This window comes from Scyliorhinus torazame, chromosome 4, assembly GCF_047496885.1.
Source record: "Scyliorhinus torazame isolate Kashiwa2021f chromosome 4, sScyTor2.1, whole genome shotgun sequence".
Lineage (NCBI taxonomy): Eukaryota > Metazoa > Chordata > Chondrichthyes > Carcharhiniformes > Scyliorhinidae > Scyliorhinus > Scyliorhinus torazame.
The window spans coordinates 164,899,887-165,021,782 of NC_092710.1; the positions used below are offsets into that span (position 1 = coordinate 164,899,887).

Sequence of the window (121,896 nt, forward strand, 5' to 3'; positions counted from 1 at the left end):
GGAAATTTGGCCAATTGGATAAGTAACTGGCTATCACATAGAAGACAGAGGGTGGTGGTGGATGGAAAATTTTCAGTCTGGAGATCAGTTACCAGCAGTGTACCACGGGGATCAGTGCTGGGTCCTCTGCTATTTGTGATTTTTATCAATGACTTGGAGGAGGCTGAAGGGTGGGTCAGTAAATTTGCTGGTGACACCAAGATTGGTGGAGTAGTGGATGAGATGGAGGGCTGTTGTAGGCTGCAACGAGACATTGATAGGATGCAGAGCTGGGCCGAAAAATGGCAGATGGAGTTTAACCCTGATAAGTGCGAGGTGATTCATTTTGGTAGAAAAAATTTCAATGCGGATTACAGGGTCAACGGCAGGGTTCTGAGGAATGTGGAGGAACAGAGAGATCTTTGGGTTCATGTCCACAGATCTCTGAAGGTTGCCATTCAAGTGGATAGAGCCGTGAAGATAGCTTATAGTGTGTTAGCATTTATTAACAGGGGGCTTGAGTTTAAGAGCAGCGGGGTTATGCTGCAACTGTACATGACCCTGGTGAGACCACATTTGGAGTATTGTGTGCAGTTCTGGTCACCTCATTATAGGAAGGATGTGGAAGCATTGGAAAGGGTGCAAAGGAGATTTGCCAGGATGCTGCCTGGTTTGCAGGATACGTCTTATCAGGAAAGGTTGAGGGAGCTCGGGCTTTTCTCTTTGGAGCAGAGGAGGATGAGATGCGACTTAATAGAGGTTTATAAGATAATGAGGGGGATAGATAGAGTGGACGTTCAGAGACTATTTCCTCGGGTGGATGCAGCTGTTACACGGGGGCATAACTATAAGATTCAGGGTGGAAGATATAGGAGGGATGTCCGAGGTAGGTTCTTTACTCAGAGAGTGGTTAGGGTGTGGAATGGACTGCCTGCTGTGATAGTGGAGTCGGACACTTTAGGAACTTTCAAGCGGTTATTGGATAGGCACATGGAGCACCCCAGAATGACAGGGAGTAGGATAGCTTGATCTTGGTTTTGGACAATGCTCGGCACAACATCGAGGGCCGAAGGGCCTGTTCTGTGCTGTACTGTTCTATGTTCTATGTTCTATGTTCCCATGTATTTAATGATCTGTTGAGCTGATCGCAGAAAAATACTTTTCACTGTACCTCGGTACACGTGACAATAAACAAATCCAACTTGAACCTCATGGCGGTATCATAAAGATACCTGGTGACTCTAGAGCAAAGGTTATAGAAACAGGGCAAATTAAGTAAAGACACAACGGGCAACATTTAAGAGCCAACCAAAAGTTAGCAACAAACTTCTCCTGGGAGAAGGGAGATGTAGGTACAGATTTCGGAGAGAGGAATTGAGGTTCTTGAACAGTTTAACATAGGAAGTGAGGAAGTATTGAAGGTTATGATGGGTTTAAAAGTGGACAAATCCCCAGGTCTGGGTGAGTTGTATCCCAGGTTGTTGTGGGAGGCAAGGGGGGAAATTACAGGTGCTCTGACCCAAATTCCTCTCTGGCTACAGAGGAGGTGCCAGAGGACTGGGAAACAGCTATCATGGTTCCACTTTTCAAGAACAGTGGTAGAGATAAACCAGGGAATCACAGACTAGTGAACCTCACATCAGTGAAATTATTGGAGAAAATTCTGAAGAAGAGAATTATTCTCTACTTGGAAAGGCGTGGTTTTGTCAGAGGGCCGAACAATTTGATTGAATTTTTTGAGGAGATGATCGGGTGTGTAGATGAGGGTAGTGCAGTTATGTGGTTTATATGGATTTTTTGCAAAGTGTTTGACAAGTCCCATAAAGGAAATTGATAAAGGAGGTAAAAGCACGTGGGCTCCAGAGTAACTTTGCAAGTTGGATCCAAAACTGGCTGAGTGGTAGGAGACAGAGGGTGGGAGTAGAAGGCTGTTTGTCTGACTGGAGGCCTAATGCGGTAGTTAAGAAGGTATACGGGACACTTGCCTTATCAGTCATGGCATAGATTATAAGTGTAGGGAGGCTATGTTGGAGCTGTGCAAAACTGGTTAGACGACAGCTGGAGTACTGACCACTTCACTATAGGAAGGATGTGATTGCACTGGAGAGGTTGCAGAGGAGGTTCACCAGGATACTGCCTGGAATGGAGGCTGGATAGGCTCAGGTTGTACTCTTTAAAGCAGAGAAGGCTCGGGGGACCTGATTAATGTGTATTGTAGCCATCTGGGATGGCCACTTCCAGAATACGAAATGGATGTTTGCAAAGATTGCAGGGAACTATGGACAATGCTAAGAAAACAAGCAGGCAGAGCCAGTACGTGTATTGGGACCGCAGCTCCCAGACGAGACTGAAACTGTCAGTCTATTTGCATATTGATGGCCCATCTCCGGGAACAAAGGAAAGACATTCAAGCAACCGATTTAGCTCCAGACCTTGCGGCGCCAGTTCCCCAAACCGAAGGCATAAACAAAGCCAGGCCAACGGCCACATAGAACCCGCCCAGCCATCAGGGCACCCACCCCTTTATTGGTCAAGATCAATACGAGTGATCAAGATACGGCCCAATTGATTGGGACCAAGTTCAAGGCCTGCCCAAAAGCTCGCGAAGCCCTTTCAGATATAAGAAGAAGGCCCCAGGAGAGAATCGCTTCTTGAAATCGGCTCTCAAAGCGGAGAGACCCGTCCACCAGCTACACCAGAAGCAAGTAAGTCCAAGGTCAACGCTCGCTACCAGACAGACGACCTTAGCTGTTCTCTTGTACCACTTCGACCCCAGCAGCCTCCGAACCGAACAACGGCCATTGTTCCTCTGACTGAGTGGGCACCCGAAGCTAAGTATAGGCTTTAGCAGTAGAGATAGTTTAGTCTGTAGTATTTCGTGCATGAGTCGATATTGCTGTGTATGTAAATAAATAGTATTGACTTTGAACTAACTAACTGGTGTACCGGCTCTTTGATCAGTATTCAGGTTTGAAACCTGTGGCGGTATCGAAAGATACCTGGCGACTCTAAAGCAAGCATAATTAGGATTAAGGAAGGCGACCATATTGACCGCCATATTTAGAACCAAATAAAGAGAGCAACATTTACTGGCGACATCTGACGGGACCCGACCTAGAAGTGGCCTAGTCACTCCGAGAGAACCCAAATTTGAATTGGAATCCAATTGGAAACAGAAAAACCACAAGTGTAAGAACAATACTGATCAAACCTCCAAGATTCGGAAGTGTGTTATTTGCATGCGTACTAGCAGGGATATAAGGTAAACCTGAGAGATTTTGTTGCGTAAAACTGTTGGGAGTTTTCTAGGCCAGAAATTAACGTAAACCGTACCCGTGTTACATCACCACTTTATCACCCCCTGTTCCAAATTCGGTAGAGACCACAGAGATAGAGAGAGAAATGGCAATGAAGGCAATGGGACGCCTTATGAACCCCCAAGAATTCGAGGTCGCAGCGACAGTTGAGTAGGACAGTGTCTCGTATGGGAAGAAGAGATCAGAAAATATCTCAAAGGGAAAGGATGGCCCCTTTGGAGTGAATTCTACACCAATGATGAAACAGGTCCCGGAAGTATAGGGCATACTTGGTGGGAGAACCTGACATAGATCCATAAGAAGAGCTTAGGGAAAGCTCGCATGCCGATGGCAATCGTGTCCTGCTTGGCACAATTGCGAAGCACAGAGGAGGTCGTTAGGTCTCTCCGTAGAAAGATTGAGGAGAGAGACAAGAGTAGCGAAGGAGATGTGAGTGGATATGAGAAAGAGAACAGGGAATTGAGAGAGCAGTTAGCAGCGAGGGACAAGGAGATGGCTGATGCCAAGCGGGCACACCAATCTTGTCTCGCCCATTTGAGCAGCTTTCAGTCCCAATATGACAAAGCCTACCAAGACACACAGCGCGCGGTGTTGGTAAGACAGGAAACAGAACAACAGGTTGAGCAGTTGTAGGAAGTGTAACGACTTAAAAGCAGCCCTACGAGCACGCCACACTTCCATGACGGAACAAAGGCAGAGCTCCGTAGATCACACAAAGTGCCGGAAACAAATTGCAGAATTGCAATCTCGACTTTCTGTTCAGAATGGGTTCCAGAGAATGTTTGGCCCCCAGTTAGACCAGGAAAATGGCCCCGATTGGCAGGAGTTAAATGAGACTGCACACAGATATGTACATGGGAGATGTATACAGGACAGACTCCAGAAATGAAAAGCGTCCCAACCCCCGACTGCACAGGCAGAACACACCCCTGTGAACCCTGTAACCACACAGTGCAGGGCCACATCAGAAGGAGACCCAGATTTCCTATACACTACCCCATTAACCGTCACTTACTTACGGGACGCGTGTGATAAAATAACACCGTTCCTCCCCACATCGGACCCCCACCAGTTCTTTGCAAGGGTAAAACAACAGGCGGCCATGTACGGCCTGGATGAAAAGGAGCAAGTAAAGCTCACAGTTTTAAGCCTCGACCCTTCGGTTGTGGCAGCCCTTCCCAACCCACCAAATGAAGGAGGAGGCACACTCCAAGAAATGCACACAGCGATCCTCGATGCGATCGGCTATAACAAAGGAGACCCCGTAGAAGGCCTAAACAAGTGTAGGCAGAAGAAGACAAAGCACCCCACAGCGTTTGCTGGACGCTTGTGGATACATTTCATGGCAGTATTTGGAGAGTTAGCCCGCGCCCATTTGTCCCCAGATAATATGGCCAAATGGACTCGCATCCTAGACTCTCATGCAACAGAAGCAGGACAGAGAGCTTTCGCAAATTCCGACCCCTCAGACGAGGCCCACAACGAGAAATGGGTTTTAAAGAGATTGTTCCGCACTTGGGAACAGTCCGTCCAAGGCAAAACCGCATTTGTTAGAGCAGAGGAAGAGCAGGCAGATGCGAACATGCATCCAGTTAGGACGCACCAGAACCCCGCATGGGTAAACGAGGGAAGAAACAGCCCACAGCAACCCAAATCCCAGGAATGTCACAATTGCGGACAATTAGGACATTACGCACGAGAATGTCAAGCCTCACTGAAACAGCAACGGAATCAGCCCACAAATGCCCCCCGAACCAGCAACGACACCAACAGCCCCAACCCCCCACCCAGGGAACCATACCCAAGGGAGCAGTACCCCAGAGAGCCTGCCGCACCTTACGTGCCCCAGGGGTCATGTTACAACTGTGGGCAGTCAGGACACTTTGCCCGAGATTGCAGGAGACCACCACCACAAGCTAGACTAGCCCCCAGATATGAAATAGAACACCACCCACAGCAGTTGCAAGGTCCCAGCTGCCCCATGCAAACTGTGAGCGCTTACCCACCACTTCTCATGGCAGGGACACCTCAGCAAGGTCACTTCATTTTTGTTTCTCTCCTCCTTCCTCTCTTCTTCGGTCACACTACACTGACTCCATATGCTAGTTACACTCCAAGTGAAATGTGATTTACAGTATCCTATTCTCTGATGGAACCTGCACGATTTTTGTAATGTTTGTGTGTTACTTTAAATGTTTGTTACTGTAAATGTTGAATGTTGTTGGTCCACTTAAAGTTTTCATGGCCCCACGCCACCACTCTTTTAACGCCCACTGGCAGTTAAAGGAACAAGCTTGTCCGCAGACAACCAATCATAGCTACTCTTCTGATTTGAAGGTAATCATAAGAGGCAGCCTCCACGACGACCACAAATTCTTACCGTTCTTGCCGGTCACTCAGGCAGTGGCGAAATGGCACTGGTCCCCGCCCTGCCTGAGGACCCCCCCTATTGTCAGCTACGCTCGGGTAGAGCACATGCGGCACTGGTCACCGTCCTACCCGGGGATTCCACCCATTCTTACCTGCCGCGGTCCATACGCACCCCATTTTGGCACTTTTAGTTCGAAACTCTTTTGTTTGTTTATGGCGACCCTTAGGTTGCTTCCAGATGCTATTTACATCCTCAAACATTGGGATGGTAGATCGCACAGGCTGCGAGACAGCTCGCACTGTGTCAGTATTTTTCTCGGATGTCTTGTCCCAAATATTTGGTTTAAAAAAAAAAATGAGGGAGTCACAGATGGTGACCAATTATAACGGGTAATTGGCAATAAAGGATAATCAGACAGACATACGAGATCTTAAACAAGATAATAACAGAAATTATGCTTGTGTCCATAGAACTCCGGAACCACGGAAGCCTCAAGAGGAAGAAAGAAAGAAGAAAAGTTCCCCATCATGCTCTACAGTTGGATCTTAGTGGGATCCGTCCAATTGCACATGGACGCTGCCCCCATGACCTCTACCACACAGGCCGTGAATGTTTCCCACCCCTGCCATACACTGTACCCCGAGATAGTCACCGATACACCGACCTGGTGTGACAAATTTATAACTTGGTATTCCCTGTCCAACGTTGTGGAATCACTGTTAATACTGGCGATACCCTGCAGTGTCGTTCAAACCCTTAGACTCAGGAAATGGCAGAGGGAAGCCTCCCGCACCCCGGTATACACCTTCAGATCACCTATTTTCAGACTTCAACAAACCCCCAACCCCTTTAAGTGAATTAAAGTACATCCGTTTTTTTTGTGTGTGTTTGTTTCGCTCTAATAAAGAAATGGAAAACTTTGTGCCTGACTGCCAAGCCAGAGAGACATGTGTTGTTGCTATTGTACAGTTTAAAATGTTGTAAATTATTTTGATTGATTAGGATAGTTTAGTTAAGGACAGTTAGAGGTTCCAATTTTTTAATTTTGTAATGCATGCCTGAATGTCATAGCGCCCCGTAGAATTTTATAATGGTGTATGTACATAAAATAATTTAGGTACAAGTTTCAATTCATAGGACAGAGCAGTGTAGAGCCTGTTAGTGCTTATGGGTGCCCGACTTGGGAGGAGAACGAAGAAGACGCGGTAATTTGATCCTTCACGCTTTGCGTTGAGGATCACAAGGAGGGTGTGTAGCCATCTGGGATGGCCACTTCCAGAATACAAAATGGATGTTTGCAAAGATTGCAGGGAACTATAGACAATGCTAAGAAAACAAGCAGGCACAGAGCCTGTACGTGTATTGGGACCGCAGCTCCCAGACGAGACTGAAACTGTAGGTCTATTAGCATATTGATGGCCCATCTCCAGGAATAAAGGAAAGACATTCAAGCAACCGATCTAGCTCCAGACCTCGCGGTGCCAGTTCCCCAAACCGAAGGCATAAACAAAGCAAGGCCAACGGCCACATAGAACCCGCCCAGCCATCAGGGCACCCACCCCTTTATTGGTCAAGATCAATACGAGTGATCAAGATACGGCCCAATTGATTGGGACCAAGTTCAAGGCCTGCCCAAAAGCGCACGAAGCCCTTTCAGATATAAGAAGAAGGCCCCAGGAGAGAATCACTCTCTTGGACTTGGCTCTCATAACGGAGAGACCCTTCCACCAGCTACACCAGAAGCAAGTAAGTCCAAGGTCAACGCTCGCTACCAGACGGACGACCTTAGCTGTTCTCTTGTACCACTTCGACCCCAGCAGCCACAGATCCAAACAACGGCCATTGTTCCTCTGACTGAGTGGGCGCCCGAAGCTAAGTATAGGCTTTAGCATTAGAGATAGTTTAGTCTGTAGTATTTCGTGCATGAGTAGATATTGCTGTGTATGTAAATAAATAGTACTGATTTTGAACTAACTAACTGGTGTATCGGCTCTTTGATCAGTATTCGGGTTTGAACCTTGTGGCGGTATCGAAAGATACCTGGCGACTCTAAAGCAAACGTAATTAGGATTAAGGAAGGCGACCATATTGACCGCCATATTTAGAACCAAATAAAGAGAGCAACGATATAAGATGGTGAGGGTGGATAGGAAGCAGCTGTTCCCCTTAGTTGAAGGGTCAATAATGAGAGGGCATAATTTTAAGGTGAGGGGCAGGAGGTTTAGAGGAGATTGGAGGAAAATGTTTTCACCCAGAGGGTGTTGGGAGTCTGGAATGCGCTGCCTGGGAGGGTAGAAGAGGCGGGAAACCTCACAATCTTTAAAAGATATGTGGATGAGCACTTAAAATGTCATAACGTAGGGCAGCACGGTGGCGCAGTGGTTAGCACTGCAGCCTCGCAGTACCGAGGTCCCAGGTTTGATTCCGGCCCTGGTCACTGTCTGTGTGGAGTTTGCACATTCTCCCCATGTGTGCATGGAGTTTGCCCACACAAGCCAAAGATGAGCAGGGTAGATGGATTGGCCACGCTAAATTGCCCCTTAATTGGAAAAAATGAATTGTGTACCCTAAATTTAAAAAAAATAAAATAAAATGTCATAATGTTCAAGGATAGGGCCAAGTACTGGAAAGTGGGATTAGTGTAGATTTAGTGTAGTTCTGTCAGTGCAGAGCTGTGGGCTGAAGAACCTCTTCTGTGCTGTATGACTGTATTTATTGAAACTGATGGCTTGAATAAACGAGGTTTGTTAATGCACATACTGAGATTCAGTTGCAGAGTTTAGCCACAGCACTGACTCTCACATTAACTATTTTTAGTAAGAAGTCTTACAACACCAGATTAAAGTCCAACAGGTTTGTTTTGAATCACTAGCTTTCGGAGCACTGCTCCTTCCTCAGGTGAGGGAGCATTGCTCCTTCATTCACCTGAGGAAGGAGCAGTGATCTGAAAGCTAGTGATTCAAAACAAACCTGTTGGACTTTAATCTGGTGTTGTAAGACTTCTTACTATGCTCACCCCAGTCCAACGCCAGCATCTCCACATCATGGTAACCATTTTTAGTTTATGTTGGCGAATACATTTGTTCTTAATGTTATCTGAAAAACAGTCCACTATGGCATGGCTTTTGTGTTACTCTAATTCTGAGAGCTACATCTTCCATCTGTTCTGAGCAGCTTTAGTTAATCATAGAATCATAACTCAGTGCTTACCAAAGGAATAATAATTCATATGGTGAAACCTAAACTTGTGTTGAATTAGCAGTTTGCATTGGTCTAATTTGTCTGAGGTAGTAAATCCACAGATTCCCAGGATCACGAGTGAAACAGTGACAGATGTCTCTGTATCTACCACCTTTAATTAGGGGTGTCTGGCAGCTCCGCTTGAGCTGGTGTGAAATGGATTTTTCAAAAGGTTTGTCTCTCACTAATGATTTTCATCTCTACTTGTAAATACTGAAGTGTTAATCAGAAATGATTGAATGGTGTAAGGGTTGTGAAGCTGTTTATTGCTCAGTTTTGTTCTCAGTTCAGATTGTTAACTTTGAAAATCACACTATTTTTTCTCATATATGTGCTGTGCCAAAATATTTCCATTTTTTTTACTTCGTCCAATATTATTGAAGAAATTTAAAGGGCCAATTTTACAATGGTACTATACATTAAAGGACATTGTGGCAGTGGGCTAGAAATATATAATTACACCTTGTGCCCCAGGTATATGGAGTGACCTTTGGGGAGGTAAATGAAGCCCATTAATTTAAATAATTATTGAGCAGCCCCTAAACAGATTAGCCTAGACCCAGGTTAGGCTAGATTCAAATTAGGCTAGGTTGATTAATCAAGTTTCAGTTAGAGCGAATTCAGGGAACATGCAGGCAGCAAGGATGAAAGCAGATCCAAGTAAATTTGAGTAATTTTGAGGCCCTTTCAGAATGACATATGGACATAGGTTGCTTATGAAGTTCTGGCAACTGTGGTAATTCCCAGGTTGTTTATTTCATCATTAATTGTAACTGTAGTAGCGAGCCCCTTGGGGGGGGGGGGGGGGGGATTTTGGGAAGTCATGTGACCCGATCGGCTAATCCAGCCAGAGAGCGCGAATCCTGGTGCTGATGCGGGTTTTCCTCGTCTAAGTAGTCGGTAGAACATTTATTATACTCTGTGCATAGTTTATTCATTATCATAAATAGTTTGTTTAGGAGCGTGGCACGGTGGCGCAGTGCTAAGCACTGCTGGCTCACGCGCTGAGGACCTGGGTTCGATCATAGCTCCGGGTCACTGTCCGTGTGGAGTTTTCACATTCTACCCGTGTCGGCGTGGGTCTCACCCCCAAAACCCAAGATGTGTAGGGTAGGTGGATTTCCCACGCTAAATTGCCTCTCAATTGGAAAAAAAATAATTGTGCACTTTAAATTTATGTAAAAAAATTGGTGGTCGCCTACTCTTGAATTATGACATTGACAACAAGGATCAATGGGAGTGCCTTCACATTGCCATGAAGAAAGACAGAGCACACCTTGTGCGTGAGTCATTTGAGCTAGGTTTAAATTTAGATTTAGATTTATTGTCACACACCGAGGTACAGTGAAAGTATTGTTCTGTGTGCGGTCCAGGCAGATCACTCCAAACATGAAAACGTAGAACATATGATAAATACATGAGGATACATTCAAGACTCAATAAGTTAAAACAATGCCCCTCTATTCAGAAATTTAGAGCCCTTTGACTTTAATTCGGAAGATTGGGTTCAATACACCGAATACTTGTAATACTTTTTCAAAGTGAGCATAATGGTGGGGGGGGGGGGGGGGGGGGTGAGCAGAAGAAGAGAGTTATACTGCTAACAGCCAACAGCATCCAAACCTACAATTTAATAAGGAGCTTGACTTCTCCAGACGCCCCTGACTTTAAAACCTTTGAAGACCTAGTAGAAATAATAAAAGGGCATTATCACCTGAAACCCTCGATAATCATGCAGAAATAAAAGTTCAACTGAACAGCAAGTGCCTCTGGGGAACTGGTAGCAGCTTTTGTGGTGAGATTGAGGCAAAAGCTGAACATTGTGAACTTGGGCTGCCCTAAATGATATGTTCAGAGACTGTCTCGTGTGTGGGGTAAATAATACTCCGATAGACAAAACTGCCAACAGAGGCAGAAATAATCCTAAAGAAGGCACGAGGTAGTGCCGTTATCATGAAAAGCGCAGAAAAAGGTGCAATCGAGTTTCAAGGCTGCGAGGTCCACCAAGTTTGGAGGGAAGCTGCTCATGACAGCAGTGCCAAGGATGAGCGCGTGGGGATGGGTGACAAAAGAAATGCAGGGTCTGAGAGAGCGCAGAGGTATAAGAGATTTAGCTAACAAACCAAGATTTGTGAAGAATGCTATCGATGTGGGAGAAATCGCCTCCAGGAGAAGTGTAGGTTCAAGGAGCCTGTGTGTTATGCCTGCGGCGGAAAGGGGCATTAATAAGCAAATGTAGGGTCAAGCAGAGCTAGCCTGGTGCTAGCAGGGTCAAGATTCTGGCTCCAGTGAACAGCATGGAAAGTAATTTTGATGGAGCACCAAATGTATATGAGTTGAATAGTACTAAGGTGAAAATTATAGCCCCCTATCTCAATAATATTGATGGTCAACAGTTGTTTGCTCAAAATGGAGGTAGACACAGGAGCCTTCCCCACATCCGAGGCAGCGCAAATTTATCCCCGAGATTAAAAAACACTGCTATCAAGCTGGCTACATATAAGGGTGAAGCTATACAGGTCTTCGGAACAACAACAGTCCCTGTAAGTTACATGCAGTAATGTGCCCAACTGCCTTTAATTTTAGTTGCAGGCCAAGTATCAAGCTTAATGGGTCAAGATTAGCTTAAGGAAATTCAACTAAATTGGCTAGAAATTTTTAAAATTAATGCAGGGGGCCTACCTAATGTTCTCAGAAGGCACCAAGAGGCATTTCAAGAAGAATTGAGCAAAATCCAAGGCTTGAAAGCCAAAATTGACTTGGATCCGGAGCCTACACCAAAATTCTATAAAGCCGCACATGTTCTTTATTCATTGGAAAAGAAGGTAGGCACTGAACGTAGAAGATTAGAAGATTTGGGTATCAGGAAGCCTGTGAAATTTACGGAGTTTGTAGCTCCCCTTGTGCCAGTAGTCAAGCCACATAACACCGTAAGAATATGTGGAAACTGCAAAGTAACAATAAACCAGGCAGTGAAATTAGAGGATTTATGCGCAAAGATGGCTGGGTGTCCAACATACACCAAGTTTTTTTTTAAATTTAGAGTACCCAATTACTTTGTTCCAGTTTTAGGGGCAATTTAGTGTGTCCAATCCACCAAACCTGCACATCTTTGGGTTGTGGGGGTGAAACCCACGCAGACATGGGGAGAATGAACATACACCAAGTTGGACATGAGTCATGCGTACCAGTGGCTAGAATTGGATGACGGTTCCAAAATGTTCGTCACTGTTAATACACATAAGAGTCTGTAACAGTACACCAGATTGTCATTTGGAGTCTTGTCTGCTTGTGTAATGTTTCAACGCACAGTGGAGTGGCTATAGCAAGATTTGCCTAAGGTAGTTGTCTATCTGGATGATGCCACAGAAGTGGAGCATCTAAATAAACAGGGGGAGGTTTTAAAAAGGTTCAGGCTTTTCAGGCGAGTCAGTTGACTTATTTGGGTTTTAGAGTTGATGCAAAAGGATTGCATCCGATTGAAGAGAAGATTAATACCATTAAGGAAGCATACATCTGAGCTAAAATCTTTCCTTCGAGTGATAACTCACTATGGGAGATTTATTCCAAACTTATCTATCATCATAGAATCAAAGAATCATAGAATAACTGCATTGCAGAAGGAGGCCATTCGGCCCATCGAGTCAGCTCGGACCCTCCTGAAAGAGCCCCCTACCAAGGCCCACTCTCCCACTCCACCACTATAACTTCACTTAATCTTTGGACACTCAGTGGAAATTTAGCATGGCCAATCAACACACTCTGCACACCTTTGGACTGTGGAAGGAAACCAGAGCACCCGGAAGAAACCCGCGCAGACACGGGGAGAACGTGCAAACTCCACATAGACAGTTACCCAAGGTCAGAATCGAACCCAGGTTCCTGGTGCTGTGAGGCAGCAGTGCTTAGCACTGTACCACCATTCTGTCCTGGCACGATGCTGGCACCTTTACATACATTATTAAAAAACACCAAAGGTGGTACTGGAAGGCACAGCAAAAAGAAGCCTTCAGACAAGTGAAGCCTTTTAGTCCATCTAGATACTTCTAAGAAAATCATACTCACTTGTGATGTATCTGCTTCTGGAATTGCAGGTGTTCTGTCACATAAAATGAATGATGGGTCAGAAAGGCCCATTGGCTACGCTCAAGTAACTTAACTGACACATAGAGGACATACTCACAGATCGAGCAGAGGGTTTGACAGTCATTTTGGGGATTAAAACTTCCACCAATATTCACTGACCATAAACCCCTGCTAGGACTATTTGGAGAACATAAGGCAATCCTTCCGATTGCATCGCAAGTATACATGATGTCCTTTATTGTTGGCCACCTATGAATACACCTTCCAACATCAGCCAGGGATGCATATATCAAATGCAGATGCATTGAGCGGTCTCCCATTGCTGGAAAGTACACAGATCCAGCAGTTCCACAAGAAATAATCTTAGCCTTGAATTTTCTCGATACATTACCTGTGTCTGCACAGCAGACCAAATGCTCGACTCAAAGAGATCCAATGCTTGCAAAGAAAACCACATGAGTCTTCATGGCTGGCGTTACGATAGAATGCCTGAACAGTTAAAACCTTTTTAAACAAAGAAAGATGAACTGAGCTGTGAAGATGACGTCCTTCTGTAAGAAGCAAGGTGGTTGTCCCCATGCCTGGCAGGAAGTTGTTACGAATTGCACAGCACACACCCAGGTGTATCCAAGATGAAAATGTTGGCTCGCAGCTACGTCTGGTGGCCTGGGATAGATGCAGACATAGAAACTATTGTTAAGCAGTACGACCAATGCCAGGTGCAACAAAAGTTACCATCCGTGACCCTGTGAACCCTTGGGAATGACCAGGTTTGCCATGGGTGAGAGTTCATGTGGACTTTACAGGCCTATTTATGGATACAATGTTTCTACTTATAGTGGATGCACACTCAAAATGGCTGGATTTTTTGAAACGATTTTGCAACAGTGGAAAAGCTTTTTTAAAATAAACATTTCATTGAGGTATTTTTGGTATAGAAACAACAACAAAATAGACAAGATCCATGAAACCATAAACATAGTGCAAAAACCGTTTACCTTTCGTACAGGTGTCACCCTCATTGACCCCCTACTCTAACGTAACCTACTCCCCCCCCCCTCCCTCCGTCTGCTGACGATTAATTTTCCGCAAGGAAGTCGATGAACGGTTGCCACTTCCGGGTGAACCCAAACAGTGAACCTCTCAAGGCGAACTTAATCTTCTCCATACAGAGAAAGCTAGCCATGTCCGATAGCCAGGTCTCCGACTTCGGGGGCTTTGGGTCCTTCCATGCCAAAAGTATCCGTCTCCGGGCTACCAGGGAAGCAAAGACCAGAACATCTGCCTCTTTCTCCTCCTGGATTCCTGGATCTTCCGACACCCCGAAAATCACCACCTCTGGACCCAGCGTCACCCTTGTTTTTAAAACCTTGGCCATGACGTCCACAAACCCCTGCCAAAATCCCCAAAGCTTTGGACACGTCCAATACACGTGGACCTAGTTCGCTGGCCCTCCCGTGCATTTTGTGCACCTGTCCTCCACCCCAAAGAATCTGTTCATCCGGGCCACTGTCATGTGAGCCCAGTGCACAACCTTAAATTGTATCAGGCTGAGCCTGGCACATGTTGCAGACATGTTGACTCTACTCAGCACGTCTGCCCATAAACCATCCTCTATCTCACCTCCCAGCTCCTCCTCCCACTTACGCTTCAGCTCCTTGGTCTGCATCTCCTCTGACCCCATAAGCTCCTTATAGATGTCCGAGACGCTCCCCTCCCCTACCCACCCTGTGAAAATTACCCTGTCCTGAATCCCCCTCAGCGGTAGGAGCGGGAAGGTTGCCACCTGTTTACGAAGGAAGTCCCGCACTTGCAAGTATATGAATTTGTTTTCCCTTGCCAGCCCAAACTTTTCCTCCAGCGCCCTCATACGCGGAAAACTCCTCTCTATGAACACATCCCCTATCCTCTCAATCTCCGCTCTCCGCCATACCCAGAACCCCCCCATCCATACTCCCCGAGGCAAACCGGTATTTATCACAAATTGGGGCCCAGACCGATGCTCCCACTGCTCCCACATGCCACCTCCACTGGCCCCAAACTCTCAGGGTCGCCACCACCACGGGGTTGGTGGAGTACCGCGCCGGCGGGAGCAGCAGAGGCGCAGTTACCAACGCCCCCAGGCTGGTGCCTGATGTGTTGGGTAGGCTGGGCCGAGGTGAACTGCACTTGATGCAGTGTAGCGAGAGACAGACCTCCAACACTTGATAAGATGCAATACGATTTTATTCAACATCCAAACTATTATACATGTTCAACTGTGGGTCGACACTATGCTGGCTTGACTGGAGACCTGACACTAGCCTGACCAGACTAACTTAGCTATCACATGGTGTAGGCGCTGGCTAGTTCACGAGCTCTGACTGTCTCAGAGGCTGGGTCCCGAGAGAGGGAAAACTGGTGCCCTCTGGCTTTATAGTGGTTGTGTCCTGTCTGGTGATTGGCTGCTCTGTTCTGTGTGCTTACTGGTCATCCTGTGTGTCAATCACTGCCTGTCTGCACTCCATTGTATACATAGATGTATATTATGACAGTGCCCTTACAAGAAGCCACCTCCATACGCACCCACGCTGAGCCCACCCCCACCACCCACTTCCTGATCATGGCTATGTTAGCCGCCCAGTAATAATTGCTAAAATTTGGCAGCGTCAGCCCGCCCTCTCCCCAGCCCCACTCATGCATTACCTTCCTTACCCGCGGGGTCTTGCCTGCCCAGACGAAGCCCGTGATCACTCTATTGACCCGCTTAAAAAGGACTGCGGAATAAAAATGGGGAGTCACTGAAATACAAATAGGAATCTCGGGAGGACCGTCATTTTCACCGTTTGCACCCTCCCGGCCAGCGACAACGGCCATCTCTGGAAATCGTCCTTCATTTGGCCCACTAGCTGGGCCAGATTCAATTTATGCAGCCGGTCTCATTCCCGCGCCACTTGGATGTCCAGGTACCTAAAACTACCCCCTACTGACCTAAACGGCAGCTCTCCCAGTCGGCCCTCCTGTCCTCTCACCTGAACCACAAACATCTCACTCTTATCCATGTTTAGCTTATACCCCGAAAACCGGCCGAATTCCCCTAAAATCTTCATGATTTCCTCCATCCCCTCTACTGGATCTGAAACGTACAGAAGCAGATCATCCGCATAGAGCGAAATCAATCCGGGAGTACACTTTATGCACGTGTGAGAAGAAGGAGAACTCCTTTGCCCTCGGCTGTCCAAACCTCCATGGATCCACTCCCCCCATCAGCTCCATAAACTCTCTTAGCTCCTTTGCCATTGCTGGCACCCTGCCCGTTTTCGAGCTTGACCGGTCTAAGCCCGGTTCCATAACTGTATTGAAGTCCCCGCCCACGACCAACCTGTGTGAGTCCAGGTCCAGTATCTTCCTCAGCATCCTCTTTATAAACTCCACATCATCCCAATTTGGCGCATAGACATTTACTAATACCACCTGCACCCCCTCCAGTTTCCCACTGACCATAATGTACCGACGTCCCACATCCAAGACTATTCTACCCGCCTCAAACACCACCCGCTTATTGATCAGGATCACGACCCCTCTAGTCTTTGAATCTAGTCCCGAATGAGACACCTGGCTAACCCAGCCTTTCCTCAGTCTAACCTGGTCCGTTACCTTAAGGTGTATCTCCTGCAACATCACCACGTCCGCCTTCAACCCCCTAAGATGCGCGAACACACGTGCCCTTTTGACCAGCCCATTTAACCCTCAAACATTCCAGGTGATCAGCCTAGTTGGGGGGCTCATTGCCCCCCCCCCCCACTCCGCCGATCAGCCATCCCCTTTTTTAGGCCCGCCATCAGCCCGTGATCCGTGCCTCCACCGGTCCATCCCTAGGCAGCACCCGCCCCCCACCTCCTCTTTGTCCCTCAGCCCAAGTCCCTCCCTTGCCAGCAGAACATTCACTCCCCCCTCCCTCCTAGAAACAACACCCTGTAACCCAATCCCTTTCCTAAACCAAACATATGCACACCTCCCACTGCGCTTCCGAGAGCTAGCTCACCCAGCTAGCTTGGTGGCCCCCATCTCCGGCGCCAGATATTCTCCCACCTATTGTTCCCTCCCCACCCTCCCCCCGCTCATGCAAACAAACTCCAACATCAAACAATCCCCACACAATTGCCCAACTGAAAAACACCAGATCAAAACCAGTACACCTCCATCCCCCAACAGTGCAAATGAAAACCTAAACTCACCCAGCTCTACTGCTGGTTCCAAGCAAAACAAAAACCTTTTTACAAAAACAGAAAAACAAAACAGAGAAAACAGAAACGTTGCAGCCAAGTTCAAAAAGTTCTCAGTCCTTTGTCGGCCCTTTTTCGCAAAGTCCAACGCGTCCTCAGGCGACTCGAAGTAGAAGTGCTGATCCTTGTGCGTGACCCAGAGACGGGCTGGGTATAACAGTCCAAACTTCATCTTTTTCTTGAAAAGGATCTCCCTGATCTAATTAAAGCCTGCTCTCCTCCTGGCCACTTCCATGCTCAGGTCTTGGTAAACCCACAGGATGCTATTGTCTCATTTACAGCTCCGTGTCTGCTTGGCCCACTGCAGAATATGCTCCTTATCCGAGAACCTGTGGAATCTCACCATCATTGCCCTCGGGTGTCTCCCATTCGCGGCTTCTTCGCAGGTGCTCTGTGAGCCCTATCCACCTCCAAGGGCCGGAAGAATGCCCCATCCCCCAGCAGCTTCTCAATCATGTCTGCGGCGTATGCCCCAGCATCTGTTCCTTCTGACCCCTCCGGGAGCCCAACTTTTCTTAGGTTCTGCCTGCGGGACCTATTCTCTAGGTCCTCCGCCTTCTCCAGAAGCTTGTTTTGCTGGTCCCTCAGCATCCCCACCTCCAGCTCCACCGCAGTCTGATGCTCCTCCTGCTCAGCCAGCGCCTTCTGCACCTTCTGGATCGCTCGATCCTGGGCGTCCAACCTGAGCTCCAGCCGCTCAATCGACGTTTTATCGGGTCCAAGCAGTCCCGTTTCTATGTAGCAAAGCCCTCCTGGATGACTTGCATCAGCTGCTCCATAGGCTGCTGGGTCGACAAGCCAGAGGTTCGCCCCTCAGCCATGCTGTTCCCTGTTGCAACTACAGCCCAAGTCTTCTCTGTCTTCTTATTTCTGCCCTTACGAACACTTCTAGTCCTTTTCTTCATGCACCAAAGTGGGAATTCAGTAGAGAATTGCAACAGACATCCATTCTGCAATTCCGTTAAAGTCCGTTAAATGATCGGGGGGAAAGATCCAAACGTCCGACCAGAGCAGGAACCACCAAATGTGTGACTTATTCCTTCATAGCCGCCAACAGTGGAAAAGTTAAGGCAAAGCTTTGCCACCCATGGGTTTTTGGAGGTGTTGGTTTCAGACAATGGAACAGCATTTACTGGCGAGGATTTCCAAAATTTTAAGTTGTTCAATGACATACCACATGTACCACATGTTACCACCCAATGGACTCACTGAGAGGGCTGTACAAACCTTCAAGGCAGCCACAAAAAAACAACAACCAGCCTCTCTGATGACAAAATTGGCTTGTTTCCTCATTCACTATCGGTCGACACCACACATGACCAGTGGAGTTACTCCTGCCGAGTTGCTGATGAGTAGGCCCATGAGGTGTAGGTTGGACCTGGTGTTTCCCAATTTGGCAGGGAGGGTGGAGGCAAAGGAAACTGTTGGAAAGAAGAATCACACTTCAACAAAAACTGAGAGCATATTCGAATTAGGTGATGTGGCATATGTAAAAAAAAAACTGGCCCAAGCTGGGTATTGTCATGGCTAGAATAAGCCCATTATCATTTTTGTTTCATTCATCCCTGGGACGTGAGCATCGCAGGCTGTGCCAGCATTTATTGCCCATCCCTAATTGCCCTTGAGGGGGGCAGTTAAGAGTCAACCACATTGCTGTGGGTCTGCAGTCACTTGTAGACCAGACCAAGTAAGGATGGCAGATTTCCTTCCGTAAAAGAGATTAGTGAACCAGACGGACTTTTACGACAATCGCCACGGGTTTCAGTCATCGTTAGATTTTTAACTCCATATTTTATTGAATTCAAATTTCACCATCTGCAGTTGTGGGATTTGAACCTGGGTCCGCAGAACATTACTCTGGGGCTCTGGTTAACTAGTCCAGTGACAATACCACGAGGCCACCGCCTCCCCTATGAGGTGGAATCTCAAGATAAAATTCTAAAAAAGCATTTAGACCACTTGAAATGTAGGGAGTCACATAGACAACCAGTGGGCAGACTGTTTTGATCATACCTGTCAGTAATGTTATTGTGAGTGAAAGAAGTACAGAAGCAAGTTAACCTGAGGAAGGATCAAATAGTGCTCCGATGGAAACTGAAGCAGTAAGAAGCACAGATTCACCTTTACAAGGTTAGAATCCAATTTCTGAACGTCTAAATAAAGCTACCTCTGCTGTGAAGAAACCATCTACTGAATTACCTCGCTCTCAGTGGAAGAGAAAGTCCCTTGACAAGCTAAGCTTATGAGCGGACTGTGTTAAAGAACTTTTGTTGATTTATTGTTTAATTTTTGTTTGAAAAAGTAATAAGGGACTTAAGGGGGGAGGCATGTAGTTGTGAGCCTCTTTAAGGGGGGGGGGGAAGTTTTGGGGGGAGGTCATGTGACCCGGTTGGGCAATCGGGCCGGAGAGCGTGAATTATGGAGCCAAGGGCGGGTCTATCCAGCCAGTTTGGAACTGGAGTCGAAGTAGTCGGTAGCACATTTTTTACTGAGTACATAAATTATCATAAGGCGGCCGTATCTGTGTGGGTTTTCGCTGGCTGCTCCGGTTTCCTCCCACAGTCCAAAGACATGCAGGTTCGATGGATTGGACATACTAAAGTGCCCCTTAGAGTGAGGTTACAGGGCAGGGAATTGGGTCTAGGTAGGGTGGTCTTTCAAAGAGTCGGTGCAGACTCGATGGGCCAAATGACCCTTTCTGTACTGTCGGGATTCTATGATTCTACGATGATTCTATTCTATAAATAGTTTGTTTAGTTACTAAACTTGGTGGTTGCCCATCCTTGAATTATTACGGTAACTAGCAATTCTAACCACCTTAGGATGTTTTAATCATGTGAACAATGCTAATTGTATATAAATAATAGTTGTTTTATTCCTGTTGAATACAGAATAATTTATTTAGGATTTTTGTGTTCTGTACTTCTGATCATAGACAAAGTATCTCCAAAACATCATTACTATTAATATTGTATTTGCATTTCATAGTAAGACAGATCTTGGGCAGGATTGTCCAACACCCCGCCGGGCGGAGAATCGCCGGGGGGGGGGGGCGGCGTGAATCCCGCCCCGCCGCTCCGATACCGGCTGCCGAATTGTCTGGCGCCATTTTTTTGGCGGGGACGGGAATCGCGCCGCGCCGGTCGGTGGCCGTTGGCAGCGCCCCCCCCCCTGGTGATTCTCCGCTCCGCGATGGGCCGAGCGGCCGCCCGTTTTCAGCTAGTCCCGCCGGCATAAATTACACAAGGTTCTTACCGGCGGGACCTGGCTCTGCGGGTGGCCTGCGGAGTCCTCGAGGGGGCGCAAGGGGATCTGGCTCTGGGAGGGGGTCCCCACAGCGGCCTGGCCCGTGATCGGGGCCCACCGATCTGCGGGCGGGCCTGTGCCGTGGGGGCACTCTTTCCCTCTGCGCCGGCTGCTGTAAAGCTCCGCCATGGCCGGTGCAGAGAAGAAACCCACTGGGCATGTGCAGGAATCACGGCAGTGGTCCTGGGAACACACTGGCGCTTCTGCGCATGCGCCAACTCGCGCCGGCCGGCGGAGGCCCTTCTGTGCCGGTTGGCGCGGCGCCATTCACTCCAGCGCTGGCCTAGCCCCCGAAGGTGTGGAGGATTCCGCACCTTCTGGGCGGCCCAACTCCGGAGTGGTTCACGCCACTCTTTGGCGCCAGTACGGCCCACCTGCCGGATACCGGAGAATCTCGCCCCTTATGTCCGATATCCATCTCTTCCCATGTCCAACTCTGTGCACGTAATTGGTCACTATTCTGGAGCTTAATCAGCTTTCACTTTCAATAGCTGCTCTGTTCTCTCTTCATCTCATCCAGGCTTGTCCCTTTTCACCTTCCCTGCTGCAACACCAAACATTCCTGTGGTGGTTCGAGACATACACTGGAGGTTTTCAGTAGTTATCAAGGGGTTTATTGAGTCGTCTGGTGGCGGCCATGGTGTGAACGATCGTACATTTGGCAGCGCCAGCTCGAGGCTGTTTTCTTTCGGATATTTTCCCCGTTTGGAGGGTGGATGTGCATCAAAAAAGGTGTATGACGTGTCAGAGGGGAGTCTGATTCCACTGGTGGGGCTGGTGGATGGATCCAAGGACCAGAAGTGGGTCAAGAAGAAGGGAGCAGCTGGAGCAGGAGAATCTGCATTGTCACACGTCCTGAAGGTCTGTGCCATTGGCGAGACCATGCAGACGCTGTGACAACGGATGAACGGACATCGCATGTCAATCACCAGGCAGGAATGTTCCCTTCCAGTCGTGGAACATTTCAGCAGTCAAGGGCATTCAGCCTCTGATCTCCGGGTAAGCGTTCTCCAAGGAGAACAATTCACACCTCTTTAACCTGTGATTATCCCTCTCCGTCTGGACCTGTAAAGACTTAATTATCTGCAAAGACTCTCATTCAAAGTATCATCTTGCATCATTGATTTTGTTTATATATGTGGTTGTGGAACCCATCTATTCACTCACCTGATGAAGGAGCTGTGCTACGAAAGCTAGTGATTCGAAACAAACCTGTTGGACTTTAACCTGGTGTTGTAAGACTTCTTACTATTCCTGTTTAAGGAAGTGGCACAGTTCAATGACCATGTCCTTGGTGAATTATAAGCACTTCTGGAGGTTGAAGACTTCTGATGAGAACTCATCAACTTGCACCCTCTCTGCACAACTTCCCCTCTCTGCAGCCAAGACTCCAGGTCTCTGCTATGATGCAGGCTAGGAGGGTCTGCAACTATAGTCCCTACAAGTCGGTACACATTGCGGGTAAAATCTTTTTTCAACTCCCTGCTACTATAAAGCAACACTGTTTTCAAAATCCAACAAATTACCAAAAGTCCTCTGAAAAAATAACTACACTGCCACCAGAATCCCTACAACACCAGGTTAAAGTCCAACAGGTTTGTTTCGATGTCACTAGCTTTCGGAGCGCTGCTCCTTCCTCAGGTGAATGAAGAGGTCTGTTCCAGAAACACATATATAGACAAATTCAAAGATGCCAGACAATGTTTGGAATGCGAGCATTAGCAGGTGATTAAATCTTTACAGATCCAGAGATGGGGTAACCCCAGGTTAAAGAGGTGTGAATTGTCTCAAGCCAGGACAGTTGGTAGGATTTCGCAGGCCAGATGGTGGGGGATGAATGTAATGTGACATGAATCCCAGGTCCCGGTTGAGGCCGCACTCATGTGTGCGGAACTTGGCTATAAGTTTCTGCTCGGCGATTCTGCGTTGTCGCAGGTCCTGAAGGCCGCCTTGGAGAACGCTTACCCGGAGATCAGAGGCTGAATGCCCTTGACTGCTGAAGTGTTCCCCGACTGGAAGGGAACATTCCTGCCTGGTGATTGTTGCGCGATGTCCGTTCATTCGTTGTCGCAGCGTCTGCATGGTCTCGCCAATGTACCACGCTTCGGGACATCCTTTCCTGCAGCGTATGAGGTAGACAACGTTGACCGAGTCGCACGAGTACGTACCGCGTACCTGGTGGGTGGTGTTCTCAAGTGTAATAGTGGTATCCATGTCGATGATCTGGCACGTCTTGCAGAGATTGCCATGACAGGGTTGTGTGGTGTCGTGGTCACTGTTCTGAAGACTGGGTAGTTTGCTGCAAACAATGGTTCGTTTGAGGTTGCGCGGTTGTTTGAAGGCAAGTAGTGGGGGTGTGGGGATGACCTTGGCAAGATGTTCATCGTCATCAATGACGTGTTGAAAGCTGTGAAGAAGATGACGTAGTTTCTCCGCTCCGGGGAAGTACTGGACGACGAAGGGTATTCTGTCGGTTGTGTCCCATGTTTGTCTTCTGAGGAGGTCGGTCCAGTTTTTCGCTGTGGCACGTTGGAACTGTCGATCGATGAGTCGAGTGCCATATCCCGTTTGTACGAGGGCATCTTTCAACGTCTGTAGATGTCTGTTACGCTCCTCCTCGTCTGAGCAGATCCTGTGTATACGGAGCGCTTGTCCACAGGGGATGGCTTCTTTAATGTGTTTAGGGTGGAAGCTGGAGAAGTGGAGCATCATGAGGTTATCCGTGGGTTTGCGGTAAAGCGAAGTGCTGAGGTGACCGTCCTTGATGGAGACGAGTGTGTCCAAGAATGCAACTGATTTTGGAGAGTAGTCCATGGTGAGTCTGATGGTTGGATGGAACTTATTAATGTCATCGTGTAGTCGTTTCAGTGATTCTTCGCCGTGGGTCCAAAGGAAAAAAATGTCATCGATGTATCTGGTGTATAACATCGGTTGAAGGTCCTGTGCGGTGAGTAGGTCATGTTCAAACTTGTGCATGAAGATGTTGGCGAATTGGGGTGCGAATTTGGTCCCCATGGCTGTTCCGTGCGTCTGAATGAAGAACTTGTTGTCGAAGGTGAAGACGTTGTGATCCAGAATGAAGCGGATGAGTTGCAGAATTGCGTCTGGAGATTGGCAGTTGTCGGTGTTGAGTACTGAGGCTGTTGCAGCAATGCCGTCGTCATGGGGGATGCTGGTGTAGAGTGCCGAGACGTCCATTGTGACGAGGAATGTTCCTGGTTCAACTGGTCCATGGGTGCTGAGTTTCTGTAGGAAGTCCGTCGTGTCGCGACAGAAGCTGGGTGTACCTTGTACGATGGGTTTCAAGATGCCCTCGATGTAGCCACAGAGGTTCTCACACAGGGTCCCATTGCCTGAAACGATAGGGCGGCCTGGTGTGTTGGCCTTATGTATTTTTGGGAGGCAGTAGAGATCTCCAATGCGGGGAGTACGTGGGATGAGAGCACGTATGGTGCTCTGAGGATCTGGATCCAAGGTCTTGATCAGTCTGTTAAGTTGGCGGATGTGTTCCTTGGTCGGATCTGCGGGTAACTGTCTGTAACGCCGGCATCTCCACATCATGACCAGAATCCCTGCAAGAGTAAAAGTAAATAAAAAGCACCTCACCTTCAAGTTGCTTGACTAGCCCTTTAAATAACACCAGTCACATGGCTGAAAACATTCTGGCATTCAGAGTGTGCCATGCGGGCTTCCCTCAAGATGGTCAGATCGCTTCCTGGTGTCTAAATTTCTCTTCAGGGCCTCCATAGTGCCAGTACCCACGGCACAAAAGAATCCAATTTTGCAGCCATAAAATTCTTCAGGCATTTGACCTTTCCTGCTTTGGAAATCCAGTAATTGAATTTTATGGGCCCTCCGCAGGCAGGAAAGCAGATGGGTGGACCGTAGATTAGAACACTTGCCATTGGCAGTGCTCCTGCCACAGGTCTACTCGCTCCCACCCTACCACAATTTTATGGACGGTACGGGAGGTGTCGAATGGGTTGTCTGCCTGTGGTTCAAATGAGACCCTTAAGTGGGCAATTAATGCCCAAATAAGGGCCTCATTCCACCGCTGCTCTGATGTAACAGGCCAAGGGAGAAGTCTGTGCCCAATGTGCAGACAGCCAGGTTAAACCCTGCAGGCTGCTAGTTAGTCAAATTTGTGGGGATGGGTGTGGGAGAGGTAGGGGGAGGGGGGGAGGGGGTTGTCTCTACCCTGGTCCCCTGTCCCAAAGGCTCCCTCACCGTTTTACCTCACCACGTCCACCCCCTACCACCTATGGTGTTCCTTGTGATTCTGTTATCAGGATGGATGTTGTAGTGTTCACAAAGACCACAGAAGCTAAGTTCACCAACAAAGCTAACTTTTATTTACACTACTTATTAAAGTTCGACCACTTTCTCCTATATTAAACAATAATCCAATAATCTACAATCTATGCTCAACCAACACTAGTATCTACACTCTATCTATAACTGTACTCTGATCTCTCTCACTACTCCTATGCTCTCCTCTCCAGCCTTCTAGCTTTGAAAGCAGACCAAGGCAGGCCAGCAGCACGGTTCAATTCCCGTACCAGCCTCCCCGAACAGACGCTGGAATGTGGCGGCTAGGGGCTTTTCACAGTAACTTCATTTGAAGCCTACTTGTGACAATAAGCCATTTTCATTTCAGTGCTTTATATAGGTCCGCATCCAGCGGTTAATTATGATTAACCCTTTATATTCTGAACATTTCCCATAATGTTGCACCACCAACACCTACCACCCCACTGCCCTCTTAAACATGCCTCCATTCTTCCCTAATGCTGTCAGCCTAGCCTTGGGAAGTCTCAGACTTCCTACAATGTCTGGGTCTATCGCTGCCCCCTTGGCCTATCCTCAGAAATGCCCACCACTCCCACTTGGGGCTGCGGGTATGCAGAGCTGCCAGCCTCTGATTTGCAGCAGCTCTACGAGGCAGGACTTGCTTTTGGATATAGACAGATGTCCCACCTCCAAATAAATAAGGGACCGACATCTGAAGAATTAGAGCAGGAGAGCCGGCGATGCAGAGGGAGGCTCACCTTTGAAGTTTACCCGAGTGTGCTAGGAGCCAGTCCCATAGAACTAGGGGTCACAGTCCTTATGGAGGTTGACCATTTAGGACAGAGATGTGGAGAAATGTATTTACTCAAACAGTGTGGATCTTTGGTATGCCCTATGCTGGAGAGCCAGTAATGGCCAGTAGTTGAGTATATTCAAGACCGAGATTATTAGATTTTTTTAGTATTGAAGGGATTAAGGGAGAAGGGTGTCATGATATTCAGATAAACATCATGGTGCAAACACACATACACACTGATGGACAGATCAACGGACCAATCAACACACATGCAACATCACAGCCAATCACAAGCAAGGGCACACGCACTATAAAACGGGGAACACCACAGTTCCCGTTCATTTCCAGCAGGAGACAGTTCAGGGCACAGAGCTCACAGCAGGGAACTCAGACATTCACCATGTGCTGAGTGCCTCTCCAAGATAGTGTTAGGGCTGGGTCCACAGGTTAAAGGGTAACGAACGAACCACAGTAACAAGTTTACAGATGTTGTTATTGATAGAAATAAAACAGAGTTGTACCATCTGCAACCGTGTTGGTTCGTCTGTGTAGCAGAGCACCCAACATGACATAGTACCAGGATTGGAACCCAGCAACTGTGAGACCTATCTCCAGGAATCTGCCATCCTGCGCCATGGACACCATCAGCCCGCCGTAGCCGCTCCAAATCGCTGGAAACCACGGCGTCAACTGGAAGCTGTTGAAACAGCGCTTCCAGTTCTTCCTAGGAGCCACAGAAATGGAGAATGCTTTGGACACCCGGAAAATTGCCCTCCTCCTCTCCACGGCAGGGCAACACGCCATCCACATCTACAACTCCCAGGTGTTTGCGGAAGGTGAGGACAAGACGAAGGACAAGACGGTCCTTCTTAAACTCGAGCAACACTTCAGTGTCGAGGTAAATGAGATCTTCGAGAGGTACCTCTTCCAGCAGCGCCTGCAGGGTAAGGATGAGCCTTTTCAATCTTTCCTAACACACCTCCATATCCTCGCGCAGTCCTGCGGTTACGAGGCCACCTCCGATTCCATGATTCGGGACCAGATAGTTTTTGGGGTAACCTCGGGCACCCTACGCCAGCAGCTCCTCAAAATTAAAAGCCTCAGCCTAGCCACCGCCATCAAAGCCTGCGTCCTCCACGAAAACGCGACCAGCCGGTACTCCCAATTCCAGGCAGCCGAATCGGCACAGCAGGGGTCCTACGCGGCCGAATCGTCAAGGCAGGGGTCCTACGAGGCCGAGCGGGTCCAGCCGATCGAGTTCCTCCCGGCCCGCGGCCCGGACGAGGACGGCCATTTTGCGCGCTTTCCGCGGCCTCCCGCGCCTGTACGCGCCAAAAGAGATGTCAACGCAGAGGGACGTGACGCGCAGGCGCGTTCTACGCAGGACCGAACTGCGCATGCGCGATGGCGCAACGAACGCCATGACGTCACGACATGCGGCAACTGTGGATCCGCACATTTAAAGCGGCAATGTCCAGCAAAGAACCGACAATGCCTCCGCTGTGGCAAGATGGGCCACTATGCTGCCTGCTGTCGAGCAGCTCAACCTGCCAACGCTCCCCAATTCCGCCAGTCTCGCAGGGACATGCGGACCATTCAGCCTCCATACACCCAATCATATCCTGACGATATACAGACCAGTGATACAGACGACTGGGAAGCCTTCCGTGTTGCGGTCATTGACAGGAACCGGATGTCCCCAAACAGGACACACCAGCCGATGCCAGTGAACAGTGTCAATCCGGGTGATGAATGGTGTGCCACCCTAACGGTCAACCCAAATTCGTCGCCCACCTACTAGGCTGGACTTATGCGCCTGTTTGTACATTGGACTCACTAAAGTTTTATGCCACAATGTTAATATGTTTCTCTTTTTGTCGCTACAGGGGTTCGTTTTGATGCTTGATGTTAACACTTGTTTTGTTTATGGTACAACCTCTTTGCTATCTTGCACCTGACACCTTCCTATGTATATAGTTTAGCCTCATGTACACGTTGTAGATATTGCACACACACATTCAGCTGCGCTCAGTACACATTTATATTTATTAACACACAGGCACATATTTTTGTAAAAAAGGGGGGATGTCATGATATTCAGATAAACATCATGGTGCAAACACACATACACACTGATGAACAGATCAACGGACCAATCAACACACACGCAACATCACAGCCAATCACAAGCAAGGGCACACGCACTATAAAACGGGGAACACCACAGTTCCCGCTTATTTCCAGCAGGAGACAGCTCAGGGCACAGAGCTCACAGCAAGCCACTCAGACATGCACCATGTGCTGAGTGCCTCTCCAAGATAGTGTAAGGCTGGGCCCACAGGTTAAAGGGTAATGAACGGACCACAGTAACAAGTTTACAGATGTTGTTATTGATAGAAATAAAACAGAGTTGTACCATCTGCAACCGTGTTGGTTCGTCTGTGTAGCAGAGCACCCAACACAACAAAGGGGATAGTGCAGGGACGTAGCGCTGTGGCAGAAAGAAAATCTGCATGATCTTAATAAATGCCAGATTAAGTCGGAAAGATTGAATGGCCTACTCCTGCCTCGATTCCTTTTGTTAATATGTTCCTCTGCTTTTTATCTTTATAGACAACTCATGTCTCTGTGAATGAATTTCTGGCCACAGCAATGGTAAGCACCAGGAGTAGAAAGCAAGATTGATGGGGAAAGGGAGGCAATGGTAACCGGAAGCCAAGCACCGCCCACATCCAGGTGAATTTTTTATAAATGACCATTTAGTAGTAGCCCGTTCTTTGGCCACTTCAACACATGTTGAAACTGTGCAGAGTAAGGCCAGCAACTACTTCATTCCTCGGGATACCAATTTTCCACAACATTTTTAAACAGCCTCTACGTCCCTCATTTACATGTATGATGTGGAGATGCCGGCGTTGGACTGGGGTGAGCACAGTACGAAGCCTTACAACACCAGGTTAAACTCCAACAGGTTTGTTTCAAGCCACTAGCTTCCTCAGGTGAATGAGGAAGGAGCTGTGCTCCGAAAGCTAGTATTTGAAACAAACCTGTTGGACTTTAACCTGGTGTTGTAAGACTTCGTACTGTGATTTACATGTATGTAAGGCCCCCTGTATGTACAGGTCTTAACAAGGCTCAACTTCCACCCATTAGTCGAGAAGGTTAATATAGTGTTGGTGTTCCCAATATTGGAATAATTTTTGCAACGTTTTATCAAAATGCAAATGGTATTCTTTATATAGTCTACTGTAATTTGACTTTGTTGAGATTGTTCCGACAGACAAGCGCATTGTGCCAGTGGCTAAGACTTGCAATTTATTGCATCATCATATTTAGAAGGAAGAGTGAATTAGAAAACGTTTTTGACATCTAGCAAACAGTTTGGAGAGGAATGGATCTCCTGATCTGTTTTAATTAAACATAAAATACCTGAAGCGTCTTTGGAAAGTGTAAGTATAAACTATTCCATTTGTTTGCATTTATTGTCTGTTATCTTTTCTCAGATATTAATCAATGAAATAGAGAGGCGATTCTAGTAAACTAAATAACTAATGTGGTCAAAATGTACTTGAAGAAAGTTCACAACCTGATTGTTTTCTCATTTTAAAACAGAAATTCCGTTTCAAATTCACAGGTTCCTCAAAATGCCGACCGTCAATATTTGATCTGTTTTGTAGTAAAAGATTATCAAATTATTCCACTCTCCATTACTGATGTACAATTGATATTTGTAACAAAATTCAGTCCTTAAACATGATTTATTTAAAGGCAGTGGCTTAAAAGCATCGACTTTGTTTCCATTACTTGCTATAGGCAGCCTCTTAACCAACACAAGCAAAAACTGGTCATTCCTTTCATTTGATATTAATGGATCTTGATGTGTACAATTGACTGCTGTATTGGCCTGCAAAACATTACTGAATGCATTGTAAAGAGATTTGACTGTTTTGGAACAATCTAAGAACATGAAGTGTGCTATGCATCAAGGCTATTTGCAACGTTTTGCAACCATACATGGCTATTTTCTCAATTGGGAATGTCAAACCTTGGACTAAAAACCTAGGATTGGATTCTCCGATCCTGCGGCTATGTCCGCAGGATCCGTCTGGTCTTATGACCAGAATGTTGGTGCCGCCCTCGTACCGATGCTCTACCCGGTGGGGGGCTAGCAGCCGCGCAGCGCAAAGCCCCCAGCTTTACCTGCGGTTACAGCCAGCGAATGGCCGGGTCCGTGCAGTGCTTGTAGAAGAAAGTGGCCTGTGGGAGGGAGTCAATTCAGGACAGTTTAAAAAGAGCAACTTGTAAACTCACTCCCAGTGAGTTATCCCAGTGAGCCAGAGAAGACAGAGCCAGGAGTGAGACACAGCTAAGAGTGAGTTTGGGAATTTGAATCTAGGTGGGAATTGAATTAAATCAGTAAGGCAGCTCCTTTTAAATTTCAGGAGTTTAAATTAATTTAAATTAAGCTAGTATTGTGCAGTGTGGGTTAACAAGGCTGCCCCACCCACTCACATAACTGGTTGGCAGTTAACTGTCAGTCACTTAAATCTACCTTGATCTAAAAGCAGGTGGGGGAGGGGAGTCAATTCAAGACAGTTTAAAAAGAGCAACTTGTAAACTCACTCCCAGTGAGTTCTCCCAGTGAGCCAGAGAAGACAGAGCCAGGAGTGAGACACAGCTAAGAGTGAGTTTGGGAATTTGAATCGAGGTGGGAATTCAAAGCTGGGTGGGGAGGAAGTGCTTTTTATCCCTGGTAAGTGACTGGTAAGTAGTGTTTCTGTTTTTCTGTTTCTTTTCATTGGTATATTTATTTATTTTTTCTTTGTTGTTTTTGTTTGTTGAAATTGTAGTTGTTGAAGTTAACCGAAGGTTTAAGACATGGCAGGAGATCTCAGACCTGTGTCATGCTCCTCGTGTGCGATGTAGGAGCTCAGGGACACGTCCACTGTCCCTGGCTCCTTCACGTGCAAGAAGTGTGTCCAGTTGCAGCTCCTGTTAGACCGCTTGACGGCTCTGGAGCTGCGGATGGACTCACTTTGGAGCATCCGCGATGCTGAGGACGTCATGGATAGCACGTTTAGCGAGTTGGTCACACCGCAGGTGAAAGGTACTGAGGGAGATAGAAAATGGGTGACCAAAAGACAGAGCAAGAGTAGGAAGGCAGTGCAGGTGTCCACTGCGGTCATCTCCCTGCAAAACAGATATACCGCTTTGGATACTGTTGAGGGAGATGGCTCACCAGGAGAAGGCAGCAGCAGCCAGGTTCATGGCACCGTGGCTGGCTGTGCTGCGCAGCTGGGCAGGAAGAAGAATGGCAGGGCTATAGTGATAGGGGACTCAATTGTAAGGGGAATAGACAGGCGGTTCTGCGGACGCAATCGAGACTCCAGCATGATATATTGCCTCCCTGGTGCAAGGGTCAAGGATGTCTCGGAGCGGCTGCAGGACATTCTGGGAGGGGAGGGTGAACAGCCAGCTGTCGTGGTGCACATCGGCACCAACGATATAGGTAAAGAACGGGACGAGGTCCTACAAGCTGAATTTAGGGAGCTAAGAGTTAAACTAAAAAGTAGGACCTCAAAGGTAGTAATCTCAGGATTGCTACCAGTGCCACGGGCTAGTCAGAGTAGGAATGTCAGGATAGAGAGGATGAATGCGTGGCTCGAGAGATGGTGCAAGAGGGAGGGATTCAAATTCCTGGGACATTGGAACCGGTTCTGGGGGAGGTGGAACCAGTACAAACTGGACGGTCTGCACCTGGGCAGGACTGGAACCGATGTCCTAGGGGGGGTGTTTGCTAGAGCTGTTGGGGAGAGTTTAAACTAATGTGGCAGGGGGATGGGAACTGATGCAGGAAGTTGGAAGGAAGCAAAACAGGAACAGAAATAAAAGGCAGTAAGGGGGAAAGTGTAAGGCAGAGAAGCCATAGTCAAAAATCAAAAAGGGCGACAGTACAAGGTACAGTGACTGAGGGGAGCTCAGTGAATAGGACCAGGAATACTAAAAGAAATAAAACGGGAAGTGAAAACATTAATGGTAAGCGACGCGGCAGGTTGTTACAGGAAGATACGGGTTCAACGACAAGGAAAATTAGGAGAAAGGTTAAGAGGAAATATAGCTTAGGAGAGGTTACTGATCGAGGTGTTAAGATTCAGAACAGAGGTAAAAAAGCCAACATAAGTGTACTTTACCTGAATGCTCGTAGTATTCGGAATAAGGTAAATGAGTTGATGGCGCAAATCATCGTGAATGACTATGATTTAGTGGCCATTACTGAAACATGGTTAAAGGGTGGTCACGACTGGGAGTTAAATATCCGAGGGTATCAAACTTTTTGGAAGGACAGAATGGATGGTAAGGGAGGTGGTGTAGCTCTGTTATTTAAGGATGACATCCGCGCAACAGTAAGGGATGACATCGGTGCTATGGAGGATAAGGTTGAATCCATTTGGGTGGAAATCAGGAATAGTAAGACGAAAAAGTCACTGATAGGAGTAATCTATAGGCCACCAAATAGTAACATTATGGTGGGGCAGGCAATGAACAAAGAAATAACAGATGCATGTAGAAATGGTACAGCAGCTATCATGGGGGATTTTAATCTACATGTTGATTGGTTTAACCAGGTCGGTCAAGGCAGCCTTGAGGAGGAGTTTATAGAATGTATCTGCGATAGTTTCCTAGAACAGTATGTAATGGAACCTACGAGGGAACAAGCGGTCTGAGATCTGGTCCTGTGTAATGAGACAGGATTGATTCAGGATTTCATAGTTAGGGATCCTCTCGGAAGGAGCGATCACAATATGGTGGAATTTAAAATACAGATGGAGGGTGAGAAGGTAAAATCAAGCACTAGTGTTTTGTGCTTAAACAAAGGAGATTACAATGGGATGAGAGAAGAACTAGCTTAGGTAGACTGGGAGCAAAGACTTTATGGTGAAACAGTTGAGGAACAGTGGAGAGCCTTCCAAGTGATTTTTCACAGTGCTCAGCAAAGGTTTATACCAACAAAAAGGAAGGACGGTAAAAAGAGGGAAAATCGACCGTGGATATCTAAGGAAATAAGGGAGAGTATCAAATTGAAGGAAAAAACATACAAAGTAGCAAAGATCAGTGGGAGACTAGAGGACTGGGAAATCTTTAGGGGGCAACAGAAAGCTACTAAAAAAGCTATAAAGAAGAGTAAGATAGATTATGAGAGTAAACTTGCTCAGAATATAAAAACAGATAGTAAAAGTTTCTACAAATACATAAAACAAAAAAGAGTGGCTTAAGGTAAATATTGGTCCTTTAGAGGATGAGAAGGGAGATTTAATAATGGGAGATGAGGAAATGTCTGAGGAACTGAACAGGTTTTTTGGGTCGGTCTTCACAGTGGAAGACACAAATAACATGCCAGTGACTGATGGAAATGAGGCTATGACAGGTGAGGACCTTGAGAGGATTGTTATCACCAAGGAGGTAGTGATGGGCAAGCTAATGGGGCTAAAGGTAGACAAGTTTCCTGGACCTTATGGAATGCATCCCAGAGTGCTAAAAGAGATGGCTAGGGAAATTGCAAATGCACTAGTGATAATTTACCAAAATTCACCAGACTCTGGGGTGGTCCCGGCGGATTGGAAATTAGCAAACGTGACACCACTGTTTAAAAAAGGAGGTAGGCAGAAAGCGGGTAATTATAGGCCAGTGAGCTTAACTTCAGTAGTAGGGAAGATGCTGGAATCTATCATCAAGGAAGAAATAGCGAAGCATCTGGATGGAAATTGTCACATTGGACAGACGCAGCATGGGTTCATAAAGGGTAGGTCGTGCCTAACTAATTTAGTGGAATTTTTTGAGGACATTAACAGTGCGGTAGATAACGGGGAGCCAATGGATGTGGTATATCTGGATTTCCAGAATTCTTTGACAAGGTGCCACACAAAATGTTGTTGCATAAGATAAAGATGCATGGCATTAAGGGGAAAGTAGTAGCATGGATAGAGGATTGGTTAATTAATAGAAAGCAAAGAGTGGGGATTAATGGGTGTTTCTCTGGTTGGCAATCAGTAGCTAGTGGTGTCTCTCAGGGATCAGTGTTGGGCCCACAACTGTTCACAATTTACATAGATGATTTGGAGTTGGGGACCAAGGGCAATGTGTCCAAGTTTGCAGACGACACTAAGATAAGTGGTAAAGCAGAGGGATTTGGATAGGCTAAGTGAATGGGCTAGGGTCTGGCAGATGGAATACAATGTTGACAAGTGTGAGGTTATCCATTTTGGTAGGAATAACAGCAAAAGGGGTTATTATTTAAATGATAAAATATTAAAACATGCTGCTGTGCAGAGAGACCTGGGTGAGCTAGTGCATGAGTCGCAAAAAGTTGGTTTACAGGTGCAACAGGTGATTAAGAAGGCAAATGGAATTTTGTCCTTCATTGCTAGAGGGATGGAGTTTAAGACTAGGGAGGTTCTGCTGCAATTGTATAAGGTGTTAGTGAGGCCACACCTGGAGTATGGTGTTCAGTTTTGGTCTCCTTACTTGAGAAAGGACGTACTGGCACTGGAGGGTGTGCAGAGGAGATTCACTAGGTTAATCCCAGAGCTGAAGGGGTTGGATTACGAGGAGAGGTTGAGTAGACTGGGACTGTACTCGTTGGAATTTAGAAGGATGAGGGGGGATCTTATAGAAACATATAAGATTATGAAGGGAATAGATAGGATAGATGCGGGCAGGTTGTTTCCACTGGTTGTTTCCCGGGTGAAAGCAGAGCTAGGGGGCATAGCCTCAAAATAAGGGGAAGTACATTTAGGACTGAGTTTAGGAGGAACTTCTTCACCCAAAGGGTTGTGAATCTATGGAATTCCTTGCCCAGTGAAGCAGTAGAGGCTCCTTCATTAAATGTTTTTAAGATAAAGATAGATCGTTTTTTGAAGAATAAAGGGATTAAAGGTTATGGTGTTCAGGCGGGAAAGTGGAGCTGAGTCCACAAAAGATCAGCCATGATCTCATTGAATGGTGGAGCAGGCTCGAGGGGCCAGATGGCCTACTCCTGCTCCTAGTTCTTATGTTCTTATGGTGGCCGCGCCATGCAACATGGCGCCGGCTGCGTGCAAACCCGATCTGCCAACAACTGCCCCCTGTAACCAGCTTCGCCACCCCCGACCACACCCCCCAGCCCCCGCCAAAGCCCCCCATGCTAGTGGAACACCCTCCCCCCCCCGACTGTGGGGCGGCACTGGACTTAATCCGCAGCCATCACGCGAGGTCCCAGTACGGTGTGAGCACATGCGATCAATGCCGTCGGGGACTCGGCCCATCGGGGGTGGAGCATCGGGGGAGGGCCTCAGATGATGTTGTGAGGCCGTCCATTCGCCGTGCGGCATACACCCCTAGTATGCCATTTTTGAGGGGGCAGAGCATCGCAAAAACACGCTGCCCCCGATTCTGGCGTAAACGGGGGTTTTCCGGCCGATTGCCGAACACGATTTCGGCGTCGCCGATTGGAGAATCCAGCCCTGAGAATTTGAATTCCAATTCCATCATGGAAATCTGGGCTTTGACATCAATCTCAAATGGTTCACTAATGACTCTCAGGGGTAGAAACCTGTTTCGGAATTCTCCGGCTATTAGAACATAGAACATTACAGCGCAGTACAGGCTCTTCGGCCCTCGATGTTGCGCCGACCTGTGAAACCACTCTAAAGCCCATCTACACTATTCCCTTATTGTCCATATGTCTATCCAATGACCATTTGAATGTCCTTCGTGTTGGCGAATCCACTACTGTTGCAGGCAGGGCATTCCACACCCTTACTACCCTCTGAGTAAAGAACCTACCTCTGACATCTGTCTTATATCTATCTCCCCTCAATTTAAAGTTATGTCCCCTCGTGCTAGACATCACCATCCTAGGAAAAAGGCTCTTACTGTCCACCCTATCCAATCCTCTGATCATCTTGTATGCCTCAATTAAGTCACCTCTTAACCTTCTTCTCTCTAATGAAAACAGCCTCAAGTCCCTGAGTCTTTCCTCATAAGATCTTCCCTCCATACCAGGCAACATTCTGGTAAATCTCCTCTGCACCCTTTCCAATGCTTCCACATCCTTCCTATAATGCGGCAACCAGAATTGCACGCAATATTCCAAATGCGGCCGCACCAGAGTTTTGTACAGCTGTAACATGACCTCATGGCTCCGAAACTCAATCCCTCTGCCAATAAAAGCTAACACACCGTACGCCTTCTTAACAATCCTCTCAACCTGGGTGCCAACTTTCAGGGATCTATGTACATGGACACCGAGATCTCTGCTCATCCACACTGCCAAGTATCTTACCATTAGCCCAGTACTCAGTCTTCCTGTTATTCCTTCCAAAATGAATCACCTCACACTTTTCTGCATTAAACTCCATTTGCCACCTCTCAGCCCAGCGCTGCAGCTTATCTATGTCCCTCTGTAACTTGTAACATCCTTCCGCACTGTCCACAACTCCACCGACTTTAGTGTCATCTGCAAATTTACTCACCCATCCTTCTATGCCCTCCTCCAGGTCATTTATAAAAATGACAAACAGCAGTGGCCACAAAACAGATCCTTGTGGTACACCACTAGTAACTGGACTCCAGTCTGAACATTTCCCATCAACCACCACCCTTTGTCTTCTTCCAGCTAGCCAATTTCTGATCCAAACTGCTAAATCACCCTGAATCCCATGCCTCCGTATTTTCTGCAGTAGCCTAACGTGGGGAACCTTATCAAACGCTTTACTGAAATCCGTATACACCACATCAACTGCTTTACCCTCATCCACCTGTTTGGTCACCTTCTCAAAGAACTCAGTAAGGTTTGTGAGGCACGACCTACCCTTCACAAAACCGTGTTGACTATCTCCAATCAAATTATTCCATTCCAGATGATTATACATCCTATCTCTTACAACCTTTCCAAGATTATTCCCACAACAGAAGTAAGGCTCACTGGTTTATAGTTACCGGGGTTATCTCTACTCCTCTTCTTGAACAAGGGGACAACATTTGCTATCCTCCAGTCTTCTGGCACTATTCCTGTCAACAAAGATGACTTAAAGATCAAGGCCAAAGGCTCAGCAATCTCCTCCCTAGCTTCCCAGAGAATCCTAGGATAAATCCCATCCGGCCCAGGTGACTTATCTATTTTCACACTTTCCAGAATTGCTAACATCTCCTCCTTATGAACCTCAAGCCCTTCTAGTCTAGTAGCCTGAATCTCAGTATTCTCCTCGACAACATTGCCTTTTTCCTGTGTGAATACTGATGAAAAATATTCATTTATCACCTTTCCGATCTCCTCGGACTCCAAGCACAACTTCCCACTACTGTCCTTGACTGGCCCTACTCTTACCCTAGTCATTCTTTTATTCCTGACATATCTATAGAAAGCTTTAGGGTTATCCTTGATCCTACCTGCCAAAGACTTCTCATGTCCTCTCCTGGCTCTTCTTAGCTCTCTCTTTAGGTCCTTCCTAGCTAACTTGTAGCTCTTGAGCACACTAACTGAACCTTCATGTCTCATCTTTACATAAGTCTCCTTCTTCCTCTTGACAAATGATTCGACTGCTTTAGTAAACCACGGTTCCCTCACTCGACCACTTCCTCCCTGCCTGACAGGTACATACTTATCAAGGACACGCAGTAGCTGTTCCTTGAACAAGCTCCACATTTCCATTGTGCCCATCCCCTGCAGTTTTCCTCTCCATCCGATGTATCCTAGGTCTTGTCTCATCGCATCATAATTGCCTTTCCCCCAGATATAACTCTTGCCCTGCGGTATATACCTATCCCTTTCCATCACTAAAGTAAACGTAATCGAATTGTGGTCACTATCACCAAAGTGCTCACCTACCTCCAAATCTAACACCTGTCCTGGTTCATTACCCAGTACCAAATCCAATATGGCCTCGCCTCTCATTGGCCTATCTACATGCTGTGTCAGGAAACCCTCCTGCACACATTGGACAAAAACAGACCCATCTAATGTACTCGAACTATAGCGTTTCCAGTCAATATTTGGAAAGTTAAAGTCCCCCTAACAACTACCCTGTTGCTTTCCCTCCTATCCAGAATCATCTTTGCAATCCTCTCCTCTACATCTCTGGAACTTTTCGGAGGCCTATAGAAAACCCCTAACAGGGTGACCTCTCCTTTCCTGTTTCTAACCTCAGCCCATACTACCTCAGTAGACGAGTCCTCATCAAACGTCCTTTCTGCCACCGTAATACTGTCCTTGACTAACAATGCCACCCCTCCCCCTCTTTTACCACCTTCCCTGAGCTTACTGAAATATCTATATCCCGGCACCTTCAACAACCATTCCTGTCCCTGCTCTATCCATGTCTCTGAAATGGCCACAACATCGAAGTCCCAGGTACCAACCCATGCCGCAAGTTCACCCACCTTATTCCGGATGCTCCTGGCATTGAAGGAGACACACTTTAAACCTTCCTGACTGCCGGTACACTCCTGCAACTTTGAAACCCTACTTACTCATGACCTCACTACTCTCAACCTCCTGTGTCCTGGAGCTACAATTCAGGTTCCCAAGCCCCTGCTGAACTAGTTTAAACCCTCCCGAAGAGCATTAGCAAATTTTCCCCCAGAATATTGGTACCCCTCTGGTCCAGGTGCAGAACATCCCGTTTGTAGAGGTCCCACCGACCCCAGAATTAGCCCCAATTATCCAGAAATCTGAAACCCTCCCTCCTGCACCATCCCTGTTGCCACGTGTCCAACTCCTCTCTCTCCCTATTCCTCGTCTCGCTATCACGTGGCACGGGTAACAACCAGAGATAATAACTCTGTCCTAGATCTAAGTTTCCACCCTAGCTCCCTGAATTCCTGGCTATTGGGATCCTCTTTTCCGGCTGGCAGCTCATCTCCGTCCGAGAAGAGAGAACCCCGCCGTCAGCAAATGGTGCGTCACAGAGAAACACATGGCTGGGGATAGGAGAATCCCACCCCTGATATCCTTATCTGGTTTGGCCAATGTGTGATCCCAGTCCCACACCAATGCTGCACACTGAGTGCACTCTCTGAAGTGACCTAGCAAGCTACTTGGTTTCCCCACAACACCTTCTCAAGGGCAGCAGGGACAGGGGATCAAGGCTGATCTTCATGCCCACAACCCAAGAAGGAATGAAAGTACTTGTGCCGTATTTTTTCTTTCTTTACTGGAATTGTTTCCAAACATGCTGTAATTTCCTGGAACTCCCTTTCAGAACTTAAATAAACATTATCATATACTTAGCAATATTTGGAGTATGCATTAGGATTATTGTTATTATTATTAAGCTATGCTATTCTGTGACTTTTTCATCAGTACTCTAGCACAACTTGTCCATATTCTTCCCTGTTTCTGGCAACCAGGTAGGTCAATGTTTTTGAGTTATCATGGGCCTGAAAACCTGTGAGCTGCTCATCCCAACATTTTCATTCATTTTTGACTGTTGGCGCTGACCCTCCCAAAATTGGCAAAGTCAGATGGGAGCTCATCTAACTTGAAGGCACAGGGTGGGGAAATTCTTCTATAAATTGTTTACCTACTTGGTGTTTAAGCCACACACTCCAAGATTGGACTCTGAATTGGGCCCCCCATCTGTTAGACTTTGAGTTGATACATCTGGCTTTGCTTGCCATGCCAACCCATTGCTCTTCAGCTGACAGCGAATGAGGATCATAATTGAGGTGAATTCACTGTCATAATATCCACTCATGTATATAATGAAGTGCAGACAGGCAGTGATTGACACACAGGATGACCAGTAAGCACACAGCACAGTGCAGCCAATCACCAGACAGGACACCACCACTATAAAGCCAGAGGGCACTAGGTTTCCCATTCTCTCGGGACCCAGCCACTGAGACAGTCAGAGTCCACGAGCTAGCACAGTGCAAACACCATGCGGTAGCTAGTAAGTCTGGTCAGGCTAGTACAAGATCTCCAGTCAGTTCAGTATAGTGTCAACCCACAGTTAAATATGTCTGTTAGTTCTATCGTTCAATAAAACCGTGTTGGATCTTCTACAGAGTTAGAGGTCTGTTACTCGCATCACTGCATCAAGTGCAGTCCACACCAAACCGACCTGCCTCACACATCATGGTACTACGGAGTGATACTGAAAATTAACGGACCTACCTCGAGTGAATCAGCATTGACCAGCAAGCAGCCATCCGGTGACATAGAAAACATCCAGCCTCCTCCGCAGCTCCGGTAACCTCGGCGCAAATTGGAAGCTCTTCAAGCAAAAGTTCCTCTGGTACATTGAGGCCTCCGACCTTGAAGCAGCATCGGATGCCAGGAAGATCGCACTATTTCTCTCCACCGCGGGGGACCATGCCATCCACATCTACAACTCCCTCACGTTCGCCGACGGCAAAGACAAAACAAAATTCCAAACAGTCCTGCTGAAGTTTGACAGCCACTGCAACATTGAGGTGAATGAGAGCTTTGAACGGTACGTTTTCCAACAGAGGCTTCAGGGTAATGATGAACCTTTTCAGTCCTCCGTCACCCATCTCCACATCCTAGCGCAGTCATGTAACTATGTCTCGACGGCTGATTCCATGATCCGGGATCAGATTGTTTTCGGGGTGCACTCAGACTCCCTTCGGCAGCAGCTCCTGAAAGTCAAACAGTTGACCCTCTCTGTCGCTATCGAGACGTGCGTTGTCCCTGAGCATGCTAAGAATCGTTGCTCCCACATCAGGGCGGCAGAAACTGCGAAGCTGGCCTCCCTCGAGGCGGAACAGGTGCAGGCCATTGCACAAATGCAGGGCCTGAGCATTGAGGAGAGTGGCCATTTTGCACGCTTTTCCCGGTTCCCTGCCCATGCGCGCCACGACCGAGTGGACGACGAGCCCGACAATCTGACTGTGCAGGTGCGTACATTGACCAACCGCACTCCGCATGCACAATGGCGCATGGAACGCGCTGACGTTGGCGTCATGACATGTCCGAATTGTGGCTCCGCACATTTAAAGTGGCAATGTCCGGCAAAAGGACGCCGGTGTCTACAGTGTGGCAAGTTTGGCCACTACGCAGCCCTTTGCAGATCTGCTCCACCGCTCAGCAGCCAGCGATCCCAACTGCGGCGCAGAAGTGTCCGCTCAATACAACAAGGCATGCCAGATTACGATCCCGACAACCCAACGGACCCTGATGCTGAGTGCCTCAAGTCCCCATACCGGGTGGGCATCATAACTACACATGCGCTGCCTTTCACCACATCTCCGCAACGCCTCTCGATCCTCAGTGTGGATCCCAACAATGAGTGGTCTGCTGTCCTCACAGTGAACAAGGCCCGCATCCGGTTCAAACTGGACACCGGCGTATTGGCGAACCTCATCTTGAAATCCAACCTCGACACCATCCGCGTCAAACCAAGCATTCTTGCACCGGCCTGCCAGCTCCTTGACTACAATGGGAACGCCATAGCTGCCAGTGGCTCGTGTCAACTGGGGGTATCCAATAAGGCGATCAAGGCGACGCTGCGGTTTAAAATCGTCAGGCCTGACAGAGCATCTCTGCTCGGTGCTTGTGTCTGCAAGCTCCTGAACCTGGTTCAACTCGTCCACACCACGTCATCATCACTGGCGACGGCCTCGCCCGATGGAAACTTGCAAGCCGACATAGATGACATCATCACGCAGTACCACAGCGTGTTCGACAGAATGGGCACGCTCCCATACCAATACAAAATCCTGCTCAAGCCGAACGCCAGCCCTGTAATTCATGCACCACGCCGGATGCCGGCACCCCTCAAGGATCGTCTGAAGAAGCAATTACAGGACCTCCAAGACCAGGGCATCATATCAAAGGTTACAGAGCCCACAGACTGGGTCAGCTCCATGGTCTGCGTCAAGAAGCCGTCAGGGGAGCTTCGCATTTGCATTGACCCTAAGGATCTAAACCGCAACATCATGAGGGAGCACTACCCGATACCAAAACAAGAAGAGTTGACCAGTGAGATGGCTCATGCCAAATTCTTTACTAAGCTCGACACCGCCAAGGGTTTTTGGCAAATACGACTGGACGCGTCCAGTCGCAAGTTGTGCACGTTCAACACCCCGTTTGGTCGTTACTGCTACAACCGGATGCCTTTTGACACCATATCTGCCTCCGAGGTATTTCATCGCATCATGGAACAGATGATGGAGGGTATCGAGGGGGTGTGAGTGTACGTTGACAATGTCATTATTTGGTCCACAACGCCCCAGGAACACATCGCTCGCCTCAAAAACGTATTCCAAAGAATCCATGAACATGGTCTTCAGCTCAACAGGGCCAAGTGGTCAATCGGAGATCAAATTCCTAGGTGACCACATCTCACAGCAGGACGTACGGCCAGACGCCGACAAGGTCTCGGTGATCAACGCCATGAAGACCCCGGAGGACAAAAAGGCGGTCCTCCACTTTCTCGGAATGGTCAACTTCCTCGGGAAATTCATTCCCAATATGGCATCCCACACAGCGGCCCTCCGCCATCTCGTCAAAAAGATTCCAGTGGCTGCCCACGCATGAAGAGGAATGGCGCGAGCTGAAAGCAAAACTCACGACAGCCCCGGTCCTAGCGTTCTTCGACACAACCAAGGAAACCAAGATATCAACTGATGCAAGCCAGGACGGCATTGGGGCGGTGCTCCTTCAGCGGGATGACTCCACGTCCTGGGCTCCAGTGGCGTATGCCTCCAGGGCCATGACGCCCACTGAGCAACGGTACGCTCAGATTGAGAAGGGGTGTCTGGGCCTCCTAATAGGGCTAGTCAAGTTCCACAACTATGTTTATTGTAGCCACCTGGGTTGGCCACTTCCCGACTTAAAATGGAGATCCGCAAAGAATGCAGGGAAATTCAGCCAAGCCAGGATAACTAGCAGGTGCAAAGTTTCCTGTGTATTAGAACTTGCAGAAACCCAGACAGCACTGAAACTAGCAACCATCCGCATATTAATGAGCGATCCCCAGGAACAATTGAAACATTTAAGGTAAATAAGGCCAAGCCAGACTCCTCGGCGCCAGCAGGAGCCAAGACAAAGGAAGACCAACGGACACTCAGGAACCGCCCAGTGATCAGGGAACGGCTCCACCATTGGAGAAATCGATCCAAGTGATTGGAACGTAGTCCAATCACTTGAAACCAGATACGGGGTCCGCCCCGAATGGCGCGAAGCCCCTGGGGACTATAAAGTAGAGTCCCCAAGTTCAATTCGTCCTTATTGACCAGGTCACTCAGCTGCTCGAAACAACCCTTGACAGTGACCTGCCTAGCTGCCGCATCAACCAAGTAAGTCTCCAGTCAACGCTCGCTACAAGATAGGTGCTCCAGGCTACCAGTCTATACCAGCTTTGAATCCTGCAGACTCAGAATCGAACGAAAGGCCATTTGTTCCCCTGACCTGGGGGGCCAGTCCCAAAGCTAAGTATAGGCCATTTAGTGTTAGAGATAGTCTAGTAAGTAGAGTTTTATGCATGAGTAGTGATTGACTGTGTATAATAAATGTGTTTTGATTTGAATCTTACTAATTGGTGTGTCGAGTTATTGATCAGTACTTGAACTTGAACCTCATGGCTGTATCATAAAGATACCTGGCGACTCTAGAGCAAAGGTTATAGAAACAGAGCAAATTAAGTAAAGACACAACGAGCAACATTTAAGAGCCAACCAAAAGTTAGCAACATTATGGCCTGCCGAAATTCACGGTAGAGACGGACCACAGGCCTCTAGTCCACATAATCCAGAAGGATTTAAACGACATGACACCTCGATTACAGCGTATTCTTCTAAAGCTACGCCGCTACGACTTCGAACTGGTCTACACGCCAGGTAAAGAGCTGATCGTTGCAGATGCCCTGTCCAGGTCCATCACCACACCGCATGAACAAAGTGACTTCATCTGCCACATAGAGGCCCAAGTGCAGTTGTGTGCCTCGAACCTTCCAGCCTTGGATGAATGGGTGGTCCAAATTTGTGAGGAGACAGCCAAGGATCCTCTGCTGCAGCGCGTGATGCAGCACCTCAGCAATGGCTGGCAGAAGGGACAATGTCCCCAGTTCTATAATGTAAAAGACGACTTAACGGTGGTGGAGGGAATCCTTCTGAAACTCGACAGAATCGTAATTCCTCAGAGTATGCATGCTATGGTGCCGAGCCAACTCCATGAGGGTCACCTTGGGGTCGAGAAATGCCGACGCAGAGCTCGGGAGGCGGGCAATTGGCCGGGCATCAGCCAGGACATTGCCGACACAGTCCTCAATTGCTCTACCTGTCAGAATTTTCAGCCAGCTCAACCCAAAGAAACGTTGCAGCAGCACGAGATTGTAATCGGGATACCGCTCATGGTAATGAGCGACAATGGTCCTTGCTTTTACAGCCAGGAATGGTCTGACTTCGCACAGTCCTACAACTTTCGTCACGTTACCTGCAGTCCCCACTACCCGCAGTCAAATGGGAGGCCGAAAAAGGGGTCCATATTGTAAAGCGGCTGCTGTGCAAAGCTGCAGATTCAGGCTCTGATTTTAACCTGGCGATGCTGGCATACAGGGCAACCCCACTGTCCACGGGATTGTCTCCAGCCCAGATGCTCATGAATCGCACTCTGAGGACCACAGTTCCAGCCATCCACGTTCCCGACCTTGACCACCTCACAATCCTACAGAAAATGCAGCAGTCACGGGCCCAACAGAAAGCCACGTACGATGCCCATGCCATGGATCTGCCCGAGCTGGCCCCAACTGATCATGTTCGCGTACAGTTGCCTGAGGGCGGCTGGTCAAACAAGTGGCTCCAAGATCATCCCTTGTCCGCATGGCTGATGGCTCCCTGCTACGGCGCAACAGGCGAGCACTGCGAAGATTTCCACGCCCGCTACCTGACCAGCGTGCCCCGCCGCCTATGATGCCTCCTCCGGACGTACCCTACTACGAGGCCACCGATCTACCAGCAATCCTGCCGGTCCACGTCCCCACCGCAATGCCAGCGATCCCGCCTCTCCAAGCGCAGCGTGGCTCCGAATCCGCCTCTGCGGCGACCAACAAGAATTCATCGCCCACCACAAAGACTAAATCTATAGACTGAGCTTTTGTACATTTTTGTGACTTCACCAATTGGACCTCTGTAAATATCATTTTGTTTGCCATGTATCTGCACTATCGCACTCTTCCTATGTATATACGTTCCTTGAGACATCTTTCTGTATATAGTCAGGCACATATATATATATATATTTATAAGCATCCACACCTTAGTATTTATTTTTTTTAAAAGGGGGAAAATGTCATAATATCCACGCATGTATATAATGAAGTGCAGACAGGCAATGATTGACACACAGGATGACCAGTAAGCACACAGCACAGTGCAGCCAATCACCAGACAGGACACCACCACTATAAAGCCAGAGGGCACTAGGTTTCCCGCTCTCTCTGGACCCAGCCACTGAGACAGCTAGCACAGTGCAAACACCATGCGGTAGCTAGTAAGTCTGGTCAGGCTAGTACAAGGTCTCCAGTCAGTTTAGTATAGTGTTGACCGACAGTTAAATATGTGTGTTAGTTCTCTCGTTCAATAAAACCGTGTTGGATCTTCTACAGTGTTAGAGGTCTGTTTCTCGCATCGCTGCATCAAGTGCAGTCCACACCGAACCGACCTGCCTAACACATCATTCAACAAGCGTGGATTGTTCACCCACTAATAGGGAATGTGGACTGGGTTTTGACCGCTGTGAGACAGGTTACTTTTACCCGACTGGTGATAAATGTGTTGTTGCAATAGTAATCCTGTTAGTTGCCTTGTCGGGAGTGAATGGAGCCAAACTCACATTTCCACTGTTCAGGTTGATGTTTCAGTGTTTTAAAAAAACTTTCTTCCAGGAAAAACTCAAAACCATGGATGTGATGCTTCCTGTGATTATGATTTTCTCTCTTTTGGTACCATTTTCAAGTTCACAGACCACTTCGTATGTGAGTGACTAATCTTTCATGCTTCTTAAATATGAGCAAGTGCATGTTCATATGTGCAATAATTATAATAATAATCTTTATTGTCACAAGTAGGCTTACATTAACACTGCATGCAGCAACTTAAAGCACCAGGTTTTGTTTGTCACTTCATTTCAAAAATACTGCTCTGACTAAATTTAATTCTGCTCTGGTGGCTGCCCCTAAATATCTTCCAAGGTATTTGAGCAGTGACATACCACAGTGGAATAAAAACAAAATAATTGTAATACAGTAACTTTTGTGAAGCAGGTGAACAGGTGAAATGCAGAGTTTGAGGGCAACAGTAAAGGCAATGATTGGAAAATTTTGATGAAATGCAATCTGGCAAATTGTACGAAGGAAGTAATTACATTATGGTTGAATATGTGAAGGAATTCTCGAAGGAGGATGCTGAGTGTTAATTAGATTATTTATTAAGGTCTAAATGTAGTTGTATCTATGCTCCTACTGATGACAATAATAATAATCGCTTATTGTCACAAGTAGGCTTCAATGAAGTTACTGTGAAAAGCCCCTAGTTGCCACATTCTGGCACCTGTTTGGGGAGGCTGGTACGGGAATTGAACCCGCACTCCTGGCCTTGTTCTGCATTACAAGCCAGCTGTTTAGCCCACTGTGCTAAACCAGCCCCATTGGGCGCATTGGAGAGAATTACAGAATCACTGAATCTTTACAGTGTAGACAGAGGTCATTTGGCCCATCGAGTCTGCACTGGTTCGCTGAAAGAGCATTCTACCTAATCCCACTCTCCTGTCTTATCCCTGTAACCTTGAACCTTATTTCTTTCCAGGTAACAATCCAATTCCCTTTTGAATACCTTGATCAAATCTGTCTCCACCACCCTCTTGAAAGTTCAGTGCAGACTCCAACCATCTTCTGGGTGAAAAAGGTTTTCCTCACACCATTTCTACTCCTTTTGCCCATTATTTTGAAGCTGTGCCTTCTAGTTCTTGATGTATTCTTGAAAGTTATCAGTTTCTCACTATTTGTCCACACCCCTCAGGATCTGGAATAACTCTATCAAGTATTCTCTTAACCTTCTTTTCTGCAAGGAAAACAGATCCGCCGTCTCCAACATATGCACATAGCTACAGTTCTTTATCCCTGGAATTATTCTTCAGAATCTTCTCTGTACTCTCTCTCCAATTTCTTCACATTCTTCCTCAAATATGGTACCAAGAACTGGGTGCAGTACTCCAGATGATGTACAACTAGTGGCTTATACAAATTCACCACACCTCCTTACTCTTGTACACAATCCCCTATTAATTAAACTTAGAATACTATATGCTTTATTAATTGCTTTCTCTACATGCCCTGCCAGCTTCAATGACGTATGTACATATACACCGAGATCCCTCTGTTCCTGCACTTTCTTTCTCCCTTTATTTTATAGTGTCTCTTCATATTCTTCCTGCCAAAATTAATCACGCCACACTTCTCTGCATTGATGTTCATCTGCCACTTGTCTGCCCCATCCACCAATGAGTGTATGTCCTTTTGAAGTTCAAGGTTGTTCATCGCAGCTTTAGAACATTTCCAATCTTTGTATCATCTGCAAATTTTGAAATCATACCCTGCACACCACAGTCCAGGTCATTAATATATGTCAGGAAGAACAAGGGTCCTAACACTGCCCCTAGGGAAATCCACTAAAAACTTTCTCCAATTTGAAAAACAATTATTTATCACTGCTCTCTGCTTCCTGCCACACAGCTATTTCTTATCCAAGAGCCTACTTTCCCTTTTATTCCATGTGCGAGAATTTTGTTCACATGCCTATTCTGTGGTTCTGTACCAAATGCCTTTTGAAAATCCATAATCACCACATAAGCAGCATTGTCCTTTTTGGTTACCACCTCAAAAACTTCAGCAAGTTAGTTAAATATGACTTTCCCTTGATGAATCCATGCTGACTTTCTTTAATTATCCTGCACCTGTATAAGTGACTATTGACTTTGTCCTAGTTTCCAAATGTTTCCCTACCACTGAAGTCAAACTGATTGGTCTGTAATTGCCGACATTATTCTTGCACCCCTTTCTGAACAAGGGTGGAAATTTCACAATTCTCCAGTTTTCTGGCAGCACCCCTGTGGCTAAGGAAGACGGAAAGAATATCACTAGTGTCTGCAATTTACATTCTTACCCCCCTCAGCATCCCTGGATGCATCTCATCCGACCCTGGTGTTTTATCTATTTTAAGATGGCCTATAACGCCCCCTCCTCCTCAGTTATTTTTTTTCTATAAATTTAGAGTACCCAATTATTTTTTGTTCCAATTAAGGGGCAATTTAGCTTGCCCAATCCACCTAACCTGCACATCTTGTGGGGTGAAACCCACGCAGACACGGGGAGAATGTGCTCCTTCTCAATGATTAATTCCTCGAGTGTACTAGTTCCCTCTTCTCCCAACTCGGCCTGGGTAGCATCTTCTTCCTTTGTAAAGACAGATGCAAAGTACTTGTATAATACCTCCGCTATTTCTCCTGCCTCCATGAGCAAGTTCCCTTTTTATCCCTATTCAGCCTGCTCTTTCTTTTACCACCCTTTCTATTATTTATATGCTTATAGAAGACTTTGAGATTTCTCTCACATTAGCTGTCAGTCTCTTTTCATGCTCTCGCCTTACTTTTTGATTAGTTTTTTTACTTCCCCTCTAGTCCCTCTATATTCAGCCTGATTCTCCGTTGTATTTTCTGCTTGACATCTGTGTATGCTCACATCTTCCTTTTCATCTTCACTTCTATCTCTCTCGTCATCCAGGGTGTTCTAGATTTGTATGTCCTACCTTTCCTCTTCAAGGGAATATACCTTGACATTTTCTGCAATACTTTCTCCTTGAAGGGGGTCCGTTTTTCAACCACCATCCTTTCTGCCAACTTTTGATTCCAGCTCACTTGATTCAGATGCATTCTCATCCCATCAAAGCTATCACTCCTCCAATAATTATCCCTACTCTGGATTGTTGCGTGTCCTTTTTGATGGCTAGCCTAAACCTTATGATGCTATGATCACTGTCCCATAAATGCTCTCCTACTGCTCTGAACCACTTGGGCCACCTCATTCCCAGAATCAGGTCCAAAAGTGCCTGCCTTCCCATTGGACCAGAAACATATTGCTGCAGAAAATGATCTTGAACACATTCCAGAAATTCCTCTTGTCCCTTTGCAATATTTCTATCGCAGTTTATATCTGAATATTTGAAGACCCCATTATAATTACTCCATAATTCTTCGTCCTTTCCAAAACGTCAGGCTCTGAGATTCGCTTGTTCCTGCTGCTACAATGATTAAACTAATTGTACTGTGTGTGCATCTCATGCTTCAAATATGTGTTATTATACAAGTATTATACATATTTGTACATGGTGTATATTGTATGGTACATATCTGTTTACATATTGCCTTATGTTGTACCTTACTTTTGGTCTGTCTGAGGACCTCTTAGATAATCTTTAAATGGCCTTTAAAAGGATCTCACAAGCTATTCACGACCATCCATCATTACTTGATTTGAGGTGGTTGCATGAATCTGAAAGGTTTTTCTGATTGGCCAGTCAGTGAATGTGACGTTGTTTCACATCAATCCAAATGAAGCATGAACAATTGCATCTCCATTACCTTGGGATGGATTTTCCACTGCTTGACACCGGTAGTGGGGTTCCCAATCGGGCGGAGAGTCGAGTACGGGCTAAAAACAGAATTTAATCCTACTCCGATGCTCCGGTCCCCCACCATCGTTGGAAGCAGGCTGCACGCCCTGTGCCGGTGGGGCCTTGCAAAACCGCGATTTGCATGGATTTAAATGCAATTAATGGGCTGGATACTTGAGGCTTCACCCCTCCGCGATGCTCCAGCCCTCTCAGGCGAGTGCCATGTGGACGTGAATTGGTGCAAATAGTTACGAGTGGGGCCCAGTGCTATGACCGTTGAGAGGGAGCAAGAAGGTAAGAAATCTCTCCAAACTTTTCGGGCTTTATGCTGCTCCTCCACCAATTACTTAGTGGCAAGCGTATGGACTCAGGATGCTCCCCACGCCGGGATCAGGGTACCCTGGCTGAGACCCCCATTGCTGCCCTATTTCATTTAAACCCACCTCCTAGCTGCAACCTACAGGTTCCTGGCTGCTGAGACTGCTGACTGCTGACAATATCCTGACAATACTCTGAGGGCTTCTGATCAGGCTCCCAGCCTGCTCCTCTGGACACCCTCACACCCCAGCAGTATCATCAAGGGGATGGGCATGGTCATGCTCAATCGCCAGCCCACCAGATGTTGGCACTCCTCAGTTCATTCCTCAGAAGTGCAGGCCCACAGTGAGGAAGCAGGGGATTAGCAGAGCTCACCCCAAACAAAGGACATCGGAATCCTTCCTGGCACATAGCCCCTCTCAGAGTAGAAGGCTCTCCAGTGACACTATTAGCTAGCCCATCCCTGAGGATCACAAACTACTCCAACCCTGCCTGTCCACCACGCTCCTGGTCCCATCCATCCCGCACCTGGCCAGGAAACCTGACCAGCTCCCTGCCACAACCTGTGTGTAAAACGCAGGCTGCACATCAAACCGCAGCTAAGGTCCCAGCAAATGCATACATCCTTCGCTCACCCCCATCTCTAGAACCTGCCCGCACACCAGGATCTTAGCATGGAGATGACTGGCTGCACAATATGACCGCCTCCACTACAAATCCAGTTGCCACTGTGCTGGCGGGTTAACACTTGGCCCACCCAGTGAGGAGACCCACAGTAGATTGCACTGGGAGAAACAAGACGGGGCCACAGAGCCGATCGCTAAACTGGGATGTGGCAGCCACCGGTACTCCGGTTGGCATGAACTGATGGTGAGGATAGAGGCTCCCACATCAAAGGCCGGGAGCTAGTCACTGATGGAGATAGGGGTGTAGTGTGGATGCCAAAATATCAAAGGGGCCGGGAATGGGTGGGGGGAACATGTTGAGGGAGGCGCAGCAGTACAACTCAGGGTAACCATGGGGGGGTGGGGGGGGGGTGTCAGAGAGTCGACCGCAGCAGGGGTCCACGGAGCCCAAGGGGCTGTAGTGCGGGCGGGGGCGTAGGCGCGGGCGTTACGCGAGGCCACATCGAGGGATGCCGCCAGGGCCCGAGCTTCTGTACGTCCCAGAGATTCTTTCTCCAGAAGCCTCTGTTGGATCTGGGAAGAGGCCAAACCTGCCACATACGCATCGCGGACCAGGAGCTCTGTGTGTTCACTCGCTGTTACCGCCGGGCAGTTGCAGTTTCGACCCAGGATCTGCAGGGCGTTATAAAACTCGTCCAGCGATTCCCCTGGAAATTGCCGTCGTGTGGCGAGCTGGTAGCGAGCAAAAACCTGGTTGGCGGGCCGGATGTAGATATCCTTCAGCGCGGCGATGGCACCGGTGAAACCGTCCTCATCCTCGATAAGGGAGTAGACGTCAGGACTCACCCTGGAATAGAGGACCTGCATCTTTTGTTCGTCAGTCGGTGTGCCGGGGGCCGTTCGGAGGTAGCCCTCAAAGCATGCCATCCAGTGTTTGAAGATAGAGGCCGAGTTAGCTGCTTGGGGTGTGATGCGCAGGCACTCCGGGGTGATTCGGAGCTCCATGTTCCCACGTCGTTTCTTCAATTTAAATTCTGCTTAATAAATTGTAGCACCGTCAATATGACGCAAGGCAGGTTCAGGTAATGTCAATTGAAGGCTTTATTAAGCAAAACTTTATCCCCAGCAGCGTGGTTACAGAATGCAGCTGCTGAGGGAAATGGAGGGAAAAACTGGGTTCTTATACCGGCATTTCTGGGTGGAGTCCAGTAGGTGGCAGATCCTATCAGGACCTGGCATCCCTCCACCAATAGCCCGTCGACACGTGGTGTACCGTATTACCCCTAATACATACTACCACAACCATGTAATCTGGTGGCACTGGATAGCCAAGAGAGTCCTCATCTTGCTGACAGTCTCTGTCTCCCCCCCTCCCCCCGAGACATGGAATTTAGACTACAGCTAGTTATGCTCGGTATCTGTTTGGTCGCTGCTGCCATTATGGATGCATGGCAGTGAGAGCACCAGGGTTGGTCCAGGGAGGACGCTGCACAAGAGGAGCCTTGCCCAGAAGAACAGCAGGTGGCCATTGAGGCTCAAGTGCCGACTGTTCAACAGGCGGAGGAAGAGGTGCGAAGGAGACGCCACATGAGGTCACCTGTATACCATTGGTGCCTGTCCTTCGAGGAGCTGCTGGAATGCATGTTCCGCCACCAACTCTGGCTCAGGTGGTAGCATACTTGGCACTGCAGAGGTTTGGAGAGGACACCCACTTCCAGTGGTCGTCAAGGTGACAGTCACACTGAACTTTTATGCCTCTGGCTCATTCTAGGGCTCGAGTGGGGATCTGTCTGGGATCTCGCAAAAGTCCAAGCTCAGGTGCTTCCATGCTGCCATTGATACCCTAAGCACATGGGAATCGGACTACACCACTTTTAACTTGTACCAGGCCCAACAAGATGCCCGGGCAGCAGGATTTGCCACCATTGCTGGCATGTCCCATGTCCAGGGGGCGATCGATGGCACCCATGTCACCCTCCAAGCACTGGATCAACAAGGGGTGTCTTTTGCCAGTAGGAAGGGCTTCTAATCCCTTTGTAGAGTTGGTGTGTGACCACCAGCTGAACATCATGCACGTCTGTGCCTGATATCCAGGAAGTGTGCACAACACATGCATCCTGGTGCACTCCTCGATTCCCGACACCTTCGAGGTGATCTCTCGGGTGAGGGGTTGGCTAGTGGGTGACTAAGGTCATGGGTAAAGCCACCTGTGTGGAGGCCCCAAACTGAGACAGAGAATCGTTGTATCAGCAACCAGGAGTGCCATTGAGCGGTGCATCAGCGTACTCAATAGCACTTCCGATGGCTGGGCCGCTCTGGTGGAGAACCCCAATATAGCCCCCAGAGGGACTCAAACATTATGCTGGCCTGCTTTATCCTGCACAACATAGGGCAGCAGTGGGGCGACATGCTGGAGGAGGAGGAAGAAAGGCAGGCCTCATCTGACAAGGAGAACAAGGATAGTGTCCCGGAGGACCTGAGCATAGAGCTTGAGCTGGCCGGGCAGGACGTCCAACGTGTGATCATGGGGCAACCTCATCACCAACTAGATGTCAGGCTAACTGCAGCTCCACCACACTGCCCACCTCTTTCAACCCCCCCCCCCTTACTTCAACCACCCCCAACCCCACAGAGAATCCATCTTCCTCAGAAATTCCACACCCCTTCCCTCAGTCCTTCCTAAACGTCTCTTTCAGTCCTTCCTCCCCTTCCCTCTTCCCTAGTTCCTCACTCCACTTTCCCCCCAGCTTTTCACTCCTCTCCTGCACCACAGCTCCCTCTTCCTCCTCCGAGGGTCCTACCAGCATCACCACAGGGCGTTGGCCCTGGGATGGCAGTATCAGCATGCCTTGCCTGCAGGGCGAATAAAGATGAGGACTCACTGTGTGATGAGTTCTCCTGCTCCTCATTGTCCGACAAAGTCTAACTCCTGACTTTAAGATGATAAACCACTGTCTGCTCGGGTGATCCCAGTATGTAGGTTGGCGATTCCTTCCCATGGGCTCAGATTTCTTGGGTGGGGGGTGGGAGGGGAGAGGGTGGAATTGCGGGAGAAGGTGAACAGTTCGGGCTCCTGTCACTGGGGATGCTGTCATACAAGGTGGGCTCACACTGTTGCCTCTATGCCCTGCCACTTCATGGCGAACATGTGGGATGCTCATTTACCCGCCATGTTCCGCCATACCCCACCCTCGCCCTGTGCCCTGTGACTGGGATCTCCTGTTCTGTGCTTCAGCCATGAATTGCACAGTGTGTGCCAAACCGTGCTCACCCTGACATATGGCCCTGATGTCTTGTCCCAGACCATCCACCATGGCCGCCACCCTTTCAGTGTTGGCCTGGGTGCTCCTGTGCTTGAAGGCAGCTGGACTCCTCCATCTGGACTTGCAGGTGCTGTTCCACCTGTGGCGTGGAACACTGAATTGCATCCCGCAAGGAGATCGTTAAACTGGTGCAATTCAGCTTTGGCGAGACAATATAGTCTCCCAAATGGAGAATCCTGCCCTGAGTGTTGACGCCGGGTCTGAATTGGGAATGTTTCATGGCTCCATCGGGGGAGCCAGTCCCGGAGCTGTTCAGGACATGCTAATGGACCAGCACAATGCCCACATGAAACTAATGCAATTCCAACGCAGGCGTTAGATTCGTTAGGACCGGAATTGGAACTGGCGAGTTTGACAAGCTGGAGCTGCGTATAAGCACTTCACACCGCACACACTCTCACTCCAGCCAGGCCAGGAAGCTGCCACCTAGGAGACTTGCCCCGAGGTTCGCAGATGCGGACCTGGAGACTTTGCTGGATGTTGTGGAGGAGAGGCGGGACACCCTCGTCCCCAGGGTGGGCAGGAGGCCACCATCCATGGAGGTTTGGGCCCAGGCTGAGATGGCAAAGGCGGGGAGTGCTGTGGACCCCACTGTGAGGGCCGCCCTGCAATATAGGAAGAAGATGAATGACTGGTTAGGACGGACCAGGTGAGTCACCATCTCTTTGCCTCTGGCATTACCAACTGCCTGATGATGTAGGCTTGAGATCTCAATGCCCTGAATCGTGGCACACGACATTTCTGGATTCGGGAGGTGCCGACTCTGCCCCCTGCAAAACATGTAGACGTCAGGGTGACTGAGGCCGTTTGCAACGTGATGGACAATGACCTAACTGCCCGAGACAAGGTAGGCATCGGGCCTGTGCTAGGACCCTACTTTTGGACGACCCTGAATTGAACTTTCTGGCTGTGTCATGGGTGGTCCCTATTCATATCGCTGTGCGGGTCAACGGGTACTTAATCCAAATGGAGTTGGTACTGCCATCGCAGTGGTGCCGCAGCTTGGTGATCGACTGACACCATATTCTCCAGATGGAGACAGGGGCTTACAAAAGATTCTGCAAAAGATTCCCGAAAGTTTTGGGCTCGGCCTTGGGAAAATTAACGGAGCACTGGCGGGAGCTCAAGTGGATCCACAAGTCCAGCCCTGTGTTTTACGTGCTCAACCGGAGCCTTATGCTATTGTTGGTAAAGTTGAGGCCGATCTGCAGCGATTGGAGAGCCTCAGTATAATTCAACCAGTTTGTTTCGCCAACTGGGCGGTGCCGGTGGTTCCAGTGATTAAGCTGGATTGGACACTCCACCTACGTAGTGATTACAAGTTAACCATCACATTGAGACCGATACCCACTCCCTAGAATTGAAGAACTCCATGTCTCGCTGGCATGTGGTTCTACATTTACCAAGTTAGATGTGAGCAATGTTTATTTACAGCTTAAATTGCACAAGGTCTTGAGAAAATATGTTACTATCAATACTCATAAAGGATTGAACGAGTACAGCTAGCTTCCATTTGGCGTACCCTCGCCATGCGCCATGTTTCAATACACCATGAAAGGGATATTATGTGGTCTCTAACGTGTTGCCGTCTATCTTGATGATGTGTTGATCACGGGGCCCACAGAGACTGGGCACCTGCAAAACCTTGAAGCGGTATTGCAGAGATTTTCGGAATACGGCATCGACCTGCGTAAGGCTAAGTACATTTTCAATGCTAAAGGTGTATCTGGGCTATCAGGTCGACCGGGATGGCCTGCACCCAGTCAGCGATAAAGTACAGGCAATCAAGATGGCTCCCACACCACATGACGCTACAGAGCTTCGCTCCTTCGTAGTTCTGATCAATTATTACATACGTATTACTCTGAATTTAACAATGATCCTGGTCCCCCTTCAATTTCTTCTACAGACCTGGATTTGGGGCGATGAACAAGAGGCTGCTTTCCGGTTGCTGAGGCGGACATTGGTGTCATCAAGAGTACTGACCCACTTTGATGCAACTAGGCTTCTGTATCTGATGTGCGACACATCACCGTACAACATCGGTGGCGTCCTCTCCCATCAGATGGGTGACGGCCAGGACTGTCCGATAATATTTTGCCTCCAGGACGTTGATGGCTGCGGAGCATAACTATGCGCACATAGAGAAAGAGGGTCTGGCTGTCATGTTCGGAGTTAGTGTTTTTAATAGTACATTTATGGCTGCCATTTTTTCATGATTACTGATCATAAGCCACTGTTTTGCCTGTTTTGCGAAGATAAGGCAGTGCCACCGAATGTGTCAGCCCAGATCCAGAGGTGGGCTCCGCTTTTGGCTGCATACAAGTATTCCTTTGAATACCGCCTGGGAACGCTCATAGCAAATGCGGGCGAGTTGTGTCGTCTTCCCCTTCCAATGGTTTTGGTGGATCTGCTTACAGCCAATAAAATTGGTGCAGTCCTAAATTTGATGGACCGTCTGCCCGTGACAGCTGCCTGCATCCGCGAGTGGGCGCAGTACGACCCAGTGCTGGCTAAGGTGCGACATTTTGTTTTGTGCGGTACACCATGCAACAGCTTCCAGTGGAATTAAAGGCTTTTTCTCACAAGATGTTAGAGCTGGCCGTCGAGGATGACATCCTCTTGTGGAGCACAATGGTTGTCGTACCTGCGAAAGAGTTCTGGAAGATCTTCACGCGGCACATCTGGATGTCTTCAAGATGAAAATGCTGACCAGGAGTTATGTCTGGTTGCCGGGAATTGACAGGTTGAGCGGGTAGCCCAGAGCTACCTTGTTTGTGAAGAACATCAAAAGCTTTCGGCACCGGCGCCTCTGCACTCGTGAGGATTGGCCCGGGCGTCCCTGGGCTTGCGTTCATGTGGATTTCACTGGATCGTTTCTAGGATCCATGTTCCTCATCTTGGTGGATGCGCACTTGAAGTGGCAGGAGGTCCACCTCCCACACAACACAACCATTGAATGATTGTGCACTTTGTTAGCAGAATGGTTAGCACTGTTGCTTCACAGCGCCAGGGTCCCAGGTTCGATTCCCAGCTTGGGTCACTGTTGGTGTGGAATCTGCACGTTCTCCCCATGTCTGAGTGGATTTCCTCTGGGGGCTCAGGTTTCCTACCACAAGTCCTGAGAGACGTGCTTGTTAGGTGATTTGGACATTCTGAATTCTCCCTCTACAAAACCAACAGGCGCCAGAATGTGGCGACTAGAGGATTTTCATTGCCACGTTAAATGTAAGTCTACTTGTGACAATAATAAAGATTGTTATTATTTGGCAAACACGGAGGTGATGAGGTTCTCCCATGTGCGGCAGCCCAGGCGCACACATTGCGCAGCCTCCTGTGTCTTCCCAGACCCCATGCCTTGTCCACCCTGGCGTGGTGACATGCATGCAGACAGGGCCCACTGATAGGGCAGGGCGAGAGGGGTTGGGCACCTGTTAAGATGGTAGCTGTAGTGTGCTGTGGGTCCTTGGTGTGGCACATGGCTGTGACAACCAGTCCAGGGGCAGGATGGATGGCAGTAGGAGCGCAGTAGGCAGGCAGGGCTTGGAAACAGCTGTTGGTTCTGCGGTGTGGGCTAGCCGATGGTGTTACTGGTTGGGCCTCTGTCCTGAGAGAGGCAGTGTGTCAGGGAGGGTGCCAAGGCCATGATGCATATGCCCTCTGTTTCGGATGCACTCTGCACCTTCCCTGCTCCCTCTGCAGTTGGACAGCGCTTCTGATGGGTGCACTGAGGGGTGCCACTGGTTGCACTTGACCATGCCCATCCCACTGATGGGTCAGCTGTGATGGGCATGGACTAGGGAGCACCAAAATGACTGGTGGCACTCTGCATATTTAAAGGACATAGTGGCAGTCAGCGGAGTGCGCAGCCAGGGGCCTGAAACCTGTACACAATAGCTGCCTTGCAGATTGTGATAATGGCTGTCCATGCTCGGCCACTCCGATCCCAGGAGTTACACCCGAACCCACGGTCTGTCTCCGAGTCGATCCCCGCTACTCCCCCGGCTCTGGTAGATGCCCCCCAGCCAGCGGCACAACTGTCAGCACACTTGAAAATTTGGAAACTTTACTTACCTTCTCTGTCTCCCTCAACAGCCACGACGCCCTGTCCCCCTTTTTAAATACCTGTTGTAAACCACGCCTGTGTCACTTCCGCCAGGGGCGAAGCATTGCGGAGGCCTGGAGAATACCGGGCCGAACTCGGTAATGATATGTTAATGCATGCAAATACCGGTTGTGCTTGCTGACATTGGCGTGGAGCATGGAGCGTGGAGCGCAGAGTGCGTTGTCATCACCAGCGAGGCCCCAGCGCATGGCGGACGGTTCGGCGCCCGGTGCCAACCTCGATTTTCGGCGACCCTTGATTCCCCGTCCATCGTGATCCGAGTTTCCGGTGTCACCGGGTGGAGAATCGCGCCTTGCAAATGGAGAATCCAACCCCTTGTGTTTTTAAGCATAGGAAAATGTCAGTCCTTTGAAAATTAAATCCTTTATAAATTGATGGTCGTATGTCTTATTTGTAGGTCACAGAGTGTCCATCGAAAACAAATGAAGCAGAAATGAATGGCAAAAATGGTAAGAAACAAAATAAATCTGCACTCGATGTTATCCAGTGATTAAAGTACTGTGGTAAAATCTGAACTAATTCCATTTTACAACAACATATTCAGTATCTTATAAACAGATCAACACAAATGAATAATTATGATGTTGCTTATTGCATTTCCCCTGGGTTTCCACAGGCTTTCTGTTGAATGTTTAGAAGGTTGTCAGGATAATGTACATGGAAATCCAACTCTGTAGATTGTAGATTATGATCCAGAACCTAGCATAATACTGAAAGTTGATATTAATCTGGCACTCCATTGACTTTAATAATTAAATAGCCCATGGGCCAAATGGCCTCCTTCTGTGTTGTAAGCATTCTTTGATTCTATTAATATATTTACAGAACGGATAATCTTGAAGAAAATGAGGTAAAGCTGACTCAATGGAATATAGTCTATGCTTTTGCAATTCTAACATAGATGGAAGGAGTATAAGAGGCTGAGAGCTATGAGGAAGTATTGGGCTTTTCCCTAGTACATATACGGAAGCCTTTATTAAATTTGTTAATTTGTTTCCAAGTGAATTAGCTGGATATCTACAATCTGTATTCCAGACAAGGGTACATTCAGCTAGCCCTGTCAAATGATATATTTTGTGAGTTAGCAATGTATTTGCAATGGCAACACAAACATTGGACATTAACAGATGGCAGAGGGATCATTGGACATCAAGCCGGAGATGTTCTTAAAATGACACGTCCAGGGATGGGGGTTAGCTCAATTAATCAAATAAAATAAGATCATTGCATCTTTTGTCAAACTACATTGCTGCCACTGGAATATTGGAAGGAGTCAATTTTGAGGTGATGGATGGAATGCCAATCAAGCAGATTGGCACTGAGCTCCTTATGGTCATGATTTTCCCACTGCATTGTGCCTGGCTCCAATCTCGTTACGCTGAGTGCATGGTGGGACAGGGCAAAAATGGCTCATTTAAATATGTGCAGCCCGTTTGAGGCCGCTCCAGCCAGGCCTCATGCCGGGAGGAATTAGTTCTGGTCTCCAAAAATGTGATGGCCGCACCGGGGGGCTCAGAGGCCATTGAGCCTCCCGGTAGTCGGGGATTGGGCAGGGTAGTGCCCTTGCAGTGCGCCTGGCACCCTGGCAATGCCAATCTGGAACCCTGGCAGCACCAACCTGATACCCTGCCAGTGCCGACCTGGAAATCAGGTTGGCACTGCTAGGGTGACACAATGCCTGAGTGCCAGGTTGGCACTGCAAAGGGGCTGGGCCTGGGGGGGGGCATGCCACAAAAGGGGGTGAGCGGGTTATGAAGCATACAAGGTGAGGGGGGCCTGAAAAGGTGGGCCGTAGATGGAGAGTGGCCTTCAGCAAGCCCATTCTCACTTGGGTGTGATGCCGGGTCAACCTCATGGCTGAATGGTGTGGATGGGGTTCACGCGGACCTTTAATGATGGGCGGAGTGTGCCCCTTCGGGGTCGAGGGTTTGGGGTATTGCCTATGTCTGCTGGGGGTGGGGCAGGGGGTGGGGGTATGGGGTGTGGTGGTCCCTCAACCTCACTTTGCGATCTGGACATCCTTTAGAAATGGCATCCAAGAGTTTGGAGAGGGTATGGAGGAGGGGTTCTGGTGTGAGGTGCTCCGGAGGGTGAAAGCCTCCACCTCGTGTGCGAGGTTGGGGCTGATACAGCTGAAGGTGGTGTATAGAGCGCACCTTACAAGGGCGAGGATGAACTGGCTCTTTGAAGGGGTAGAAGATGTGTGTGAACATTGCGGGGGGCGGGGGCCCTGCAAATCACATTCATATGTTTTGATCCTACCAAAGCTGGAGGATTACTGGAAGGAGGTTTTTAGGGTAATTTCTAAAGTGGTGCACGTGAAACTGGACCCGGGCCCTCGAGAGGCAATATTCGAGGTGTCGGACCAGATGGGGTTGGAAACGGGCGCGGAGGCCTTCGCCTCGTTGATCGCCCAAAGGCGGATCCTGTTAGGGTGGAGATCAACCTCCGCACCCTGTGCCCTGGCATGACGGGGGGACCTGCTGGAATTCTTGATGCTTGAAAAGGTCAAATTTGAACTGAAGGGAAGGATAGAGGGGTTCTACAATTCATGGACGCTCTTCATTGTGCGCTTTTGAGAATTGGATCACACCGAACATTAGTTGGGGAGGTTGGTTGGGAGGGTTGGGGGGAGGGGGTCTGTATGTGTTAATGGTGACTATGGGTGATTCCTGATTCCTTTTTGTCATTTATTTATGTTAACGTGTGGGCTAATGTTTAGGGTTTGGTGGGGGGATGGGATCGTTGTTATTGATATGGAGATTGACATTGCATTCGTTACTGATTATTGTTTATTGTTGGGTGTAAATTTAGGAGAAAATGTGAAAAAGGAGGAGAATAAAAAATATTGTTAAAAGAAGAAAGAAATGGTATCCTGTTTTCCAAAGAGCGGTTTTGCCTTTAGTTCCCCATTACAGAAACAAATTATTAATTGTAGAATTTTCCAGTGAGAAACACCCCAGCTTCAAAAAAATGAGGAAGTGCGGGTAATGCCGGTCTGGATTGCGGCCAAACACCCGGTGGAAATCATCCCGCAAACCCCACCCAAAATAACAATTAAGGCATGATTCTCCAGCCTCTTTGCGCTCTCGCTCAAGCAAAACGAGGCCGGTGAATAACAGGAGAGGCCAAAAGCGAGAACCGCGCTAGGCGCCAAACAGTTTGTGATGCAACTGGTCCGCTCCCATAGGTGAAATCAGGATCTCACTGTACCACGGTGACAAACCAATTATCACCACTTAAGCTCCATTCCCAAACAATTAACAGGAGCCACCCCTTATCCAACGGCCTCCTGTCATTCAGCAGTTTCACCAGCAACGGGTCACGTTGCCGCCGATTAGTACTCCTTTTGAAAAATGTGAACCTGGTGGAAGGGCTTCAGTGGGGAGCCGAGGAGGTGAGTAGCCATCTTTGCTCACGGGCAAAGAACCCAGGAGCGCTGAGTTTGCCATCCCAGTGCACGGTAGAGGGTAAGGACCCTCGGCTGGGGGTGGGGGACCCTTCGTAGGGGTGGGCTGCCATGGGAGGTTGGGGGGCGGCGCTGGGGAGCAACCGCTCACACCACCACCATGCCAACCCCTGGATCATGTGTACCCATTCCGGGGGCAATCCTTTGTCCCTGCAGGTCTGCCACAATGACCACCCATTACCTCCACCGACTGCTGAGGTCTCTGGCTGCGCGGCTGAAGGCTATTGCTAATAGGGAATTGGTACTCATGGTTAAGTGAGCACTTCACATATGCCAAGTGGATTCCGGTGGGTGGGTGGGCCATGTAGCAAGAGGGAGTCATTGCCAAGCATCCCAATCAAACCGGGATGCCTGGACACTGTGCTTGATCACTGCAGGAGGCAACACCACACACGCAGCAGTCAGCATCCGAACACCCAGGGGATGGGACACAGCTCCAGGGACCTGTCAATGGCCGGAGGGTGGGTGAGCGCCATGGGGAAGGGGGGGGGAGGAAGCGATGCCTGGAGAGATGGGCAAAGGGTCCGAGGTCAGCCCGCATGGGGAAGAAAGTGACAGAGGCATCATAATGGTTGTGCAAAAAGGTGTATCATGTGTTGTAAAGTACCCCACTCCTGATAATGCCACCCCCCCAATGTCCACCCCATTCTTAGCCCCCCAACCACTTCCCCCTGCCCCGGTGCCCTCAGTGATCCTTGATGTGCTTGGCCCTCCTAGTTCTACCACGACGTCTAGGTGTTTCCCCAGGATGCACATCTGAGGTGGAGGCAGTCAGCTGCTTAACTCGTCCCGTTACCTTTGATGCACCTAGCTAGTGTCCTCGGCGCACTGGTCATGCACAGCCATGCCACCCTGTCCCATGTGCTGACCTCGAGACGCAGCCTCATCAGAGGGGTGAAACGTGGGGAGCTGGTGGCCACAGTCGCCACTCCATGAGATGGGATCGGGTTGTCCCTCAGCGCCTCCTCTTCCTAGTCGGTGCCCATGGGGCCCTGGGGTTCAACCTGCGATGGAGGGGCTGCTGGTTCGAGCCCCGGCTGCTCCTGCATCATCTGGCACTGCCAGCTCTGGCAGTTCCCCATAGTCGGCACCATCGTCTCGATGCCCTCGGCGATGCTCCTAAGTAACTGGGAAATGTTCTGCAGTGCCTCGGCAATGCCCACCTGTGACTGGGACATGTCCCGCAGAACCTAATTAAGGTCGGCCTAGTACAGGGTGACATCCCCCAGGGAGTCGGCCATTTTGTCGAGACCCTCAGCCATGGCCGTCACCGACTCTGGGGCACCTTCACCCATGGTGCCGATGTCGTGCACCAGGCTCTCCACCGCAGTGTTGGCCTCAGTGCCTCGCATTGCCGGCGCTATCTTCTGCACCTTTGGCCTCTGGGACTCCTCCAATCGGCTATGGATCTGCTGTAGTGACATTGACATCTCCCCCTGAATGGGCCAGCTGCTCCCTATTGTCTCGATAATCTCTGAGTACCTCGGTACCACAGGCTCAGCATCAGGCTGGGACCAAGCTGTGTCCTGGGATCCAGCAGCCCTCCGACTGCTGTCTCCCCTGGGGTTTCCTGTCTCCACCTGATGTGCAGCATTAGCAGTGTTGCCCTCACCAGATTGTGCCCCCGAAGCCTGACCACTAACATTTCCTACCGAGGTGTGTGTATCTCTGCTGGTGGAGGGTGGGAATGACAGCTATGCAACGACTATAACAGTTGCATCCTCGGAACTTCCCTTGAGGTGTTCTCCCCGGAGTCTGGAGAGGGGGGGGGGGTGCCCAGGATGGGCTGGTGCCATCGGCTGGAGAACCTGTGGCAGAATGGACATGTGGGGCGGGGTTCTTCCCTACCCGGCAAGGCGGGCAGTCCTGGCGCCGAGGAGTGGTATGAACCACTCCAGCGTCAGGCCGCCCGGAAGGTGCTGAATCCTCCGCACCTTCAGGGGCTAGGCTGGCAGTGGCGGGGATGGCGCTGCGCCAACCGGCGTGGAATGCCCTCCGCCAGCCGGCGCGAGTTGGCGCATGCGCAGGGTGGTCCGTCTCCGCACCTGCCATGGCGGAGGTCCACAGCAGCTGGTGCGGAGGGAAAGAGTGCCCCCATGGCACAGGCCTGCCCTCAGATCGGTGGGCCCCGATCGCGGGACAGGCCACCATGGGGGCACCCCCCGGGACCAGATCCCCCCCCCCCCCAGAGGCCGCCCGCATAGCCAGGTCCCGCCCGTAAGTACCAGGTCTAACTTACGCCGGCGGGACTGGCCTAAAACGGGCGGCCGCTCGGCCCATCACGGGCCGGAGAATCGCCGGGGGGGGGGGGGGTGGCGCTGCCAGCGGCTGCCGACCGGCGCAGAGCGATTCCCGCCCTCGTCAAAATCCTGCACTGGAGAACTCGGCAGCCGGCGGGGGTGGGATTCACGCCACCCCCCCGCCGATTCTCTGGCCCGGCAGGGGTCGGAGAATCCCGCCCGTGGTAGGGATGGGTCAGTCAGTAAGTCAATACCAACACATGTTTGACAGGATCTCCAGGTGGAACCCCTTGGTTCCTCTCCTCTGCATCGTCCGCCAGCCTCTGCATTGGTGGCAGCCCTGTCCTCGGTCACACCGGTCACCTCCAGAACCCGCTCCTTAAAGGAGGTAAGGATTCTGGGGCTGAATTCTCTATCCCGCCCCGCCACATTTCTGCCCCGACCGGCCGGCGGGAGTCTCCGTAACACCGGCCGGTCAATGGGGTTTCCCATTGTGGGGCAGCCACACACCGTCGGGAAACCCCCCCGGCGCCGGCAAAACGGAGACTCCCGCCGGCGGAGAATGACGCCCCTGATCATGACGCAGTGGAGGGAGTCTCTTCTGCCTCCGCCACGGTCTCCACCATGGCGGAGGCAGAAGAGACTCCCTCCACTGCGCATGCGTGGGAAGCTATCAGCGGCCGCTGACGCTCCCGCGCATGCGCCGCCCGGAGATGTCATTTCCGCGCCAGCTGGCGGGGCACCAAAGGCCTTTTCCGCCAGCTGGCTGGGCGGAAATTCATCCGGCGCCGACCTAGCCCCTCAAGGTTGGGGCTCGGCCCCCAAAGATGCGGAGCATTCCGCACCTTTGGGGTGGCGCGATGCCCGTCTGATTTGCGCCGTTTTGGGCGCCAGTCGGCGGACATCGCGCCGTTTCCGGAGAATTTCGCCCCTGGTATCTGTGTTGTGGGGCTTCTTCAGACTTAATTGCCTTGGTTAAATATCTGGGGGGCGATTCTCCAAGCCCCGCGCTGGGCCGGAGAATCGCTGCAACCGAGCCACGACGCCCCGATGGCGGCACGCAATTCTCCGAGGTGTGGAGAATTGGCGCCATTTGCGCCGGTGCGTTTGGCGCGCCGCTGGCCGCGGGCCGCTGGAATTTGGCTGGGCCGCCGATTCTCCGGCCCGAATGGGCCGACCGGCTGCGCCGATACGACAGAGTCCCCCCGGAGCCGTTCCCCTGGTTGCTGCCAGCAGGAACTCTGCGAGAATGGCCGGGGGACGGCCTGTGGGTTGTGGAGGGGGCTCCTTCACCGGGGGGGGGGGGGGTGGGGGGGAATCTCCGATGGGGTCTGGCCCGCGATCGGGGCCCACCGATCGGCGGGCTGGCCTCTCCCCCCCCGGGCCTACTTTCTGGTGCGGCCGACCCCTGAACTCCGACCCCATGTTGGGTCGGGGCCGGCACGCGTAAGAAGTCTCCCGCGTATGCACAGGTTGGCGTTCACGACGGCGCGAACACTTGGGCCCAATATTGGAGAATCGCCCCCCTGGAATTCTAACTTGTTGATTTGTGTACTTTCATATTTCAGAATTTCAAAGAAAGCAATGCAACATTAAGATTAAGGAATTTCCATGTCCAGGACTTTCACAGAGTTCGACCATTACTGTTTGTCAGGATCGTGCAAATGGTAGGTTATATTTACTGCTTTACATAAGCAAAAGTTATTGTGATAATAACACTTTCCTTTACTCCATAATTCTTTGCTATGTGTAAGATACCGTCTTGAGGTGATAAATTTGAACAACTCAAACTAAACTCTGATTGGGTACTTCAAAAGTCATATCTGGCAAATTAGGTTGTAATCAATATTAAAAGCTGCAGCATTTTGCAGTTACAGCAATTAAAAAAAGATAAATCTGACCAAGTTGGGAGGTCTAGACTGATATCAAAGCCTAAACATACATTCAGCAACTCCACCCTTCGTTCCTGATGTGGTACTACAATCTATATGCCTACTCACTCAAATATCACAACATTCAGACACTCGGATGTAGGCAGCACAGGGGATCTGCAGCTGGTGACCTCTATGCGGTGCACCCGGCCATGGCGGGCAATATGTGTGTTGGCATGCAGTGCAGGATGGGGTGCAAGGGGGCTGCTATCGGGCAGGGTTCAGTCACAAATGGGTGTGGGGTGGGATGGTTGTTGGGAGTGTGTGGGTCTAGAGTGGTGCCAGCAGCACGGGGGTGGTGGCTCATCATGTCTGGCCTGAGGGGCTGCCCAACCTCACCCATCGCTCCCAGCCTGGTGGGGCCGCATTGGATGGGTGGGGGGGGGGTTGTGGGAGGGACACGGGGGTGGACACAGAAGCTCATTTCAGAATCATTACTTTCCAAATTAGAAGCCTTGTCAGGAGCAGGCCAAGCCTTCACCCCACTCTGCATCCCTCCCTCACACTGTTCCTCCAATTCCACCCCTATGACAGGAAATTCATGCACAATTTAGAGGCCCAGAATGTCTGGGTCCCCTTGTGTTTGCGGTTGTTGCATCACAGGCCATTTATACCAATATGGCCAATATGATTTCTCAAATTGTTTGCCCCACTTCTGTTGAAAATACTACTGCCTCCCTTTAAGTAGTTGCAGTCTCCAAACTGTGAACTCTTCATTGGATTCTGTGAACAGAGCTGGTTTGGAATAATAGTCAACTTGATTGTTATCTCACTTTTGAAAGTTAAGTAAGTGAAGTAAATCAGTAAAATAATTTATAACTTGTAGTTTCACAAAAACACAGGTGTCTTGGAGCCCCGATTAATGTTTACAATGTTTTTGACATTCTGCTAGTAACTGCATGAGTGTTGTTTTCTTCCATCAGATAACTGCAGTCGACAGACTGACCAATACTTCGGGGCAGTAGAGTCAGGAAAGAAGGCAAGCAGAAATTGCTCAAATAATCAGAAGGGAACTTTGAAGAAAAAGTGCAACACAGATGGAACATACGGTCCAATAGAAGATTTTTGTTTATTGCCTGAACTCAGCAACTTGCTAGAGGTACTATACATTGTATTTCATTCCATTCTTCCTCTGGCAAGCAATATTTCAGAATTTATCTTGATTTAGCTATCTTTTTCCTTTTTAAAAGTATTTCCACATTACAACAAAGGTCAATATTTCTGTTTCAGCCTTTTTATTTAGGCTGGAAATTTGCCTCAAATTGAGCCATAAATTTGCCTCAAAGCCATGAGATTATGGGCTGCATTCTCCGTTCTGGAGATAAGTGCTGACGCCAGGACTCAATCGGTGCTGTTCTACGATCTCGATAGCGGTGCGGGTGCTGGAGCAATTCAGGACATGCAAATGGGCCAGCTTTGGCACCATGTGGATCTAGTGCAATTCCAACTGACGCCGCCGTCGGATTTGCTGCTGTTGGGCTTGGCATTCAAGAGCCTGATAAGCTGGAGCTGCATATAAGCACTCCACTCCCCACACTCTCATTCCAGCCAAGAAGATGGCCCCACAAAGAGCGGCTCTGAGGTTTGCCAACGCAGAGCTCGAGACACTTCTGGATGCCATGGAGGAGAGGCGGGACTCCTTGGGCGAAATTCTCCCCCAACGGCGCGATGTCCGCCGACTGGTGCCAAAGACGGCGCCAATCAGACGGGCATCGCGCCGGCCCAAAGGTGTGGAATGCACCGCATCTTTGGCGGCCTAGCCCCAACATTGAGGGGCTAGGCCGACGCCGGAGGGATTTCCGCCCCGCCAGCTGGCGGAAATGGTGTTTGTTTCCCCGCCAGCTGGCGCAGAAATGCGGCGCATGCGCGGGAGCGTCAGCGGCCGCTGAAAGTTTCCCGCGCATGCGCAGTGGGGAGAGTTTCTTCCGCCTCCGCCATGGTGGAGGCCGTAGCAGAGGCGGAAAGGAAAGAGTGCCCCCACGGCACAGGCCCGCCCGCGGATCGGTGGGCCCCGATCGCGGGCCAGGCCACCGTGGGGGCACCCCCCGGGATCAGATCGCCCCGCGCCCCCCCCCCAGGACCCCGGAGCCTGCCCACGCCGCCTGGTCCCGCCGGTAAATACCAGGTTTGATTTACGCCGGCGGGACAGGCAATTTCTGGGCGGGACTTCGGCCCATCCGGGCCGGAGAATTGAACGGGGGGTCGCGCCAACCGGGGCGGCCCGATTCCCGCCCCCACCCAATCTCCGGTACCGGAGACTTCGGCGGGGGCGGGGGCGGGATTCACGGCGGCCAATGGCCATTCTCCGACCCGGCGGGGGGTCGGAGAATGGCGCCCCTTGTTCCTTGGACTGCGATGGAGTTGCCACCCACAAATGTCAACCGGGGCTGGACAGAGGTGGCAGAGGCCATGAACGCGATGGATCGCACTGCGGGGACAGGGCAGGTGCAAAAGAAGCTGCCTGGTCTCCTCAGGGTGGCCCGGGTTGAGTCATCACCCCCATGTCCCTGGCACCAGCCCCGAGACCCTCGCACAACGCCCCCCACCCATCCCAATGCGGCCCCACCAGGCTGGGAGCAATAACTGAGGTTGGGCAGCCCTTCAGACCAGACATGATGAGCCACCACTCCCGTGTTGCTGGCAGATAGGTCTCAGGATTCTGGAAAGGGCGGTCCCATCAGGGGCTGGTTTAGCACAGGGCTAAATAGCTGGCTTTTAAAGCAGACCAAGGCAGGCCAGCAGTGTGGGTTCAATTCCCAGACCAGGCGCTGGAATGTGGCGACTAGGGGCTTTTGCACAGTAACTTCATTTGAAGCCAACTTGTGACAATACGCAATTTTCATTTTTTTCATTTCATGTTGGAGATGTAGTTGCAGAGCCGGGGACTACATGAGGGGGCGTCAGGAACCATCCAGCACTTGCAGGTAGAGTTTGAGGCGTCTAACCGCCTGCAGGAGCAGGAGGCAGTGTTGCCCATGCATACCATGCAGGCCAACACTGGACAGGTGGCGTTTACGGTGGAAGCTTGGGTACGAAGGTATCGGAAAAGGGTCAATATGTCGAATTGATGCGCATTATGCATGTCTGTGCCTGATACCTGGGCAGTGTACATGACTCATTCACCCTCTCACCTCCCACACCACCAAACCACCTGCATGCACACCCCCTCCGTTATCCATACCTGTGGCGCTACGAGCGGGGGGCACTGCGTTTGCAGTGACAGCGGGTCTAGTCCATGGGATGGAGGATGATGACAACCCGCTCTGCGATGAGCTCCGTGCTCCACATCGTATGACAATGTCTGACTCATGCCCACAGTAGCACCTTCCGTCTGGGTGATCCCTACATGCGAGCTGGCCAGTCCATCACACAGTCCCGTCGAGTCCCTGGGGTGGGGGTTCTGGGGATGATCGCGGTGGTGAGGGAGTGGGGGTGGGGAACACGGTTCTCCCACAGGGCCTTCACTCATTCCCCCACTCCCACTGGCCAGCACTGACTGCCCCACCCCCACACCCATCGCACAAGGCACCAAGGCAGATTTGAACGGTGTGAGCAAGTGTTCATTGTGAACAAATATATACAGTCTCTGCCCCAGCCCCTATAACTCATTTGTGCCCTGCACCCGTGCCAACTTAACTGATGTCTAATCTTCTGGCCTTACAGACACTACCACCATGCCGAGATGGTTCCCCAGACGGTACAGCAGGAGTGGAGGCAGCTCGCTGCGACTCCTGCCCTGTGACAAGGGTCCCCTTTGGCGCACGTCTCCTGGGGTAACCCGGCCTGAATGGGCCTGGCTGCTGCCTGGGCGTCCCGGGTGGTGCAGTGCTGCCCTGTTCTGCCCACCAGATGCACCAGGGACAGGAGGTGGAGTCCGCGGTGCTGCGCTGTTCCGACACCTCCCCTGCGGGGGTCACCAGCACCTCCTCCTCCTTTGGGTTTCCCGATGGCCCCCGGGCTACTCCATGGGATGGGGGGGTGACCGAAGCCATCCCCTGAGGCCCCCCCCACGCTACTTGGCGCTGCCTGTCCTGGAAGCCCGCTCTAGTCTTGACAAAAGTCTGCACACTTGCGGCCATGTAGCACAGGGAGTGGCTCATCTCCGTTTGGGACTGTGCCAGCACACTGAGGGTCTGTGCCACATCAGCCAGTGACTGGGCCACATCCCTCTGGGTATGGGCGACATCCCTCTGGGTGTGGGGCCACGTCCTTCTGAGTCTGTGCCACACCGACCAGCTGAGAGCATCAATGCCGCTGATGCATGACCGACACCACCCCCTGCTCCTGCACGTGGATGGACTCCTCCACCTGCGCCCACAGGTGCTGGAAGCCCGTCGTCATCCCCTCCTGTAGTCCCTGGGTCTCTGCCTGGATCTCCACTGTGGATGTTCCAGGAGCACATGACCCATCTGGGTGGCAGCTGGTTCCTGGGGCCGGACAGCTATCCGACCATCCGGCCGCTCGGCTGCTCCTATCTCCACCTACTGTACTGGACTGACTGTGTGGTGTGCACCAGATCGTGTCTCAGGAGCCTCTTCACTAAAGTGCCCAACTGAGGTGATAGCCTCTGAGATGGTGGAGGGTGTAGGAGACAGCTTTGACGGAACGTCAGTGTCCTCCTCTGACCCGAACTCTGGGTCGCCTGTGTCTCGGCAGAGGCCGGGTGTTCGGGCTGCTGTTCCCATCAGTGCTCAGCCACCTGGGGGGGGCAACAGCTCTGGCACTGGCTGGGGACAGGGGTCTCCGGGTGGACCGGGTCCCTCGCTGGCAGGTCATGTAAGACACAAGACGACATGTATGATTGGACTGCGGGCCGGGGGGGGGGGGGGGGGGGGGAAGAAGGGGGGGTGTTGGAGTTGGGGAACGTGGGTGTGGGAGGGGTGGTGAGGGGGGGGGGGTCCTCACATCTGTCATGAGAATCCGCAACTAAGCAGGGAGTCTCACTTGCTCGCCCGCCGCCGCCCTCTGCGTCGGCGACCTCCCTTTCCTCCGGGCCGTTGACCACGCCCAGTGTCCTCTGCTCAGACACGGTGAACGGACGCAGGACTGGTGGTCCCTCTCCGGTCTTCTCCCGCTCCCAGTGGTTGTGCGTGGCCTTCACCTGTGGGGGGCAAACATAAACAACGACAGTGTTAGACAATCCAGCACATGCAGCCTAGGAGTTGGGTAGATGATGGCATCAGTGGCCAGGGCACCCGCCCATTGCGGCTGGCATGGGTGGAGGCATGTGGGACAGGGTGGGGGTTCGGCTGTCCCCTGGGGGTGGGTGGGGGGGGGTGGGGGTTCCGGGTTACATGTGTGTGTGTGGGGTAGAGGGATTGGTGCCAGGGGCACAGCGCTGCCGACTCACCAGGAGGTTGTGCAGTTTCTTCCTGCACTGGATGCCAGTCCAGACAACATTGCCCATGGTGCTGACCGCGTTGCCACCTGTGCCCAGGCAGGGCGAACAGCACCGCCTGGTGGCCTTCCTCCCGGCCCGGGGTATAGGGTCATCCTTCTCTCCTCCGCGGCGTCCATGAAGGTATCTAGCTCAGCGTCCCTGAACCGTGGCACTGCTCTCCTTTCAGCCATCTTGTTGACTGGGATGGTGTGTGTGGGGGGAAGGATCGTTTAAGTGAGGCTGCGGTGTTTGAGCCTCATGCAGCGTACGAATCCGGCGCCGTTTCGCTTGGAACCGGTTGTGTTCCACGGGGCGATGGTGCTAGCCCATTTAGAGCTGCTGAATCGGTGCAGCTGTTGCGCCGTTTTTTCTGTCATAAAACACCACGGTTCCCACACCGGCGTCAGCACTCAGTCTCAAAATCGGAAAATCCCGCCCCTCTGCTTGCTGACATCGATTTCGTAATTGCCAATTGGGCAGAGAGTCCCTTTTTACGACTGAATCGGGGGCGGCGCCTGTTTTGGATGCTCTGGCCCCTCGCAAACGGCGTCATCGGGGAGTATGCCGTATGCCATTGGGACGGCCTCAGGACGTTGAAGTCCCTCCCGCGATGCCCTGCCCCCGAGCTGTGCGGCTGGCTGCGGGCACTTCAGCGAGGGTTGGGGGATTGGTGGGGGGGGTGGTCTGGGGGTGCCGAGGGTGGGGTCCAGGGTTGCACTATCTGGCGTGCTGCAGGTCGTCGCTGTGCGCTTGCGCAGCTACGGACCCGGCAATTCTCCGGCCATTTATTTTGTGAATGATGTGTGTTCTATCTGGCACCAGTTGGAGGATTGGTGCTGGGGCTTTGCCGATATTTTCATCGTAAAACCAGACGCATTCTCTGGACATAGCCTCAAAATCGGAGAATCCAGCCCCATATTTTCACATATTATACTCCATCTGCCAAATACTTGCCCACTCATTTAACCTTGCTATGTTCCTTTGTAGATTCCTAATATTGTCTCCATATCTTACTTTCCTATCTATATTTGTGTCATCAGCAAATTTAACAACCATACATTTGATTCCTCGTCATTGATATAAATTGTAAATAGTTGAAGCCCCAACACTGTTCCCTGTGGCACTCCATTTATCACATCTTGCCAGCCTGAAAATTATACCTTTCTGTCAGCTAACTATTCCTGTGTCCAAACTAATCTGTTGCCCCTTACACTACGAGCACTTATTTTGCGTCATAACCTTTGACTTGGCACCGTGTCAAATGCCTTATGGAAATTTGAGTACAGCACATCCACAGGCTCCCCTTGTTACATCACAAAGGACTTCAATAAATTAATCACAAAATTATGTTGACTCTGCTTGGTTGCATTGATTTTCTAAGTGCCCAACCATAAGCTACTGAATAATAGATTCCATCGCCCGGAGGTGGCAGCCATTCGTCGACTTTGCAGAAAATTAATCGTCAGCAGAAGGGGGGGGGCGTTAGTTTAGCTTAGTGTAGGGGGTTAATAAAGGTGGGACCTGTAAGGGCAGAAGACGGCTTTTGCACTATGTTTATAGATTCATGTGTATTGTTTGTTTTGTCGCTGTAAAACCAAAAAATACCTCAATAGAATGTTTTTTTTTTAAAAAATAGATTCCAACATTTTCCCTCTGACATATGTTAAGCTAACTGCCCTGTAGTTTCCTGCTTTCTGTCTCCCTCATTCCTTGAATAGAAATACCACATTCACTATTTTACAATTTGATGGAGCCTTTCCAGAATCTAGGGAATTTTGGTAAATTAAAACCAATGTATCTATTTTCTCAATAGCCACATTGTTTAAGACCCGAGGATGAAGTCCATCAGGACTTGTTAGCTTTTGGTTCTAATAGTTTTCTCAGTATCCTTTGTTGCTAACTTTGCCTTAGTTTAATTGCTCTGTTTATCACCTTTGCTCTTGAGTCGCCAGGTATCTTTATGATACCGCCACGTGGTTCAAGTCCAAGTAATGATCAATAGTCCAATACACCGATTAGTAAGATTTAAATCAAAGCACATTTATTATACACAGTAATCAGTACTCATGCACAAATTCCACGTTTAAGCTACTTCTACAACTAACAGGCCTATACTTAACTTGGAACTGGCCCACCAGGTCAGGGAAACAAATGGCCTTTCGTTCGGGTTCTGAGCCTGCGGGATTCGAAGTTGGTACAGATTGATAGCTAGGAGCGCCTATCCCGTAGCGAGCGTTGAAGTAAGACTTACAGTTTTCGACCAGCTGCTGAAGAGTGAAGAGCTGGCGAAGCGGTGGTGAAGAGCTGAAGAGCTGAGGAAGAGAGCAACTTGAACTTGGGGCTCAATTCTTATAGTCCCCAGGGGCTTCCCGCCTTTCAGGGCGGATCCTGTACCTGGTCCCAAGTGATTGGACTTTGTCCCAATCACTTGGTTCGATTTTCTCCAATGCTGGAGCGGTTCCCTGATCGATGGGCAGTCCTGAGGTGGTCGTTCACCTCCTTTTGTGTAGGCTCCTGCTGGCGCCGAAGAGTCTGGTTTTGCTTTGTGTGTCTAAATGTTGCTTATTGTTCCCAGGAATTGCTCATTAGTATGCAGATGACTGGTGTTTTGTTATGCTGATGGTTGCTGGTATCGATCTTGTCTGGTCTTTCCAGAGGTAAATACACAGCCAACCTGCAGCTGCTCGTTTTTGTCCTGTTGGCTGACTTTCCCATCAGCCTTTGCCGTTCGCCATTTTGAATCGGGAGTTGGCCATTTTAAGTGGCTACACCTTTCCCTGGTGATTGTAATTGTTTTAAGCTTCTCCACCACTTGATGCACCCACTGTCAATGTACTCTGTTGATTATTCTCTTGTTTACTATGTACGTACTGTGTACGTTCCCTTGGCCGCAGAAAAATATTTTTCACTGTACTTCAGTACATGTGACAGTAACTACCAATCAATCAATCAATCAATCAACTTCACCTGATTCACAATTATTTCTGTGATGTTATTTATATCCTCTATGGTGAAGAGTGATGCAATTATTTTTGTCCAATTCATCTGCCATTTCCTTATTTTCTGTTATTAGTTGCTCAGGATCATTCTCCAGAGGACCAGCACTCACATTACTTCCTCCTTTCCTTTTTAAGGAACTCTTTTATCTGTTAGTAATAATAATGATAATAGTAATCTTTATTGTCACAAGTAGGCTCACATTAACACTGCAATGGAGTTACCATGAAAAGCCCCTAGTAGCCACATTCCGGCGCCTGTTCGGGTCACAGAGGGAGAATTCAGAATGTCCAATTCACCTAACAGCACATCTTTCGGGAATTGTGGGAGGAAACCGGAGCACCCGGAGGAAACCCACGCAGACACGGAGAACGTGCAGACTTCTCACAGACAGTGACCCAAGCTGGGAATCGAACCTGGGACCCTGGCACTGTGAAGCTACAGTGCTAACCATTGTGCTACCATGCTGCCCAGTTTCTGTTTTTGTATTACAAGCAAGCTTTCTATTTAATTTTTCCCTCTTTATTAATCGTTTAGTTATTCTTTAGTCTTTCTGTCTAATCTTCTGACCTGCTACTCACTATTGCAAAATTATATTCTTCTTTCAATTTGATACTATATTTAACTTCTTTAGTTAGCCGCAGATGGATGTCCTTCTCTTAGAACCTTTCTTTCTCATTGGAAAGTATCTTTTGAATAATCTGAAATGTTTTCTTAAATGTCTGCCATTGCATCTCTACTGACCAGTCCCTAATCCTAATTTCCCAGTTTATCTTTCGCCAGCTCTGTCTTCATGTCCTCACAATTGCCCTTATTTAAGTTTAAAAGCAATGGGCTTCGATGCACTCCCTCAAACAGAATACAAAATGTAATCATATTATGATTGCTGCTACTTAGGGGTCCTTGAGTTTATCAATTAATCCTATTTTACTGCATAATACAAAATCTATTAAAGCCTTCCCTCTGGTTGGCCCCAGAATGTGCTCTCCGAAGAAACTATCCTCAAAACATTCTATGAAGTCTTCATCTACGCTACCTTTGCTCATCTGATTTTTCTAATCTATATGTAGATTAAAATTCTCCATGATTATGGCAGTGCTTTTCTGCCAAGTTCTCATTGTCTCTTCTGTTATACTCTGTCAAACTGTGCAGCTACAATTAGTGGACTGACTTCTTGCCTTTATAGTTTCTCATCCCAGCCTGAATTTAGGGCATCCCTCCCTAATCTGGTCATCATAGAAACATAGAAAATAGGAGCAGGATGAGGCCATTCGGCCCTTCAAGTCTAGTCCGCCATTCATTATGATCATGCCTGACCATCCAACTCAATAGATATTTCCTAATTCCACCCCCCCCCCACCCCCACCCCCCCCTCATATCCTTTGATCCCTTTCACCTCAAGAGTTATGTCTAGCTGCTTCTTCAAAACATATAATATTTTGGCCTCAACTCCTTTCTGTGGAGGTGAATCCCACAGGCTCACCACTCTGGGCAAAGAAATGTCTCCTCAGCTCAGACCTAAATGGCCTACCATGTATCATAAGATTGTCATTCCTGGTTCTGGATGCCCTCATCATCGGGAACATTCTTCCTGCATTTATACTCTCTAGTCCCGTTAGATTTTTATAGTTTTCAGTGATATCCCCCCCCCATTCTGGACTCCAAAGAATATAATCCTAACCAACTCAATCTTTCCTCATATGTCAGCCCTGCAACCCCAGGAGTCTTCTTGGTAAACCTTCACTGCGCTCCCTCTAGAGCAAGAACATCCTTCCTCAGATAAGACCAAAACTGCACTCAATATTCCAGGTGTGGCCTCACCAGGGCACTGTATAATTGCAGCACGATATCCTTGCTCCTGTACTCTAATCCTCTCATAATGAAGGCCAATATGCCATTTGCCATCTTTACTGCCTGCTGTACAAAGAACAAAAAACAAAGAAATGTACAGCACAGGAACAGGCCCTTCGGCCCTCCAAGCCTGCGCCGACCATGCTGCCCGTCGAAACTAAAATCTTCTGCACTTCAGGGGTCCGTATCCCTCTATTCCCATCCTATTCATGTATTTGTCAAGATGCCCCTTAAATGTCATTATCGTCCCTGCTTCCACCACCTCCTCCGGCAGCAAGTTCCAGGCACCCATTACCCTCTGTGTAAAAAACTTGCCTCGTACATCTCCTCTAAACCTTTCCCCTCGCACCTTAAACCTATGTCCCGTAGTAATTGATCCCTCTACCCTGGGAAAAAGCCTCTGACTATCCATTCTGTCTATGCCCCTCATAATCTTGCAGATCTCTATCAGGTTGCCCCTCAACCTCCGTTGTTCCAGTGAGAACAAACCGAGTTTATTCAACCGCTCCTCATAGCTAATGCCCTCCATATCAGGCAACATCCTGGTAAATCTCTTCTGCACCTCTTCTGTACATGCATACTTGCGTTCAATGACTGGTGTGCAGGGATCCCCAGGGCTCATTGCACATTCTCTTCTCCTAATTTATGGCCGATCAGATAATAATCTGCCTTCTTGTTTTTGCTAAAAAAGTGGATAACCTCACATTTATCCACGTTATACTGTATATTAAAACAACTGTATATTCTCCTCACAGCTCACCCTCCCACCCAGCTTTGTGTTATCTGCAAACTTGGAGATATTGTATAGAATCATAGAATTTACAGTACAGAATGAGGCCATGAGGCCCATCGAGTCTGCACCGGCCCTTGGAAAGAGCACCCTACACAAGCCCACACCTCCACCCTATCCCCATTACCCACTTACCACACTTAACCTTTTTGGACACTGAGGGCAATTTAGCATGGCCAATCCACCTAACCTGCACTTTGGACTGTGGGAGGAAAACGGAGCACCAGGAGGAAACCCACGCAGACACGGGGAGAACGTGCAGACTCCACACAGACAGTGACCCAAGCTGGAAATCGAACCTGGGACCCTGGAGCTGTGAAACAACTGTGTTAACCACTGTGCTACCGTGATGCCCTAAATTACAATTAATTCCCTCATCTAAATCATTAACATGTATTGTGAATAGCTGGAGCCCAGAACTGATCCCTGTGGTACCCCACTAGTCACTGCCTGCCATTCTATTTATTCCTACTCTTTGTTTCCTGTCTGCCAAAGAGTTTTCTATCCATCTCAATACAATACCACCAATCCCACGTGCTTTAGTTTTACATGGCATTCTCTTATGTAGGTATTTGTTGAAAGCCTTCTGAAAGACAATTCACAATGCTTAACAGAGCCACCCCTCCACCTGTTCTTAACTTCCTATCCTTCAGAAAGGTCACATATTCTTCTGTATTCAGGTCCCAATCTATGTCATCCCGGAGCTATGCCTCTGTAATAGCTTTCAGATTGTACTTATTAATTTCTATTTGCACTATCGGTTCATCTGCCTTGTTTTAAATGTTATGTGCATTCAGACACAGTTTTGTCCTTTTATTATTTCTGTAGCATCTAGTCTTATCTGTTGATTTTGCTCTCCATCTCTCAGATAATCAAAACCAGTCCAGGAAATCACATGGGCCAAGTGTTACCAATAAAAAGACTGTATGAAACATGACGAGGGTGAATTTCCATGGAACTTTTCCAAGTTGTCTGCTGATTTCTTCCAAGCCTTCCTTCCACATTTGGAAAGCCACAGCTTTCCATGTTACAGGATGGGAAGCCTCCTCTTTGGCAATTTACTACCAGAGAGTATGTCTGGGATAATTAGTAAGAATCCTTCTTTTCCAATATATTAACATTGTTTTTTCTTCGAAATCTTTTATATTATTATCTCCAGGTCATTCAGAACACAACTGAATTAACAAAAAATATTGCCCATTTTGTTGGGAAATTAGCCAACATTTCAATATTGAAAGACATTTCAACACCTGGAAACCTCATCGCCACAGTTGACATCATCAAGATTTTTGCATCAGTGACAGAAGCTTCTCTTAACCAGACCGTAATGGAGGTAAGAAATAATCATGGTGTTGATTAAAAGTCAAAATGCCCAAATATGTCAATTATTGTTGAAATTCGTTGAAAAGGGTACCAACATTATTTTGTGGAGGACCATTGGTTCTGCTATATCAACCTTAAAACTAATGTTCTTCTTTTACTCATCAACATGATCATTTTTCTCGTGACTTCCTATGATAGTGGGAGGCAAAGGATTGTAGTACTAATTTGCTGAGACCCTTTACTGTCTACCCAGATAATATGTGGAATGTAGCACAACATGCGGAATGTACCACAGCTGCACTTCAGCCTTGAAAACACTAAAGTGGCTACATTTCCTGCGTAGGCTTTCCACCAGCAAATATTGCATAGCTGTATGACAAATAGAAAAGCAGTATATTGCTCTAGGCTTGAAAGACATGCAGCAGGTAACAGTCCCAGAATCAATGTTAATATTCTTCTTTTTTGACAAGTGCTATATAGGCTCAGGAAACCCAAGGTATCAAAGGAACTTTGCAAAAATGACTTTAATGTTTGTAACCTGCTTTGGCTGTCTACTCTTAAAGTGAATGTCAAATACCAACAGCTATTCTAAACATGAATTTTTAATGCAGCAACAGGTAGCACAGGGTGGCATGGCCCACATTGGTTAGCATTGTTGCTTCACACCTCTAGGGTCCCAAGTTCAATTCCCAGTTTGGGTCACTGCCTGTACGGAGTCTACACGTTCTCCCCGTGTCTGCGTGGGTTTCCTCCGGGTGCTCCGGTTTCCTCCCACAGTCCAAAGATGTGCAGGTTAGGTGAATTGGCCATGCTAAATTGCTCTGAGTGTCCAAAAAGGTTAGGTGGGGTTACTGGGTTACAGGTATAGGATGGAAGTGTGGGCTTAAGTGGGGTGCTCTTTCCAAGGGCCAGTGCAAACTCGATGGGCCGAATGGTCTCCTTCTGCACTGTAAATCCTATGAATTCCAAGTACTTACCACTACCACTCAAAGAGCATCAATGAAGCAGAATTTTAAGTCGTCTGGTCAGGATTAATAAAATATGTACATTTAAACATAATTTCATAGCGATGCATTCTTAGTCTTCACCAGTTGGATGTTAATCTGGCAGAATGGTTCTCCTGCACATAATTATGTCAGCTCGATTTTTATTCTATACATACAAGGAGCAGGATTAGGCTATTCAACCGCTCGAGCCGGTGCAGCATTTAATAAGGCCATGGTGGATCTGATGCGAGCCTCAGTAGGACAGTGGTTAGCACTGTTGCTTGACAGCGTCAGTGACCCGGGTTCGATTCCCGACTTGAGTCACAGACTCTGCGGAGTCTGCACCTTCTCCCTTTGTCTGCGTGGGTTTCCTCTATGTGCTCTGGTTTCCTCCCATAAGTCCGAAAGACGTGCTTGTTAGGTGAATTGGACATTCTGAATTCTCCCTCATTGTACACAAACAGGTGTTGTAGTGCGGCAGCTAAGGGATTTTCACAGTAACTTCATTGCAGTGTTAATGTAAGCCTACTTGTAACATTAATAATATTATCTACATTGTGCCTGAAGAGATGGTGTGAGGGGGAGGGTTTCAGATTCCTGGGACATTGGGACCTCTTCTGGAAGAGGTAGGACCAGTGCAAACAGGATGGGTTGCAACTGGGCAGGGCCGGGACTGATGTCCGAGGGGGAGTATTTGCTGGAGTGGCTGTGGAAGGTTTAAACTAAAAAGGCAGGGGGATGGGAACCGATGCAAGGAGTCAGAGGAGGGGGAATCAAGGACAAAAACACAAGACAGACAGGGGGATATGAAAAGTAATTGGCAGATAAACCAAGGGCTGAATTCAAACAGGGCCATAGTGAAAAATGTTGTGAGCAGGACAGATAATGGTGAAAAGGCAGGCCTAAGGCTTTGTGCCTTAATGCATGGAGGATTTGAAATAAACTGGATGAATTAATCATGCAAACAGATATGATATAGTCAGGATTATGGTGACATGGCTGCAGGGAGACCAAGGATGGGAACTGAAGATCCAGGGTAATAAGGTTTTAGGAAGAACAGGCAAAAAGGAAAAGGCGGTGGAGTTGCTTTGCTGGTTAATACAATAGTGAGGAACGATATTAGCTCTGATGATCCAGAATCTGTATGGGTAGAGCTGAAAAACACCAAGGAGCAAAAAACATTCATAGGGGTGGTATATAAACTCCAAAACAGTTGCGATGTTGTTGGGAATGGCATTAAACAGGAAATTAGAGATGCCTGTTATCAAGGACCATCTGTAATTACAGGTGATTTTAATCCTCATATAGATTGGGAAAAATCATTTTTGTCACAAAGAAGCAGAGGAGAAATTCTTGGTGTGTATATGGATAGTTTTCTGGACCGATACGATGAGGACTCAATTTGAGGACAGGCTAGACAGGGTATTGTGCAATGAGAAAGGAATCACAGGAAATCTAGTTGTGCCAGACTCCTTGGGGATGAGTAATTTGGACATTCTCCCTCTGTGTTCTCAAACAGTAGGGGCTTTTCACAGTAACATCATTGCAATGTAAGCCTACTTGTGACAATAAAGATTATTAAAGATTATTATTATTATAACATGTCAGAAATTTTCATCAAGGTGGAGAGTGACATAGTTGGTTCTGAGACTAGGGTCCTGATTCCTAATAAAGAAAACTACGACGATATGAGGCGTGAGTTGGCTATGATGGATTGGGAAACATTACTGAACAGGATGATGGTGGATAGGCAATGGCAAACATTCACGGATGTTTGTGTACTGCAACAACTGTTTATTCCTGTCTATTCTCTGTAGCAATTAGAAAAGGGGCCAAACAATGGCTTACAAGGAAAATTAGAGATAGCATTTGTTCCAAGGAAGAAGCATACAAATTGGCCAAGAAAAACAACAGACCTGAGGATTGGGAATAGTTTAGAATTCAGCAAAGGAATACCAAGGGATTGATTAAGAAGAGGAAAATAGAGTACAAGAGCAAGCTTGCGGGTAACATTAAAACTAACAGTAAAGGTTTCTATAGATATGTGAAGAGAAAAAGATTGGTGAAGACAAATGTAAGTCCCTTACAGTTAGAAACAGTGGAATTTATAATGGGGAACAAAGAAATGGCTGACCAACAAATATAAAATTTGGTTCTGCCTTCACAAAGAAGTACACAAATAATTTACCTGAAACATTGAGGAACACAGGGTTTAGTGAGAGGAAGGGATTGAAGGAGTTCAGTATTGTAGAGAAATGGTGATGGGATTGAAGACCAATAAATCCACAGGGCCTGATAATCTGCACCCCAGAGTACTTAAGGAAATGTCCTTTGAAATATTGGATGGCGGTCATCATCCTGGATTCTATGGTCTCTGGAACAAATCCTACAGATTGGAGAATGGCTAATGTAACCCCATCATTTAAAAACAGATGTAGAGAGAAAACAGGGAATAAGTGATCAGTAAACCTGACGTTGTTCATGGGGAAAGTTCTAGAAAATCCATTGTCAAAGATTCTATAGCAGAGCACTTGAAAAACAGTGGCAGCGTCATGCTTGACAAATCTACTGGAATTCATTGAGGATGAATTCACAACTGGAAGAATTGATGAGGGGGGGACAGTGGATGTGGTTTATTGGACTAGTATCCTCGTACACCAGTCTAAAGGTAAGCACACAGTTGCGGGAGGTAGTAAGAAGGCAAATGGTATGTTGACTTCGTAGCGAAAGGTTTAGAGTGCATCAGTAGGGATGTCTTGCTGCAATTATACAGGGCCTTGGTGAGGCCACAAGTGGAATATTGTGTGCCATTTTGGTCTCCTTATCTGAGGAAGGATGTTCTTGCTCTAGAGGGAGTGCAGAGAAGGTTTACCAGACTGATTCCTGGGATTGCAGGATTGACTTGTGAGGAGAGTTTGAGTTGATTTGGATTGTATTCACTGGAGTTCAGAAGAATGAGGGGTTTGTGATGATTTTTTTGACGTGAACCTCCCGCGGATTCTCCGTTCGAGCCGGCACTTAGCAGGAATGGAGAATCCCACCCTGTATGCTTTCAAAAAGCAGTTAGATATCGCACTTGGGGCGAAGGGGATCAAAGGATATGAGGGAAGGCGAGATCAGATTATTGAGTTGGATAATCAGTCATGATCATAATAAATGGTGGAGCAAGCTCGAAGAGCTGAATGACCTCCTCCTACTATTTTCTATGTCTATCACCCCCTTACTTAGCAAGAATATACAAACATTCCATTAGACGTTCGCCTCATTATCAGTGCATAAGAAAAACCCTTGGACCACAAAAACATGCAGAGCACAATTCCCACTGTTACAGTACTATTGTACCCACAAATACCCACAAGTATTGACTTTGTTGGAGTACACGAGGTCAGTGGGAAGACAGCCAGCAGATTCCTGCATTATTGCACCTCAGATGTTCGCCTGCTCCACTATCGCTTTCCCATACGATTCATGGACCCTTCCAGTCTCCTTACAAAGGCCGCTCATGTTAGAATTTATTTTTTAAATTGAACGTATGTGCAAGATTCCATACAGATGAGGGCAGTAGGAACTTCCAGCATATGGAACCCTTGCTTTCAACCTTAGCTCTTCCATTAATTTCAAGAGCAAACCCAGTTGAGAGTTGTATCAAGCTCAGACCTTTCATTGAGCTATTCAGGGTAACCAAGGAAACTCAGCCTGTACTCATTTTGATTACTGTGCATAAAAAACCATTTGAGTCATTTACAAGAGCATGAAGACCTCCTAGAACAGCTATTCAGTTTATTAATAAGCTTGACAAAAAATTAAAATTGAAAGCAAAATACAACAAAATATTGACTGAAAACTACATTTACCTACTTTAGTTAACAGAAGTCATTTAATCAGAGAGTAGTACTTAAATAGACCATGGGCGCGATTTAGCGGGCCTGTTCGACAAGGGCACAAATCCCGTTAAGGCGCTGAATCCCGCGAGAGGGCCATAATGGGATTTGCACGGGCGAGATCTCTGTTTGATATCTTCCCTGACTCCTGCCAGTGACGTAACACAAAGCTGATTTCCATGAATTTAAATGTATTTATATATCATTAAAATGCCTAACGCCGTTACTTCCGGCCCCATTAAATGCTCCCCCCATGACATCACACTGGCAGGAATAACTATTGCTTTTTGAAAACGAACGCCAGTTTTGATGACCATGCCAGAGGCGCTGGGATAAGTATACCCCAGACATGGCTTCCTCCTGGCACCCTGCAGTGCCACCAGTCAGTGGCAAGCTGACAGTGACAACCTGACAGTGCCAGGTTGGAAGTAACAGATCGGCAGTGCTAGGTTGACAATGCCAGGGGCGGGCTTTTTGGAGACACCCAATGGGGGGTGGTTCCCCTTTTCTGTTGGGGGAACAATTGTTGATGCGGGGGGGCTTCTGCCAGCATTTGGATGAGGGCGCCGGGACTATAAATGGATGGTGGGCATGGAGACAGTGAGGAGGGGATGCCCCTATGTCGGCGGAGCTGGATGCCAGGTCACCCTGATGCTTGCGTGGTGTGGGTGGGGTGTCTGGATCTTTGAGTGGTAGGTGGGATATCCCGTTGCACGCGAGGATTCAGGCTATTCCCCTTGTCCCCTGGGGGTCCCGATGGAGGCGGGGTCTGGATGCCCATAGGTGGGGTCCCGATATCTGGGGAGGGTAGCGGGGACCTTTCACTTTGAGACCTGGCGGCCTTTTCCTTTGACTGAGTGCGAGTCAATCTGATGAGAAAACCTAGCTGGGTTTCTGGAGAGAAACACATGGGGCGGATTCTCCATTTCAGAGACTATGGGCTGGATCCTCCGATTCTGAGACTAAGTGCTGACGCCAGCGTGGTAACTGTGGCGTTTTATGACGGCAAAATCGGCGCCGAACTCTCACTGGTTCCGGGACCGATAAGGGGCTAGCAGCGTCGCTGGGTAAAACCCTCAGCTCCCGTGCCAAAAACAGGCAGAGAATGGTTGGGTCCGTGGCCGCGGATGTGCACATCAACAACCTGCAGCGGCCGCACCGTACATCATGGCGCCGGCCTGTGCAGACCCGATCTGCCAAATTCGGCCCCAGAGGCCAACCCCTGGCCTCCCCCTGGACACCCTCCACCAGTTCCCCCTGCCCTCGCGGAAGCCCCCCCCCCCGGCTCCCGGCTGTGTGGTGGCGCTGCACACAGTCTGTGGCCGCCACGCTGGGTTTCCAACCACTCAGACCACATGTCAACCGCACGGTCTGGAACTTGTCCCATCGGGGTCGGGAGGGCATTCTGATGACCCTCCAACGATGTGCCAGTTTCGAGGGGGCTGAGACTCGAAAACCAGCGTCAAACCACGCCGTCCCTGATTTGGACGTCACAAGGGATTCTCCGCCCTATTGCCGATTACAATATCGGCATCGGGCAATGGAGAATCCCCCTTTAAATGCTAATGCCGGGACTGAATCACAGGTGTGCTTCGACCCCGATAGCAGCGCCAGTCAAGGAGCAATTCAGGACATACTAATGAGCCAGCACCAGCATCACGTGGAACCAGTGCAATTCCAACGCACGCCGGCATGTGATTCACTCCATTCAGGATTGGCACCTGAGAGCCTAAAATGCTGCAGTCGCATATAAGCACTCCACTCGCCGCACACTCTCATTCCAACCAAGAAGATGCCACCATGAAGAGCAGCCCTGAGATTCGCAGATGGTGGGGACCCTGCTGGATGCCATGGTGGAGAGACTGGACATCCCTAACCTCGGGTTGGGAAGGAGGCTGCCATCCGCTGACGTTAACCGGGCTTGGGCGGAGGTGACAGAGGCCGTGAGCACTGTGGGCCCCACCATCTAGACTGGGCAGCTGCATGGCCTCCTCAGGGTGGCCAGGGTGAGTCACCACAACCACTGTGCCCCTGGCACCAACCCCCATCCCACACACCCATTGCGCCTCCCCTTCCTAGAAGGTGATCGAATCCCACCCACCGCCAGTCCACATGCACTCTACCCCACACCACATGCCAACATCCATACCGCCCACCATGGCTGGTGTGGTATTATCATAACTATCAGCTTTACAAGGGTTAATGTAGTATCAAGAATAGCCACTAGAGGGATACAACTATATAAAGCAGTTATGCTAGACCAGGCATTGTCAAACACGGGGGCGCGACCTGCAGGTGGGTCGCGGCGGGTGTCGAGAGGGTCGTGGAGCTGTCCATCAAGGCGCTCATGATCGCGCAAATCCGTGCGCAACAGCCGCAGCAGCTAGCTGTTAATAACGCTGGCTGCAAGCGGCCTTCAAAATGGCCACAAAAATGTAAAAGAAATGCGGCCGCACTGCGCATGCGTGCCAGATCATCGGCGCGCATGTGCAAAACTATGTTTTTGTTTTACAAGTTCGGGGGGGTTTTATTTATTTTATTCATTAAAAAAAATTTTTTTTTTTACAAGTTCGGGGGGGGGGGGGGGGGTTGTATTTGATAAAATTTTACTGGAAAAAATGCAGAATTTTGGACAGTTGGAAACTCCATACTTTCCGACACCGGAAGGCTTCCCCTTCATCCAACAGGTTCCATTGGAGGAGCGATAACGAGGGCCAAAGGGACCCAAAACCATTTCCTCCATTTTTGTCAGCAGCAAACAAGGTAAGAGAAAATGGTGGGTTGCGCAGGTCGTCCAGGCGTGGGTCGCGAAGGTTGGCCGGCATGGGTCGGGAAGGTCGGCCGGGTTGGGTCCCGAAGGTTGGCCGGTTGGTAAAAATGGGTCCCTGGAAAAAAGGTTTGAAGAACACTGTGCTAGACCTTAGGGGAGGAGTGTATGCAGGAGACAGTTAGTGAAGGTCATAAGAGCAGTTAGTGTGCTAAGGTTAGATTATAGTTCATACCAATAGTGAGATAAGCAGTAGATGAGTGTAGTTGGATGTTAGTGATCAATTCTGTATTCTAAAAGACTAAGTTTGAGTTTACAAAACCAGTTTAGTAGTGTAAATAAAATTATAGCTTTGTTTAAGTAAAAACTAGACTGTGGTCTTTGTGAAACACTATGCCAACTATCCTAAATATGCAAAATAAAGAAGATCACGTGGTACCAGGGACCTATTCCTTGAAAGAAACAGTAATTAGATTAGAATAGAATAGCATTTGAGATTGAAAAAAGCAATCCAGAAGCTACAACTCAGAAAAAAGTCTATAGTAAAGACTGATCAGAAGATGGAAGGTCTCAAGAAGCCTGACCACTTCAAGGCACACGGTAAACTATGCCAGAACTGGGTTTTCTTTAAGCAACAGCTTGAAGTCATTATTTCAGCCTCCGTGCTAGAAAATGCATCAGACCAATTTAAAATAGCACTCCTACTAAATTTGGCTGGATCGCAAGCTTTGGAGCTATTCAATTCATTTGAATTCAGTACAGATGAGGACAAAATTAAATACAGCATGGTGCTCCAAAAGTTTGACAGACACTGTAAGAAACAGGTGATTGAGACCTATGAGCGCTACATGGTTCAGAAAAGGCTGAAACTTAGGGGAGAATCAATGGATTCCTTTGTCACCGCTCTCAAGCTCCAAACGCAGTCCTGTAATTTTGCCTCAGCCTTCTAGTCTATGCTGTGGGACCAAGTTGTGTTGGGAATAAACGATGAACGGTTGCATGAGAAAATGTTGAGAAAACCAGTGTTGTTGATTTAAGACACTATAAATATGTCTAAGGGTAGCGAACAGGCATCGAGCGAATATTCTGAATTTGTGGCTAAGGAAAACAGCGCAAAATTGATAAACATGGCTGACGCCATTTATGCTGTATCGCAGCAAAAAAAACTGCATATCGTGGTCGGTGGCCATTTTGAAAGTGACGTCACGAGCGTGATGGCGGACACAGGCTGTGGACACACCCACAGTCATAAAAATTGTCCAGCAAGAGGGTAACATTGTTCCAATTGTGGCAAACTGAACCACTTTGCAGCACAGTGTCGTTTATTAGCAACTGTTCCAGTAATCAAATTTAACAGTCTTATCGTGATGACAGATAGAACATAGAACAATACAGCGCAGTACAGGCCCTTCAGCCCTCAATGTTGCACCGAAACAAAAGCCATCTAACCTACACTATGCCATTATCATCCATATGTTTATCCAATAAACTTTTAAATGCCCTCAATGTTGGCGAGTTCACTACTGTAGCAGGTAGGGCATTCCACGGCCTCACTACTCTTTGCGTAAAGAACCTACCTCTGACCTCTGTCCTATATCTATTACCCCTCAGTTTAAAGCTATGTCCCCTCGTGCCAGCCATTTCCATCCACGGGAGAAGGCTCTCACTGTCCACCCTATCCAACCCCCTGATCATTTTGTATGCCTCTATTAAGTCTCCTCTTAACCTTCTTCTCTCCAACGAAAACAACCTCAAGTCCATCAGCCTTTCCTCATAAGATTTTCCCTCCATACCAGGCAACATCCTGGTAAATCTCCTCTGCACCCGCTCCAAAGCCTCCACGTCCTTCCTATAATGCGGTGACCAGAACTGTATGCAATACTCCAAATGCGGCCGTACCAGAGTTCTGTACAGCTGCAACATGACCTCCTGACTCCGGAACTCAATCCCTCTACCAATAAAGGCCAACACTCCATAGGCCTTCTTCACAACCCTATCAACCTGGGTGGCAACTTTCAGGGATCTATGTACATGGACACCTAGATCCCTCTGCTCATCCACACTTCCAAGAACTTTACCATTAGCCAAATATTCCGCATTCCTGTTATTCCTTCCAAAGTGAATCACCTCACACTTCTCTACATTAAACTCCATTTGCCACCTCTCAGCCCAGCTCTGCAGCATATCTATATCTCTCTGTAACCTGCTACATCCTTCCACACTATCGACAACACCACCGACTTTAGTATCGTCTGCAAATTTACTCACCCACCCTTCTGCGCCTTCCTCTAGGTCATTGATAAAAATGACAAACAGCAACGGCCCCAGAACAGATCCTTGTGGTACTTCACTTGTAACTGAACTCCATTCTGAACATTTCCCATCAACCACCACCCTCTGTCTTCTTTCAGCTAGCCAATTTCTGATCCACATCTCTAAATCACCCTCAATCCCCAGCCTCCGTATTTTCTGCAATAGCCTACCGTGGGGAACCTTATCAAACGCTTTGCTGAAATCCATATACACCACATCAACTGCTCTACCCTCGTCTACCTGTTCAGTTACCTTCTCAAAGAACTCGATAAGGTTTGTGAGGCATGACCTACCCTTCACAAAGCCATGCTGACTATCCCTGATCATATTATTCCTATCTGGATGGATCCAAAGTGTGCAAAGTGCAGAGAAAAAAATCCAAAATCATAGAGGATAGAGAGGATTGCTCACCATATTCACTTTCGGATACCTTCATGATCGAAGCTGTTACTAAGATTGATATACTGGATCGAGAAGAAAGACCAGTAAAAGCACTCTCAAAGATAATAAAGGATGGACTGTCTCACTTGAAAGAAATGGAGAATTGATCCCATTCAAGATAGATACAGGAGCGCATGCAAATATTATCACGCACCGATTTTTGAAGCAAGCCATCAGAAAGCCACTGATAAAGCAGTCTGCCTGTAGGCTCACAGATTACAATAGTAACATGATAGCTACAAAGGGGTCATGCTGTCTCATTGTGAAGAATGGGAAAATTGAGATACTCACCGACTTTGAGGTGATAGATGGTGAGAAATCTTCATTGATTTGTATTGATGCTTGTGAAAGATTGCACCTAATTGAAAGAATTCACACAACCAGTACTTCAGATGAAACAGATGAAGAGTCCTGGGAAGAGTTAGGTGATATGAATGACCTCTCCTAAGCTACTACTGTTGCTGAAATGTCAGAAAACAGGGCAACTACTGATGTTGAAATATCAGAACCCGAGTTAGTCTGAATAGTGGAATCGCAAGCTCATTTAATTTCTGAGATACTACCAGAATCTGATTGCAAACTACAGACCATAAAAGCCAAAACTGAAAAGGACTTGACGCTCCAGAAGGTAAAACAATACCAGTCCTAGGAACAAAGTGGGCATGGATTTATTTAATTTCCAGGGTCATGGCCAGTTGATAGTCAAAGACTATTACTCAACTTTCCAGAGGTGATGTTGAAAGATTCGATTGCCAGATCAGTGATAAAGGCAACAAAATTGATTTTTGCACACCGTGGTATACCGCTTAACGTCTCTGACAATGGTCCGTGTTTCTTGAGTTGGGAGTGGACACAGTTTACAGAGCAATATAATTTCAACTATGTGACACTGGCCCATGTTATCCTCAGTCTAACGGGAAAGCAGAGAAAGGAGTAGGGCTAATTAAGAAGTTATTCCGCCAAGTGAGAGAAGATGGTCAAGACGGGCCATTAGCGTTGTTAGCATACCGAGCAACACCGTTTTCGACTCTGACACTTTGCTCTCCACACCGCACCCCTGTCCCCATCAGTGTCTGGCACCAGATGGCCTCTAACCTCCCCACCCGCCCTGCCCATGGCTGGTGCTACCCATTCCTGCGGTACTCTCGGTGGCTCCTGTCCTGTGCCCTCATGTGGGGTCTACTGTGGGGATACTCCTTGTGATACCCCGCCAGCAGGGTGGCACCAGATGGAAGTGGGCGCAGTGCGCCACCGACCGGCACCATGCTTGATGGCACGCGGGCGGGCAAGTCCCAAGGTGGGGCTCCGCCAGGAGGGTGATCTCCTGTTGGGACCGTAGCTGTGGTGTGCTGTGGGTCCTTTGTGCGGCGCACTGGTTGTGCCTACTTGTCTGGGGCAGGATGGATGGGGGAAGGGGAGCACAGCAGGCAGGTTTGTGGGATGGGCTAGCTGAGGGTGTCACTGGCGATACGTCTACCCTGCGAGAGGCAGTGTTCCAGGAAGAGCACCGCCAACCATGGTGCATGCGTCCGCTGGTTGAGGCCTGCTCCCGGCTCCGCTGCTGCCCCTGCAGTGGGTTGGCTGGGATCTCTGGGCTCCTGGGAGAGTGGTTTGGGGTGTGGGCACCAATATGGCCGATGGTGCTCTGCACATTTATGGGACACAGTGGGAGATCAGTGTGCCCTGACAGATGCCCCCAGGCCAGTGACATGACAGGCAGACAACCGGTGCGCCTTTGGTAACTTAGCTTACCCCCTCTCTCTCCTTCATTGGCCACTGTGCCTGTTTCCTGATTTTAATTACCACAAGTGAACCCTGCCATCGTTGCTTCCACCTAGCGGAGGCAGAGCATCGTGGGATGGCTGGAGAATACCGGGTTGAGCCCGTTAATGATATGGTAATGGCCAAAACTATACAAATTGCATGCCCATGCCGACATGTGGCATGGACCGCATCACACCGCTATCGAGGTACTGGAAATACCGTTCCGTCGGGTGCCTGGCGCCAACCTCCATTTTCAGCTATTCTCTGTCCGATCGCGATTCATGATTCCGATATCACTGGACGGAGAATCCAGCCCATGGTTTTTCGTCAGAACCTGACACTTTTTTGGAACGACTCCACTCCTGGAATAGTTGGCGTCTTCAATTACCTAAAAATAAACTGGGGATAAATTAGTTAAAGGGCAAGGAGGGTGAAGAGGGTAACAGTGAAGCTTTCTTAAACAATGGGCGGATTCTCCGGTCCCTCAGCCGTGTGTTTCTCAGTGGCACGCGAGTAGACAATCCCACCACTTGTCAATGAGATTTCCCATTGAAGCTATACCACGCCACCAGAAAACCCACAGTCGAGGGTGCCCTGAGAATCCCAATGACCGGAATTCTCTGGCCAATATTTCTAGCTCCACATGGAACAAAGCAATGTTAGATCAAATTCTAGGAACATATGAACACGGGAACAAGACAAGACTATTCAGACAGTCAAACCTGCTCTGCCATTTAATTAGATGATGGCTGATCATCCATTTCAAAGCCACTTTCCCGTGATATCGGCATATCTCTTGATTATTATTCTCCAGAAATCTATGGATTTCTGTTTTGAACATGCTCAACGAATGAGCTTCCACAGTCCTCTGGGATAGAGAATTCCAAAGATTCACCTGAGTGAAGAAATTCCTCCTCATCTCAGTCTTAATTGGTTTACCCATTATTCTGAAGATATTATCCCAGATTCTAGAGAATCAAGCACATCAAATGAATGTAATTAAGTGTAAATCTGGGTAATAGTGATCATAATATGAACAAGTTTTTGCAGATTATCCAGTTAACAGTGATTATAATATGATTAGATATATAGTTACAGAAAGAGCGAAAGAAAGATCAAAGATGAAAATAAACAATGGAAGAGAGTCAATTTAATTGATGTATGAATGAATCTAGTTGACTCATAATAATTGGCCAAGATATTAGTGAATGGAAAATGGCAGGCCTTCAGGACAGAAATTGCTTATGTGCAAGCCAAAAATAGCCCGAAATCTGGAAACTTTGGGCATCCAAAGCTAGAGTTCCCTGAATGACAAAGGGAATAGAGATTAAAATAAAACAGAAAAAGATTTATTGCAATTGTCAGACAGTGAATGTAGTAGAAAACCAAGCAGAATAAAAGCAGTGCGTGAGAAATTGAAAAAGGAAAGAAAAAGAACAAATAGACGGTATAGGATACATGGGTAACATAAAAAAGAAACTATTTTTTTCACAATAATGTAAAGATAAAAGTGTAGATGACAGAATGATGGCGTTCATTAAGGACAAGAAGGAAATCTTCTTCTGAAACATGAAATAAATTCTTTCTTCCCAAAAAGATGATGAAATTAATGTTGCAGTTGAGGTGGGAAACTAGAGTTTTTGATTTAAAACAAATTAATTTACGGAATAGTGGGATTTGTTTATTTGGCTAGTATTTATTGCCCATCCCTAATTGCCCTCGAGAAGATGTTGGTGAGCTGTCTTCTTGAACCACTGTAGTCCATGTGGCGTAGGTACGCCCACAGTGCTGTTGGGGTGGACGCCCACAGTGCTGTAGGGGTGGGAGTTCCACAATTTTGACTCAGTGAAAGAATGTCAATTTTGTTCCAAGTCAGGATGGTGAGTGACTTGGAGGGGAACCTGCAGGTGTTGGCGTTCTCATGCATCTGTAGTCCTGCTAGATGTTAACAGTCATGGAATGTGCTGTCTAAGGAGCCTGCGGTGCATTTTGAAGCTGGTACACACTTCTGCCATTGTGTGTCGGTGGTGGAGGGAGGGTGTGGTTTATGGGTGGGGTGCCAATCAAACGGCTGCTTTGACCTGGATGGTTGTGGGAGCTGCACTCATCCGATTAATTGGAGAATATTCCATCACATTCCTAACTTGTGCCTTGTAGATGGTGGGCAGGCTTTGGAATGTCAGGAGGTGAATTATTGGCCACAGGATTCCTTGGCTATGGTAATTAATATGGTAATTCAGGGGATAGAAACATAGAAAATAGGAGCAGAAGGAGGCCATTCGGACCTTCAAGCCTGCTCTGCCATTCATTATGATTATGGTTGATCATCCAACTCAGTAACCTGTTCCCGCTTTCCACCCATACCCTTTGATCCCTTCAGCCCCTAGAGCTATGTGTAACCTTCTTGAAAAGATATGGGCCGGGATTTACCGTCGGCTGACACCAGAATCAGGAAATGCGATTGGGCGGAGTACCGGGTTTCACGCTGAAATCGTGGCGGACATCGGTTTCACGCCAAATCGCAATCCTCTGGTGTCTTGACAGCGGCTTCAAGCACGTACAGTAAACGCCGTTGGCATATCATTAGCGGACCTGATCCGTTATTCTCCAGGGCCTCCGCAATACTCCGTCTCCACTGGGACGAATTCCCAATGGCGGGGTTCACTGTGCTTTTAAAAATCGTTAAACAGACACCGTGGCTGCTGAGAGAGAGAGAGGGGGTAGGGAAAGTGTCCAACATCGCGATAGTTTGCTGACAGTCATGTCACTGGCCAGGGGCTTCTACCAGGGCCGGGGGGAGTACCTGGCGTGGCCAGGAGGTGGTTTGTGGGGTCGGGGTGGACGGGCATGGAGCACCATTGCCGCGGCCTGCAAGGCAGCCATGCAGCTGCACATGCCGCTGACTGCCCACTGTGAACTTAAGGCCACAGGTCGTATGGGAGATCCCAGCCGACACATCAGCGGGATCGGCACACTCCAGTGCAACCAGTGCCACCTTGTTGGCTGGGATAAGTGTGTGTGGGGAGTGTAATGTGTAAATGCGGTTGCAGCTTGTCAGCCACCCGAGTGTCAATCATGGACCCGGCAAATCCCATACCGTTTCTCACTGGAATCGACTGTGTTCCACATGGCGCCGGTGCAAACCCATCCGCATTAATTAGTCCAGGTGCGGCGCCAGTTTTGCTGTCGTGGAAGTCCACAAATTCTGCCCCGGTGTTAACACTTAGGGCTGGATTATCTGTCCCTGCGGCTATAGCCATTCAGATGATAATCTACCTTTCTCTTTTTTGCTACCAATGTGGATAACATCACAATTATCCACATCATACTGCATCTGCATGCATTTGCCCACTCACTCAACTTGTCCAAATCACACTGAAAGATCACAGATCACCCTCCCATTCAGCTTTATGTCATCTACAAATTTGTAGATATTACATTTAGTTCCCTCATCTAAATATACATTGTGAATAGTTGAAGTTCTAGCATTGATCCCTATGGTACCTCGCTAGACACTGCCTGACATTGGGAAAAAGATCCATTTATTCCTACTCTTTGTCTCCTGTCTGACAGCCAGTTTTCTATCCATCTTAATACACAACCCCCAATCCCATGTACTTTAATTTTACGTGCTAATCTTTATGTGGGACTTGTCGAAAGCCTTCTAAAAGTCCAAATAAACCATTGGTTTCCGTTCAACATCTTTCCTGGTTACTTCCTTGAATAATTGCAGTAGATTTGTCAAGCATGATTTCCCTTTCATAAATCCATGATGATTATGTCCGATCCTGCCACTGTTTTCCAAGTGCTCTGTTATTAAACCTTTCAGGATGGGCTCTAGCACTGTCCCCACTATCAATGTCAGGCTGACTGGTCTAATATTCCCTGTGTGGTGATATAAATCACTATAAGTACACAAAGGGTTAATGTACATACACTACACCTAGCTAGACACTAGAGGGAACACCAGAGACATGACACACAGGCAGTCAACCAATAGGTCAGTAAGATAGGACACGACCAATGGGCAGTCACGATACACACAGAGGTGACACTACCACAGGAGGGCATTACACCAACCCATATAAAAGGACACATCACACATGCTCAGTCTCTTTCCAGTGGAGGCACTCAGTGTGTACACAGGGTTGATTGAAACACATCACTCCCACCACGTGGATTGTAGCAGACTGGTTAGTCAGTCTGAGTAGCTATAGCAGGATTAACAGTAGCGTCGAATCCAAGAAAGAGAATTGTTAATAGTTTAATGAACGTGTTAAAGCTATCGCCAAGTCTGAACCTTCCTTTGTCAGAGTGCATATCAAGGAAGCAGCTTATGCTACGTTAAGAGCATCACAAAACACCCTGCTTCCTCTCTACATCCTTTTTAAAATAGTGGAGGCACATTAGCTACCTTCCAATCTGTAAGAACTCTCCCAGAGTTTACAAAATCTTGGAAGATGACCACCAATGCATTCATTATTTCTCGAACCACTTCCTCAGCACTTGGGATGGTGAGCAAAGGATTACCTCTGTTTGGTGCAGAGAGGAGTGTTATTAAATAGGCAGTAAGATGTTTTAGTGTTTTTAAAACTTAACTTTCATGGGGGTGAAGTTTCATTGTGTGCTAGTAACAAATCTATTGATGCATTCTTAGAAAATCACTCACTCTGAAATAAATAAATTCATATGAAAATGCTGACAGCTTGTTGCAGATAGTTCATGGTGGGATTTCACTTACTGCATGCACACTGCTGGAAAGAACCCAACATTCACATTTCCTTCTGGTTACTTTTTCAGGTGATCATTACTTGTGCCAATTAGAAAGATTGCTGTTGCGATTTGACAGTTTTATTTCAGCTGCTCAATTTGCAAAGTTGCACAAATTATTCAGAAATCAAAGAGGCAGAGGGCTATTTTAATACAAAGCAAAATCCTGCAGATGTTGGAAATCTGAAATAAAAGCAGAAAATGCTGGAAATACTCAGCACGCCTGGCAGCATCTGTTGTGGGAGAAACAGTTAAAATTTCAGGGTCTTGACCTTGTATCAGAACCGAGTAGTCAGAAATATGTCATTCAAACAAAGATATTGCTCCCCTCTACAGCTGAGAATTAAGTGGATTCATCTTTCTTGGAGTTCAGCTAAGCATTCAGAAAGATGGCATCTGACAACTGCAGTAACAGGAGCAGTTAGGAATCTTTTAACTCTGTTGCGGCCTTGAGTCTCCCTCTGGAGGTGGCATGTCTGATTCCATTCTGCCGCTGCCTCCCCAGAATGAAAATATGGTGTGCGGAGCCTTCTTAATGGAGTCAGGAACCTTCCCAACTCTCAATATCCATTTCCTTCACCAAAATCCAGCCCTATGTGCCAAAAGGTTTCATGGTGCAAGAGAAAATGGACAAATAACAAACGACACGTCTATAGGGTGTATGAATGGCAGAGTGACATACATCTGTCATCCAAAAGCAAACAGAAGAGGAAAGGCCTTAACCCCAAGACCTGCAAAGAGAAAGGAAACAAAATGGGGACAGAGGTAATAGCTTCAGATTTCTGAATGCAATGTTGAGTTTAGAAAGTTGCAAAGTGTCTAATTGAAAGATGAGTTGCTGTTTCTCCAGCTTATGTTCAGCTTAATTGGAACAGTGCATGAGTCAAACTGGGATGTTAGAGTGGGAGCAAGGTGAAGAATTAAACTAATAGGTGAATGGAAGCTCAGGATCATGCTTGTAAACTGAGTGGAGTTGGTGTGCAAAATGGTTTCCAAAACACATCTAGTATCCCCACTGTTAACTTCATTGCAGTGTTAATGTAAGCCTACTTGTGACAATAATAAAGATTATTATTTTTGTAAGCGGGAAATAAACTATATACTAAAAGGAAAGAAGTACACGTAAATCATTGTTCCACCTGTAAAGAGTGTTTGGATGCCTTGGATGATGAAAAGGGAGAAGGTGAAAGGATAAACATTGTATCTCCTGCAGTTGCATAGAAGGTGCTGTGGAAAGGTATGGGAATGTTCAGAGTGATGGAGGAGTGGCCAAGAGGCATCAGAAGGAATGTTCCTCATGTGATGCTGAAAGGGTAGGGTAGCGGGAGAAGCTGTATTTGATGTCCACTGGAATGGTGAAAATGATGGAGAATGATCCGTTGAATCAGGAGTCTGATGGGATGGAAGATGGGAACAAGAAGAACACTGCTATGGTTCTGGGAAGGAGTGCGACCAGGAATAAGGGAAATAGGACAGACCTGGTTCAGGGGCCTGTCAACCATTGTAGTTGTTGGGGGGTGTGGGGTGGATTGGGTGTCGGGGCTGATCCACAGTTCAGAGAAAAGGAAGACATAGAAGAAGCATTGATGTGGATGGTTTCATCATCAGAATAGACATGATAGAGAAACTGGGAAAAGTAAACAAAATCTTTACAGGAAGAAGAGCGTGAACAAGGATAATCAAGGTAGTTGTAGAAGTTATTGGCCTTATAGTGCAGAAATGGGGACAGAGAAGGGAAAATTCGAAAATGGACCATGTAAAGGAAGGGTAGAAATTGTCAGCAAAGTTGATGACATTTTCCATTTCATGTTGAGAGCAGGAAGCAGCCCTGAAACGGGGGTATCTATGTAACTGAAAAAGAGGTGAGGAAGGGACCATATAGGACTGGAACAAGGAATCTTTCACATATCTCACAATCTCACAAAACAAGATATAGATCAGACCCATCTGTGTATCCATAGCCACAGGTTTTATTTGGAAGAAGTGAGTGGCGATACAGGAGAATTTGTTTGATGTGAGAACGAGTTCAGCCAGACAGGGGAGGGTGCTGAGGGATGGACACACTTTTGGCTTTCTATTTTAAGAACTGTCTTTCTCAACTGCTTCTCTCAATTTTGTTCCAAAAAAGTTAATGAGTTATCTAATGAAGCTATGTCTTATGTTTTCAGGATTTCTTTGCAACGATAGACACTATAGTTGCCGAATCCACCTTATCAGCCTGGAAAACAGCAAAAACTGAACACCCCAACTCCAGCTCCCAGTTACTATGGTCTGTAGAATCATTTACCAGATTATTGTCTCCAACTGAAGACACTTTCAACATCTCAAAGCCAAATATTCAACTGAAGGGAATTAGGATTCAGTCTCAATCTAATCACAGTTATTGGGTGAATTTCAGTGATTTCAGTGAAGGCCACAATAGATGGTTAAGCGGTGCAGTGACCATTTATCAAGAGGAATTGTCAAAACTTTCAGATAACTCCCTTGTTATCAGCATTGCATATGCAACATTAATTGACATCCTTGACCAATCAAGCAACACAAATGACTCCAAACTGAATGGCCTTATTCTAACAACAATTGCAGAAAACAATTCAACTCATATTCAGATGGATTTCTTGCCAGTGGACACCACACTTGATCCTGCTAGTTCTCAATGTGTGTTTTGGAAGTTTAATCTGAACGGTACTGGCAAATGGGATTCTATGGGATGCAGATTTGAACTCAGTGGGAGTAATGTTGTCTGCAAGTGCACCCACCTGACATCTTTTTCTTTACTGATGTCTCGCTTTCATAAAGAAAGCCCAGGGTTGACCTTAATAACCAATATTGCAATTGGGATATCTGTGGCGTGTTTGGTAATCAGCCTTATTATAGAAGGAATTGTATGGAGGTATGTAACCAAAAATAGGACTTCAGAAGCCCGTCACATAATAATGCTGAATATTATTCTATCTCTTCTGACTGCCAATATATGTTTCATTACATCTGGATATCTAGCACCAGATACAAGAGTCTGCATGATGATTGTTTTCTTCATTCATTTTTTGTATCTCGCCTTGTTTTTCTGGATGCTCACTCTAGCCTTGCTGCTACTTTATCATTTGGTTTTTATTTTCCAATATTTCAGCAGGGCAGCTATGATGATTACCTCACTTACTCTTGGCTACCTGTGTCCATTCATATTTGCCGTCAGTATTTTCACAATTGCCTATTTCAGAAACCATTACCTAAGACAAGATAAATGCTGGATGAACACAGAGCAGCTCTACCTTTCACTTTCTTTTCATGTGCCTCAATTTACCATTGTTACAATCAACTTCTTCATTACAATTGTTGCCATCTTTAAGATGCTGCGACCAACCATTGGTGAGGAACGGAACAGCCATACAAACGACAAAATTATGGTCAAACAAATTGCAAGAAGCATTGCTATCCTAACCTCAATCCTAGGTCTCTGTTGGGCATTTGGATTTGCATTTCTGAAGAAAGACACCCCTATTGCCATCGATTATGCATTTAATATTCTCAATGGACTCCAGGTATGTATTATATAATGTCTGTAACTTTTATCTAGTTGCGAGTTCATTTTATACATGTTATACATGCAAAATCTAATTTACTGAACATTTTGAAAAGGTATGATTTTCAATGAGGCTGAGGCAAGAGTTCAACAAGGGCAGGTCAACAGCAGTGTAAATGTAAGCAAAGGCTCATTATTAGAGTCTCAATTTTGTGGTATTTTCAGTTACGCTTGTCCATGCCCACGACAGAAGGAAGCACCAACATTTAACATAGGATGTGTCATGCAGAGACAAGTGCATCGTAAAACTAATAGGTCAATTGTACATTCAGATGCAACAGCTATATTTTAAAAAAGAATCGTGCTTTTAAAGGGGAGCCACACTTTTTGCTGCACAGAGCAACATTTAAAACATAGAACCATGGCTAGAAAGGCCATGGGCAAATGTCTACCTTTCAGTGATGGAATCTTGAAGGTAACTCTTTTGAGGGACATTGACCCTCCTGCAAAGGTGGCAGCTTAAACTCTTTGTTTAAAAAGTAGAAGAGCATGTCAGCATGATGACAACGATGATGAAGTGAACCTAGGCGCAAATGGTAAAAAAGCTGAGAAACAAGACCCACGCAGACACGGGGAGAACTCCACATGGACAGTGACACGGGGCTGGGTTTGAACTCGGGTCCTTGGCACCATGAGCCAGCAGTGCTAACCACTGCGCCACCGTGCCGCACTAAAATAAAAGGAAAAATCTACACCTGCCACTCTGCATATTCCAACAAAGCAACACATTACAGTTCAAAATCCACTCATAAATAAAGGTAGCAATCAGGGTTATATAATAATCACAAGAGTCCAAAGGAGACTTAAACTCATTGATTTATTTAATTAAAGAAAAGCAGAGCCGCAACGCTGTGGGCAGTGCATCCTGTCCCAGCTGGGACCATCTGAAGATGCAGGTTCCAATCCTGGCCGGCATTTAACTGTCTGGTTTAACGAGCCCAGCTATAAAGCCTCCACCCCTCAGTGGGGGAGCTCGTATTCCATGAGCCCCATGGGGGCATCAATCAGGTCATCCCCATGCTCCCCCCCCCCCCCCCCCCCCGAAGTCGGTGATTCCCGCTGCCATAGAAGGTGAAGGAGGTCTCCTTTGTCACTTTGCTTGTGGCTGAGTTTCTAGCAGTTGCGGGGCCAGGACGGGGAGGTTGTGTACCATGTCCAGGAGGGTTGCTTCTGCACCGATTGTCTGGGGGGTGTTGTAGGTAGCCTCTCCTTGGTCAAGCTGTTATCTGAGATTATGGATGCTTCTGTCTCCATGTCTGACCTGAATCCTCCATCTCACGCATCTCTGTGTCCTTGGCCCCTGGATGTCAGGCAAAATAATGACGTGACTCACCCTGTTACAGACTTCCTACCTTTAAGGCGGTCCACTATTTGGTCTTTACCATGCAAGAGACCGGTCCAGTCTTCCCTACTACGGCCCCTGATACCACCGGGCACCGTCTGCGAAATTCCGCATGTACATCGTGTTATCTGGCCTGAACCCTCTCTTCTGCTTCCGTTGGCCATGGTATTTTCTCTGGAGATCCTTTTCTGTCCAGCTTCCTGCCAATGTTATGAAATGTAGGCTGAGGCGTGTCCTCAGTCCTTGGCCCATCAGCAACTCTGTCGGCGCCACCCCAGTCGTTATATGCTGTGTGGCCCGATAGCTAAACAGAACCATGCCAATTTTGTCTCCATGGACCCCGTGGCTTGTTTTTTAAGCCTCTCTTAAAAGTCTGTACCACACGCTCAGCCAGGCCCTTTGAAGAGGGATGGTACGGGACGATCCGAATATTGTTTACACCTTGCATCTGCTTGAAGTTGGAGAATTCCTCGCATGTAAAAGGGTTTCCGTTAACAGTAACAAGTATCTCCGGGATGCCATGGATATTAACTGGTTGGCATAACTTCACAATGGTAGTCCGTGAAGTGGTGGACGACATTCGGCAAACATCTAACCATTTTGAGTGGCCAACAACGTCTAGCAGGAACATCAACCCTTGTAAAGGTCAGGAAAAGTCGGCATGAATCCATACTGAGAGCTGGTCTAGCCACTCCTATAGGTGTAGAGACACTGCTGGTGGGAGCTTTTGATGCTCCTGACATGCGGTGCTGTGCTGCACCAACCTCTCGATGTTGCCATCAAGTCCCAACCACCACATAGAGCTTCTGGCGAGCCTCTTCATCTTGGACACTCCTAGGTGATCCTGCAGTATGGCTTTCCTGCCTTGGCTCGGGACCAGAACACCAGAACACAGACTTCCCACAGGAGAATGCCGTCTTCCATGCTAAGCTCTTGTTGCTGAGTAATGAAAACCCTCAGGCAGTTGCCCCTGATTTCCCCTGTGCAAGATGATATGGGGAAATTGGCCAAGGTCGGGTCCTTTTGTGTCCACTCACGAATTTGCGAGGCTGGACCGTCAAGGTGTCCATAAAATTCAGCGCCAACAGGGTGAGGGGGTGGGGGGGATCATGTCAGCAATGGGGGTTGGCTTACGCATCCGTGTGCACAAGTTGCATACCCAGGCGACGTTCGAATACTTATTCATATGCCACCAATAATAGTGTCTAATGCTGAATCCTGACTGACGCTATTGGTAGGATTGCCTTGTTTTCCTCTTATCCGGCTTCAGCACTGGGACTACAGGCACTGTCCACTCCGCGAACAGCGCAGGACGAATAATCCCCAGACTTTGCAGTCGACTGAGCCCATTGTCCACTTTCGACAGCAGGGCATAGAGAACTGTGCGGGCGCTGAAATACTTTGGTTGGGAAGTTCCGGTGGCGCCCTCGAGGAAGCAGGTCGCAGGTCGGATCGCTCCCACCCGCGATGGGCAAACGGACCTGTTGAACGGACTTTTGCGGGACCTGGCGACCTGGTTAGGTTGAGGGGACAATAGGGAAGAGGCTTCCTCCCCCCCCCCCCCCCCCCCCCCCCCAGGGTATGAGCAGCGGGACCAGAAGTGGTCGAGTGGAGCGGCAGGGCTCGAAGTGGGAGCAGCGGGGACCCCAGGCCAGGCGGCGAAACATGGCGGACGGCAGGGACCAGGGAGCAGAGGCTCACTGGCCAAGGGAGCAGTAGATGGAGTTTTTTAAGAACTGCTTCGCCGAATTGAAGAGGGACACGTCGGACCCGATGAGGGCGGTAATGGACCGAATGGTCGAGGCGCAGGCGGTCCAGAAGAAGGCGCCCAGGGAGGTCGAGGCGAAGCTCTCCAGCCAGGCGGACATGGTGGTGGAGCTGTAGCACGAGGTGGAAGAGCTGGACGCCCGCCAGAGGAGGATGCACGAGCAGCTTGAAGGGCTGGGGAACAGAGCCAGGAGGCAGAATTTGAGGATCATTGGCCTCCCCGAGGGCTGCGAGGGGTCGGTTCTGGGTGCATACGTGAAAGGTATGCTCGAGGCGCTGATGGGGCCGGAGGCCTTCCCCCGACCCCTGGAGTCGGATGGGGCACATAGAGCTCCCGCAAGGAAGCCCAGGACGGGCGACCGACCGAGGGCCTTGGTGTCCGCTGTCATCGGCTTGCTGACAGGGAACGTGTGCTGCGATGGGCCAAGGCGGAGAGGAGCAGCAGATGGGAGAATTGTGAGGTGCGCATTTACCAGGACTTGGGAACGGAGCTGGCCAAGAGGCGTGCAGGATTCATCAAGGTAAAGGCAGCCCTCTACAAAAAGGACGTGAGGTTTGGAATGCTGTATCCTGCGAAGCTTTGGGTTACGTTTGAGGAACTCCACCACTACTTTGAAACACCAGAACAGGTTTGGACTTTTATTAAAGAAAAGAAGCTGGACTTGAACTAACGGGCACTTAGTTTTCTCAGTGCTGTACAGTGACGGCGGTCTGTTAACCTAATTTGCTCTGACTAGGTGTGGACATTTATTAAAAGAAGAAGCTGGACTTGAACTAAAGGACTCTGGGCTCTCAGAGCTTTTGTGTGGCGGCGGTCTGTTAAATTATCCTGTACTGTAATGTTCTATCCAAGATTGTTTTCAGCCGGGACAGAGAGCAGGGGCTGGAGGGCGCATTGTGTAAGGTGCATTGTGTAGGGTGTTCTGGGGGATAGCATCGAGGGGGGGGGGGGGGGGGGGGGGGTAGAGAGAGGGGCCCTGCAAAGGGGGCCCTGCACTTGGTACCTTTTGGCGGGAGATCGGGGCCTCGGAGAGGGGGATGGGCTAGGGGCTGATTACGGGACTTGAAAGGGCACGGTGAGATACAATCAGGTTAATGGTGTGTGGGGGAGGGCCCGAGGGCTCGGGTGGTAGACAGACAGGCGCCAAGGGCAGGGGTCAGCGTAGGTCAGGGGGCCCAAGGGAGAGTAGGAGGAGAGGCGGGCTAGGGCCAAGCGCAGGGCTGGCCTGGCAGGTCGGGCCTCGGCGGGCAGGGGAGGTTGGGAGAGGGCAGCTGGGAAGGAGAGCAGAGAAGACTTAAGTGGGCAAGGGGGGGTGTCTAGGAATCCCCCGGGGTAGAAGGTCGCTTGCAGACTCTCAGGGAACAGTGCAGGAAACTGACAGCAGCGGCACCTGAGGGGGGGGGGGGGGTTAGAGCCACGTTAGTTTAGTTGAACACGTGGGGCAGGGCAAACAGAGCTGACAGGGGGAGTGCTTTATTAACATGTTTATTCTCTCCCACTGTTCGTTTTCACTATGTTACGGCTCTTTGCATAGGGCCTCTTTTTCTCTCTGTAAATGTTACAAATTTGTTTTAAATAAAACATTTCAAAAAAAGATTAAAATACTTTGGTTTGGCTCCTGGGTCCACGTAGACTTTGACCACGACTCCCTTTATTTTCCTCAAGCCATCCTGAAAAACCTTTGGGTTCTTTCCAGGACTTCATACAACCCCCCAGTGCCCATTTTGCAAATCTGCTCCCAGTCCAGATTGCGCATCTGCAGCAAGTAGCAGCCCAACAGACTGGGTCCAGGCCCTTGTATCACTACCAGCGACAAACAAATGGATTGCTGCCTGTTGGCATCCGGAGTCATGGTTGTGCCAGCGATGGCCAGCAGTTATCCCATGTATGTTGCCAAACATGCCTTAGGGTTCATTAGGTCCAGTTGTTGGATCACTGAACGGATTTTCCAGTACGCCTGCTGTCCTATGACTGAGACAGCAGCCCCTGTGACAATATCTAATTCTAGATGGTGGCCGTTAACCTGGACAGTGATTTTGAAGGAGGCTATCCTTGGTGCGGCAATGCATTTTAGCTACATGCACTCATCCTCCTCGGATTGTGCTAGGTGTAAAACCCTGGCTTTGGGTGGGTGTGTTTTCTGACCAGGGTCATGTGCTTGCTGACATTTTGGCATCCCTGATCCCCACGGTTCCTCCAAGCACACGTGCAGCACCGCTGCGAGTCATCCTCCTGGAGCTCAGGGGAGATGTCTCGCCGAGCTGCAGAAGCCCTCGGCCAGCGGGTTTGGCCACAATACTGCTCGGCGGTGGTTGGGCCCCACAGGCTCCATTCTTAGGGGGCATTGCTTACCAAAATAGGGGATGGCCAATGCTATTCACCTCTATAGCTAGAGAGCTCTGGAGATCTTAGAATCCCTTCTCTGCATTTTCATGTACTCTATGTATGGCCTTTGTCAAGTCTAAGGAGGCTTCAGCCAGCAACTTACATTAAGCCGTCATAATGTTTACAAAGAACAAAGAACAAAGAAAAGTACAGCACAGGAACAGGCCCTTCGGCCCTCCAAGTCTGTGCTGACCATGCTGCCCGACTAAACTAAAATCTTCTACACTTCCGGCGTCCGTATCCCTCTATTCCCATCCTATTCATGTATTTGTCAAGATGCCTCTTAAACGTCACTATCGTCCCTGCTTCCGCCACGTCCTCCGGCAGTGAGGTCCAGGCACCCACTACCCTCTGTGTAAAAAACTTGCCTCGTACATCTCCTCTAAACCTTGCCCCGCGCACCTTTAACCTATGCCCCCTAGTAATTGATCCCTCTACCCTGGGAAAAAGCCTCTGACTATCCACTCTGTCTATGCCCCTCATAATTTTGTAGACCTCTATCAGGTCGCCCCTCAACCTCCGTTGTTCCAGTGAGAACAAACTGAGTTTATTCAACCTCTCCTCATAGCCAAACAAACCGAGTTTATTCAACTCTTCTCATAGCTAATTCATAGTTTATTCCACACACGAGGCAGTCTCTCAGCATCCGCTGAAGGGATGGCCCATAGTCGTAATGCTAGGCCAGCTTGCCTAGGCATTTCAAGAATTCCGTGACCAACTTCCCCGGGGTTCGCCCACCCATGTTGAACCTGTACCTCTGTACAATCACTGGTGGTTTGGGGTCATAGTGGTCCGCCACAAGTGCTACCAGCTTGTGCAAGGTCTTGGAGTCTGTGGCCGCAGGGTAGGTCAGACTTCCGATGACGCTAAAGGAAGGGGCTTCACAGGCGGTCAGGAGTATCACCTTTTGTCGGTCATCTCCTTTAATGGCATTTGCTGAAAAGAAATAGCGTTTCTGCTCAGTGTACCGGGGCCAGTCTTCTGCGCCTGCATCAAAAGCTTCGAGCATCCCGAAAAGCAGCATTTTAAAATTTGTTCTGAATTTTCTCCTTTGTAGTGAAATTCGACCATGGTCCGGACATCCAGAATCATAGCCCTCGTTCCATTTTTTCTCATCGGCAGTATAATATTCACAGGAGTTCCGAGAAGGAACTCACTTAAAGAAAAGCAATTCCACAACAGTACATCCAGTCCCAGCCAGGATCATCCGAAGATGTTTCAATCCTGGCTGCCTTTTATCTATCTGATTCAATGAGTCCTGCTTTTAGGCCTCCACCCCACAGCAGGGAGTTTGTATTCCATGAGCCCCACAGGGAGGTCAATCAGGTCATCCCCGTGGGTCTCGTGGAAGTTGTTACAAGAATTCACTTGTGGGAGTTGTGTACAGGCCCCTTAACATAACTATGTGTAAGGACAGAATATGAACAAAGAGGTCATGGGAGCTTGTCAGGAAAGTACTGCAAAATCATGAAGAATTTGTATTTATATTTATATGGATTGGAAAAATTGGATGGACAAAGGTAGCGTAGATGAAGAGTTCATAGAATGTTTTTGGGATAGTTTCTTAGAACAGCACATTCTGGAGCAAATCGAAGGGTAGGCTCTACTACATCTGGCATTGTGCAATGTGATAGGATAAATTAAATACCCCTTAGGGAGCAGCGATCATAAAATGTTTGAATTTTACATACAAGTTGAGAGAGAGAAGAGCGCATCCAAAATCATTCCTTATAAACTTAATTAAGGGCAATTATGAGGTCATAAAAATGGAGCTAGCTAAAATGAACTGGCAAATATGCTTAAGGGATGGATCAACAGATATTCAGTGGCAGACATTTAAGGGGATATTATACACAGAATAGACACATTCCAATAAGAAAGAAAAATTCCAAGGGGAGGGTCCATCATCTGTGGTTAACTAAATAAGTTAGAGACAGTGTTAAACTTAAAGAAAAAACATATATTTGCGCAAAGGTGCTTGGCAGGTCAGAAGATTGGCAGGTCAGTGGCTGGTTTAGTACACTGGGCTAAATAGCTGGCTTGTAATGCGGAACAAGGCAGCAGCATGGGTTAAATTCCCGTACCGGCCTCCCCTAACAGGTGCCAGAATGTGACGACTAGGGGCTTTTCACAGTAACTTCATGGAAGCCTTTTGTGATAATAAGCGATTATTATTAAGATTGAAAAGGATATAAAGAACATCAAAGAATGACAAAAAGATTAGTAAGGAGGGAAAAATTAGAGGGCAAGAGAAAGCTAGCCAGTAATATAAAAGTGGACAGTAATAGTTTCTGTAGATATTTAAATAAGAGGTAATAAAGTGAGCATTGGTCTATAGAAAGTACATCTGAAGACCAGGTAATGTAAAGTAGGGCCATGGCAGATGAATTAAACAGGTTTTTTGTATCGGTCTTCATTAAAGAAGACATCAGCAGCATCTTAGAAAGAGCTGTAAATCAGGAAATGGAAGGGAGGGAAGAACTCAGGAAAAGTATAATCGCCAGGGAAGTGGTATTGAGAAAATTGTTGGGTCTGCGGGCTGGCAAATCCCTGAGTCTGGATGGATGTCTCCCTCAGGTCTTGAAATAAGTGGCTGGAGAGATAGTTGATGCTTTGGTTTAAATTTTCAAAAAATCCCTAGATTCAGGGAAAGTTCAATCAGATTGGAAGATAAAAAATGTAACTTCTTTATTCAATAAAGAAGGGAGACAGAAAGCAGGAAGCTATAGGCCAGTTAAGCTAACATCTGTCAGATGGGAAATGTTAGAAGCCATTATTAAAGATATTATTGTAAGGCACTTGGAAAAAATTAAGGCAATCAGGCCGAGTTAACTTGGTTTTGTGAAAGAGAAACTTTGTTTGACCAGATTACTGGAGTTCTTTGAAGGAGTCACATGTGCTGAGGATAAAGGGGAAACAGTGGATATACTGCACTTAGATTTCCATAAGGTTGTTGATAAGGTGCCACATCAAAGGTTATTACATAAAATAAAAACTCATGGAGTAAGGGGTAACATATTGGCATGGGTTGAAGATTGGCTAGCTAACAGAGAGTTGGCATAAATGGGTATTTTTCTGCTTGGCAGGATGTGACAAGATCATTCAGAAAGCCAGCAAGACTCCCCCCACATAGAAGGCACCTTAGGAACTGTTCTCATGTCCTCAGAGATTTGTGGCGTGGTATCCAAATACCAGCTGAATGACCGTACAAAGAAGAATAGGCATCACTTATTCAAAACAGTTCTGAATGACAATGTTTTTGGCCCTTCTCCTTGTTTCATTGCTGTTATTTTTGATACATCAGATGAAGCTGACTGCGCCATACCCCTCCTCATCCTGATCATGCAGCCACACAGGTGTTGCTGAGCCAAGCATCTCTCTGACATGCAATGGACAAGCAAGAAGTAGCATTTTTAAAGTGCACAAGTAGTTTGCTGCAATCCCTAAAATAATTTGTACATGGAATTTGTTTAGTGTTAGGAAGAAGCAGAAATGCCAGAGACCCGGGTTCAAATCCGACCTTGGGTGACTGTCAGTGTGGAGTTTACACGTTCTCCCTGTGTCTGCGTGGGTTTCCTCTGGGTGCTGTGGTTTCCTCCTACAGTCTAAAAATGTTCAGGTTAGGTGGATTGGCCATGCTAAATTGCCCCTTAGATTAGCTGTGGACACAGGGATCGGGTGGGAAATGGGCCCAGGTTGGACTCAATGGCTGAATGGTCTCCTTCTACACTGTAGGGATTCTAATCAATGATTTAATATCACTGCTCACTTTCCCTTGATATTTTAAATGAGCCAATGGCATGCAGAGTGCTGCACATGGGTGCAAAATCTCATGGACAGAACTCCTTTGTAAGTTGACCTGGATGAAACGTGCAGTGAGATGTAGTTTGCTGCACTACTCTTGTCTGTCCTATGTTTGTTGCTATACTAGTCCAAAACTGGTAGGCCAACATAGTTGAATCTTTATTTTCATTGGCAAAAGGAAAATTGAGGAGAATAATATCTTTCAGAAATTAAATAAGTCAGATATAGGCAGTCTACTTAACAAGACTCTGCAACTTGTTTCTTTACATTCGCAAAATTTGTTTTGTGAACAACAATAAAGGTTGTGTACAGAATTAGTTATTTCCTGCTAAAACAGGACTTTTAGCTGTTTATATGCCAGCATATTTATTGGGTGTCGGCAGGTAAAATCTAACGGCCATTAGTTGAGGTTTTACACCTAATTCTCCATTTTGCAGTGATATTCTGCTCCTGGCTACCAAGACATATTTTGCCAGGGATACACGCATGGAAATATCCAAACAGTTCCTAAAACATCATAAGGAATAGGAACAGAAATAGACCATTTGGCTTATCTGATCGGCTCCAATTTTCGATTCCCTCATGGCCGATCTGATTATGGCCTTAAGTCTAGTTTCCTGCCTGCACTCCGTTACTCTTAACTTCCTTGCTGGTCAAAAATTTGTCCAGTTTAGCCTTGAGTAGATTCCATGATCCAGCCTCCACTGCTTTCTGGAAGATTTGTGAAAGCCATTGTGTGTATATCCATGTGTCTCATTGTAAGATCAGTTCATGCTGTCAACGTTAATTATCAGCTTCCTATATGGCTGCTAGCAATCTCACAAAACCTTCTGGTTGCTCAATGGAGCTTACCTCTGTGGTATTTTTTGTGAAACTAGCAATAACATTTTTAACATAATAAAGCATCCCAAGGTGCTGCAGGTGCATTATCAAACCAAATTTTATGCCAAGGTATATAACAAGATATTACATTAGATATGTGAGGTATTAAGCCTGGCCATTGAGATGGAATTTAAGAAATGGCTCGAAGGAGAGACAAGTAGAGGAGAGGTAAAGAAATTATTGGAATTTTATCATGTTGTCCGACTGATGCTTTGGTCATCCCCTGATAATAGTCTTCAAATGGTAAGTAAATTACATCCCTTATCAAGTTGGAAAAGTATTTAGATTGGGAACACTTTTCAGCTCATACTTTATACATACAGTACATGGACAAGTAGAAATGCTAGAATCAAGAGCGAAGAAGAGTTGTTAGCAATGGGAGTGGGAGAAAGTGTAACAGGATAAAAGATGAACCAAGTTTGTCATCCCAGCTATACCCCTGCTGGCTATCACTGATCAGAAAAATTTGTGAAATGTACTATTTATGCCAGAGTAAAGTGGACAAACAATTTATCTTGCTCATGTTCTGTGTGATTATTTAGAAGTTTGTTTATGGGTTTGAAGATACTTTTCTCTTTTTTTCAGGGACTCTTTATTTTGGTTTTTGGCGTAATTATGGACAGTAGGGTAAGTTGCAATCATTAGATGCCTCAAATTCATTAGTTCTTCACATCAGTTAAACTTTTTATGTTCTGATTATTCCATTAGGTACAAGAGGCCCTAATGCACAATCAAAATTTGGTAAGTTTATTTCAGTTTCTGTCAGAATGCCATGGCCGGAATTCTCCGGTCTCTGGGATTCTCTTTTCCTGTTGGCAGCGCATGCCCGCCCGTGAGTTTCCCGGCGGCATGAGGTGGCTTCAATGGGATATCCCATTGTCAAGAAGCGGGAAGACAGAATCCCACCGCCAGCCGAGAACCACGCGGCTGGGGGATCGGCGAATCCAGCCCCATATACCCGATGTAGACGACAACCTCTCCTCCAATTCCACACACCTTGTACTTCCAGAACACACTCATCATGACTGTTGTAAAGAACAAGTTCAATGGTACATCGCCAAATGTTTCACCATAGTGTTTATTAATTGGCGTGCATAGATATATTCGCTTTCTGTCCTCTCTCAATTTCTATTAACTGTTGATCTTCTAAACGACATTGAAATAAATAGTAATTCTTCCCCCAACTTGAATCATGGTCCCATTAGTAATTCTAAATCTCTTCTCTGGGCCCTTGGTTGCCATCTAATCCATGATCAGATTGCACCTGGAGCACTGAGCACATCGGAGCACCTTGCCTCAGGAAGGATACATTGACCGTGGAGGAATTGAGGAATTGCAGTGTAGATTTCTGAGAAGCAAACTCAGACACCAAGGGTTAAATTACAAGGCGAGATTGCACAAACTAAGGTTGTATTCCAGGGAATTTAGAATTTTAAAATTTTTTTAAACATTTTTTTATTCTCCTCCATTTTCACATTTTCTCCCACATTTACATCCATCAACAATAAACAATAATCAGCAAGATATGTCAGTCCCCATAATAACAACGATCCCATCTACCCACCAACCCCCAAACCTCAACCCGCATGTTTACATAAACAAATGACAAAAAGGAATCAGGGATTACCCGTAGCCACCCTTAATCTTACACAGCTCCCACTCCCCCACCCCCCACCACCCCCCTACCCCAGGTCTCCAGCTCCTCCCTTCCACTGCCTCTTGTAAAACTCCTCCCCCCACCCTTGGTTCCTTCCCCCCCAACTTTCCACCCCGGCTAGACCACTCGGACCCTGTTCTGCCAGGCTCCGATGGCTGCAGCCCCTCCCCCCACCTCACTCCCATTCACTGGCCGGCACAAACCGGCCAGCGTGGAGGTCCCCGCCCGGGTCCCTTTCCCACTTGCCCGGCCCCAGGAAAGCCCAAAGATCCCCTTTTAGCACACAAACCCCGCATATCCACCTACACCCCAAAGAACTCTCATTTCGAGTGAAAGTTCCGTCCCTTCCCTTGTCCAAATATATACCACCTTGGCTCCTTTAATCTCTACACCCGCGCGCAGTGATACAAAAAAGAAAATACAGTCATGAGGTTACATCGGCACATGGCCATTCCTCAATTTGTCAGTTCTGCCACAGTCCTTCTGCTTTCGCAAACTCCTCCGCTGCTTCCGCCGTTCCAAAATAAAAGTCCCTGAGCTTGTAAGTCACCCTCAGCTTCGCTGGATATACAATGCCGCACCGCACCTTGCTAATGTACAGTGCCCTCTTCACCCGGTTGAAGGCAGCCCGCCTCCTTGCCAGCTCCACCGTAAAGTCCTGGTATACACGTATACCAGCTCCAGCCCACTGCACCACCTGCTTCTGCTTGGCCCAGCTCAGGACCTTCTCCTTCACCCTGTACCTACGGAAGGACAGAGTCACTGCCCTTGGCGGCTCACTCGCCTTTGGTACAGGCCTCCACGACCGATGAGCCCGATCCAGTTCATATCGGGAGGGGTCCTCCCCCTCCCCCAATAGTTTTGCCAGCATCACGGCAAAATACTCAGTCGGCTTCGGTCCTTCAACTCCTTCGGGCAGCCCCACAATCCTCGAATTCTGTCGCCTGGATCTATTTTCCAGGTCTTCCATTTTTCCTCGCAGATCCTTGTTAGTATCCATCACCTTCCGCATCTCTTTCCCCATCGAGGCAAGTTGATCACCGTGCTGCAATAACGCCTCCTTCACTTCCTTCAGCACCTCCCCTTGCTCTCGCACCTCCGCCACTGCGCTCGCCACCTCCGTCCTCACCGGGGAAACCGCCTCCTCCACCAGCACACTCAAAACCTCCCTCATCTCCTTCCTCACCGTCTCCATGCATTTCGCAATCTGCACCAACTGCTTTTCAAATTCCGCAGCCATCACCTTGGTTATTCCTTCAGCTGTAAGCAGTGCGGCCATCCCTGGTGCTCCAGCCTCCATTTTTCCTGGTGACCCCGCGGTGACCTTTCCACTCCCCGACGGACCTCCAGCTGGTTTTTTCCGGCCGTTTTTTTGCTCACCCTCGACATTTTTCTTTGGGTTTTGTTCCCTCCTGTGTCTTCACAGTGCCTCCTCCGTGACTTCTCCCTGCTTCTGCCGCCTCCGTGGACCCTGGGACCGGGCTTAAAGCCCCGAAAATGCCGTTCCCGAGCGGGAGCTCTCCATTGTGCGCCGCATCCCGCCCGCCGTCACCGGAAGTCCGGAATTTAGAAATTTAAGAGACGGTTTGATCAACGTTTTCACATTATTAAGGATGTGGAGATGCCGGCGTTGGACTGGGGTGAGCACAGTACGAAGTCTTACAACACCAGGTTAAAGTCCAACAGGTTTGTTTCGATGTCACTAGCTTTCAGAGCGCTGCTCCTTCCTCAGGTGAATGAAGAGGTATGTTCCAGAAACACATATATAGACAAATTCAAAGATGCCAAACAATGCTAGGAATGCGACCATTAGCAGGTGATTAAATCTTTACAGATCCAGAGATGGGGTAACCCCAGGTTAAAGAGGTGTGATACAATTCACACCTCTTTAACCTGGGGTTACCCCATCTCTGGATCTGTAAAGATTTAATCACCTGCTAATGGTCGCATTCCTAGCATTGTTTGGCATCTTTGAATTTGTCTATATATGTGTTTCTGGAACAGACCTCTTCATTCACCTGAGGAAGGAGCAGCGCTCTGAAAGCTAGTGACATCGAAACAAACCTGTTGGACTTTAACCTGGTGTCGTACATTATTAAGGGTAACAGGTAAGATAGATAAGGAGTAAATAAGAACAGAAAGTGCTGGAAGTACTCAGCAGGCGTGGCAGCATCGTGCACAGAGAAGCAGGAGCAATATGATTCTCTTTGGAAGAAAAGCTGCTGCGTTCTTCCAGCACTTTGCGTTTTTGTTTCAAATCTCCAGCATCCACAGTTTTTTGCTTTTATTCTACTGATTGGAGAAGCTAGGACTGGATGACATAGTCCAAAGGCTGGAGCAGGCCTTTCACGAGAAAGGTTTGGAATGACTGCTACATGCAAGAGTAACAAAGTTTAGAACTCTCTTCTGTAAATAACAATAATGCCAGATTAGTTGTTAATTTTAAAACTGAGATTAATGCATTTTGTTGTCCAAAGGTGTTAAAAGACATGCAGCAATCATCGGTTTACGAGGTTAGTTGGCATATTAGTGGCATCAACTTGTTGAATGTTGGAACAGAAACGTGATTTCTAGAAAATACTTTATTCACTGTATTACTTTATTAGCTTCTTTTTAAAAAAATATATATTTTATTCAAATTTTTCGGTCAAACAAAAACAGTACAAAATTTTCCCCTTTTGCAACTTTAAAACAATATAAATAATAATGGTGACCGTTTTTTTTTTAAAGAATAAATAATATATTAACTAGACGGCAACTGCCAGCAACAAAAATAAAAACTAGCCAAAATCCAAAATAATAAAGTCACAAAAACCAATATAAATAACTCATATACAAACACCTGTACACAACCCCTGAGGGCCCGGATGGGCCCTTCCCTCCCCCCCTCCCACCCTCCCCCCCCTCCCCCCTGGGTTGCTGCTGCTACCTTTCCCATTTCCCTTATCATTCTGCGAGATAGTCGAGGAACGGTTGCCACCCCCTGGTGAACCCTTGAGCCGAACCTCTTAGTGCGTATTTTATCCGCTCCAATTTTATAAACCCCGCCATGTCTTTTATCCAGGCCTCCACGCCTGGGGGTTTAGCTTCTTTCCACAAAAGTAATATCCTTCGCCGGGCTACTAGGGACGCAAAGGCTAAAACATCAGCCTCTCTCGCCTCCTGCACTCCCGGCTCGTCCGCAACCCCAAATATCGCCAACCCCCAGCCTGGCTCGACCCGGACACCCACCACCCTTGAAAGCACATTCGCCACCCCCACCCAGAACCCATGCAGTACCGGGCATGACCAAAACATGTGGGTGTGGTTCGCTGGGCTTCCCGCGCATCTCCCGCACCTATCCTCCACTCCAAAAAATCTACTTAACCTTGCTCCAGTCATGTGCGCCCTATGTAGAACCTTGAATTGTATCAGGCTGAGCCTGGCGCATGAGGACGAAGAGTTTACCCTACCTAAGGCATCGGCCCACAGCCGCTCCTCAATCTCTTCCCCTAGCTCCTCTTCCCATTTTCCCTTCAGCTCCTCCACCATCGTCTCCCCCTCGTCTCTCATTTCTCTATATATATCTAACACCCTACCATCCCCCACCCATGCCCCCGAAATCACTCTGTCCTGAATCTCTTGCGCCGGGAGTCGCGGAAATTCCCTCACCTGTTGCCTCGCAAAAGCCCTCAGTTGCATATATCGAAATGCATTCCCCGGTGGCAACCCATATTTTTCTGTCAGTGCTCCCAGACTCGCAAACGTCCCGCCTAGGAACAAATCCTTCAATTTCACAATCCCTGCTCTTTGCCAAGCTTTAAATCCCCCATCTATCTTCCCCGGTACGAACCTGTGGTTGTTCCTTATCGGGGACCTCACCGAGGCACCCGTCACTCCCTTATGCCGTCTCCAATGCCCCCAAATTTTCAGCGTTGCCACCACAACTGGACTTGTGGTGTATTTCTTCGGGGGGAACGGTAAAGGCGCCGTCGCTAATGCTTTTAGGCTGGTTCCCCTACAGGACGCCATCTCTAGTCTTTTCCACGCCGCTCCCTCCCCTTCCCCCATCCACTTGCATACCATTGATATGTTGGCGGCCCAATAATAGTCACTTAAACTCGGCAGTGCCAGTCCCCCCCTATCCCTACTACGCTGCAGGAACCCCCTCTTCACTCTTGGGGTCTTCCCAGCCCATACAAAACTCATAATGCTCTTATCCACTTTCTTGAAAAAGGCCTTTACTTTATTAGCTTCTTGAGTGTTGTTGGAGATGCACTCATCCAGGCAAATGGAAATTATTTCAACACATTCCTGACTTATGCCTTGTAGATGGTGGACAGGCTTTGGGAATTCAGGAGGTGAGTTACTCACCAGAGAATTCCCTTCCTCTGGAGACACAGAGGGCTGGAATCTCCGATTCTGAGACTAAGTGCTGACGCCGGCATAGGAACGGTGGCGTTTTCCGACTGAAAAAATGGCTCAAAACAGCCAACGATCCTCCGTCTCTAGCACCCGGCTCTAGCTGTCATTACGGCTGGAGAATTGCCGGGTCTGTGGCCGCGCATGCGCAGGACGGCGACCTGCACCGCGGACCCCTTTGGCCAAGCTCGCCACCCCCGGACCACCCCCACCACTGCCGATGCCGTCAGGAACTCGGTCCGTCGGGGGCAGAGCCTTGTGGGGAGGGCCTCAGGTAATGTCCTGAGGCAGTCCATATGGCGTGCGGCATACACCTAGAGTATGAATCCTGCAGCCCAGGCATCTTGGTGAGCCTAATCCAGGGCGAAGGTGATATAGTCTGATGCCCGGGTATACAGAGCATCCGTCGCCTCCCGGATATTGGGACGCGCCACACAGGTCCCCTCTTGAGCCCCGGAATGACCGGTGGCATAGATATTGAGGGCTGCGATGACATTCGGGGCCACCAGGAATGGGTGCCCTCATCCTCCATGGGGTGCCATATCTGTGAGGATGTGGCACAGATGTCGCACTGTTACTCTGCTGAGACAGAGTCTTCTGCAGCACAAGGTGTCATCAGCTCATGGAATTACCAATAACGCATGTACACCTTGGGCTGTCCTTCTGGCTCCCTCCTTAGTCTGATGGATGGCTGGGTCTTCAGAGGTGCGGTGACCCCCTGCACATGGGGTACCGCCTCCAGCCTGCATTGTCATTGCTGCCTTCTACGGCATCTGCCCAACCCCAGCAGCCACGGGTGCAGCGAGGGCAGCCTCCATGGGATCTACACCAGTGAACAGTTTTATCTGGAAAGAATTGGAAAGAAGAGAAACCGGCAATCCATAGGGTTCCATCCCAGACTCTCAAATCCTCCAAGCCTCCCCCACCTTTACCATGGCTGTCCCGCCTTCTCTCAGAGTGCCATCCAGCTAGCCAGATGTGCTGGCAAACCACACCCTGCACACTCACCCGTGGCCAGATCAGGAATTCCCAGACCTTATACCTCTGCTGGACACAGTAGGGAGGCCGAGCACAGCTGCCCTCACTTCAGCCACACACTTACCCTTTGGCCGCAAGAGGCTCCTCAATGGTGAAGCCCAGCTCTTCAGTGTTTGTTTGTTGACAGCTGCCTCTATGGTGCTGACACTCCTAGAGTTCAGGCACACTGTTCAACCATCAAAGTTTGCTGGACATGCTATGCACTAATCATCCTCTGAGACATGGCAACTTTGGCTGCAAGGAGGCACTTCAGAGTTGAAGAGAGTGAAGTATTCTCACAGCTAACAAGTCTAATTTCTCATTTGAAATAGCCTTCAGCTGTGAAGCTAGAGGCTTCTCACACACCTGATAGGTCCCCCATCCCACACTGAGCACTGGGGCAGCAGCTCCGATGCCCTTGAGCTGCATGCCAGAAAATGGAAAGATCTACTCACCTCCTCAGTTCCCCTCAGAAGCCATCGTGCCAGCTTCACGTTTTTGAAAACGAGTACTAAATGACGCCGCGTAACTTCTCCTGGGGAGTTGTGTAATTCCCGGGAAGCCGCTGCACTCACTTCAATCTCGTTAATGAGATTGAAATGAATGCAAATTAAGATTAATAATATTCTCGCCATGTTTGGGCGAGATCCGGAATTTGCCATCGGGAGCGGACCGGGTGAATTGCAACCTGGTTCACGCCAGGCGCTAATTTGATTTTGTCCTCTCCCGCTATTCACCCGGTGCACCCGGATCTGCACGGGCTAAACGCGGTTGCTGAATTGCGCCCTACAAATTGAGAAATTGTTGGGGGTCTCATCCCGTTTCCTCATATAAATTGGGGTCTGGCCCCGGTGTGGTAACAATGGCAATGAACAGGAGGTATCCTTACCCAAGTTTGAACTGAGAAAATAACTGAGAAGTGCAGTGATGTTTTTGTAAAATATCCTTTTTCTCAGTTTATAAACATAAGTTTACATCCAGTGACTGAATTATGACACTGGACATCAACTGAAGAACTGCACGCCAGTTTTCAGTGTGAGCCTGACACTTTGAAAAAATTTGGTAACATTCCACCTATTGTCTTAGACAGTGTTGGAGGGAAGGAATACTCAGAGTCTTTTCTCAACCGCGTGGAGTTGGAAAAGTATCGTTTATTCAAAATTGCTGTGTGCACACTGGAGAGACAGATTCTGCTACTACCCTTAGCTCGCAAAAGTCATCTCTAATCATATTCAGGGTTACATTCATATATGTTTAAAGTTTTTTCAGAGTTACAAGCAGGCATTGACGTCATCGATTTATTCCAAACAATACAAGGTGATCATGAGGCATATTTTTTTGGGCCCCTTAATGGGAAAACGATTTACTAATACAATGCATCTTTACAATTTCCCGGATCCTGTTCAAAATATTCCCCTTCCCCTGAACTCCTTGATGGGGTGTTAATGTATTTTTATTCCCTGCTCTGGGCAGAACAATGAATCTCCTACAGACAGGCTGGAGCCATGGTTTCTGTGACATGGGTCCCCATTCTTATTCTGATGCCTGTAGGACGATTGAATTATCCTGAGTGCAGGTGACCTTTCTTTAAGGTTCAACATTTTAACCCCTTGCCTGCTGGATTCCCCCTTGCCATGTGCTGCTATAAACCTGGAACATCTTTCTTATTACTTATATTAATTTTTTAATACATAGAGCAATTTCTTCCACTAACAGACAGAATATGATTCATTTTGAGTAATCTGCGTAACAAAGTGTTGTTTAAAGAGATTCACCTTGAATTATTCCGGTATTTTTTGAGAACTAAGAAAAAGAATAAAAAGTACCATAAAAGGATCAAATAAATAGCTTAATTTGATAAGAGTCAATTTTGTTCTTTTTTTAGAATCTGACCACTTCAACTTCAAATTCACAATGAACATCTGGTAATGCAGCAATTTCCAACAAAAGGTCAGTACGATAATAAAATAAACACTCTGAGCCTATATATGGGGTGGTGGTCGAATAAAAATTGGGGGCAAGAATAAAATCAGTGACTTACTGCAGGAGATCTGCCCACTGTGATTTTCAGTTAGGTGACAAGTGCTGCCACCACAAACAGGTGAAGGGCCAAACTGAAATTTTCAGCTGACATTGTTAGGCCTTCTCACACTTTTCTTGTATCAGTCAGCACTGCCACCAATATTTCCTCAACCCACTCACAAACAGAGGAAAATAGAGGTCGGCAAATAGTCATTACAGTGCTAATTACCGGCTCCTATTTAGAATATTACTAAGGTTCAGGAAGCACTTTAGTGTTAGCTAGTGATGGGGTTTGGCTACCTAGTCAATGTGAAGTGTTTGCAGTGGCTACTCAATCTACTGAACCTTTAGGTGCTTTTATTGTTGAAATTTTTAACATCCGAGTAAGACTTTAAGACTTAAAGGAGTTTAACAGATAACAACACAGTTAAAGGTTAAATGATTTTACTTGTCACAAGGAGAGAGGCTGCTGGAATCAAGGGTCGCAGCAGGCACACTCTGAGGAACAAAAGGGACGTAAAGATATTTACACACAATAAGAAACCCATCCCCCCACAGGTGATATATTGATAATTGCTGAGCCTTTCAGTTGGCTTACACAGAGACAAAGGTACAATTCCGATACAAAAGAGGGGTGATCGGATGACGTCAATGTCTACTGCAGTAATTCTACAGAGATGAATATACATTAACAATACAAAGGCCATGCTAATTGACTGACATCACTGGCTCCGATGGTACTGTTATTGAACAATGGTGTGTATGTCACCATAGAAACTGAATTGATCACATCAAGAGAGCGATTAAACTCAAGGCAATGTAATCAATTGACAAGGGGCCACCTGTGTGCTAACTGAATTAATGAGGTAATAGAAAGCAATTTACAATGAGACTCTTTAAGACTTTATGTCATGTATCCCATGATGCTTCAGACGGTCAATTAGATTTCCACACTATCAATTTGGTGTGCACTGCAGTTTATATGCCCCAAATTGTGCAAGCGATAATCTCTAAAGCACCAACAACCTCAAAATAAAACCAGCTGTTAAACAGGGAATAAGAACATGAAAAACACAAATAGAAATGGTGATGTACATAAAATATGAGAATAACTGACTGAAAGATCCATTGTACAAAAATATGCATATCACCTTTGTGAAAGACTGAGGAATAAACATACTGAGGTATTGCAAATCAACTAAGATCAGTGAAGGGGTTTTAGACCATTTCTCATCATTTTCAAGTTCTTAGCCAATATTCCTGTCTTGAGCAAAATTGACTTTTCAGTGAACCAGTTGTGTCATTGTATTTCCCCCAATCTTTCTGTACCTCCTGTTGTCTCAGAACTCTCCTTGCTGTTTGTATTCTACATGGTAAGGAGACAAATGGAAAGGAGAAATACCCATCAGGCCGTGAGTGTGCCATCAAATGTCAAGCGTTGTCAGGGTGCCCACTGTCCCCCCTCAAAAGTCTCACAGTGTCTGAACTGATCAGTCACCTGAACCAAATCAGACAGTCTCCTTTTATTGGGATGCTGGCAGAGACTTTGCCCAAGCTGGAGGTGGCAGTGGATGGATGAGAAGAAGGGGACTAACTGGGGCAAGGCCCAACTGGCAGCAGCCTACATTAATTTTGCTGCAGTAGCAAAAGCACAGTTGATCCCTCCAGCTCCACAAATTATTGTTTAGTTTTTAAAAACTTGCCATGTTTGTTTATTGGAACAGCATCTCTGTGAATGACATAACGAGCCCATTGCAGGACGTCTTGGCAGGCTTCCGTTTCACAAGGCCACACTTCACACCATGGTGGTCAATTCTGGAGCTCCACCCTAGCACAACAGCCTCTGCCCCATTGGCTGCAGAGGAAGACAATAGGCTGAGAAGGTGCAGGATGTGCTGACTTCTGTTTACTCTGGGCCCTCGTCTCAGCCAGCTGTGCTTTCTGTTTCTTCTCGGCTCTTCCACTGCCCCTTCAACCAGTCAGCCTCCTGATATTACTGTCTCCTTGCCAATGTCAATGTTGGCCATCCCCATTTCTCACTCACCGATGTGTTTGTCATGAAGGTACAGTGGCAGGCAGGATGTAGACCATAGTGTCTAGTTCATCATACAGCAGGTCATTGAGTAAATAGACATCATCCATGTACATAGCCGAGTCAGCGCTGACCTCATTGGCTTAGCAGGGCTAATGGGTGGTGAGGCTCCTGACTGGAATTTGGGCCCTTATCATCATGCTTCCCCATTTAAGACATAAGAAAGAACTAGGAGCAGGAGTAGGCCATAAATTCCTTAAGCCTGCTCCATCATTCAATAATATCATGGCTTAACTCCCACATTAATTCGACTTTCCTGCTCTCAATTAAAAATTGGTGCTGCATTGAACTGATTGTGAAATCAAATAAACGTGGTCACATTCTCTCTTTTAAAAAAAATATATTTATTGAAGTTTTTTAACACAATTTTTCACCCTTACAAACAAGAAACCCCCCCTCGTAACAAAATAGAAAGAAAACGCACATGGCAAGATATAAACATGATAAAACTATATGTTACAGAGCTTTGTACACTGGATTCCTCCCGTACATGCCAGTTTTCCAGATCTTTCATGTGTTCTCTTGCTCAAATACCCCCTAGGCAGACCCCCCTTCCCCCTCCCTCCCTCCCCCCCCCCTCCCCCCACTTCACAAGACATCCCCCCCCTCCCCTCCCCCCCCTGGGTTGCTGCTGCTGCTGACCGACCTTCATCTAACGCTCCGCAAGATAGTCCAGGAACGGTTGCCACCGCCTGTAGAACCTCTGCGCAGACCCTCTCAAGGCAAACTTTATCCTCTCCAGCTTAACGAACCCTAAAACGTGGTCACATACTCAAACACTTCAGAAATGTGGTACTTGCAGAGAAACTTTGGGTGCGGGATTCTCCATCCCGCCGCAACCATTTCCTGGCAGCGGGATCCTCTGTCAACGGGATCCTCCATCCCACCAGCCGGCCAATGGGATTTCCCATTGTGGGCACCCCCACATTGTCGGGAAATCCGTGGGCGTGAGTGCGCTGCCGGTGAAGGGGAGGATCCCGCCGAAGGAGAATCCAGCCCCAGATAGTCAACAATACACTGTGATACTTGACTCCTAATTGACTCTGATCCTTATTTTTTGCTCTGTTCTGGTCTTATAGCATTCTGGAATATTACTCAACATTTATACTGAAGAGATCATGGTACTTTGCAGGATATTCTACTTATATAATGAGATATTGGCGTTTATATTTTATAATTGGAGATGTGAATCAATTATAATCGTGGAACATGGGAATTACAACGTACTATGCTACCATCCTTGAGTAACTCCTGAATATCAGACTGGATGGTTCAGTGAAATCATGTGAAAAGCACAAATTCACTGCATCTTGAGACAGCACAACCGATCGCGAAGCTATGTGCCTTCACTGTCTCCAAAGTACAGGGGAAAATTGTTTTTTATCCTCATGGTTTGACAATAAAGGCTACATTGGTACTGTTGCTTAATCCCTCATGTGAACACGTTGCCTAATTGTTCAAATATCCAATGATGAATTTTCAGAAATATCATTATCCAGCCAATGTCCGAATATGGGGACACATTGAGGAATGTTAAACTTTCATTTATTTCAATAGTTTTGTTTGAAGATTATTGTTTACAGATATTTTATTATGTTCTTGCTTTGAGCCCTGGAAAAATAGTAGATACATTTTTCATGGCTGTATACAGTCGATGTCCTCCAAAATGTATCTTTTCCTTTTAATAATGTGCATTTGGGTTCACAACAAATGGGAGCCAGGTTGAACAGCACTTGTGGGGGTCTCCAAGGGGGCTGGAGGCCCCCAGGTGCATTTCTTTGGACAGGGTGGTACCCTGGTGCTGCTGGTGCCAACTGGAGACCCTGGCACAGCCAGCTTTGCACCCTGACAGTGCCACCTGGGTGCTAGCCTGGCACTGCCAAGGTGCATAGTTGAATAGGTGGCACTGCCAGCTGGGATGGGCACTTCCAGGGTATCAGGTTGGTACTGCCAAGGTGCCAAGCTGGCATTTTCCACAGGGCGGCTGTTGGGGAGGGGGGAGGGAGGGGGGTGAAATCCCAACCCCAGTTTTAATTAGAGAAAAATAAAACTTGAATCAGTTGATGTGTTTGAATGACTAAACCATTGTGGCATCATGGCGTACAGTGCCATCACTTATGTCATGACTGACTAACATTCAAAAATGCTTTATTGGCTATGAAGTGCTCTGGGACATTCTGAGGTTGTGAAAGATGCTTTTTTGTGTCACCCATTATGGCGACCATTTGCTGCATTCCTAGTTTTTAAAGTTTCTACAAATGAATGTTCTTACTGTTAATTAGCAACTTTCTTTTAAATCAGTGAATTATTTTAGATCTGTGCTTTTCAGG

At 48.0% G+C, this 121,896-nt stretch overlaps 1 protein-coding gene across 1 annotated transcript; it reads left to right on the forward strand.

The window, feature by feature from the left end:
* Positions 1 to 28,953: 28,953 nt before the first annotated feature.
* Positions 28,954 to 121,545, forward strand: LOC140411668 (adhesion G protein-coupled receptor F5-like). The gene is made up of 12 exons (XM_072500691.1): positions 28,954 to 29,099; positions 45,537 to 45,626; positions 58,108 to 58,159; positions 64,988 to 65,086; positions 66,274 to 66,449; positions 77,528 to 77,701; positions 96,782 to 98,155; positions 108,963 to 109,004; positions 109,086 to 109,118; positions 112,512 to 112,547; positions 117,338 to 117,402; positions 120,646 to 121,545. The coding sequence occupies exons 2-11, from the start codon at positions 45,552 to 45,554 to the stop codon at positions 117,368 to 117,370; spliced, it is 2,094 nt and encodes a 697-aa protein (XP_072356792.1). The 5' UTR covers positions 28,954 to 29,099; positions 45,537 to 45,551; the 3' UTR covers positions 117,371 to 117,402; positions 120,646 to 121,545.
* The last annotated feature ends 351 nt before the right edge of the window (positions 121,546 to 121,896 follow it).

What these genes read in the sequence shown, in the direction of transcription:
- LOC140411668 (XM_072500691.1), top strand. Translation starts at nt 45,552, where the DNA reads ATGGATGTGATGCTTCCTGTGATTATGATTTTCTCTCTTTTGGTACCA. An exon ending in AACTCAGCAACTTGCTAGAG is followed by an intron (nt 66,450 to 77,527) that starts GTACTATACATT and finishes TATTATCTCCAG; the next exon opens with GTCATTCAGAACACAACTGA. An exon ending in GCGTAATTATGGACAGTAGG is followed by an intron (nt 109,005 to 109,085) that starts GTAAGTTGCAAT and finishes TTATTCCATTAG; the next exon opens with GTACAAGAGGCCCTAATGCA.